General features: G+C 40.0%; 8 protein-coding genes and 1 pseudogene across 23 annotated transcripts; 7 read left to right on the top strand and 2 right to left on the bottom strand.

Annotated features, from left to right (window-relative positions):
- Positions 1 to 269: 269 nt before the first annotated feature.
- On the top strand, positions 270 to 11,480 carry psip1a (PC4 and SFRS1 interacting protein 1a). Of its 6 annotated transcripts, none has more exons than XM_080302975.1 (17): positions 270 to 339; positions 786 to 875; positions 1,008 to 1,084; positions 1,438 to 1,576; positions 1,958 to 2,047; positions 2,390 to 2,488; positions 3,439 to 3,498; positions 3,636 to 3,696; positions 3,970 to 4,063; positions 4,273 to 4,444; positions 4,546 to 4,625; positions 4,724 to 4,779; positions 4,967 to 5,037; positions 5,563 to 5,664; positions 5,756 to 5,957; positions 8,598 to 8,694; positions 9,947 to 10,229. In XM_080302975.1, the coding sequence occupies exons 2-17, from the start codon at positions 804 to 806 to the stop codon at positions 10,092 to 10,094; spliced, it is 1,620 nt and encodes a 539-aa protein (XP_080159101.1). In that variant the 5' UTR covers positions 270 to 339; positions 786 to 803; the 3' UTR covers positions 10,095 to 10,229. The 6 variants fall into 6 exon arrangements, with proteins under 6 accessions (XP_080159101.1, XP_080159103.1, XP_080159102.1 ...); XM_026171256.2 differs by lacking the exon at positions 9,947 to 10,229 and adding an exon at positions 10,552 to 11,480 and having other exon boundaries at positions 291 to 431; XM_080302974.1 differs by having other exon boundaries at positions 291 to 431.
- A 1,659-nt stretch (positions 11,481 to 13,139) lies between these two features.
- Positions 13,140 to 22,250, bottom strand: snapc3 (small nuclear RNA activating complex, polypeptide 3). 2 transcript variants are annotated; one of them, XM_026171250.2, is made up of 10 exons: positions 22,235 to 22,250; positions 21,322 to 21,466; positions 20,210 to 20,293; positions 20,031 to 20,112; positions 19,748 to 19,852; positions 19,478 to 19,627; positions 19,235 to 19,317; positions 15,683 to 15,841; positions 14,104 to 14,211; positions 13,541 to 14,010 (listed from the first exon to the last, which is right to left on the bottom strand). In XM_026171250.2, the coding sequence occupies exons 2-10, from the start codon at positions 21,366 to 21,368 to the stop codon at positions 13,863 to 13,865; spliced, it is 966 nt and encodes a 321-aa protein (XP_026027035.1). In that variant the 5' UTR covers positions 21,369 to 21,466; positions 22,235 to 22,250; the 3' UTR covers positions 13,541 to 13,862. The 2 variants fall into 2 exon arrangements, with proteins under 2 accessions (XP_026027034.2, XP_026027035.1); XM_026171249.2 differs by lacking the exon at positions 22,235 to 22,250 and having other exon boundaries at positions 13,140 to 14,010; positions 21,322 to 21,586.
- Positions 22,251 to 22,763: 513 nt separating this feature from the next.
- LOC113024306 (tetratricopeptide repeat protein 39B-like) lies at positions 22,764 to 29,293 on the top strand. 7 transcript variants are annotated; one of them, XM_026171243.2, is made up of 19 exons: positions 22,764 to 22,850; positions 23,846 to 23,881; positions 24,255 to 24,286; positions 24,474 to 24,590; positions 24,739 to 24,870; positions 24,961 to 25,037; positions 25,220 to 25,349; positions 25,468 to 25,573; positions 25,672 to 25,737; positions 26,089 to 26,197; positions 26,318 to 26,385; positions 26,474 to 26,533; positions 26,603 to 26,764; positions 26,862 to 26,953; positions 27,225 to 27,345; positions 27,426 to 27,537; positions 27,613 to 27,730; positions 28,319 to 28,435; positions 28,737 to 29,293. In XM_026171243.2, exons 1-19 carry the CDS (start codon positions 22,848 to 22,850, stop codon positions 28,849 to 28,851), a joined length of 1,773 nt encoding a protein of 590 aa, XP_026027028.1. In that variant the 5' UTR covers positions 22,764 to 22,847; the 3' UTR covers positions 28,852 to 29,293. The 7 variants fall into 7 exon arrangements, with proteins under 7 accessions (XP_026027028.1, XP_080159096.1, XP_026027030.1 ...); XM_026171245.2 differs by having other exon boundaries at positions 22,806 to 22,850; positions 24,558 to 24,590; XM_026171244.2 differs by having other exon boundaries at positions 22,810 to 22,850; positions 23,811 to 23,881.
- A 1,038-nt stretch (positions 29,294 to 30,331) lies between these two features.
- On the top strand, positions 30,332 to 39,536 carry dnajb14 (DnaJ heat shock protein family (Hsp40) member B14). Its single transcript, XM_026171248.2, has 8 exons — positions 30,332 to 30,604; positions 33,412 to 33,586; positions 36,027 to 36,172; positions 36,951 to 37,139; positions 37,394 to 37,479; positions 37,617 to 37,726; positions 38,291 to 38,463; positions 38,551 to 39,536. Exons 1-8 carry the CDS (start codon positions 30,472 to 30,474, stop codon positions 38,673 to 38,675), a joined length of 1,137 nt encoding a protein of 378 aa, XP_026027033.1. The 5' UTR covers positions 30,332 to 30,471; the 3' UTR covers positions 38,676 to 39,536.
- A 2,169-nt stretch (positions 39,537 to 41,705) lies between these two features.
- On the top strand, positions 41,706 to 47,561 carry pla2g12a (phospholipase A2, group XIIA). The gene is made up of 4 exons (XM_026171242.2): positions 41,706 to 42,088; positions 43,816 to 43,892; positions 44,636 to 44,801; positions 46,558 to 47,561. The coding sequence occupies exons 1-4, from the start codon at positions 41,869 to 41,871 to the stop codon at positions 46,674 to 46,676; spliced, it is 582 nt and encodes a 193-aa protein (XP_026027027.1). The 5' UTR covers positions 41,706 to 41,868; the 3' UTR covers positions 46,677 to 47,561.
- A 2,234-nt stretch (positions 47,562 to 49,795) lies between these two features.
- LOC113024304 (caspase-6-like) lies at positions 49,796 to 55,757 on the top strand. Of its 2 annotated transcripts, none has more exons than XM_026171240.2 (8): positions 49,796 to 49,925; positions 50,093 to 50,135; positions 50,866 to 50,899; positions 50,995 to 51,138; positions 51,747 to 51,823; positions 51,999 to 52,174; positions 52,606 to 52,753; positions 53,187 to 55,757. In XM_026171240.2, exons 2-8 carry the CDS (start codon positions 50,129 to 50,131, stop codon positions 53,420 to 53,422), a joined length of 822 nt encoding a protein of 273 aa, XP_026027025.1. In that variant the 5' UTR covers positions 49,796 to 49,925; positions 50,093 to 50,128; the 3' UTR covers positions 53,423 to 55,757. The 2 variants fall into 2 exon arrangements, with proteins under 2 accessions (XP_026027025.1, XP_026027026.1); XM_026171241.2 differs by lacking the exon at positions 49,796 to 49,925 and adding an exon at positions 49,989 to 50,012 and having other exon boundaries at positions 53,187 to 53,619.
- A 1,894-nt stretch (positions 55,758 to 57,651) lies between these two features.
- Positions 57,652 to 62,347, top strand: LOC113023307 (caspase-6-like; annotated as a pseudogene). The gene is made up of 6 exons (XR_013909372.1): positions 57,652 to 57,766; positions 57,861 to 57,953; positions 59,546 to 59,588; positions 59,769 to 59,842; positions 60,195 to 60,271; positions 62,110 to 62,347. The product of XR_013909372.1 is annotated as a caspase-6-like (transcript).
- A 2,152-nt stretch (positions 62,348 to 64,499) lies between these two features.
- Positions 64,500 to 71,139, top strand: LOC113024303 (caspase-6-like). Its single transcript, XM_026171239.2, has 8 exons — positions 64,500 to 64,614; positions 64,892 to 64,936; positions 66,502 to 66,544; positions 66,641 to 66,784; positions 67,398 to 67,474; positions 67,658 to 67,833; positions 68,251 to 68,392; positions 68,867 to 71,139. The coding sequence occupies exons 1-8, from the start codon at positions 64,584 to 64,586 to the stop codon at positions 69,100 to 69,102; spliced, it is 894 nt and encodes a 297-aa protein (XP_026027024.1). The 5' UTR covers positions 64,500 to 64,583; the 3' UTR covers positions 69,103 to 71,139.
- Positions 71,140 to 71,268: 129 nt separating this feature from the next.
- LOC113024302 (mitochondrial calcium uniporter dominant negative subunit beta) lies at positions 71,269 to 84,967 on the bottom strand. Of its 2 annotated transcripts, none has more exons than XM_026171236.2 (8): positions 84,559 to 84,967; positions 74,568 to 74,637; positions 74,216 to 74,386; positions 73,152 to 73,256; positions 72,841 to 73,001; positions 72,490 to 72,693; positions 71,788 to 71,904; positions 71,269 to 71,559 (listed from the first exon to the last, which is right to left on the bottom strand). In XM_026171236.2, exons 1-8 carry the CDS (start codon positions 84,664 to 84,666, stop codon positions 71,482 to 71,484), a joined length of 1,014 nt encoding a protein of 337 aa, XP_026027021.1. In that variant the 5' UTR covers positions 84,667 to 84,967; the 3' UTR covers positions 71,269 to 71,481. The 2 variants fall into 2 exon arrangements, with proteins under 2 accessions (XP_026027021.1, XP_026027023.1); XM_026171238.2 differs by having other exon boundaries at positions 74,216 to 74,383; positions 84,559 to 84,910.
- Positions 84,968 to 109,116: the final 24,149 nt, after the last annotated feature.

The following is a 109,116-nucleotide window of genomic DNA, read 5'->3' as shown; positions in this document are numbered from 1 at the left end:
CAACTTTGAGCGTCAGCGCTTATCGGTTTAAGCTTTTATATAAAAGCGCATGCGCAGACGTTAACGCCTACTAAAGCTGCATCCATCCCAACTGGGTACTAGCGTTATTACCCCTCAAATACATGCTGCACAAGACTCCAGGTAATCATCACAAGCATTTGGCGTTTATTTAATTATTGTAATGGGTTGAGCTCCATTTGATACACAGAGAAAAACCCAGGTAGTGGCTTTTAATTAAAATCGACTCCCCCCGAACTGCACTGTATTGGTACAGTCTATTGACGTCCTGCGCGGGAGCGGAAAACGTGCATCCGAGTGTGCGGAAAAGGAAAAGAGCAGGTTGTTTTCTTATTAACAATTCTGATATACTATCGATTTTTCGAACCGCAGCAAATAGCCTGCTTCCCCGCGGAAGTCTCTAAACGCTAGAGGTCAGTGGAAGAAGCTGTTTTGTTAGCAATTAATGGCTAAACGCTAGCTAGCGTGTGTGTTTGTTGACGAAGCGTTTCGCTTTGCTTGCATCGCTCGCGCGTGTTAATACACCGGGCTTTCACTTGTTTTAGCCAGTGATAAGATTAGCATGAACACATCAAACAAATCCATATAATATACGGCTGTTTTATCACAGCAAACGTGACTGTCATATTTGAATGAACTCCGGACTCCAGAGGATGTTGGTTGTGGTTAGGGGAGGGGCATTGAATGAGGGTTTCCCATTGGTGAGAAGACGCATCACAATGTGGTACATTATATTGATGCAAGATTAAATTTACTGATTTTTCCAGCTTGGTGATACGTCCAACATGACTCGAGATTGGAAACCTGGCGATCTGATTTTTGCCAAGATGAAGGGTTATCCACACTGGCCTGCAAGAGTAAGTGCGATGCTTATATTGTGGAAAGACATACAAATAAGGCAGATCGTGTGCAAACAAGCACCCAGGCAAATAAGCCACTACCATTTACAGCTGTAAGCAAACACCTGCTTTTTCTTATGTCTTTGCCAGATCGATGAAGTACCCGATGGTGCAGTGAAGCCATCCAACGTCAAGTTTCCTATTTTCTTCTTTGGCACCCATGAAACGTTAGTAACAGGCAGCTTGACACCTCCTTCAGTTTGATGTACTTACGGTGTTCTGCATGTTTCATTTGGTCTGAGTGATCTGAAGAGATTCAACTGGGTAAACTTGTTGAAGATCTTTACAGAGGTTTCACATGAGGCTGACTCAAAACTGTAGAAGGATACATGTGACATTTTCATTGTATTTATGAGTCATTGGAATGACCGGAAGGTGACTTCAGTGGTTATGGAAGTACATTTTGTTATTTTTTTAAAAAATTTTTAGAGACCTGTCAGTCCTAGCAGTGCATGTACTTACCGGACTTTATACTACACAGCAAAAAAAGTATTAAATATACAAACATCTTTTTCTGCAGTGCATTTCTTGGCCCCAAAGACATTTTTCCATACCTCCCTAACAAAGAGAAGTATGCCAAGCCTAACAAGAGAAAAGGATTCAATGAAGGATTGTGGGAGATTGAGAACAACCCAAAAGTGGAGCTTACTGCACCCAAGGTATATCCTCCTCTTTTCTTTTCTTTTTTGTCTTCTCCAAAACCTGTCCCAGTATTTGTCCTGCAGACATCAGGGCATTGGGATTGAATATACATTATAAAACTTGTTGCCCGGCTTTCTGTTTTGCTGACAAACATAAGTGGGCACCAGTTTGCATTCAGAGCATTTAGCCTTTAGCTACCTAAAAACTCAAGTATGGTTTGTTTACAGGAATAGTTTGGGTCATATTTGTTTAACTTCAAAGAAATTACCTGTTTCCTGCCGCCCTGTTCAGATCATCTGACATTACTGAATGTGCACAGCTACTTCTGAGCCCTGTTCGTCTTGTGTTTCTTTTGCCCAGTTTAATTTAACCAAATTCCTTTTTGTTTGTATTTGAAGCCGGTTCCCCCTCAGTCTTTTGGTGAGAAGGATTCAGACAGCAGTCCAGAAGGAGAAGAGGATGCAGATGACAAGGTGATCAAAGCCAAAGTAAGTTTTTCTCTTCAGATCCCCCTCTGCAGACTGTATTTCACTTCACTGCACTCACCTTCTGCTCGTTTGTCCCTGTGTCACCAGCTTCTATCCTTTTGTTTATTTATTTGTTTTTTTGCTAGCCCTCAAGTCTTCCTCTTGCCTTCTTTATGATGAAAACCATATGACTGCAGCCAAAGCTTCACAGATTATTTGCTATTCTTTGATAACTGCTTCAGAGGCTTTTATGCCAACAGTTGTGTGTGTGTGCAGCAGAAGAATACTCGCTAACTTTTCTCCCTTTTAAGACTCGTTCACCCCACCACGCTGCGTCCTATGCTGTGTCTTGGGTGCATTCAGGTTCCAGGAAGTGAGGCTGAGCAGGAGAATGAGAATGAGGAGGAGGAGGAGGAGGAGGAAGGGTCTCTGATCTCTGAGCAGGGTCATCAGGACCAGGATGTACGTACTTTGCATGTTGTGACGCCCTAAAGCGGTGCAGGTTATTCTGTTCTCCTTGGGAAAAGCATGTGACACCTGGTGCTTTTATTTAATTGGTCGAGTTTTTGGTTTGTTTGTTTGTTTTCCTGTTTGACTCAAAATTCTTGTCGTTGGCCACAAAACTTCCCCGGTGCTGGACGTTTCGATTGGAGAGCCTGGTGTGGGTTTTGCTGTTTTTAATGATTTTGAGGTGATCGCTGATTTAGAAACTGATAGGTTTCTAAGAAAGCAGTCTGTTTGTTTTCACTAGATGAAATAATAATAATAATAAGCTCAGGTAAGGTCAAAGCTACCAGTGGAAATGGCTGTAGATCTAATCTGTCTTCATTCAAGACCCAGTTCTGTGTGCGGCTATAAAGAAAACACAAAAGTGTAATTTCTTCTTCGTCTCTTGCCACCTCTGACGTCCTGCTGCAGCGCTTTGCATTTCCTGCTTTTTCCTATCCATATAATGCACAAGTACTGTTTTCAATCAGTTAATGGTATTTTATTTTGCATGGCTTTCTGTGTACCTTGGAGAAAGGTAAGTCAGGACTCATAATTAAATTAAATTAAAATACATTATTTTACTATGACATTCTTCCTGCTGTGACTGCTCACAAGTTGTCCTATTTCTTTAATAAATACTGATTCATACTGAAGTTTTCATACCCCAACAGAGTGTAGTATTTCAGGTATACCCTAGATGGTGCCACTGACACCCCCTCCCCCACTACCATCACAACCACCACCAAAGTCAAAGACAGATTGATGCTTTCTTTTTTTTTCTTTTTTTTTTAAATCGGGGAGGACATTTACCTGCTCATTCTCTTACTGCTACAGCTTTCCTTCTTATGTTAATGAGATAACAAAGAAAGCTCAAATTTGATGTGCGTTCTGATTAAAATAACTGGATGTGTCAATAATTTTAGGACTCTGCTCAGAAAGAATCACCAGATGTACCTAAACCCAAGCGAGGAAGAAAGAAAAAGGTTGGCACTGGCTATTAATTTGTTTAGTTTAAAAGAAAAAGTATAATAACAATAAATTATAGTTTTTTTTGTTTTTGTTTATTAATTGGTCTTTAGTACTTTGTTTTTAAATTATTTTATTTCTTCCTGAATTTCAGAGTGATGCTGACCAGGAGAATGACAAAGATGATGTACCAGCAAGTCCTGTTAGTCCCACCGGTAGGCTGTTTGTTTTGTGGTGCTGGTATGATAATCACGTAGGAGCAATGAGAAGTTAATAAATCAGAAGCTCATATTCATGACAATACATCTAATACACAGGAACGAGGTGGGAATATACCCATTACAGCTTGTAGCCTGTATGATATATACATTAAAGTTACTGGCAACTGTTAACAATGCATTATTATAGGACTGGACAGCTGTCCTTCATAACTTCTGCATATGATCAAAATGAATCGTGCGTCTGTGTGTCTCCATTCATGTGATTAGGTGGAGAAGGCCCTAAGCGAAGAGGCAGGAAGCCCAAGAGTGAGAAGTTGCTTTTGCTTCAGCAGCAGGAACAGCAAGGCTCCGGCAGTGAAATGTAACTACATGATTATCAACAGACACCGTACAAAATTCACGCAGACACAGAAGCTTCATGCTTTCTTTGCACAGTTTCTGCAGTGGCTCTTTGATGCTCTTCAGCCTGCATAAGGGCCAGATCCTGAAACCCCGATTTCACTGGAATGTTAAAAGCCAAATCGGCCCAGCAGTATAAAAACGGCATTTTTCTCTTTCTTTTTTATTTAGGGAGATTGGAGAGTCAGACAAAAAGCGAAAGAGGACAACAGAGGACAAGACCCAAAGTGGAGAGGAAGAGAAGAGGAGGAAGAAGGAAGGAAAGGACACAGAAGTAAAGGAGCCTGAAGCTAAGAAGAAGAAGTCCAAGGATGACAGTTCCTCTGGCTCTGACGATGAAGAGGCAAGTATCTATGCAATTAGACTCTCCCACTGCCATCATTGTTTCTGAAAGAGGTGTCATAAAAACATGCTTTTGAGTACCTTAATCTCTCTTAATCTCAGAAAAATAAAGGCAGAAAGAAACAGCAAAATGCAGATGTGGACAAAGATGTGCGGCGGCGGAAAGCTGATGAATTGAGAGAGTACGTTTATACACAGTAGTCATCAGAAGCTCAGAGCAAATGATAAAATGTAATCCTGGATAGAGTTATGACATGTTGCATTTATTGCTATCTCGTAGACCAGGTAGAGATGAAGAGAAGAAAAATGAAGAGAGGACAGGAGCCAAGAAAAAAGGTAATTTTGGCGGTCAAAACAAAAAACATATATATTCATATTTTTGTGGCAAGCTAAAAGTCAATTGTAGGTGCAAAAAGATTTTAGTGACCAATCAAAATATTTTTTATTTATATTTCAGTAAAGTTTTTTAAAAGTAGTTATTTAAGAATAATCATGTTTTCTTCCCTTTTCTTTCTTCACTTAGAAATGTCAACTGACTTGAAACTGCAGAGACTGCACAGTGAAATCAAAATTTCACTGAAAATTGACAACCCTGTAAGTTCACATCACTCAAATCTTACATGTTACTCAGTCCACATTTCTCTTCTGACAACTTTATGAATCAGTGTTCTCCTGCACTGAGCTGATGAAGACAAAAGGTGTTAAACCCGTCAATGCTTCATCTAAAGGATCCATCAAAGACTAAAATAGTATTTACCCATAGACGCATACTTTTCTCATTGTGGTTTTATTGCCCTGTTTAAATTATGCCAGAATGCTTGGACTCTTATGTGGGTACCTTAAGGTTAAGAATAAGCCTGCTACTCCATCCTTGTTAATGCGCTCCTTGCATTATTCAGTCCGTCGGGGCTCAGATCTGCACATGAGCTTTTACTTTAGTTCACTCAGTTTTAACTGGGCTGTGGGAAAACATAACTGGCATTTTTCCTCCTATTTTTACCCCTCATTATAATGCTGATGTGGTATTGGCATCACCTCAAATTGATACCATAGGTGTATCTTCTAAAAATCTGTATTTTTTCCATGTGATCTGTATTTTTCCCTGTCTCTTGTCACTAGGATGTGAAGAAGTGTCTGGATGCATTAGATGAGATTGGTGCCCTTCAGGTCACAACCCAGCATCTGCAGAAACACAGCGAACTCATCGCCACGCTCAAAAAGGTAACAGCATGAAGGAGTCTTATTTTGGATGCATTCTGCATCAGCGTTATTTCATGAGTGGTAATGCCTTCCTTATTTGTTCATGTCCTAGATTCGCAGATTCAAAGCAAGCCAGGATATCATGGACAAGGCCACCATGTTGTACAATAAGTTTAAGAGCATGTTTCTGGTTGGAGAGGGTGACTGTGTGCTCAGCCAGGTGCTGAACAAATCTTTAGCTGAACAACGGCAGCACGAAGAAGCAAAGAAAGGAGCGCTGAAGAGGGTTGAACAAGCCAAAGAAAATAATTCGGGTACAGATCATCACATTCTTTCTTTCTACCTTTACAGTAGCTGTTTAGCATGCATGGGCCTATATATTTTTGGACACTTGCAAAATGTATTTTGCAAAAATGTTGCATCAAAGCAGAGACAATCTTATTATGTTGTGATTGCAGCCATTCCTGGACTTTGTGAATGCTACCATGGTTGTGTGTGTTTCATTTTTGTATTTTAGCCTTGTTGTGCTGGGTGGGAGATGAGCACAGCTTTTTAAGATAGACCACAAACATTATCAATACATGATCTAACATTTCACTAACTGTCTTCCCTTGGAGCATATTTCTCTTACTTTTGTGCTCTGTTTAAGAACTACCATTTTATCTAAGAGCTTTCATAAGGGGTATGTGTTTTGTGAATAACTTTGATCTTTATCAGATTATAATCTTAATCTTGAGGGATTCTGTTGAAATATAATTCTAAGAACTTTGACACCAGCAGCTCCTTGTACTTGGAAGCTTTATATATGGTCCTTGGAGCTTGTATATTTTTTCCTGTATTATGCCACTGACATTGTATTAGAAAATCTGCCTGAGGTGTCAGTTATTTAGGGTTCTGTCTTTGTAGTTCAGGGGAGCCGATCAAAGGTTTATGAGTGAGTCAAAGAGTCAACGACTCACTGTGGTTTAACAGCTCCTCACCACATTAACTGTCAATGCAGACATTGGTATTAAAGCTGGTATAACTGCAGCATGTGAGCTCAGTGAGAGAGGTTTTCCACTTGACTGGTGCCAATAAAAGTTTACCTTAATTGGAGGTCTTATCCATGCACGCCTCGACTTGGTTTTTCGGGGCGTTTTCCAGTAGGTGATAGTACCTGCTACCAGGCACTTTTTTACTACCTACTCAGCCAGAGTTCACAGTGATCTGAAAATGTGATGTCAACAGACTGCACACCACTGATTGGCTAGTCAACTCAATAAATTACTCAATAAATCACAAGAGTTTCTCCCACATGAAAATCAACATGAGGGGAAATGGTGTCATAAAAAAACACCACTGTGGTCCTCGAGTCTGACAAAAAGCCATAAACTGAGCAGCCGGTATACCATCGCCTTGACGTCCCCCTTTGTTTTGGCGTTCTTGCAAATGACATCACGGGACTGTCAGCTGATATAACAACCCCACGGATATTAGGTGGTGCTCGGTTGTCATGAAAAACGACCAAAACCGAGTCAAGTCGAGCCAAATAGCCCAATATGATGGCTGCTCTCCATCCAGTGATTTGCAGGATTGTAATGATTCTTTAGGACTGATGATGCAGATCTGTTTCCCTGCTGCGGAGCACCACACACAGCTCCTGGATGGAACATTTCACAATAAATCAAGAACATCACTGATTCCTAAACAGAGGTGCAGTGCATACAATGATAAAGTTACAGAGTGATATGAAGATATTTTGACCTGTTTTCATTTACCAAAATATGCCAGACTGGCAAACAGGCACAGATGCTAAAAAGCATGTTTCTACAGAAAGTAATGCACATTTATTATGGGTTGATACAGATGGTATGTAAAAGGTCTGCATAACTTCTAGGTCTGAAAAGTGAAGTCTCTGTGCAGGTGCCTTAAACCTGCATTTGCTGGCCACCAGGAGCCGAGTCCTCTGGCTTCAAGGAAAACAACCCTCGCCTCCCATTCTCAATGACTAATGACTGCCCCGATGAGATGATTTTAGTCCCTGGTTTGGAATCTTGTTTATTACAATGTGACAGTCATTTAGGAAATTATGGTCCCCCACTGAACTTTAGAACAAGAATGAAACAAGATTGCTAGTTGGAGAGTGTGCAGTGTCCCTCAGATACTTGTGACATATGCTTTTAAAACACTAAGATGGCAAAGGCTAAAGAACTCAGATCAGGGTTTCTCAAGACAATGTCACTAACCAGTAGGTGTAGTCATGGTAGCTGCATCCATCCTTTATATACAGTATGTTGTCTGATGGATTTTATTCTTATAACGGTGAGTAGGAGAAAGTTTTTATCAAATTGTGTGGAAATGGCAGAAATAACAGAAAATGTCAGTTTTCTGTCAGTTAAGGCAACACAGATCTCTTTCCATTACGTTAAGCAGAAGGTTTGCGCTTACTACATATTCAGCCTTTAAGAGCGTGACTGAGCCCTGGGCACAAGCTAGTGATGATGGTAACTGGTATATGGAAATAAGATACCTATAAGCTATTTTGATGACTGCAAGGGAATACAGTAACAGAAATGGGATAAAGTTGCATCTAGGACTTTCTGCTCATTATTTTAAATTCATTTTGAACTTCTAACACACTTATAAATACCAGTAAACAGAAACAGTGATCCTCTGCTATCAGCTTCTTCTCCCCTTCCCAGGGGGACGTCACAGGATCAGTGTGGTTTGCATCCTTTCCAGAAAAACTAACCTTAATTACCGCATCCTTGCTTGAAAATACAGTACTACTATCAAAATGTGTGCCTTTTATGAAAGGTCTTTTTTTTAAAGTGCATAGCATGTCAAATGGATAGAAAATCGTATTTATTTTTGTAAGATCCTGACCGGTCATGTGCCATCACATGCTCCTGTCATGGCTCAGGTTGTGCAGCGATGACTCTGTTTGACTCAGCCTGTGCGTCTCTGCCGAACAGACAAAGTGACAAATGGTGATGTCGGCCCCGACGAGAAGAAGCAGGAGATGGAGAGAGAGAGGCTTCCCGAAGATGCTTCAGCAGGAGAGAATCAAAGGTAGCTTTGAGAACACAAGCTTGATTGTGATCCTCCTGCATGCTTGATGGCCTCAACAGAAACTGTCAGTGTAAATCAGTTGAACCCATTAGTGCTGGTTATATAACTCCAATTCATAATGTATACATAGTTTTCAGGGCAGTGCCACACATGTGGGTTGTTAACTTTTTCCCCCTCTTGGTCTATTATACAAAAGGTCATCCTGGAAGGTGCTGTGTGATACCTGCCCACTCCCACCTCATCTTTGAGGTTCATACAAGTCACAAAATCAATGAAGGAAATAAAGCCTTTAGAGCTTATTTTGTTATGTGCTGATTTGATAAAGTTTTCTTACTTCCATTAACAGAATCAAGGCCCTTGCCTCCTGCTCATGACTTAAAGTAGGCATTTGAAAATGCATTCAAATATTTAAGAGATTTGATGTTAAAGGGGACTGGAACTTCTGTTCCTATGTTTCTGTTTTGTTTTTGTTTTTTTAAATAAAGAGCATTAGTAAAATATAACATTGAAATTCAGTTTCTCAAATACACTGTAGCTCTTGATCATCACAGTCTAACACAGAGTCAGTTAAACTGCAGGGATTTCAGTCTGTCCAGTTAGGAAGGATCAAGCACTGTGATTTCATCTGCTTTGGTGCAAATTAAATACAGGTGCACTGGAAAATAGAATAGAATAGCCTTTATTGTCATTGTACAGAGTACAACGAAATTGGAGTGCCACTCCCTTGGTGCAAGTTTCAATAATAAATATAAATGTAAAATATAAAAAGTACAAAAAAACAATCGTAAGTACTCAGACAATAGTATGTACAATATATACAGCATAGCAGCATTAATATAATGACAGTATGAATAGCAGCATAATATAATGACAGTGACGGTATGGAATAGGTTCAATTGTTTTTGTGCTTATTTACTACGGTGGTAGCTCTGGGAAAGAAGCTATCCCTGAATCTGTTTGTCCTGGTTTTATGTGACCTGTACCGTCGGCCTGACGGTAATAGTTCAAACAGTTGGTTGCTGGGGTGAGAGTGGTCCTTGATGATATTGCCAGCTCTGCTGAGGTACCGAGAGTTTGCAGTGACCTCCAGGCTGGGCAGAGAGCAGCCAGTGATCTTCTGGGCTGTGTTGATGACCCTCTGCAGTACTTTCCTGTTCGCAGCTGAGCACCCTGCATACCATGTTGTTATGCCGTACGTTAGGATGCTCTCTATGGTGGCTCTGTAAAATGTCACCAGCAGCCTCTCCTCCAGGTTGTTCCTCCTGAGCACTCTCAGAAAGTGGAGACGCTGCTGGGCCTTTTTAACCACCGCCGTAGTATTTGCAGTCCAGGAGAGGTCATCAGAGATCTGCACGCCCAGAAACCTCATGGAGTGTACCCTCTCCGCACAGTTCCCGTGAATGTAAAGTGGGGCCGGGTCTGCTCTGCCCTTCCTGAAGTCCAAGATAAGTTCTTTAGTTTTCGTGGTGTTCAGTTGGAGGTTGTTAACTGAACACCACTCAGTCAGTCTGTTGACCTCATCTCTGTAGTCCGACTCATCCCCCCTTGAGATGAGTCCAACCACTGTGGTGTCATCCGCGAACTTTATGATGGTGTTTGAGAGAAGAAACAACAAACAGCATCCCCAGGCACATGTATGATTTTGAATCTAGCCTTCACAAGGGTTGATGATTTTAGTTTCCATTGATTGTGCACAAGTGCTACATGAGCCATACATGTTAGAAGGATAACGTTTGGTCTTCCAAGGATTTTTACTAAAAATAAATGAGTAAATATAAAATATCAAGACTTTATCCTCACTATTTTTTAATGAACTGTTTTAACCTTTATCCCTTTATTCTTTATTTTGGACTGTAGTGCCCCGAAAACTCAGGAGGAGTCCACTTGAGTGTCTTGCAGGCCTGAAGAAGGGAGATTTGCTGCTGTAAAACTGGGCTGATCACGTGAGATCTCGTGCCCAGTTTGTGACTGATGACAACCACTGGTTACCAGTTTAATTGATTTGTTGTTGTTTTTCTGCATTGCTGCTGCTGAAAGCTTTCATCAGCCCAACTCCAGGATCGCGACTGAGTGCATATATTTTATTTTTATGCTGTCTGTAATCTTTAACTTCTAGACACCTTCTGCTTAGATGCATCTGTTTGAGTAGTGACACGACTTGTAAATCTGCAACCTTGAGTTTGTCAAACTTTAACGAGGATGGGAGAGAGTTAGTGCGGGAACCATCTGGTGGGGGTGGGGGGTTCAGCTGGTGGAGATGGTTTTGATTGTTGGAGCATTTACTGATTCGACAGGTGGATCTTAGCCTCAGTTATGGGAAATACAGACGATTATCTGTAGGTAGAAGCACCTTGAAAATGTCTAATAGCAGTAGATGTGTTAACTCTGTAAAGCGTGTTTCATACATGTCCACTTCAGATGCACGAAAACATAATTGTGGAGATTGCCAAAGTTTCTAGCCAAGAAAATGCTTTAATTTCTAGTCAGCGCCTGTTTTAGGTTTTTCTTTTTTTGTTTTTTACATAGATGTAAATAAGAGTATTTTTGTGCCTGTCTGATGACCTGTTTCAGCATCCAATAACAAAGTGGTAGCTGTAGTACAACTGTAGTTTTTAAAGCTGATAGCACAGATATTGTGTGATAATATTAAACAAAGATTAGTCCACTTTCTGTCATCTGGATTTTTCTTAGATTTTTTCTTTTTGCCTGTTTAACCATAGCGGTTATTGTTGTTCTGTTGCTGCCATTTAAAAAAAGAAAAATCAAATAAACATGTTGAACTTGGATTGTGCGCTTTTTTTCTTGGTAAACCAATGGATGTGTTAGCTGATTGTGTTTGACTGTGTTTGTGTTTGTAAGAGTCACTCAAAGCCGAAAGGCTTCATCAAAAGCTTAGAAGTACTGTGTAAAAGTCTTGAGCCATCCTTCATTTCTTAATATTTTTGCTAGAAAAATGGGACAAAACTGCAGTGATTTATTCACATGTGTACAAAAATACATGAAGGAATAGTATATCCTCCTGAGAATCCCCAAACATTGATTCTGTTCATCTGGGCTTTAATCAATGGTCATGAGAATTTGTATATTAAGGATCAAGGAACTGACCTCCCAGCCCATTGTTGACTTATTTGAGCAACCCTACTAAGTCCTGATGTACTAAATGGAGGACATACAGGGTGTTCCATTGATATCTCATGTGTTTGGGTGGACTCCTTTAGCTCCAGAGAAGGGAAATCACAAAAAGTTCAATGGGAAGATTGTTTTTTCCTCAGTTCTCAGGAGGATATAAGGCAAAAGGTTCTTAAAATTCCAACAACCCTAAAGTCAGTAGTTTAGGTTTAGTTACCTTTATTCTTCAACAAAGCCTGAACTCTCTTAGGCAAGCATTTATCTAATTTCTTTAAGTAGTCTTCAGGAATAGTTCTGAGGTCTGGGCTCTGGGGAGGCCAATCCATGACCGATAGTTTTCCATTGTTTTTCAGTCCAGGTTGTCCTACTGAAAGACTTACCTCCGTCAATGTACCTCCGTACATGATACGTACATGACACTGAATTTCAGTCCAGTTATTGTGCAGTTTAGCATACCTCTACCTTTTTCTCTTAAGGATGCCTTCTTGACAGCTGCTTTTCCACTGAGGCCATTTCTGATGGTTTCAGTGAACAATAGATTAGCCTTAATCCAGATGCATCACTTGGGTTCTGTATCAGGTATGTGCTGGAGTTTTTGTCTGTTTTCTAAGGACTTACGACACCTTTTTCAGCATCAAATTCAAGCACTTTTTAAGCACTTTCAATGTCCATTTTCAAGCTTTTCCAGCACATTAGCAAAAAAAGAATGCATGTTTCACTTTGCATCACCTCAGTAACGCCATGTGAAAATTAAAACAAATCATCCTAGGTTGATTTAAATACCGGTACCGTTGTTCCTCTTTTTGCTAAAACAAAGAAAAATGCAGCACACAAAAATAATGCAAAAGGAGGTTACCTTATATGCATATAGTGTATAAACTCAAAAAAACCCAAAACATTTCACTTAAAAATTAAGATGTGGAAATGTGAACAAATTAACTTGTTAGAGATGTCATATTCAGTAAAATTCAAGACTTTAAGAATGCACAAGCATCTACCTAAAATCTATTTAATCATCTATGATATTATTATGTACAATTATAATGTATTCTTCCTCTCCCTTAAATAAACAGGCAGCCTTAATATTACCATTTTTTCCCCCCTAGGTGTTGCCAAACGCACCAAGTTAATACTTGAAAAGCTGCAGCAATACACAAAAATATGACCAGTATTCTAATTACTTGGTGACAACTTTGCTTTTAGCCTTTAATTGGCTAGTTATGTAGTTCACAGCATATTCCATAAATTACCATGCCATAACTAACTGCTTTAGTAGCGCTGCCGTATTGCATCACACATAATACACATACACAACATACACATACTCAAAAATGATTTACTAGGACTTACTAGGAAAAAAAACCATTGTGAAAAGGTGCAAATCCTTCATGCAGACTACTCAGGTGGGGGCGGGGGTCTAGTCTGTACAACGACTAGCCCAGAGAACACTGAATCACTTTCACAAAGCCTGGACAAAGCTTTGCTCAAGACCACTTGAAAAATAAAAAAGTTTGACTAACTGGAAACAAAATACCAAATGGAAATGAGAAAGAAAAGGGGGGCGGCTCAAGACTTTTGCACAGTACAGTATAAAGGTGACAAATAGACAGCCTTTTAAAATTGTCATCTCACTAAGGTCGAGTTTCTGTTCCGTGTCACCCTCATTGATTTGAAGTACATCAAAATGAGTTAAACAAGCTGTATAAATGTCCACCAATCAAACATAACAACTCGGTTACTTTTAATGAATTCAATCAATCAAAAAGCTGTTTTGTGCATTTAAAAATCAATAACTTTACACACACACAAAAAAAAAGACAAACCCACACACAAGTATGCTAAACATTAAACTGACCGTGCTGCTGTCAACTGAACTGTTTATCAGTAAATGTTACTGTTTAGCTCAAAGAGGAAAATCAAACCCTAAAAAAAAAACAAAAAAAAAAAAACAGTTTTGATGACGTTGCAAGTATCAGACCATTTCCTTCTGAAATATAAACCATGTAACTGTATTATACAGCAATAAGTCATGAGAACCATTAATTAAAGGCACCCCGGTCCACATAGGGATAGGCCAAGAATTCTCCCAGTTTATTGCCTTGAGCGTCGTAGTGCATCATACGAAAGCATTTGTCACAGAAGAGACATGGGTCACTCGGAGCAAACTGGTCGTTGGTGGTATACCATCTAGAAAGACGAGATACGTGATCAGCCTTTAAAAAAATAAAAATAATAACACAAAGCTTCCGTTGTTTATGCAGCGCCCTGATGTCTCCTCACCTTCCGATGAAAACATGGCAGACAGCACACTTCTGGGTGAGGACTCTGTGCTTGTGCGTGAGCAGTGGGTACAGATTCTTGTCTAGACAGTCGTTCTTGTGGGCCAGTCTGTAATGGGTAAAGAGCAGGGAAGAAGACGACATTCTCACAGGCTCTGAGCGGTAGGAACACAGATTTGTCTCACATTCATGATATCAGGAGCTGCTTTCATGTGCGGTCGGCCTGCTTACGCCAACGCTACATAAGCTCGAAGATAACTACGCATCCGTTAGTCTTGTGAGAAATGTTAAATCTCGTCTGACAATGCATCTCATTGTCAGATGGGATTGCTGCAGCTGACAAATCCACCTCCTGTACTGCAGTAGTAATCAGTTTATTACTTTACGGTTTATTAAGCACAGGGTTTGATGTTAACTCAAACCAGATAGGCATGAGTATTTCTTATTCATACCAAGCATCTTATTCATGAGGAGCAGAGATAAGCTAAAATGACCCTGTTTGGCTGCATGCTTATTTGGTTGTGTGATTATCTGGATGTACTTTACTGTGAACTCCACCAAACAAGAGCCGGAAACTATTAATGCATTACCGGACTAACAGAAGATAAACATTTCGATGATTTTAGCTCGAACTTTTCAACTTTGACTTGGCCGTATTATCGACAGCTGAAATGTTCAGGTTTTAAGTTGCTCACTGGACACAAATAGAAAACTCGAGTTTATTGCACGTGTGTGTTTCATGTTTGCACAACAGCAATAAAAAGAAATAAAAATGACTTTGTTGTAATGAAAGAGCATCCATTAAAGCAAGTAAAGAATAGTTCCTGGTTGAACCTGGAATCATGGTGTGCACCAAGGTGTGTATTGTTAGGTGAACTGTTTATTCTAAATTGGCTGAAGGTGTCAACAGTTATCTGCCTCTCTGCATCTGCCTGTGATTGCCATTCACACTTTCAGCTTTAATGCATGGGGTTCAACAAAAATCTTGCACTGTTTAGGAACTGTAGCCTTTTTTATATGTAGGGTCTCCTGTTGGTTGAAATTTTTGCTAATAGCCAATAAATATTACTAATTCCTGTTATCCCTTGTTACAGAGCGAGACGTTAGAAAAGAACCAGGTAAATGTTAATAATCAAACTCTTTCACCTTGAGCTATTCAGCTGATATCTATCCATTTAATGTTCACAGGACACAGTGGGCTAAATCCTTCTTGATTTTATGTAGTGGTTCAGTAAGCTTCCTAAGCCTCCGTCCTGGTAGAGCCAACAGTACTGCTAGAAGCATGAAATTAAACCAGTTAATCAGTTATTTAAACTTCAGGGGGCCTAGTTTCATTATTACTGTACTAATTCATCTTAAAGACAGCTGTTATTCAACTGTTGCTGAACAGAGGTGCAGGTGTATAACGCAGTCTCTCTGTAATTTGTTTGAATTGACAGCAACACACAGAATATGACATAAATGTTATTTGAGGTTGTAATAGTTATAGTGATATATAGTAATAACCAAAACTGAGCAAGAGTTGGAGTGGGCTCTGTAAAGAAGTTGAATCACAGAACTAGACAATGAGTAGCACTAACCTAACATCTGTGATGATGACCAGATGTTCGCAGTCGCCCTGGTGACAGTAGAGATACGGGAATCCCACTTTGACTTTCAGATCCTCCAAAAGTGTATCCTCCATCTTGGCCTGGCTGTAGGATGGGAAGTTATGGGACTTAGCCCATTCAATTGTAGTCCTGCATCATAAAGCAAGAGGAGATAAGATGAGAAAAGATGTCTGTTATTCATCCAGAAGTTGGCAAATCCCCTTTTTATAATAGTTAAAGATTAAGTTAAACACAGCAAATGTTTAACAAACAGTATCTATGAAAGCAAAGAATAGTTTGTAGCTTAAAAAAGAAAACACAACAAAACAATTGTATTAGGGTAGAAATAAAGCTGAAATCAGAGTAAATATAATAAAGTAAAATAAGTGAAATAGAAAATAATGATAATAATGATAATAATGATAATAATAGAAAGATTTTAAAAAGTGAGCCGAGTTAAAAATTAAAATATAATATTTGACGTATATTTTTTACATGAGTTCCATGGTTATTTCACAGAATGATACATAATTTTGCACAAATCAAATCAAATCACTTTTATTGTCACATCACATGTGCAGGCACACTGGCACAGCACATGCGAGTGAAATTCTTGTGTGCGAGCCCAAACAAGCAACAGAGATGTGCAAACACAACAACACAAACGAGCAAAATACAAGAATGGCCAACCTGAAACTAATAAATATATGTACAATATATAATAGTGTATGCATTTCTGGATGTGTATACTAAATATTTTCCTACGTGTGTGTGTGTGTGTGTGTGTGTGTGTGTACACACATTTTTACAAATTAAATAGTTAAAAGAGCGCTTATGTCAGTGATGGATTTATTAAAAGCACAGCAAATATCAGATGACGAGTCCTTTCAGTACCTCACCACAACAGATTAGCCTGAAAAAGAAATACCAGGGGAAAGATACACTTCTTAATATAAATTATGCAAAACTTTGTGGATTTTTAATGGATTTCTAACATAAAACAAAAAACATTTGGAAAATCTCAGTCTAATTCTATTCTAACTGTAAAACTGTGCTTTTTACAGGCCCCCAAATCTGCTGTCAGCAAGCCGACATTCAAATATCTATATTCGATGTTAACTTGAACTACACTCCTGAGTAAATATTCACAGAGCCAACAAACAAAACTGAAGGACCGAGCTTAAAAAGTTTTCTAATTTAAAAATTATACCAGAAAAAAATGTTCCTGATTGGATCTTGGGAGGAGGCACAAATCAAGAAGGACCTATTAAGTAGAACTATCCTCTGTCAGATCTGAGATGATCAGCTGGGAAGTTGCTGTTGGGCAATGCGATAAAGTGCTTAGTGTGTGCTGAGGTGTAGATCACAACGCTTTGTGACCTTAAACTAAAGTAGATCTAAAGTTAGCTTCTGCTCTTTAACAAGCTTCATGAGAATGCTACACAACAGACCAACATGCACTTTAAAGGGCTGAGCATTTCTGGAGATTACGTCCTCATCGATTACTTCAACTGGATTTATGTCTCTAGGAAACAGATGACTGTATCGATACGACTGTAGGTTGCAATCTAATGAATAAAGACACAAAAAATATCAAATCTGCTAAAACTGTTGTCTTTATTTACTGTGACAGGTCTACGTTTTATAAATGTGAACAGTTTGCAACGGTCAGACTAAGTACACTCTTCAAGCTTCTATCTTTATCTGCTTTCATAAGCTGCAGATATCACAGTAATTATTTGAGCGTTTCAAGTTATTTAACAAATCATTAAATAGAACTCTTGAATAGACCTGGTATTCATAGAAATCCTGCACAAAGCCAACATTTAGATATTTTATTCCATTTCATTTTACTAACCTTTCTACGGCTCTCAGCTCCAAGCCCAGGTCACTCCTTAGACACAGTTTGCAAACTGCTGAGCACTGTAGAGTTATTAAACATTACTTAAACAGATCTAATAACTTTATTGTTTGGAATTCTTTCCAGACATGTAGGTCCATAAGGTTTTGGGCAGTAACCTAATTTTTGGTATTTTTGCCTCTGCACCAATGCACAATGCAGATGTGAACGAAGTGCAGACTTTCAGCTTTAACTCAAGGAGCTGAATAAATATATTCTATTAACTATTTAGGAATTACAGTAATTTTTATACAAAGTCTCCCATTTTCAAAGGCTCAAGAGTAATTTTGAATTTTGGACCTAAAACTGTACTTTAAGACTTTAACCGCTTTTACAATTTACTCAAATAAAAACTGAGAACAAATTTAAGGTGGCACAGAAGAAGTTAGCATTGATTCCCACCGTGTGTGTGGAGGTTTTACTTCTGCCTGTGCAGGTTCTTTGTCTTCCTCCCACAGTCCAAATAGAGGCATGTTAGGTTAAAATGGCTATTCTGGTTAAGTGTCAGCGGTCGTTTGTGTCTCTGTCTTAGTGACAGACTGTCAACCCTGTCCTCTCACCCTATGACAGGCTGCCAACCTCCCGCAACCTCGATTTGGACAAGAAAATGGTTGACTGGACATACAGACGAATGAATAATTGAAAAAAACAATCCAATCTAGCGATTGCTTGCATATATGCCTGCAAGTGTTTTGAAATGAAAGCCTTGTTAAGAAGTTAAGGGTTTTCAGCCACTGTGGAGTCAGGACTGTTAATATGAAACGATTGCGCTAAATTTGTTCAAGTTAAGCACCTTGAGGGGGCCATGTCAGGGAAGCTTGCGTGTTAAACTATGATACATTTTTTCCTAGGTCAGCTTTATTACGTTTGCAATTCATTCACTCGTGTTGCATTTCATTTTCAGAGGAGACACATGAGTGCAGTTGATAACTGTTTTGACTGGCAGCCCTGTGCAGGTGAAATAAAAAGATGTTCTACTCTCCAAATAAGAGCAGATTGCAATAAATAATAAACTCAATGATCTCTCTTTAAACTGCCTATTGAGTGAGTCATTGCTTGCTTTGTCACAATCAACCCAAGACAAAAGTCAAAGCAACATGAACAAATGAAAATGTCAGAGTTAGTCTTGTTTACAATTACTTGACCACTTTCTTTGGTCAAATAAATAAATAAATATGGTAAAATGGTAAATGGCCTGTATTTATTTAGCGCTTCACTAGTCCCTAAGGACCCCAAAGCGCTTTACACAACCAGTCATCCACCCATTCACACACACACATTCACCCACTGGTGATGGCAAGCTACATTGTAGCCACAGCCACCCTGGGGCGCACCGACAGAGGCGAGGCTGCCGGACACTGGTGCCACCGGACCCTCTGACCACCACCAGTAGGCAACGGGTGAAGCTTCTTGCCCAAGGACACAACGACCGAGACTGTCGGAACCGCGGCTTGAACCGGCAACCTTCCGATTACCAGGCGGCCTCCCAACTCTTGAGCTACGATCGCCCGAATAAATAAAATAAGAGGCCCATTTTTAATACCAGCCTTCTACAGATTTAGGCCTGCTGCCTTCAACTGTTGTAAAGGTCCTGGTTAAGAAATGCATAATCTTTAAAGCTTCCTAAAGAAGGAGGTACTTACGAGCTGATGTCCTGGCACTCGGGAAACCGCATGTCATTGTAGAAAACTCCTTCAAAGAAGAAGAAAGCTGACTTGTAATGATCCTGAAAAAGAGCACATAAAATATTTTTCTCTAGCTTACAACAGATGCATTTTTAAATATATACATACATGTATGAGAGTCCAGTCACACTAAATGTACAGAAACAGTTACATTTAGATACGGAGCACAGCAATATTATTCTGTTCGGGTCCTGTATTTACCTTGCTGATGAATTCTGGAGCTACGTCAGGCGTGTTGCTGAACTCTCCACACACTTGCAAGTCACTGACGCAGCAAACAGCATCCCTGAGCTCTGCCAAGCTGTGGGAACCCGTCATCAGGAGAGTCATGTGGGGTCTGATGTAGTTAAACTGCAGGAAATGCGCCATTAAATATAGTATTCAACTACAACACACAACACAGTGGCTTTTAAAAAAAACAAAAAACAGTTTTATGACAAAAGAAACAAAAACAAAAAATGTAACCCTTACTTTGTCGAACACAGCTGGGTAGTAGACATTGATGGTTAGAATGATCTCTCCTTCGGGAACCATGTCAGTCACCGTTTCTGGTTTCCTGCCAATGGTTAGGCGCTCCTGAAAAATAAGAGAGAGAACCAAGCCTCACGTTTAGATACAAGATGAAAGAGAAAACTAAAAATGTCTGGGAACCTGTCAAGAAGCCCCAGGGGATAATAATAAACACCTACTTTAGAGCGAACAGTAAATGCAAAGGTTAATTATGTAATCTCAGTCCCTAACTAAATTCACCCACCAGTTCATCTGCATAGAGGTCATGTCTGTTCTTTTTCATCTTTTTAAGAGAAGCTCTGTGGTCTTGCCTCTTCTTTCTTTGCCTGTATTAAAAAGAAAAGAAGCAAGTCACATTTAAAATTGCATTACGATACTGATCAATCGCATTTTTCATTTGTATGAACTGAAGTAAGGTCATACACTAGTGTTCTTAATGTGGGATCTGGAGGTACAACTTCTGTGTCAGGCTGCTGATCTTCAGGATGACATCGAAGCGAATCAACACTTCAAAAGAAAGAAAAAAAACAAAGTCATTTGACTGTCTTTGGTAAAAAGAACAGATCATCTTCACAGAGTTATCAGGTGAGAGTCATGCGAGTATCAGAATCGACAGGACTTTTTTTCTTTGACGTTTTGTTTCATAACGGCCATCGTTTTACTTGCAGCTCAATTCTTGTTCCGGAGTTTGCACTAATTAACGAGCCTACTGTGAAACTCCTGGACTGAAATCAACGTTTGAAATAATCATTTATTTTAAAAGCAACCTTCCAGTGACCACAAACGTCATGAGACACAAAAAATAAACATCACCCACTGTCATTAATAAATGTCATTTTAGTCACCAAAAAAAGGATAACAGCCGATAAATCGGCCCATCTCTGTTTAGTTTACAGACTGTGGAAGGAGTTTATATTTTCACACTGTTAAAGCTGGCATTCATTTCTTTAAAGAAGAACTAATAACGTTTTGTTAACTGGATAAAAAACAAAAAATAAAACATCATTTAGTTTTTATGGAAATTATAATAAAGATTTTACAAACTATACAACTAATCAGGGAAACATGGATCTATTTATAATTACAACTGACTTAACCCCATAACCTAAAAAGCTTCAGTTTTAATTGACATTTTTACACGACTTACTTGAACGTAACATGTACGTTGTTCTATATTTCAGTGTCTTTACGCCAACCTTTGCAGTTGTTTTCCCTCTATGTTTGACCACATGGTGGTTTTTGTTGTATTTTACGGTAGTTTATGTTTCTGCCGCACATTGGGACACTCTGTAACTCTTAATTCATAGTTATATAAGTAAGTGTTACAGACCTCTTCCACGTTTGGTGTGTTTACTACCAGTTTTGGGACAAACTAGATTCAGCTATCAGCTATTACACCTCATTATGTAATTTAACTAGTATTCTTAATATCAGTTTACCATTACAATTACTGCAACTGAACTTAATTACCATTAACATATTATTATGGTGCACATGCCTGGTCTAAATGTTTATCAAATGTTGATCTCGACTACCTGCACACAGTCTTAAGTTCAGCCATGGTTTCCGCACCGACCCCCATCTCTTCGGCAAAGTTAGCAAGAAATGCGTCCTCATCCGCCTCCTCATACGAGTAGTCGCTTGGCTTCAGTCTGCTCAGCCACTCCTTTTTAAAAGAGCCTATATGAAATGGTTTTGTATTAACATCGGGATATTCGTACTCCGGGATGTTCACGTTTGCATCTGTCGTCTGCTCGGACGCCGCCATGTTTCCCAGAACCCAAAAGTGCGCCGAGAATCTTGGGATATGTAGTTTCAGCGCTACAGTGCCGTTTAGACCTTGTATGATTAGGCAAACGGGAAAAATATTGGACAAAAGAAAACCAACAAACAGCTTTCCAAACATCTGTTTCATATATTATATAGTACTGTGCAAAATCCTTGAGCCACCCCTCATTAATTTGTGTGTTGCGTCCGAGGAGCCGGACTTTGTTGTAATTATTAAAAGTGATCTTCAGCATTAGTCCTCCAGGGTTTGGACACTGGTGGTAAAGGCTCTAAATACTACATTTTTGGTTCAATTTTTGTCTCATATACTGTATTTCCATGTGTTTGTGCATGTTTCAGCAAATTGCTGCACCTCTGTCCTACATCACAATATAAAGCCTCAAGGGGTAGCTCAAGACTTCTGCACCCTTCTGTATCTACATCTATTGTACTTGCTTTTTTCCCCCCCTCTTTTTTTTTTTTTTTTTTTTACATGGTATTACAGTCCTGTTGTGGACAAGAATGTCAGTACAACAAAAAATTGAGGAAAGGCTAAAGCTAAATTTGTATTAAAACAGACTATTTATGTTAAATGACAATAGTGAATGAGGCTATTTAGGCCTCCTTTCTTTCTTTCTTACTAAATCATCCATGAACTGCTCTTCTAGTATGCTGTAATACCTCATTAGATTGATTCGCTGAAGCTTGAATGAATGTGTGTGAAGTAGTCTGGCTTAAGAGTCGAGGAAGCTGGTTGGTAAGCAGACTCAGCAAACATTTTAAGTTCCCAAAGATAAGCAGTTTATTTACAGTTACCTCCATAACGTGGAACTTAAACCAAACCATCCCAAACTAACTCACGATAACTAAAAACCAAAAATGACACAAACTGCGCAACAGCGCTCACCTTTCCTCCCTTATCTGAACCAACATGAGACTGACTATATATAGGACTGTCAATTCACCTTCAATTTGTCTAGCCTGTACCACTAGCTTAAGCTGCTGAATCTAAAACACAACACAAATAGCAGAGAATCACAAAAGGCTCACTGCTCTCCTGATTAACCCATTTAAACAGTTAAATGGCTCTATATAAGAAAATATTCTCGACAAATCACTCCATAATCCAAGAGACAAGCAAAAGAAAACATTGCTATGGAAAAAAAACCCTCCTCTTGGTTTAGCCAGGGGGTGTGACACGTGACATCATCAGCACTTTAAAAGTCAGGGACTGCTAGGCAGACCCCTTTCCCCACACCTGTAAGACCTTCTGGTAACGCAAAACAAAGAAAGAATGGTAAGTATGAACAAATGGGTTAAATCTGCTACATAATAAAATATAAAGCAATATACTATTGAATATTTGTTTTAATCTGCTGACTGTTTGATTCTGACTGCAACGTAATGCTTGGGGGGGAACAAAAACGGTATAGTAAGTAAAGCAATGTTACTTTGGCCATAGCTAAGCATAGCAAATGTACATGTAGAGAATGTGCTTTGGTATAAAATGTTGACACTTATTAGACAAGTGGTGAGTAGAAAAGTCTCCTGACAGCTCACTCACTTTGTCACAGTGTAGCGCAGCATGAGAAATTAGGAGGAAAAAAGGAAGTGATTTAGTTATGCAGGGACGTCACATGTATGCAGATAATCAGAAATTGTAACCCGTTCCAAGTAAAACACCCTGCGTACCGCCACAGCGCATTTACGCCACATCAGCTGCATGGGGAACAGCTAGAGGGATGTACCCCTCGATGACATAGTCTTTTGTATGGGAAAATGTTTTCCTCGGGTTCTCCGCCTCCCATTCCCATGCACTTGGTACAGTTTTGAGATAAGTTGTACTTGACTATCTCCTTTTCATCTTTTCTTTGGGTTACCATTTTCGCTCAGATTCATTTATCTATTATCGCTCATCTATTGTTATATAACAAAGTCAAACTGGGGCTGATTGTCAGGGCAAAAGTTGAGACATTCATTCGCTGAATGTCCAGGAAAATATAGCAGTACATTTAATGTAAAATGTCTAATGTCACGCCTTTCAGTGTAGGAAGAGAAGTGCTTTTAAGGAGAAAAATTAAAGATCTCGGCATTGCAATGCTTTGAGGCAAATTTGTGGGCTGGTCCTAAAAATCCAGGCCACACCCAACTTCTTACCTTATAAATGGCAAACTACCGTTAGTCTGCGCTTGGAGTCAGTGTCAAGACTTGTTGACTTGTTGCTACAGGGAAAAATATCAGACCTTTTATTTTTCAGTGACTTGGTTTAACTGCTTTTTTATTTAACTCAAGCATCAAATGGAGGGTGAAGACAATTCACTACAACAGGTAGGTTCCCTCAGTTTCTCTAAAGTAATGTAATGAAAGAGGCGAGCTTTTAAAGGTGAGTGAATTTCAATGGTTGTTTCTGGCTTAAGTGCTTTTATTATAAGTTTTATTTTGCATGTTACTTTGAAATATTAAAGTTACATGATTTCAAAATAATAACACCCAGTAAACCCAGTACCAAAAGGCCTTGAAGAAAACTCTGGATAGTTTCATTTGTTTAAGATGCTGTGGCAAAGGGCTTTACTGTGCAGGTTAATCAACACACTGAATATCAGCTCAGTGAGAACTGAACTGAAATGAATTAAAAAAAAAAAAAAAAGCTAACTTACACATTTTGGCAGCTTTGATTTCAAGTGTCTCTGCTTGTTTTCAGGTGGGTTTGAAGCAGCCCAATGAGGATGCAATGTAAGTGACACCATGCGATGAATATGCTTATTGTAAGAGTTCTAATGCATTTATCCTTCATATTTCAGAGTTATGGAACAAAATTCTTTAGACTGGCTCCATCATTTGGTTTTTGTTATTTTGATTTTGAATATTCATTTTTGACTCTTTGAAAAAAAAAATATATATTATTATTATTATTATTCAGATTGCCTGAAGAATTGCCTAAAATGGCTTTGGAGACAGCATTGAAAGAATGCTTCACTGCCCTCAATTTCTTCCTGAACAACAGGTTTGCCGATGCACTGGCTCTTTTAAAACCCTGGTAAGTCACTGTTGCTCTAACAACCTGACTATGTCCCCTTTAATTTGTTCATGTATTGGAACTTTATGACAGTATTTGGATACAGGTTGTATTTTTACTGTGGATTTGCAAAAAAATCCCCATATTTTGCTGCCTTCCTATCCTCTAGGAAGAGTGAAAGCATGTACCATGCGATGGGCTACAGTAGCATTCTGGTGATGCAGGCCGCTGTGACTTTTGATGCAAAGGACATGGATGCTGCCATGACATCACTGAGAGAAGCCTTGCAGGTCTGCCAGAGGTATCCCAATAATTAGAATGACCATTTGATAAGGTGTAAAGTTTTAGGATCTCTTTGGGTTGTTAAAAATCAGTTTCTTAACAACTTTAGATTTCGGAAGAAAACGGGACTAATGGAAAGCTTGGCTAACCTTTGGTACAGACAACCAGCTGACAATCTGACAGAAGGCGAGTGAATTACTGTATCTGCTGACTTTACAGCTTGGGGAATTAATGAATTTGATCAACATGGTGAAACATGACATTTTAATGGCTGTGTCACCTTATCTGCCATTTATTAAACACACAAACAAAACAAGACATTTGTAATTTTTTTTTTCCACACAACATGTTGCATTTCTCATTATCAGAAGAGATGCATGCAGAGCTGTGCTATGCTGAAGTCCTGCTGCAGAAAGCTGCCCTCACGTTCTTGGATGAAAGCATAATAGGCTTCATCAAAGGAGGGATGAAAATTCGACACAGTTATCAGCTTTACAAGTAAGAGGTTTGGAGGCGGTGTTTATAATAGAAATGGCCACCAAAAACATTTTTATAATTTTTTTAAAAAAAGAGATATTTTATTATTTGAATTAATGTAAATGTTTTTCCAAACCAGGGATTGCCAGGCCATGGAAAAAGTCACAAAGGATGAGGAAAAACAGAGAAGCACACACATTCATTTTAGGGGTGGGGTCAGCATGGGAATTGGATCATTCAATCTGGTGAAAAAATAAGATTTGTTCCAAAATATTACAAAAAGTTTTATTTAATATATTTAGTAACAATGTTATATTATTTTTGGTTTATATTTTGTTACCAGATGCTGTCTCTGCTTCCATCCAGAGTCCTTAGACTGATGGAGTTTTTGGGCTTCTCTGGAGACAGGGTAGGTGAGACCACATACATACCAACAGAACTCAAGTGTGGACAGCAAGTGGAAGTGGGTCTGGAGAAGTGGAGTTATGCCATAGAGAAAAGAGGAATGAAAGTTGGTAGAGACAGAATACATGTGTGAAAGAGAGGGAGGCAGGCGGAAAGGTGAAGCTGTAGTGAAGGTAGACGAGTTTAATGGATGTAGTGAAGGAGGACATGCAGAGGGTTGGTGTGACAGAAGAAGCTGGGGATGGGGTGAGACGGAGGCCAGTGATCTGTGTTGACAAGTCCAAATGGGAGCGCCCCAAAGAAGTTGTCCTGTCCTTAATATTTTGTCAGTTAAAAGAACTGAACTGTCTCACAGGAAGTGGGTTTGTCAGAGTTGAGAGAGGGAGCAACTACCAACAACCTGCGCTCCATCCTCAGCACCCTCACTCTGCTGATGTTTCAGCTCTACATCACAGTGATACTTGGTGAGCACACTGTAGGCTGGGGCTGTTGCTTCTCCTAAATTCAAAAATCGTGTCTAATCTTAAATAATACCAAAGTTATCATTCATTTGACTTGAATTAATGTGAAAATGATTCTTTAAGGGACTGCTGATGTAAACCTAAGTGAATGTGAGGCTCTGCTGAAACCCTACTGTGAAAAGTTTCCTAATGTAAGTTGTGGGTGTACCTTACTACTTGTGCAAATATTAATCTTTTAATGCCTTTTAGTGTAAGAACTCTGACATTTTTCCTTTATAGGGGGCTTTAATGCATTTCTTCAGTGCAAGGATTGCTGTGCTCAAAGGAAACTTCACATTTGTAAGTACTCATGATGTCTAATGTATGTATTTATAGAACTTTCTCTCATGTAGTTATTGCTCTGTGTAGGCCCAAGAGAAGTTCTTGGCATGTATTGCATCGCAGGAAGAGTGGCGTCAGATTCACCACCTGTGCTACTGGGAGCTGATGTGGGTCTACTCCTTTGAACAAAACTGGTTTGAGGCCTATCGATACGCCAACTTGCTCAGCAAGGAGAACAAGTGGTCCCAGGTATCTAATGTGACAAAATCTCTTTAACCCTGTAATCACATTACTGATTCTTTTCTCTATTGAAACCTTTCTGTTGCTTTCTTTTCCCCATTTCTAGGCAGTCTATGTATTTCAGAAAGCTGCCATCTTGAGCATGATGCCAGAGGAAGAAGTGAACAAGTTCAATGAAAATGTGGTGGAATTATTCAGGTGTGCAATATACACTACATATACACTAACGCTCCTTCATGCATCTAGGATGCAGCAGTCTGTCACTGAAGGAGCTCTGCAGCTCAGCAACATTTACATGCATGGGGTGGGAGACTCTGTCCATCAGAAGTTATTTTGGCCAGAGTCCTGTCTCCCACCACCTGCACTAGGTCCAGGGTGCATCCCAGAACAGAGCTGGCCTTTCTGATGTATACTAACAGTACTATTTAGTTTGTATCAATAAATAAAGTCACTGAAATGTGGTTTGAAGGCAGGTGGAGGGCCTCAGGCTGAGATTTGCTGGGAAGTCGATTCCAACGGAGAAGTTTGCAGCGAAGAAGGCCCAGAGATACTCCTCTTCCACCCCCGTGAAACTTGTCGTTCCTGCTTTGGTGAGGACACGTTCTCTCAGTGAACTGATGTGTTTTTTTTAATTTTTGCATTTGTAAGCAACAATCATCTGTTACCGCAGGAAATGATGTATGTGTGGAATGGCTTCACAATAGTAGGCAAAAAACCCGAGCTGACTGAAGGAATCCTGTCAACTTTAGAGAAAGCAGAAGAGCAGCTCAGAAATGATCCAAGTGAGGAAAATTTTCTAATCAGTGGGTGTTTTTTAATACTGACACAAGGCTTACAGTTTACTGTGTGATGTGCAGACCCATCAGAGTACCACACAGGCGATGAGTGCGTTGTCCAGCTGCTGAAGGGTCTGTGCTTAAGAAGTCTGGGACGGCTGGTCCAGGCTGAGATCTGCTTCAATCATGTCATCTCCAGGTGAGCTTGTCTTGATGTCACTGCAATACACCAGAAGCATTCGAGTGGGAGTCTACTGAAAGTCCTCAGCAGAAACTTTTACTTCAACAATCCCTTCAATAGACTACTTTTCCAAGAGCTGATCTGTTTAATGTCCCACTTAGGGTCTTCTGCAACCAATCAGCACTGGGGATGAATCGGAGGGGAGAGCAGGTTAATAAGGATGACAGTAAATCAATGGCAGAATGGTAGATGTGCTGACGCGTTAATGCATAAATAACAGGCATATTATTTACATTTTTTAACTCCTCATTGACCTTTTAACAACATTTAAATGTTTCCGGTCTTCCCTGACTCTTAAAAAGGACGAACACAACTGGCATAACATGTATTGCGCAATACATTTTAATCAAATGTTTTAATAATTGATGATAAAGCAGATTTCTCTGCTTGATTACTGATTATTGATGCATAAATATCTTATCTGGACAATTTTACCTCCCTGTGGTGTTAAAAATAAATCTTGCTGCTGCTGTTGCTTTTTATAATGCTTCTTAACAGACAGACTGAAATGACTTTTTTTTTGTTTCGTTTTGTTTTTTCTTTCAGTGATGGTGGCATCAAGCATGATAGCTATCTGGTGCCCTTTACCATGTATGAGCTTGGCCTATTGCACAAGCAGAAAGGTGAAATCAACAAGGCCATTGCTGTAATGGAAAATGTCATGTAAGTCTTTTCAAACAGTCTTTTAATTTGAATACAAATAAACTTTGAAGTTACCTTAAAAACAATGGACAAAATTTCAAAAAGATGTTTTAAGTTTGACGTGTTATCTAAAGCACTTTGAGTGCCCAGTTAGACTGGAAGTCTGCTATATTAACTCACCAGTCGCTTAAGTAATTACACTTTGAATTTCGGTCAACCAAACAAACCCACACACGCAACACAACGGCTACCTGTTTGTTCTAGCAACATCTAGAACCTGCTGCCATGTTACATATTACTGACTCTTTTTATTTTTTTGCAGGACGAACTACAAGGACTACAACATGGAGTCAAGGCTGCATTTCCGCATCCATGCAGCACTCAACACCATGGGCTCCTTTGCAGCCAAACTTCCACCATCACGCACGGCAGCTTAAGAGATCCTATTACATGAAACTTGACAGAAAAAGGGCTTTAAACCTGACATTGTTTACTGTTTCATTGTCTGTTGCCTTCAACTCTGAAGGTCCTTGGTCTTCTGCTCTTGGTGGTTTTTTCCAAAGCATGCTGTGGTTTACTTTGCAAATAAATTAAGGGTTCACTCCCTGCCTGGTCGTAATGCTAAATCTGCAAATTATTTATTTTTTGTTGTCATTATATTTATGAAAATATAACCTATTTAGTCTATAATTAAATGAGAAACAAGCAAGCAAAGGCTCCAGCCTGCCTTTATGATTGCAGCTTACCTGGTATTTTAAACAGCATGCCTGTATCACAGATTGCAGCTTAGCCATGCTCTAAGGTCCTTCTGTACAGCTGAGTGCCAGATGAAACAAAGTACTGGGATTGGCATTTTCAGAATAAATATAATGTTCACAATCCTGTCTGCTGCTTGTGTGAATGTTTCTTCTCGGGCCTCTTAAAAAGAGAATTTAATCTCAGTAAGATTGAGTTAAGTGAAGATTTCTGTGGAAAAATAGCATTGTGTTTGTGCATTTGATTACTGAAGGTGAAATGGCCTTTGATCAAATACACGATTCCCACATGCATAATCTATACAAAAGTACAGGTGAGGTTGATGAAGTAAGGCAAGGCTGAGATTGTTTGGACAAATATGCTGGCTAAAGGGTGTTGATGATAGAGGTGCCAGGCAGGAGAGAAAGGGTAAGACCACAGAGAATATTCTTAGATCTAGTGAAGGACAGCCAGGGGGTGGGCGTGACAGAAGAGGATGTTGGGGGAAATGATTTGCTGTGGCGACCCCTAAAGGGACAAGAAGGAAAGAGGGGAAAGAGATACATATAGATCCATATATATTAACGTGACCCGAGCATGCTTCTTTTAAAATGTATGTTTACATGTGTAAAAATAAAAATAATAAAAAATGAGGACTGAAAGTTTAAAGTCTTCTCACATTTTTCGGCACTAATTTAAATCTCATTAACACAGCTGGTTACAGCTTTCACATTCACCAGATTTAAATCCCTTTAAATTTAGATGGTGACTGTGGGAGCCGTTTGACTAAGGTGTATTCAATGTCATATTCAAAAATGCAGTTTGAGACTATTTGAACTCACATGGTTTGTTATCCTGCTGGAAGCAGCCATCAGAAGACGTGTACACTGTGGTCATAAAAGGATGAACATGATCATCTGTTTGCTGGCAGGCTGTGGCTTTTACATTATACTCAGGTGGTACTAAGCTGCCTAAAGCATAACAAAAAAATATAGCTAATACCTTCACACCACCAGCCGCAGCCTGAAAACTTGATACAGGGCAGCATGGATACTTGTTTTCATGTTGTCAAATTCTGACCCTACCAACTGTGTAGCCTATAACAACAAAGTTTTAATGTTGTTTTAATTAACCTTAATGTGGTTAATTGTGTATATATAATATTGATATCCAAAAATATTCATGTTATGCTAATAAAAAAATACTCTGATATTCTGTGAGGTTTACGCCTCAGTAACCCTCTGACTGGCGCTGCTGTCAGTGCCGTTGACCACGTGGTATGAGGTGCTCAGCTGACTGCCGGGGGAGGAAGAGGAAAGAAGATGGAAGGGAACAGAGACGAAGCAGAAAAATGTATAAATATAGCAACAAAAGCTCTCGAAGCCGGTGATAAGGAGAAAGCGTTAAAGTTTCTCAACAAAGCAGAGAAGCTGTATCCGACTATCAAAGCCAAAGGTAAGGCTGTTTGTGGCTGACTTGTACGTTTAGCTAACCAAGCGAAGGAACAACCTGCTCCTCATCCGCTGATATTGTGTAAGTGTTAGCATGTAGCTAACATCTGGTTACATCGGTTCGTCACAGGCCATCTGTTGAATAGTATGTAACAGTGTCAAACGTTTGTCAGATTACTTAACGTTTTTCCAAAACTGCGCTATGTTTTATACACAGCAACATTAGAAACACACGTTTAAATTAGCCAAGATGTGGCCTGACAGCTAACCTAGCTTGCGCTTTCCTTTGGGCTTATCAGTTAAAAAATGGAATTTATAGTTCACATTAAGTTAATAACTAACTATTATCCCGTCGTGTTTTTTAAATAACGCCTTCTAACTGATGAAAGGTCTTAGCTAAATGACGAAACGTCAATTCACCAACAAGCCATTCATTCAATTTGACCCCGGCTAGTTATCGCTACTAGTGACGTTTTATCTCAGTAGTAAGCTGGTTTTCGTTTATTTGTTAAGCTGTTATTTCACTTTCACTTCATTTCGGCACACATTTTTAAAGTATCTGGGGATTTAGGGGCAAGAGCGAAGCTGGAAATGTAGGACGATGTGTATATGCTGTCCAGGCCACACAGCCACCCGGTCAATCCTTTAATTGAGTGATTGACCAGGGAAAGGCTTGAAGTGAAGGCTAATCTAGGACACACGACCGTCTGTGGGATGACAGTAAACCAGTAATAAGGATGAGATTGAGACCGCTTTGGATTATAGTTTAGAAAAAGTCTTAATTATATAGCATTGTGAGTGCTTACATAACAACATAGAGGAACTTGCTCACTGATAATTAGTAACTCCTCCGCTTTTAAACTGTAACTCGTTGGTTGAAATGTGTCTAGCTGTGTTCCTACACTGTCAGCATTAGCTGTGTGTGTGTGTGTGTGTGTGTGTGTGTGTGTGTTAACCACTGCAGTTTTCAAGATGCCCACAAGAAGCTTGGATAACTTGCTGCCTTTTACTTGTTAGCCATGTAGTCTAACATTAAAAAGCCCCCACTCATGGCACAATTCCACAAGGAGACATCCAGCATAAAAAAAAGGCTAAAAATATAAGGGAGCAGCTGAAAGTTTCTTTATCTTTGGATGTTTAAAACAACCTCTGAAAACAGATGACATCAGCTTTTGGGAATAAAAAAAAATCTAACTTTGTGACTTTATTGACAAAGCAACACATTAGAGAAATAAATATAAGTTACAATAAATTACAACTTTAAAACGGTAATGAAAGTAATTGGTTGGTGCACAAGATGTGCACTAAAATGCGAAGATCATCACAAAGATGTGTAGCTAACACTTAATACACATTATAAAATTGCATAATGAAGAAAAATATGAATTAGAAGTTCTAAACTGTGCAGCTAAAGAATAAAAGCCATACTGTTTAGGAAAATGTGGATTTTGTGTTTGAGGGTGAGTCGACAGAGTCTAGAACTCAAGTCCCTGGCTGTTATCTTGCTCACGCACTGATGTTATTACTGATAAAGATTAAAAATTGCTGGCTGAAGTAATCCTGAGTATGCAAGGAATTTCTATTAAAAAGGTGGACTTATTATTATTATTATTATTATTATTATTATTATTATTATTATTGGTGGATTATTTGTGCTGGTGAAATGTTTTTGCATTCACAATGAAGGCCTGACGGAGCTGCATGTAGAGGGTTTACAGTCTCATGAGCACTGCAAATGTAGTTTGTAGATAGGTTTAACCTTAATGTGGTAAAGCAATGTGTCAGGTCCCCTGATATTGCTACTGCAGCTTTGCTTGTGGCTGTTTAGCATGAACTAATCTCGTGTGGGTTATGGCTACAACCCTGTCTGTAGTGCATCTATTCACATTAGAGAGGATATTGCTTTTAAAAATGCATATAAATGCAGTATTATTAATATTCAGCCATGACCACTGTAGGCAGATTAAATTTTGGCAGCTGTAAAATTAGATTTGTGAATTTCCAGAGCTGCAAAATATAAGCACATTACTAAAGTATTGGCTCAACAAAAGATTACACTAAAGAATCCACTGTTTTCCCCGAGAGAGCTGTGGGAATTTGGCGAATATGGGGAATGTTGCACCATTTAGAGGACAGTTGCACTTACATTTCCTGAGTAATGTTAATGAATAATGCATTAATAAACAATTGAAAACTTTTATGCTGCTGCCGAGTCGGAGATAATTGATGTGCTATATTGCTGTGTTACTTTGTTTGCACGTCTTTGCACTTCACTCACCAGGTCTGGCGTTCATGTCCTGTTGAGGATTATGCATGATTTGCAAAAACATAACATGCATTTAAATAAAATTTGATTTACATGAATTAATAGTGACTCAAGAGTTGGGAGTTCGCCTTGTAATTGGAAGGTTGCCGGTTCGAGCCCCGGCTTGGACAGTCTCGGTCGTTGTGTCCTTGGGCAAGACACTTCACCCGTTGCCTACTGGTGGTGGTCAGAGGGCCCGGTGGCGCCTCGCCTCTGTCGGTGCGCCCCAGGGTGGCTGTGGCTACAATGTAGCTTGCCATCACCAGTGTGTGAATGGGTGGATGACTGGTTGTGTAAAGCGCTTTGGGGTCCTTAGGGACTAGTAAAGTGCTATACAAATACAGGCCATTTGCCATTTAATAGCGCTGAGAATCAGCATTAAGGCTTTCATTCATATTTTATCTTTGCATTATTTCAGCTATAGGAAGTCTGTTAAAAGTGTGGAAATGTAATACACCAGACAGCATTACTGTCTTTTAACGTGTCTTTGTTCCCTCTTCTTTCAGCTTTGTTGGATGCTTTAATGAAGAATGGGAGCTCAGCAGGTAATGGCACATATCGCAGGAGAGCAGCGGAAAACTCAGAAACCAATGGTACTCAGTCAGAACGAGAGAACCCAGGATCTGGAGTAGGTGACCCGCCTAAAAGCTTCACGAAAGAGCAGGTTGAAGGCGTGCAAAGGTGAGACTCGCTGTGCTTCGTTTTCCACTAAAATCTGTCCCACTTCAGTCGGCTATTTTTGTGCTCTTCAGCTTTGCTGCAGTTGGCTTTGTGACAGCACCAGTGTTTCTTGGTTAAATGGAGGAGAACAGATAGGACACTCTAGTCTCAGCAGTGTTGTGCACACATGGCTATTGCTATGGGAACTTCTACATCTTGATAGGTTTCCCATTGGAATAGGCCGGTATTTAGCAGTGTGGACTAGATACTGGGTAACTTTACATGTGGTAATTTTAGAACATTAGAACTAAACAAAGAGAAAGGCAAGCATAGCACATTTACCCATATCCTCAAAAGATGTTTATGGCAAGTTGAGTTTATTTCCAGGATAAACATGCTGCTTGTATTACAGTTAAACTTAGCCACTCTTTCCCTTGTGTTTTTCTGTTAAATCCATTGGGAGACTTCTGTGAGTTAAATATTGCATCATAGTTTCTAGGAAAAAGAAACAAGGGTTGTACACTTAGTGTATATTAAAGGTGTCTTATTTGTGTAGTTCATCCGTAGTTCCACTCCACTGTTTTGTAAGCTTGGTAATTCAATTCAATAAAACTTTATTGATCCTGAAGGTTGACCCCTGAATTATAACATGGTTTGAGAATTTCATCATATACTTTATTAAAATCCAGTTAATTTATTTACTTTTACTCTTTTCTTTTTGTTCTGGTTCTTACGTAGTGCTTTTCTACTCTAAGCAGTCATCCAAGTATGAATTGCTTGGATGACTGGATGAAATTCTCACTCATTCATATTCTAATAAATGCATTGGAGGCTTGCCCAGTATTTGGCAAGCAGACTGGAGCAGACCAGGATCGAACCACCAACCTTCTCATAGGTGACCTGCTCTACCATTTAGCCACAGCCACCATCAATATTCTAAAGTAGCAAAATGCAACCGTATATTTCTACATTTTAAATAAAGTAACTTTCCAAATAATTGTGCATAAAATTGAATTTAGGTGTCGGGCACTATTTTTGTGTTATTATGTAAATTAAAACAAAAAAATGTGAATAAAATCATTTATATGTTCTCATTTTGCCTGTTAGCACATCTGCTAAAACAAGAGCAAGACCGATATAATATTTGCCTGATATTATCAGCTTATAGTAGATATTTGCTATTGTATTGGCATTTAAAAACAGCAAATACATAAAAATAAAAATGAGCAGGCCTCTTGGTCATATTCTGACTGATCACATTGCATAGTTTGTCACCCAGAGGACACTCTGCAACTTCCCTGCTGGCAACACATGTTTGTTTTCACAAACCGAACAGCCAGCTAATGTTTTAGTCTGAGGTGTCAGGCAGACTGTAAATGAATAAGGAACACATAACAAATGTTAGGGAAATCAGTTCATGTTTCTTGCGTTTGAAAGAAAAAAACTGTTGTCTGATATATCACAATTTTCACTTTTTAAATGGCTAAATATCAGCGCTGGTATTGGTCAAACATTCTACATCAGTTGGGCCCAATTTTCTCCTTGACTGTCTTTATAAGTTTTAGTTCACTTAACGTTTGTTTGTGTAGTTTATTCACCTGAATTTGAAAAGTTAATTGAATGAAGTCCTGATCCAAATAATTAGAAAGAAAATGTTTTTCTTCCACTTCACAAAATTGTGTTTTGCCACAATTGAACAGTCCTGGTACTACCACCCCACTCCTTCCAGTTTAGGCATTCTGGAAATTTTAATTTCTGCGTAACAATAATTCAGTTGCTCACAATTTTAGATGAATTTTATCATCACACCTGCAGTTAAAAAGTCACACAAAACATTTAGCCACAAACCTACATTTGAATGACTTGGTTTACCTGATGTGTGGCAGCTAGGCTGCTGACATGCATAACAGACTCAGAAAATAAGAGATGAACTCAAAGTTGTGCATTTCTCTGCCTGTGTGTGAAGCACAGTGCTGCAACATGTTAAAGAGCACCACCTCTGCTCCTGCCACAGATGGAGAGAAATGTGTTTTCTGAATATGAAACACAAAAATGCATCTTTTCAAAACTGAGAACAGTTTAGCTTGTCGTCTTTGATTATGGTACCCACAATTACACATGCAAAGTATAAAAGATGGATTCCTCATCTTGCACTGACTGCTTATGAAAAGCTTTGAGTGGTGAGATATTTACAGTGTAAATGATGAATTCTCACCAGGCCCTTATCAGTGATGTGTGTAGAATCTACAAAGGATGGAAACTTAACTGCTGTGGCATCAAAAGGTTATTCGTGCTCTCAGGTGTTCAGTTGTGGTTAAATATCACACATCTGATCGATTGGGGCCAGGACCATTAATATTTTAGTGACAAAATGTTCTTGCTTCAGCCAGAAGGTGACAGGAAAAGAATGTGAATCTGAAAGCTTTTTATTCCATTCACACATTCTGTTTCTGTCTTTCAGAATAAAGCGGTGTAAAGACTACTACGAAGTGCTTGGTGTCAACAAAGAAGCCGGTGATGATGAGCTTAAAAAAGCCTACAGGAAACTAGCGCTCAAATTTCATCCAGACAAAAACCATGCACCTGGTGCAACAGAGGCCTTTAAAAGTAACTTTGTTATATTTTGCTTTGAATTGTGACTTTGATTGTGTGATGGGGACTGTTTGTTGTGTAGAGCTGACCTCTGGTTCACAGGAATGACTTGCTTGCTATGAGTTTTGTAGCCTCCCTGCTTTTGCCCACTGGACACAAGTGGCAGAGGATAGCTGAATTTCCTGCAGATTTCCTAAAAAGACTGCAAAACCATAGTTCAACTAGTGGGCATAAGCAGGGAGATTAAAATGTTGAGGTGATATTTAAAAATGATGAAGCACTCTAATACAGCGGTCCCCGGGCCTCGGACCGGTACCGGTCGTGAGTTGTTTGGTACCGGGCCGCGAGAGTTGAGGCTCAGGTGTGAAATGTATAGTTTTCAGGGTTTTTATCAGTTGTCAGCGTTATTTTGTTATCGTTTTTATCATTTACTCTGTTTTCCTTGGTCTTTTCACGTGTGTTATGAATAAATTTTCTTTTTTTCGGTACCGGTACTAGTTTTATTTTGTTGTATTTATCCCCGACACCTTAAAGGCCGATCCGTGAAAATATTGTCGGGCATAAACCGGTCCGTGGCGCAAAAAAGGTTGGGGACCGCTGCTCTAATATATTCTGCATTAATTTTTTTTTCCTTTACCAAAAATATAAAGCGCCTTGAGGCAACTGCTTCTGTGATTTGGTGCTATATTTAAAAAAAATAAATTAATTAAATAAATATAAAAAATTTTTGAGGAAGAAAAGGAAAAGAAGAGATTTTCTAACTCCATTCTACTAACTCTGCTCTCTTTTCTAGAGATTGGCAATGCATATGCAGTACTCAGCAACGCAGACAAACGACGGCAGTATGACCTGACAGGAGGAGAGGAGCCGAGCAGCCCAAGTCACTCACATGGCGCAGGCTTCGACTTCCACAGGGGCTTCGAGGCTGACATCACTCCTGAGGACCTCTTTAACATGTTCTTTGGAGGCGGCTTCCCATCCTGTAAGTGTGCGCATCAGCACATAAGGACACAAATGCAGAAAGAATTACTTGTTCTAAAAAAAATTTTGTTTTTTTAAAATATATTTTTTAATTGGTATGGATTTCTGTTAAGGGAGACATGAGAAATGTCATTTTGTAAAAAAATTGCATAAAATGTTCAAAATATTAAAAATCCGACTGGTTGTTTGGGTACCTGGTGACAAAGGTCATACCCTTGTGTCTGACCTCAGCTGTGATATTTTAATATTCTGCAGCCAATGCACACACTTTCACCAACGGCAGGACAAGTTACAGCCATCAAACGGATTACAGGCAAGAGAGGACAGAAGAACGAGGAGATGTACGTAGACTGCTCACAATTTCTGTCTTAAATTTCTAGAATTCTTTTTTAACACTTTTCTGTTATCACAATTTTTGTTGACACTTGATGGCTCTATAAGCTCTGTACTAATTTTAACATACTCTGTTTGCCTCTAGGGTGGTTTTTCAATGTTTATTCAGCTGATGCCCATCGTGGTCCTGATTTTGGTGTCATTGCTGAGCCAGATGATGGTGTCTCCTCCACCCTACAGTCTCTATTCTAGACCGTACGTGTACACACTCTGTCATTACTGACACCCCTATACATGATAAGGTGTAATTTCATGCATTACTTGGAAAATTTAGCACAAAGAGTAGTCTTGTAAGACATGTTCTGTGCTCATCTGAGCTTTTTGAAGGCTTTCTTGAAAATTTAGTTCAACTGTGCAATTTGCACAGCTGGGCCCATATGGTTGTTGTTTTTTGTTTTTTTTGTTTTTTTTTTCTTTCTCTCACCCTCTCTTTCGCACTTTTCCGCTTCACTTTTCCGAGCCTTGTGCTTTGCACTGGGAAGGGGGGGGGGGCGGTAGAGACACTCGCAGTAGCGCAGGAACAGAGCAGGAGGGAAAGAGAGCCAGGGACAACTATTTTCAGTTGCGGATGATAAAGGATTCAGAAAGTTTATTCATGCAGGCCCATATGACAGAGAATGTGCATCTTTTTGTTTTCATATTTTTTTTCATATTGCATTGTGGTCTTCTTAGAGTTTTGAAACAAAATGTGTCACCATATGTGGAAATTGCTGCTGTTAAGAATTTTTTACCTAAGCTTGTGCCTCCCATCTCCTCCAGGTCAACAGGTCAGACCATAAAGAGGCAAACAGAAAACCTGCATGTTGACTACTACGTCACCAGAGATTTCAAGTCAGAGTTTAAGGGCTCAGCACTGCAGCAAATTGAGAAAAATGTAGAGGAGGACTATGTATCAAATGTCAGAAATAATTGTTGGAAGGAGAGACAGACGAGTAAGTAACCACAGTTATAAATTCACACTCAGAATAGTTTGTGCTCTTGAAAAAATGTGACACAGTTTCTTCCCCCGTCTCATCCAGAAACAGACCTGCTTTACGCCGCTAAGGTATACCGGGATGAGCGAATGCGCAAGAAGGCAGAACTCATGACCATGGATAACTGCAGGGAGTTGGACAGACTAAATAACCTCTTCAGAGGTGGATGAAATGGATGCTTTTAGGTCTTGTAAATCTATATGAATAGATATGTATGTTCATTTTTTTTTTTCTTTTTTTTTTTTTTTTATGAAGAGTCTTCAAACTTTAGGGCACTTGAAGATATAATTTAGCTCTATTGTTGTGCTTTTCCCCCCTCCTACTCTCATCCTCCTCCTAACTTTTCTTCTTCCTCATTCCACATTCCACTTTGGCCCTTGGAATCGCCTTGTTATGTTGTAAATGACCAATCTACACACAATATAGAACGTCTCAGATGTTTTTCTTTAAAAAAAAAAACCAAACAAAGAAAAAAAACAACTCTTATTTAAGTGTGTTTTCCTTAAAATGGGAAAGAAAAGGACACTTGATTGTAAAAGGCATGTGCGCTTTGAGTAGTGACAACCTGAGAGGCATTCTGCACAAGCAAATTAATGTTAGACCAACAAGCTGCTTCTGGCATCATCTGCTTGTCATAAACATCAAATGGGAAACAATAAGTTCACCTGGAGGTGTTGTCCCCACACACAAATCAGTTTCTTCAAGAATCACATTTAAGAAAAAAAAGAGAGAGAGAGAGCGAATGCTTGTCTTGGCTCCTTACTCACCTCCACCTGTGGATGAAGATCCCTGGATCATGAAGAGTCATCACTGACTTTGCTACTAGAGAACATTTTATATCGTCCAGTCTAATATGTGACTTTGGTTGGAACTAAAGATGAACGGACAGTGAAACTGTTACTCATAACTGGTTGTACATTTTCATTTTTGAATGTTTAAAGTTTATGCAGTTATTTAAGTAACTATAGAAGGAAAAGGATTTTTCTTCAATGCTCGCCTGATCATTTAAATAAAATCAAATTATTAACATATCCTGAAGGAAACTGTCTTTGAATTATGATGAAGAGTTCGGCGGTTCGAATCCACTTAACGGCTACCCTGAGGTACCCCTGAGCAAGGTACCGTCCCTACACACTGCTCCCCGGGCGCCTGCTTAGTGGGCTGCCCACTGCTTCACTGAGTGAATGGGTCAAATGCAGAGAAAAACAAGTAATTTCCCCATGGGGATCAATAAAGTATCCATTAAGTTGGTTTAAATTACACAAAAACCTCCTCTCATATATCAAGTGGTGTGTGCTTTTAATGGATCTACTTTTTTCCTAACATAATTTAATGGTTAATGTTAATTTTGTACATATGTATTTTACAACTGAGAGTAAGCTTAACCAGTCAGGCGTTTGACCGGTACCTCAGATTTGCACTGGGCCTAGTTCTGTGAAAGATGTAGACTAGCTACAATCTGGTTGCTCCCAATATTTTCACAGTCTGTAACAGGTAATCAGGTAGGCTGTGGTAGTTGAACTGTGGTGTTTAGTTGGCACTAAGGGAGTGCAAAGAAAATATAGTAATAATATATGCTTTTGTTTACGCTAAATTCTTGACCCTACCATCCAAATGCTGCTGCTGCAGAAATTTGGATTGATCAGACCGGGCAATGTTTTTCCTATTTTGGTGACCCTGTGAAAATTGTTGGCACAGTTTCCTGTGTTTATGTGACAGGAATGGCACCTGGTGTGGTCTTCTGCTGTGTAGACTACTTGCATAAAAGTTTGAGGTGTTGTGCAGAACACACTGAGCTCTTGTATACTTTTCACATATAATTATGTAAAAGATTTTTTTAAAGTTAATTATATTAAGCCCTTGAGTGCATTTTATTTTACTTTATTTCAGAAGTATGTGTAATAGCAGAGTTTCTACCAGTAGTTGGTACTACAGTCTGCTGTGACCCATGGATGATGTAAGGCGAAGGTACGTTACGAAACATAGTTAAAAAAAATATTATTTTTAACATTTCTATAACATTTAAATTACATAAATTCGAACGTTGATTCTGGACCGAAGTAGAGACGGCGATACAGACTAGTGATGTGTCGGTCGCGAACGAAACGGATCTTAGAGCCGACTCTTTGAAGTGAACGACGCGAGCTGGCTTTTTATTGGGAGCCATGGGGGGTTTTTTTTTTCTTTTTGTTTTTTCTCTCACCCTCTCTTTCCCAATTTTTTCCGCTTCGCTCCGCAAGCGAGCCTTGTGCTTTGCACTGGGAAGAGGGGGGAGGGGCAGTATCGTAGGAACAGAGCAGGAGGGAAAGAGAGCCAGGGACAACAACATCACATTAGAAAGGTATAGTAATCATCCACAACTATTTTCGGTTGCGGATGATAAAGGATTCAGAAAGTTTATTCATGCAGGCCCATATGACAGAGAATGTGCTGCATCTTTTGTTTTCATATTTATATTTAATTGTGTTGTGGTTTGCAGTGTTTTATGTTGTTCCACTTTAAATTTGTTTCAAAGGAAAAAGCTGAAAATTTTAATAGTTAAAATTTGAAATTTAAATAGGTTTTTTTTGTATTATATGCTTTATTTACTACATTTTATGTGGAGTAAATAAATAAAAGTATATTTATGATGGCCCCTAGAGAGGCAGCACATAAAAACTCCGAAGCATGCACAAAACACAACAGAAGTGCCCCAGGATGCTAGGGGCAGTGTTGAGCTTTTGTTACCTAGTGGCTACACAAGCCACGAAGTACCAACGACCGGATTTGGTGTGTGGTAGTAACAGGTAAATGAACTTTTTTTTTTTTAATTATTTGAATATATCATATGTGCTTTGGAGTTTGTACGCGCTTTGTCTCTAGCGGCCACCGTATATATTTATATATAAACATATATAAATAAAACCACTTTTTTTTTTTTTACATTAGTAATTCCTTTTCTGCATAATTTTATATTGTTAATTAAAACAACCTGAAGATTCGGATCTTTTTAGTGAGTCCAGCCGAAAGAGCCGGAAATCCCATTACTAATTTTTTTTTCAAACTTTATTTGAAATTATAAAGCGAACAGCCAGTCATTCCAGTTCAGTTTGTACAGTAGACATACAGGGCAAATAAGAGTAAATCCCATTTCTAATATAGACAGCGCACTTTTTCTTTTAACGTCACCATAATTTGTTTACCAGCGGTCACGTGACACCACCAAACCCGGAAACGACATCATAGCTCATGCCACCTATGTGTTTTCGGAATGAAAACAAGCTAGTGTGACAGTTAAAATGCTATCAAGACAACGTATTTAGGAATTAATCAAAACCAATGTGCAAGAAAACGCTGCTTTTTGGCCCTGACGATAAGTAGACCATGAAGTACCCCAGCTACATCTGTGTCTTTCTGTTGGGTTTCTGCTGTTGCGGATATTTTTCACGAGTGTCTGCTAGCAATCACGAGCCGGAGACTCCAGACTGGAGGATGACTCTAAAAACCATTCGCAACGGGATCCACAAGATTGACACGTACTTGAATGCAGCACTGGACTTGTTTGGTGGGGATGACGGACTGTGTCATTACAGATGTAGTGATGGTAAGCTAGGTCATTACTCCAGCTTTCAAGCTCTTTCTCCAAGTTAAGAATGGGTTTATGACATCTAGAGTGTGTAATTTAGGAATTTCCCTGTTATTAGTCAGGCTTGTAAATTAATTATTTATGCCACAACTTTCTCTTAGATCAGCTTGAAAAGGGTTTGCGTTAATTTAATAGTTGGCGCGACCATCTTCAGTCCTGTGTAGAAGTCTCAAACAACCCTCATCTCTTCATACTTTCTTATGAAAAGAATGAGAAATGAATGCAGAAATGAATGAATTGAAACATGTGCAAACATACATGGAAATGCAGTATACAACGCAAAAACATAATTTGGTATCACCTGCATTATTCTTGAACACAGCCTGAACTCTCTTAGATAAGTTTTCTTATAATTTCTTTGGGTCGTCTTTGTGAATATTTGTCCAGGCTTCTTGAAAGACATTCAAAGCTCTTTTCTGGATGTTGGCCTTTCCTTCTGTTCTCTCTCAAGATGATCCCACACTGCTTCAATAATTTTGACATCCGGGATCTGAGGAGGTCAATCCATGACTGATTTTTTTACACTTTGTTTTTCTAACCAGGTATGCTTTACTAAATTGGTACTGCATTGCCAATCAGACGCTTTCCAGATTATAATGCATGGTGGGTCAAAATGTGATGGCAATTTACTGCATATTTCCATCAGTTTCGAAAAGACCCAACACCACTGGCTGAAAAACATCCTCAAAGAGCTTCCAGTTTGTTGTACTGATGGTTGTAGACACTCCCTGATGTACCTCTTTCCTGACCACCTCTGTATGTATTGACACCCAAAACATTTAAACTTGGATTTTTCACTCCACGAGACCTGTTCCCACTAATTTTCAGTCCAGGTCTTGTGTACCTTGGCATACCACAGCCTTTTCTTCCTGTTTCCCTTAATTAAGATTGGCTTCTTGACAGGCATTATTCAGCTGAGACAGTTTTAGATGAGGCTTCAGCAAACAATAGATGGTCAGCTGATGCAAGATGTATCTCTCAGGTCCTGTGTTAGTTATGTCCTTTAAAAATAGCTAAAACTTTTAAGATACTGTACATCAGCTGTAGAGAGGCTTTTTCATGCGTGCCACTACTTCTTCTGTCCTGCACTTGTTGAGTTTCCCCAATTTTTTTTTTTTTTTTAAGGATTCCCTGAACGCCATACTGGTTTTTAGCTAATAGCTCTTTGGGATTCAACTTATGGATATAAAAATACAATCATAGGCTTGTCAAGCTGTGTTATCTTTAGCATTTTAACAGATTCAATTATAGTAATGGGAACAGAAGCCTGTTGTATTTTTGCAACAAAGAGACTAAAAATACATTTTCATTTGGTGCTTCTTTGCTAAGTTAAGCTTCTTTTTTTTTGCTCTTTTTTTGAGTTAAGACCCTTTTTTTTGCGTGAATGGTGAAAATGGCCAGGTCCAAGGCTTGGATTCAAGATGAATGAAAAAGCAGAAAGACCTTTGAAAGACTTTCAGAAAGGCCAGAGAACTATTGCTCGAGACCACTTTAAAAATGACAAGAAAGTCTGGGTTATTGAAATTAAAATATAAAGAAATGAGGGGTGTTTCAAGACATTTGCACAGCACTATCTGTGGCACCGCTAGCCTTTTTTAATTATCTGTAAACATGTAACCTCTGACTGCAAGATAACAGGTAGTTGAAGAGTAAGAAATCTTATCAACTTTGCTCCTGTCTCAAAGGGTACAAGCCGGTGCCTCGTCCCGGGTACAAAAATCCACCGCCCAACGGATGTGGTTCCCCCCTGTTTGGAATTCAGGTAGTTCAAAGCGTGTTACCATGTGCATCCAGCATGCTGAAGGGCATCATTTTGTATATCATTTTATTTGTCTTATTTAAATACATTGAGTATACACACAGAAATAGACACGCAAGTCCATAGTACAAGCTGCAGTTTGTGTAAAATGTAGCTAAACTGCTTAGGTCAGTATTATTGGCAGTGTTGGCTCCAGATACATTTGCTTCAGAAAGTATTCACTTCACTTTTTGCACACGTTACAATTCTGTACATTTATTCTTAAATGGCTAAAATTGGCATTTTGTTACCATAATATGCACTTAATAAATGTCATGTAATAATCCTTGAGATAGAAGAACACGTGTTTCAAATTTAATCTATATGACACAAACACCAGTGTATAAAAGATGCCATAATACACGCTGAAATCCAAGGAAGTCTTTGAAAATATTCACAGTAAAATTCAAAGTTCCTGGACAAAGAGTTGACCAGAAATCCAAAAGTTTCTGACCACAGCGGGTCAGACCAGAAACTAACAGAATATTGCTGGAGTGGTCTGTCGATGATGAACAAGGCTGTAGAAACATGTTTAATCAACTTAATTAATACAGTTAATTGAATTAACTTCAGCAACAGAGCACAGAACTGCAGTACTATAACATTTACAGAAGTGTGCATCTCATTCTGGTAGTGTCCTTCTCTAGTCAAGTCCAAAACGTGTGTATAACCAACAGCTGCTGAGTAACTGATATGTGTTCATCCAGTTTGACGTTGGCATCCCGTCCATGACCAAATGTTGTAACCAACATGACCGCTGCTATGACACCTGTGGCCGGGAGAAACACGACTGTGATAAGGAGTTCCAGGTCTGTCTGGAGAAAATCTGCAGGAATGTGCAGAGGACTCTGGGATTGGCCCAAACTGTCCAAGGTAAGAGAGCAGTGGTTTAGGAAATAATTTTAAGAGGTTGTGCAAAAAGGCAAACAGATTTTGTGGACTAAGTTTGCTTAGGTGCTACGTTTGGAGATCTTTATAGAAATGAATAGAAACTCAAGTAAAAAACAAATATATCATACCATATTATAGAGTAGTTTTGCATGTCATACAATACAAATCTGTTACAACTACAACATACATATTTGCTCTCTAAATCACTTGTTTGTGTTATGATTTGATTGGCTTTATTGAACATGCCGCTCTTACAGCCTTGTAAGATTGTAAGAGTGCTACGTTAGTAAAATTGGGAGGTTACTTTAAAGAACCTGTGAATCACCCACAGCTTGTTACACAGGTGATAAAACACATCTTAAACAGGGGGAAGTGCACTGCTTCAATCTGTTTAGATTAGCCAGTTAGCCAGACTCACTGTCACCCCGTGACACTTTATTTAAACAGAGGCATGGTGTTAGCAACTCAGCTTTTACAATCCTAAGTTCCTTTCAAGCCTTTTTCCTGCTTTTTTCACCATTTTATTCCAGGAAGTAATAAAACATGCTATAATACTGCACAGGAATGATGAATATTCCGAATGACTTGAAGCAGTCATTTTAGTATTAATAAAGTTTTAGCAATATGCATACTATAGCTGTAGCGGAAAGGTCTAAATGGAGAAAAGCCTCTGAGACCCAGCTGTTGTTAATGGTGCAAAAGGCACTGTTCAGTCATTCTTCTATTATTGATAAACTGAAGAAATTAAGAGTTTTGTAAGTGGGGTGATCTAAAAATCATTTTTGCTGTCTTTTTGTCTATATTTAGGACTAGGTGAAAGACCTTAGTCAGCGATTAATTCTATAATTAATCACTTAATCGCAGCCTACGCTGCTGTGTCTGTGAACACAAAAGTTATTCATGGAGTTCTACGAGGTTCTGTATTGAGTCTGATTCTGTTTATATTACCAGTATGCATGCTTCCCTGAGACAGTATTATTAGAAAACAGTTTCAGTGCTGTGCAGACTCCAGCTTTATTTATAAATGAAGCCTGATAAAAAAATTCAATGAGTTAAACTCCAGTGATGTATTAAACACCTGGATGTCCTGTAGTGTTTTTCTTAGAAATTAAGACAAAACTGAGGTCATTATATTTGGCCCTAAGTTCTATCGTGTTATCTCAGACTGCAGGCTTACTTGTTTTTCCTAGAGTTTCTAAAAGTTGAATGAGAGGCAGAGCTCCCAGTTTGAATTTGGAACTCAGACACGTTCTCTAGTTTTAAGATTAGATTGAAAGAGTTTCTTTTTGATAAAGTCTGTGGTAAAGCTTGGTCAGGTGACCCTGAACCACCCTTTCAGGATCCCTTGCTGCTGTTCAGGCTCCTGCAGGATGTAATGTGATACACTGTGAGCACTTCTTCTCTACTCATCTCCTTTTATTTAACCCCACAGGTTTATATGCCACCGCAGCATGTCATTACATTTTTGCCTTCTCTCCTCCTGTTTCTTCCTCTTTTCTTTCCACTCTCCTCTCACCCACAACCAGTCATTCGAGATGGCTGCACCTCACTGTTTCTTTCTGTTAAAAGGGAGTTTTTTTTACTCCCGACCATCATAAAGTGTTTGCTGTACAGTTGTTACCCCACAGTTTAAAGCACTTTGAGGCAGCTGTTACGCTTCGGTGCTATATAAATGAGCTTGAATTGATGTGAGCTGATTTTTCTGTTCATATTATTTCTCGTGTTGCCTGTTTTACAGCATGTGAGTCAGCAGTGACTTTGCTTTTCGATGCAGTTATGCACTTGGGATGTAAGCCTTACCTGGACAGTCAGAGAGCGTCGTGTGTGTGCCAGTATGAAGTAAAGACTGAGCTGTGACGCCACCACAGCCACGAGACTGTCAGCTGACCCTTTCAGAAACTCAACACTAACAGAAGGATGCTAGCAATAAACTTTCTGTCTTTCTTAGATGTTCTCAGGGATAGAGCTACTGGGTTTGCACTAATCTGTGTCTGTTGCCTCCTTTTTTAGATGGAGAGTGGACAATTAATATCTTTCCTATGTCATTGATTATTTATATATATTGTTCAGGGTTTCTGTGGTTTGCCTTTAAACCAGCAGTTTATTTTATATTTCTGTGAAGTCTGCATAACTTCCTCAGAAGTTTACATTAAAAAAAGACTGTGACCATGTTCAGTTTGAACACTTCTGACTGAACTGTTTTAATTCAATGGGAAAAAAAACTGTTTTTACCCCTCAGCTGTAAAAGGATAATGAGTTTTGTTTTGTTGTTAAAATTAATGTACGGTTCAGCTTTCCCTGCCTAAAACATGTCATTTGTTGACAATGAGAAATATATTAAGTATATATAAATGTCGCTTCCAGTACCAAACCATTATTGGTTACTTTATTTAATTATAATAGATGGAGCTGTTTTGGGGTTTTTTTTTTTGTTTGTTTTATTTGTTTCACCCACCCCCAGAGATCAGTTCAGCGATTTCTTTTAAACTCATCACAACCTGAGTAACCTGCTAGAGCTTCGTCTAGATTTCCTGAAATCGCTTAATTTTCAAGATGTCATTAGCGAATAGTGAACTGTAAAAGAAAACAGCACAGCACATTTCCCTTTTCTGTGACAATAACAAGAACTTGTGATTAAGTTGATGTTTATCTCTACCGTATCTGAAGTGCTGACTGGTGCAGATGTGACTTGTAGAAACATCTTTTAAATTTGCAATAAAAATAGTTGTGCTTTAACTGTTACCTTGTTATCCATCGTTTTTAAGTAAATGAGTCTTTAAGTGTCTAAGGTGACATGTTTTAATCATATCTATATATATGTTGGATGAGGCCAGTGAATTTGCACAGGAGCAGATCCATCTACTGTTTGCAAAAGCCTCATCAGAAATGGTGTCAGTGGAAGGAAGGGTGGCTGTCAAGAAGCCATACTTTAATGCAGAAAAGTACCATTATGTTTTGATCTACCATGTAATACTGGAAAGTGTCTTACTGGCATTAGCTATATTTTTCAGCGTGACAAGGATCCCAAAAAGAGTCCCAGAAGTCCCAGTTCAATAAAAGCATACCTGCATAGAAAAACACACAGTGGAAGACTATCAATCATGGATTGGCCTCCCCAGAGCCCGGACCTCAATATTATTGAAGCAGTGTAGGATCATCTTGACATAGATTAGAACAAAAAAGCAACCAAGATTCAAAGAAGAGCTTTAAATGTCCTTCAAGAAGCCTGGAGAACTATTCCTGGAGAAGTTTTTATAGCAAAGATCAACCCAAATGAGCTTTAATTTACACCATACCTAAAAAAAAATGACAAAAAAACTCAGACTTGGAGGTTGTCAAGTCGGTGATTGATGAGAGTGTGTTTCATTATTTTATTTCATATAAGAATGCAGAATGTCAAACCACACTCCAAAATGGACCAAAACCTGCATCAGACATCCTACACAGGTGACCCAGCTGAGGTTGATCAAGCCCTGACTTGTGCCCCAGCAGAAACCACCCACAGGTCAGCCCTTTTAATCAAAACCCAGCTTTACTCATGGTTTTAATGGCCATCTTCTTTGCCTCTCCTGTAATAAAAAACCTGATACAAAATACCCAGCCTTTTTGAGCTGTGCTGACAGAGGGCCCTTTCAGTCTCTTCTCAATGGGCTCTTGGTACTTTGCATGTTTTGGCTCAATTGCTTCTTCCATATCCTCTTCCCAGGGCACTGCAAGTTCTGGCATAGTCAGCTGTTTTGTCTCTTCAGAGTAGATGATGATCTTGTGTAAACCTTAGCCCTTTGTTCAGATTGATATGTAACTGTCAGTCGTAGGCCACAGAGAGAAGACTTAGATCCTCAGTTTTGATTTTGGGTAGGGTTTCTTTCCAGCTTTCATAAAGGCATCATCTTTATGGTGATGGTAAATGCTTTATGATGGTAAATGCCAGACTGTCTGCTCAAATATTTTTAGTCTGGTTTTCTGGTCTAACTAAAACATAACAAGAGAAAATCAATTAGATGTAGCATGATTTTTATACATGGGAAATAAACAGTTTAAATAAAGGTACAAAAAAAACCCTTGCTCACAGTAGTGAAATTTTATTTAAGCAGAATAACCATGAGTTGATTACAAAAATTCAATTTAAAATTTTTCAGATTAATCAATTTTTCATTAACTAAAAACGTTAAACACTGTAACCTAAAATCATATATATCTTGATTAAGAGGATTTTACTTTTTCAGTTATTCCAACAAAAACGTTTTCCTTTGGGCACATTTGGAAAGACATCTTTATGATTTTATTAAAAACTACATTAGGGGAAGTGAAGAAGGGGAGACTTCCTAGAAACTCCTGAGAATATTGTCGTCATATTGGTTCCTGATAAGATTGTCAAGTTTTCACCTCATCACATTAAACAATCTTACATACTATTAGCCTGACACACACTGACAAAGCGTTCCTGTTTGACTTTCCACTTTTGATATCAATATTTAAAGTTAGGTAAGAAAACAGCGCTTCCTTGTGGTCACTCGGTAGCACTACAGCTTAAACGAACACCTGCTGCAAACTGCTCCCTTTAACCGAGAAGGGTCTGGCTGCAGCCAGGTGCTCCTGTGGGCTTTAACCACCAAGAACAACAGCGGAAAGAAACGCATGTTGTGTCAGGTGATCACGTGACAGGATGAGGCAAGGCGGTAATGACCCAACCTCTTTAGGCCAAACAGCAAAAGCAAAGATTGAAGAAATCTTTGCTTTTGAGAAACTGGGTACAACTGGGTACAACATGTATACTGCAGTGCAAGTTTGGCTGTCAGAGCAGCCCGTACGCACCAAACGTTATAATGTCAACTGAAGTTTGTCATTACAGGCTGTTCAAAGGTCACACTGACTGTGGGTCTGAGCAGGCAGTTGAGTTGCAGCCTCTGTGTCGGTATCTGCTGCTGGCAGTAGAGACACCTCCCCTGCCCTGTAGGAGCACAGAACAGAGTGCTGCAATCCAATGAGATTCCGGTGGGCGGGGCTACAGCCTGGTTCTTCATTCATGATTTAATCTGGCAAATATGTTTTTCTCGCTGTGTCAGTCGGAAGAAAGGTCTAACAGGGCAGGAGACTATTGTACAGGTAACAGATTAAGATTTTTGTTTTAAATTGAGAATAGACGTGTGACCCATACAGGTGCTGTCACACCTTTGCCTTAAATTTGATCAGGTCAGTCACCTTTTGAATCAGGTGCCTCATGTTGTATCATTTACAAAGTGAAAACTTTTGTTTCTTTATGACCTTCCCAGGAAGTGTTCCTACACAGACGACCACAAACTAACAATATGACAGGTGAGCATTTCAATCCTACAAGCTTCTTTTGAAATAGGGAAGAGAGAATATTCCTACAAAGAAAAAGTGAAACAAACTGTAAAACAAAGCCAACAGGGTGACTTTAATCATCCACTTAACTTTCCTTTTGATTTGACTGTCATGCAGATAATAATTATAGTAAATATCATTCAAAGTGACTTGATGTCTTGAGGAAACTGACCTGCATAAATCTATAAAAGTGCTTCATATGCATGAATGGATATCCAACAGTTTCCCCCTAATTACCTGTGCTGGATTTAAAAAAAAAAGAAAAAGAAAATAAACAAATCATAGCTGCATGAAGGTTATTGAGGTTGGATTTTGCTGTGTCGCAGAAGATATACAGTTTATAGAGCGACAGCAGCATTCATGTCAAGACACCTTAGTATAATACATTTCTGCCTCAATGCCAGACACACCCATTCTGCAGAATGGGTGTGGAGAATAGAGCTGTTCCACACGGCTTCTGGTCTTTCAACAGTCTTTCTCCACCTTCCTCCGCCTGTAACCCAGCTATTGACAACTATCAGGACTCTGAGTGTATGGAAAAATGGCTACTTGACCCCAGCACTAGCAGCACTTATAGCTCTATGGTTTAACAAAAAAGAATATTGCAGTATTTAAATAAGCTGTAAAGCAAGATTTGCATTATTATTTTGTAATTCTTGCACTGGTTATTTACGAATATGCTTTTTGATAATGTGCACAGAGAACCAAAGACAGAATGAGGTCACCATTGAAAGGTAAACACTATTAGCTGGAAAATCTTACTTTATTCTGGTACCAGACACTGAGAATGTTGCCTGCATTTACTGCAAATTGTTTACTCTAAAATCAGCTCCTCGGATGGTGCAGAGGAGTACCAGATGGGCAACAAACGACGAGGTCTTGCACTCATTTTTAACCAGAAAGACTTCTTCTGGCGCCTGGAACTGCCTGAGAGGCGTGGAACCAATGTTGATCGTGACAACTTGGAGAAAAGGTACAACCTTCTAGCTATCTGCTGAAGAACGAGGAAACCTGTTTTTGGCACAGCTTCATGCTCAAGAGCATGCCAGCACGTGTTTAGAGTTGTTGATCATTTTTGTGGTAAAACTGAATATTTTTCTTCTTTACTAGTATCGCCCCAGGGCTGCAATCTTTTACCTCTGTGCCCCAGGGAGTGCCAAAGACAATATGTCATATGCTATATTTTTTTAAGTTCACAGAGAACTTGGTGATTGTTTTTCTTCTTAATAGTGATGACCCTGATCACAATCCCCACTACAGAGTGTGATCGTGGCCCTATAGAGGTTGATTTCACACTGGTCCAAGTTATTCCCACTGCATCAACAACTGAAGAGATGGTTGTGGATTTTAGAAAGAATCCTATGACCGTCTCTCCTGTGGTGGTAATAGCTGATGCTTTGGAGTGTCTGCAGAAGCAGAAATATTGAGGCATTGAAATTTATAGGACTCTGAAAAAGGTCCAATCAATCCTGATCCGAGCAGATCCTTGTCTAAGGAATTTATATTGCTAATAAAGAACAATAAAAAAATTTTGACCATTGATCTGCTAAACTAATCAACTCATTTTCACTTTCTGTTCAGACTGAAGGATCTAAACTTTGAAGTGAAATGTCACAATAACCTCAAGCTGGAGGCAGTCCTAGATGAAATCGCCAAAGGTACCCACATAATCATTTGTTTCTCTCAAATGACCAGCATGCATCGAGATGGACAAAGAAAATCATCACCATAGTTTGAGTTCTTACATAATTCAATTTGTTGCTTTGCTGCAAAAATATCTTTGTCAAATCCAACTTTCGCTGCAAGTTTAACAAGTACTTGTTGTCCCACCAGCTGCGGAGGAAGATCACTCAGATGCTGATTGCTTTTTGCTCGCCTTCCTGAGTCATGGAGATGATAACCACGTTTATTGCCACGATGGAAAAATCAGTATCCAGGAGATCACGTCCAAGTTCAAAGGGGACAAGTGCCCGGACCTTGTTGGAAAGCCAAAGATCTTCGTAATACAGGTACAAAACACAAAAACCCATACGAGTCCATCAGATTAACCTGGTGTAGCCATTTTTTAAAGATTCAACAGGTTTACAGTCATTCCAACTCATAACGTAGTCATGAGTCTCAGTCTGGATGTTTTGTTGTGTTGCATTCTTTGGGATGAGAGTTGGGTAAACAAAACTGTCTCATATGTGCCAAAAATGAGTTCCACCACTGCTGTGTCATCTGCAAACTTGACATTGTGGCTGAGCACTTATAAGAGAGTAGAGTGTGCAGCAGGGGGCTTATAACACATCCCTGAGGAGAGCCAGTGTTGAAGATGATGGAGAAGGAGGTGTAGGAGGAAGTGAAGTCTGTCAGTCTGTCTTCTGTTTGTCAGAAAGTCCAACAACCAGTTAATTTGATTTAATTGAACTGGAAACCAATGTTCATCCCCCATCTCCAGGCATGTCGCGGAAAAGAGTTTGATGTGTCAGTTACAGTGACCGAAGCTTCTACGATGGAGTCTGAAGAAAAGGTGTTCATGGATGCCAGCACCATACAGACCCTCCCTGCTGGGGCTGATTTCATCATGTGCTATTCTGTGGCTCAGGGTGAGTCTTCTGGCATTTGACTAAACCTTTTTATTTTTATTTTGACTGAGAGGAAATATCAAAGACACAAAGCAGAGTGTTTTTTTCCATAAGGTAGAAATGTGATGTTAGTATTATTTTAAAGGCTAGACTTCTGACAAATCTTCCCTGCTTTGGTAATGCTCTGAGTGTGTCACCGTCATTACAGTGTCACAAACTATCCAACTCTTGCTATACACTGTTTGTTTATATGTGCTTGTAAGCTCATTTATTAGTGAGCAAAAACTGAACAAATGCTTCAATAGAATTTTATTTCTTAAGTGAAACCATAAGAGTCAGCTTAAATAAATCCTGGTATAAAATATTTCATAGCCCTCAGAAAATCTGTCCTCTTTACTTTTACCTCGACATCCATGTTCATTTTTGCCGTTTTGCTGTTGTCATTATTTGTTAGGCTACTACTCCTTCCGGGAGAGGGAAAACGGTTCGTGGTATATCCAGGATCTCTGTCAGCTGCTTCAAAAGTATGGTGATAGCCTGGAATTCACAGAGTTACTCACACGGGTCAACAGAAAAGTGTCACTGAGGAATATTCCAACACCATGTCAACCAAGATTTATCGGGAAGAAGCAAATGCCTTGTTTTGCTTCAATGCTCACCAAGAAACTTTACTTCCAACCAAAAAAGTAACAATGACACACCTCAGTCTCAAAATGATCAGGTTTATATTTGTTGTTCAACTATGTTGTTCTGTGTCCTTATTACTTTTAAGCTTTAGTGCTTGAATTGCTTTAAAATTGCATGCTGATTATGAACCACAGTCTTTGTAAAACTACTGTACTGAAATGACTCTAGAAGCAACAGAATGATGCTTTAGTGCACAGAAATACATTCATTTTGCCTTATTTTATATCAAGTTCAGAACAGTTTACAGTGGATCCTTCCACTGAAAAGACAGGGAGTCTTGGCGGTTGAGTCAGTTTCGACTTTGTCTTTGAGCCAGTTATTTTTCAGACGAGACAGCTTAGCAATCAGGAAACGAAATCAGGATTTTTGTACACATTAGTTTCATTCATACATATCTCACTGTAAGCCTCAGGGATCCAGTAACATTAACAAACTGTCTAAACATTACGTAATCACAGTGTTTCCTCAAGCTTATCCAATCCAGTCCAATTTTATTTATAAAGCACTTTAAAATACCCAGCACAGGAACAAAGTGCTGTACAGAAAATAAGTTAAAACAATAGAATAACAGAAAACAGCAAAATAAATAAATAAAACACATAAAACATAAAATTAAAACAGCCCTATGTTAAAACAAAAACAAGATAAAACAGCATCGAATCACCTAAAAACAACAAAAATAAAAAACCAACATCTCACGTGGTGTCAAAGGCCAGGGTAAAGAGGTGGGTTTTCAAGAGTGACTTACAAACAGATAAAGAACTGGCCTGTCTAATCTCTAAAGGAAGCTCGTTCCACAGTTTGGGAGCTGCTACAGCAAAAGCACGATCTCCTCTAAGTTTACGCCCAGTCCTAGGTATCTTCAGGAGCAGCTGATCAGCTGACCTGAGAGAGCGGGTGGGTGTATAAGGCTGTAGCAGCTCAGAGAGATAAGATGGAGCTAGGCCATGGAGGGCTTTAAAAGTAAATAAAAGAATTTTAAAATGAATCCTAAAAGAAATCGGCAGCCAGTGAAGTGAAACTAAAACAGGGGAAATGTGCTCAAACTTTCGAGTGCCAGTTAAAAGACGAGCTGCGGCATTTTGCACCCTCTGTAGATGGCTAATATATGATGCGGTGACCCCAATATAAAGTGCATTACAGTAATCCAGCCGAGTGCTAACAAAGGCGTGGATCACTGTCTCAAAGTGCTGCCGTGAAAGAATTGGCTTTATTTTTGCCAGCTGCCTGAGGTGAAAGAAGCTAGATTTTACCACTGCCTTAATTTGATTATCAAACTTCAGATCACAGTCCACTTTGACCCCCAGGTTTGTGACAGTTGGCTTAACATACTGTGCCAGGGAATCTACATACACATTGGGGGTCTCAGTGGGGCTACCAAAAACCATCACCTCTGTCTTTTTATCATTGAATTTTAAAAAGTTAACAGGCATCCAAGCCTTAATGTCATCGAGACACTGAAGTAATGGCTGTGTAAGATATCTGCCTTTTTTCTTTAGAGGGACATAGATCTGACAGTCATCAGCATAAAAGTGGAAAGCAATGCCGTGCTTTCTCAGTACAGAACCAAGAGGAAGCAGATATAAAGAGAAGAGGAGGGGGCCTAGAACTGAGCCCTGTGGGACACCACACAAGAGGGGAGCGGAGGACGACACATAGTCACCAAAGCTGACACAAAAAGTTTGCCCCGTCAAGTAGGACCTGAACCACTCCAGTGCTGTGCCCCTAATGCCCACCCAGTGCTCCAAACGAGAGAATAAAATGGCATGATCCACGGTATCAAACGCAGCTGTCAAATCTAAAAGCACAAGAACAACACAGTCCCCAGCATCAGTCGCTAAAAATATGTCATTAAAAACTTTTAAAAGGGCTGATTCAGTGCTATGAAAGGGTTTAAAACCAGATTGGAAAACCTCTAAAACATTTTGCTTTTCCAGGAAGGCCATTATTTGGCTGTAAACTACCTTTTCAAGAATTTTGGAAAGAAAAGGTAGTTTGGAGATAGGCCTGTAATTTGCAATAACCGTAGGATTAAGAGCAGGTTTTTTAATCAGGGGTTTGACTACTGCATGTTTAAAATCTTTAGGGACAACACCTGACATCAGACTATGGTTTACCAGCTCAAGAACCAAAGGACCAACTGTAGGTAACACCTCTTTTAAAAGTCGAGGAGGGACAGCATCATTTGGAGATGCTTACTACCGTACTTAAAAAAAGGGAATTTCTGTTCTGTAATGTGTATTTGCATTTACACATTGACAGTGTATTTTTTTGCATTACTTTAATGATTTTATGGATTTTACTTACTGCTTTGCCCTCAATAAAATCTCTTACTTTATTAGTTTTCTTGCTGTGTGTGTGTGTGTGTGTGTGTGTGTGTGTGTGTGTGTGGATTCTCTTATTTGTCCTGAAATGGTTTAGAAGCAGGTTAAATGAAAGCAAAACTGATTTACAGCAAAGAAGTAAGTTTTATTACTTTTCACAGCACCTTGCAAGATAAAATCACAAGGTGCTCCACATCAAATACAAACAGCAAAACAGGAAGGCGACATTACTACAAAATAAATCAAAATGCCACCAAAGTGTTCAAAATATGAGTGTCTTCCACGTCGAAACCACTGAGGTGACCTGGGAAACAGTCCGTGCTTGTCATACTCAGTATGAGATAAATGCCAGTAGCCAGTATGTTATGTGTTTTACTTCCTTCTTTTCCCAGTGTTTGCACTGAGTAAGAAGTCAACAGGCTCGTTCTGTCTGTCATTAGATTGAGATTACAATAATCGGACAATCTAACTTGTGATTTAATCACAAATCTATACAACTTGAATCATCCACAAAAACACTTTTCATGTCTTTATTGTGATTTAAACACTGAGTAAGAATTCATGATCGATAGTAAAAAGGTAAGTGTCCTCTTGACTTTTCCAAAGGTTAGTTTTTCAGGGGAGACTAACAACCTACCATCCTGAATGCTGCTGTGAAACAGAACTAAATTTGCCTATCATTGGGTGATGTAAATATTCTGCTTTCCATAGATGGGTTGTGTACTGTCACACGACTGCCAGTCAACTAAACACAGCAGAGCATGGAGGAGGGGGCGGAGCAAAGCGTGAGAGGAGGGGTGTTTGCACAGACCTGTTTTCAAATGAACGGGAGCAATAAACTGAACTTAGAGGAGAGAATCAAAGTAACAGTCTTTGTGCTAGTATCAATCTCATACCAGTACCAGTGTTGGTATTGATGCTATTAATATTTACACTGGTCCACCCACAGTGTTACAGATTGTCTAGGCGATCCTTGTTGGGATGCAAGCACGTCTCCTCTCTGAGATGTTTACAATCCATGACATGAACATGCATAACAAAATAAACTTGATCAAACTAATATTTAAAACCATATTTATTTTCTGATCAATAAGCAGACGTTTGATTTCTCCCATGATGAAGAACAGCAGTTAGGCTTTGCTGGTAGAGGATGATCGCAGGCACTGAGAGAGCAGTTTATTAAATCAACATAATCATTCTTATGTGATTCACGTTACATTTAATCTGTGTCACTACACTTTAACAGTTGTTTTCAACCTGATCTAGTTATTCAGGTCTAAGGTTGCTGATGCACTGATAAAAGGTGATCTTTAACTGTGGCAAAAAAGTCTTTCTTATCTACATTACTTCCTTCTCCTCAGCATCATAAATAAATAAATAGCCTACATCTCCCACCTCCTTGTCTGGTTTACACTCCTAATAATTTCTTGAAAGCTCCTGTAGGACACACAAAGGCTGGTCTAACGTTCAGCTATATTTGTTATCAACGATATCTTGTGCTTTCTGTATATCAACTGGTTGATCTACAAATCTTTGGACTGCAATCACCATTCTTCTCTCGAGCAGCTGAAACTGTGAACACTTCTCCATTATTGTAGTTCACAGTCAGTAGCCTATGTTGATCAAACATAGGAAGAAAATAAATAAAAAATATTTAAGTAGTAGGAAATCGTAAGCACTGAGCTACTAAACTGCTTAACTGAGTTTGCTCAGTATAAACTTATACTTTCACAATCATCTCTGTAGCAAAATCATCACCAAACACAGACATCTGTGGTAAAGTGATACCACTGCAACCTTTCATCATCTGCATACATGAATGAATGACCGTGGGTGGAGATTTCTGACAACTCAGATCCTTGACGGAAGGCAATACTTCAGATTCAACAAAGACAGCTGGGGGCAGGGCTACAAAATGCCTCTTTAGGATGATTTGACCAGATAAATGTGTTTTTCTCTCTGCGTCAGTCGAAGGCAAGGTGACCTGCGGACATGTCTAACAGGGACGAAGACGAATGTGGAGGTAACAAATTACAATTTTTGTCTTTATTTAAAAAAAAGACACCTGACCTGTTTAAGTGCTGTCACACCTTTAATAATTTTTTAATTTCCTTAAGGCAATCACTATGTTACTACAACAGGTGCCAGGTTCTCTATGACCTTCCCATTAAGTTTTGCTACAGACACAGTAGAAACTGAGAATAAGGCAGGTGAGTATTTCAGACTGTGATTTATATAAACTGAAAACTTATTTTGAAATATGGAAGAGAGAATACTTGTTCATACCAAAGCACAAGTGAAACAAAGTGCAAAGTTACAAAATTTTAAAAAAGTATTATTTTATTATGGCAAAGTCAACACTGAATTCAAATTAAATAGGGTGACATTGATCTAATTACCTGTGCTGGATTTTTAAGGTGGATCTCAACAAATGTTGATGTCCACAGTATTCTGTCCACCATCCTGTCATTTTGTACTAAAATATGTATGAGTGTGGAGTAAATATGAAACACACAGTTCAAAGTAGAGCCTATGACCATGATAATGTGCTGTCAGGGGCTGGGCCTGTGACCCAGCATGTTCATTTTGTATTTTTCATTTCTTATACTGAAAATATGTTAAGTCTTGTGTTAGTATTATCATTTAGGATTTAGTTGAATGTTATTCTAGTTTAAGTTTTCATCTATGTCCCCTTGTGTGAGTCTGTTCTTGTCTTCTGTGTCAGTATGACTTGTATTTCGTGTCTGTGTTTCATGTTGTCAAGCCTGTGTTGTCATGTCTACGTCTCTCCGTGTTTCCTGATTTTTTTTATTCTTGTGTTTCTTTGTTCAGTGTGTTTAGTTTTACTCTTTCCCTGTGATGTTGTTATGTTCATTTGTGTCAGCTGTTTCCCCAGTTGTGTATTTAGTCTCTGTGTTTCATTCGGTCAATGTCATCTGTGTTCCTTCCCTTCACTTCACATCAGGTTAGACGTTTTTCATGTGTTTGCTCAGGTCATGTTCATGTTCTTGGTTTTTCATCATAGTTATTTGCATGTTCCTGCTCAGGATCATGTTCCTGTCAGTAGTTATCATAGTTTAATGATAGTAATCACAGTTTAGTTTGCCCAGTTTAGATTTTAGTCTAGTTTTTGCCCCCATTCGCCTTTTGCCTTATTCTGTGTATTTATGTCATCAGCCACAATAAAAGGCTCGCTTTTTGTTTACAGCTCAGTTCCATCTCCTTCGGTGTCTGCATTTGGGTTCGTTTCCTTAAACACACCGGCTGCTCAGCCATGGCACGAACTTTAGAAACAGAAACAAAAACTGAACCAAATGAAATTCCTTCTGTCAAATACACCCATGCCACCCTAAGTCTACCCTACAGTATATTATCTGTAGAGTAAAGCTGTCCCTCTCTGTCTCTATTCTTTTAGCAGCCTTTGCCATCTTTCACCATGCATCACCCAGCTGTTAACAGCTATCAGGACTCTGAATGGATGGAACAATAACTGCATGACCATATTTGAGACAGAAGTAGAATAATTTCTGTGCATTTTTGGCCATTTTTTTTGTTAATACTGTAATGACAACTGTCACAACAAGCTCAATTATTTTAATGTGTGTGTGTGTTTGTGTGTAGGTGGTTGGTGATACACAAATATGTCCATACCGTCCCATGTTCTTTTCAATACAATGGTTATCATTGGTAATCATAATCATCAATATTTAGATAAGTTGTAAAGCAGGACTTGGCTCTGTATTATTATTATTTTGTAATTATTGCGCTGGTTATTTATGAATATGAATTTGTTTTTCAATAGTATGCAAAGAGAAACAAACAGAGAACACCTCCTTCATCAGAAGGTAAATTCTTACTTCCACCTTTTTTGGCTATTAGCTGGAAATTATCGCTTTAATCTGGTACCAAACACTCAGACACACTGCATTCATTACTCTTTTTTTTCTGAAATCAACTCCTTGGATCCTGCAGAGGAGTACAAGATGTGTAACAAACGACGAGTTCTTGCTCTCATTTTTAATCAGGAGAAGTTCTTCGGGCGCCTGGGCTTGAATGACAGAGTTGGAACCAGTGCTGATCGTTACAACTTGAAGGAAAGGTACAATTCCCAGCTATCTACTGAAGAAAGGGAAACACTGTATTTGACACAGCTTTGTGCTAAAGAACATGCCAGCACTTGTTTAGCAGCTGTAGCTCCTTTCTGTGGTAAAAATGTGTGAGAATTTCCACAGATTTTTCCTGATAATGAAATGTTATTGTCTCTCCTCAAGCCCCTTGGTGCTGATTTCACCTTTGTGCTCCAGTTAGTGCCAAAACCAATATTTGACGTGCTATATTTTCACAAATTCCCACTGTAGAGAATAATGTCGGTCCTGTAGTGAAGAGGTGATTCTAAATAGACTGATGGATGATCTGTTAAACTAATCAACTCATTTTCACTTTCTGTTCAGATTGAAGGATCTAAAGTTTGAAGTGAGGTGTTATGATAACTACAAGCAGGTGGATGTCCTAGATGAAATCACTAAAGGTACCCACACAATCACTTGTAACTCTCAAATGGAATGCATCCAGGATGTACATGAAGTTTGACTTCTCCCATAACTCTTTGCTCTGCTGCAAAGATATATGTGTCAAATCCAACAATTCGCCGCAAGTTTAACAAGTACTTGTTGTCCCACCAGCTGCGGAGGAAGATCACTCAGATGCTGATTGCTTTTTGCTCGCCTTCTTGAGTCACGGAGAGGATAACCATGTTTATTGCTACGATGGAAAAATTTGTATCCAGGACATGATGTCCATGTTCAAAGGAGACAACTGCCGGGACCTTGTTGGAAAGCCAAAGATCTTTATAATACAGGTGCAAAATACACAACCCAGTCAACAACAACAACAACAACCTTTATTTATAGAGCACATTAAAAGCCTAGGCATACCAAAGTGATTTACAGAAAAACAATAAAATAATACAGTTAAGAGCATTAATATCAAATATAATAAGAACAGCAGACAATGTTCACAGTAGAAAGCCACCAATAAAATGGACTGCAGCACATAGATTATAGCAGACCCAGTGCCGCATGATAGAGAACACCAAGAATGAAGGAATAGTAAAAGTTAATGCAATAGGTCGCAGTTAACAGTCATCAAGTCCATCAGATTATGTAAACCTGCTGTTATTGTCATCCCAAAAAATGATGATGCATGAGAATCACTAAGTAATGAGGTACTGGTGAAACAGCACTGCAAAAACAAGCAAAACTCAGTAACACAATGAAAAAAAGAATACAATTTAAAGAGCAGTGAGTGTAAGAATGCAAGAAAGTGAAATGTGAGTACAAATATGAACATAAGATAGAAACCATAATGTGTAATGTGGTGTGTGGGTACACACATGAAAAGTCTCTGATGTGTGGCAGAATTTATACATCTGAACTGATGTTGATGTCTTCAGTTGATAAGAGAAAGGGTGCTGCTGAGTTTCTGCACACACTCGTAGAATCTTCCCATCAGCAGCAGAGCAGGTTCCACGACTCACAGGTGTGAGGATGCTCTCCACTGAACTGGACTGTGGAGAGCATCAGTAGATACAAGTGGGGCTTCTTTATTAGCCTGCTGAAGTTGGTGTTCAGGTGAGGCCGTTGTTGATGTTTATACCCAGGAACTTGAAGCTGGAGATCGCCATAAGGGGCAAGAGAGCTCTCAGCAGCTTCTTTTAAAAGTTCATTAATGCCACTTTCATTTTCTTAACATTAATGGAGAGGCACTAATCCTCCAGATGTTCTTCCTGCAACCTGTACTTTGTCTCATAGTTGCTGGAAATTAGTTCCACCACAAACTTGACAACGTGGGTGCTTGGGAATGTGGCTGAGCAGTTATAAGGGAGTAGAGAGTACAGCAGGAGGCTCAAAACACATCCCCGAGGGGAGCCCGTGTTGAGGACAATGGGTGAGGATGTAACGGAGGAAGTGAGGTCGTCAGTCTGTCTTATGTTTATTATCAAGTCCAGCACCCAGTTAATGCCAATGTCCATCTTTAATCTCCAGGCATGCCGTGGAAAACTGTTTGATGAAGGTGTTACAGTGACCCCTGCTGATGCGGTGGATGGCATAGTGGAGGTGTTTGCAGATGCCTGTGCCATACGCACCCTCCCCGCCGGGGCTGATTTTATAATATGCTCTTCTGTAGCTGAAGGTGAGTCTTCTGGGATTAGACTGAACCTTCAGCTTAGAGGAGAAGTGAAAAAATTGCTGGACAGATTTTTTTTAACCATATGAGTGACCCTTTATGAACCCTGTGTAAAGTATTTGATATATCATAAACACACTAGACCACCTGCCATGTTTTGCTGTTTTTGTCATTTGATAGGTTACTACTCCTTCCGGGAGACTAAGAAAGGCTCCTGGTACATTCAGGCTCTGTGTGAGATGCTCCGAAAATATGGCAACTCCCTTGAATTCACAGAATTACTCACACTAGTCAACAGAAAAGTGTCGATGAGGAACGTTCCAAAATCCTGTGACCCACAGCTTGTTGGGAAAAAAAGCAAATGCCTTGTTTTGCTTCAATGCTCACTAAGAAACTTTACTTCTGACCAAAAAAGTAACAATGTCTCACCTCAGTCTTTAAATCAGCTGATTTATATTTTTTAACTAAAACCAACATCTCACCACAGAAAACAAAAGATCTTTTAGAACGCTAATTAGGATCCTCAATATTTCTAGTGACAGAGTTCTTATAAAATCATGGGAACATCCTCTAGATGTACTATCTATGTATTATAGAGGTACATCTATGCTATTTTACTTAACGGTTACAACTATAGCTGTCTCCTGAGTAAGCAGCCACTTAAAGTACTGATTTTATACAGTTGTATGTAATTCAGATTTGGGCTGCTTTTTACCCCACTTGATTGCTTTGCTGTTAGTTACACAGTTTGGTGATATCAGCTGTTGAAATGTTTCGCTACTTGAATTTAACAGAACTAAATGAAATGTAAATCCAGCAGCAATGTTTTTTTCCAGAAATGATGTTCTAAATACTGAAACGGTTTAATTTTGGAACTGTTTTCTCTTTAACTGTTTGTAGAAGCAAGAATGTATCAACATGTGGCAGGATGGTGGGATGTTCAAGTTAAAGGTGTCCCAGCCAGCTGAGCTGTAGTGAAACTAACTGCATCTTTCTCTTGGTTGTCCGATTTAATTCCATAGAATTAAAATAGTTTTTAAATGTAATTCTTCATATTACTATTTAGGCATCACAAACTGGCATTTAGTTACATTATGTCAAAGAGGAGGCACACATTTCTACAGATGGTGTCTGAGAAACTGATCAACTAGCATCTGGTTTGCTTAGTGTCAACAGCCAGTTGTTTCCCAACTTATCATGAGAGGCACATGACGTGATAGCTTAGCAATCAGAAAATTGGTTTTTGTACTCATCAGTTTCATTCTTACTTTTCTCACTCTAAGCCTCAGGGTGCCAGTAACACTTACAACTTGTCCAAGCACTTCACAATCAGAGTGTTTCCTCAAGCTTACTACTTGAGGAATGGAATTAATGACCTGTCAGCAGTTTATGGTACATGTACTAATGTGTATTTGCACCTTAGTGATCACACTAGCGTGAAAAGTAAGAGGCTGTGTTTTTTCTACTCTAGTCAAAAACACTTGTAGTCATGATCCCTGTGAAGAAAAAAAGAAAATACACCAAATTGCACACAGACTTTGGTCATACTTTGTGAACCAATGAGATTTTATGGCTTTGCCATCGTTAATTTTGTTTTAAATAAAAATCTCCATTGTTTTTGTGACAGAAAGTGTGTGCGCATCCTTTATTTGTCCAAACAAATTCATTCAAAATACAACCAATTCAAACAGACTTGGGGAAACATTCATTTCATGCCATTAGTAATGCCTGTACTTGTCATAGTGTAGTAATTTGCCCATTGTTCCTCTTCCTTGTTTCCCCAGTGTTCGAGCTGAGTTTATATTTTTTTAAATTAATGTTTTAATTAATTGTAATTAGTAATATTAAAGGTGTTACTGAAACTTACATCACAGAAAATGATGCAATCTTCATATGATTACTGTACGAATAAAGATATAGAACTTTGCTGTAGTCTAAAGATAATATCGGAAATTATAATGTGTGTTTGTGTATTGACGTGAAAGTGATTATGTGTTGTTATGCATACCGTTTCCAACAGAGGGAAACAGAGCTTCATTTAACATATTTCCAATATAATTTCCCCATATCTCCTAAAACTGCCAAACAGGACATTATTACAAAACACAGTAAAATAAGGCGGTCAGTATCCACTTCCTTATACCATGAGAAAAACGGAACATATGATGAGTTGGCAGTGTTAGCACATCCCCCCCCCCCCTGCCCTTCCACAGAATGTAACTGAATGCGATGGTAAAGCTGTGACTTGTAGAAGCATCTTTTTAATTTGTTACCTGTCATTCGTTTATAAATATGTGGACCTTTAAATGTCTCAAGAACAATGAAGTGTACTTTATGTTTTTAGTCATGTATGAGATGAGGCTCGTAACATAAATCTGGATTAGGCTTTTAGCCCACTTAATCTTTTACTTTCTTCTCATGCTCTTGTCGTTGTTCGTGATTTGGTAGTTGCCTGAACTTGTTGCAATGTTGCAAACACGGAAATACTAGTCTTTAAATCTTTGAATGACAGATGCGAGAGCCAATAGGTGAAAATCTGAGCCAATGAGATTACGGTGGGCGGAACCACACCCTAAACTCTTTTTAGGGTGGGCTCTACGACGGTGAGGTTTTCTTCTCACGGCGTTAGTCCGAAAAAAAGACGAACCGTGAACATGTCTGACAAGCAAAAAGACGACTGCGGAGGTAATAAATTTGCATTTTAAAAAAAAATTAGAAACAGACAGGTGACCTGTTAATTTGAAAGCCGAACAATACGTGCAACGCTACTAAGTTTCGATCTACCCTGAGCTCAATGTATTTTAAACTGTTTGGTATGCTCTATTATAAATGCTGTCACACATTTACTATAAGCGTTTATTTACGTCAGTCACCACGTTAGTACAAAGTGTATCAGTTTTTTTTTTAATGTAATAGCAATGAAGTCGGGACTTCACTGCTCCTCCTTCTCTGACTTTCTTAGGAAGTGTTGCCACAGACAGCAAACCAACAGGTGAAAGCAAGCAAGGTGAGTATTTCCTACCGTGAAGTATATAAAAATTCTAAAAAAAAATTTTAAAACATGAACGACAAAGTACTTGCTCATACCAAAAGCAAAAAGTGAAACACTAAAAGCTGTAAAATTGTACAAACAATGTAATAAAAGTAATGTTTGGTGGCTGGTGAAACAAACAGGGCATGTAAAACAGCGTGTGATTAATCATCAGCTCAAAGATTTTTACTATCGCTTTCATAGCTGTACCCCTCAGTCCAGGTCAGGAAGCTGCTTTATGGCTGCTTTATACCCAACATTTTTTCTCCTAATTATCAGTGTTGGACTTCCAGGTGCACTTCCAGAGTTTTTGTTGCTTGCTTGTTTTGTATTCAGCTGTGAGTTTATTTATATATGTGAGTAACTAATAACAAAAGCAAAACATCTAAAGTGATGGTAAAGATTGCCTCAGAGCCAGGTTATGGAAATAAAAATGAGCAAATCGCCCTCACGGATTCACTTTAACAAAGGTTTATTTACATAGAACCAACAACAGTCACCTCAAATAACCTTTTACCTTCAAATACACCCATTCTACCTCATTTGCACAAATACTATGCCCTATGTATCTGTAGGGTGGAGAATAGAGCTGTTCCTCTTGGGCTTTGTTCTTTTAGCAGCCTTTGCTATGTTTCTCCACCCGTCACTCAGCCATTGACAGCTGTCAGGACTTTGAGCGGATGGAACAATGGCTGCTTGACCCCCACACTAGCAGCACTTGTAGCTGTACTCTTAAACAAAAACAAAAGTCTGAAAAGCTAAATCCTGCTATGGATAAGTCCTCTGCTGTGTTTTCTTTTTCCTTTTCCCGCATGGTTGGAGGATGAGGTTGAGGGTGGCTCCTCCCTGTGCCTGTTTCTGCTGGAGGTTTCTTTCTGTTACAAGGGAGTTCTTCCTTCCCACCACTCAAAAGTGCTTCCTCATAAAAGATAATTTGATTGTTGACGCTTTCTCCTGAATACCGTAGGGTCCTCACAGTATAAAACACATTAAGGCAACTGTTGTTGTTATTTAGCTCTGTATAAATAAATGTATAAATATATTTATAAGTATTTATAAGTATAAATTGAATTGACTTGAATTGATTTTCACTACACAAAATGTTTCTCAATTACAATATTAAGAAACCTAATTTCCTGTATTAACAGGATATTAGAAATATGTTAATGGTCAAATTCATCTTAATTATTTTAAGACGTTTGCGTGTGGAGTTAGTGAGGACAGCCTGAAGAAAAGGAACAATTACACAACTATGATATTGTCAAGTGCATTATTGATGCAGTACTGAGATTTTAAAATATCACGGTTGTCGTCTGTGCTCGGTTTATTCTAACACTCTTACTGGCGCATTAAGCAGGTAGTTACTGGCACAGTACGATGTAGGATATTGTCATACATGTGTTACTACTTTCTTTCCAATATCATGTTTATCATTAACACTGGCATGTTGCAAAACTTGGATAAGCATAAAGCAAGACTTGCTACAGCATTATTATTTTGTAGTTATTGCACTGGTTATTTATGCATGTGCTTTTCAATAGTATGCACGGAAAACCAAACAGAGACCGACTCCTTCATCAGAAGGTAAATTCTTACTTCCACGTTTTGTGGCTGTTACTTGAAATTCTCACTTAGATTATTGCGCTGTATTCATGTGCCCAATTTTCACTCGATATTCAGCTACCTGGATCCTGCAGAGGAGTACAAGATGGGCAACAAACGACGAGGTCTTGCACTCATCTTTAATCAGGAGCGTTTCTTCTGGCGCCTGGGCTTGAATGACAGAAATGGAACCAATGCTGATCGTTACAATTTGGAGAAAAGGTACAACTTCTAGCTACCTGCTTAAGAAAAGGAAATTGCATTAGCCCACGCTTTCATGGCAGGTTTAGATCTATTCTGTGGTAATATCGTGTAAGAATTTCAAATGTTTTTTTCCTGGTTATTAAATGTTATTCTGTTCTCTGTTGGATTGCCCTGAGGCTGAGTTATTTCACTGCGGTGCACCAGGGAGTGCCAAGGACAATATGTGCGCTATATTTTTAAGTTCACAGAGAACTCTGTGATTGTTTCTCTCCTGAATAGTGATGACCCTGATCACAATCCCCACTACAGACTGTGATCGTGGCCCTATAGAGGTTGATTTCACACTGGTCCAAGTTATTCCCACTGCATCAACAACTGAAGAGATGGTTTTGGATTTTAGAAAGAATCCTATGACCGTCTCTCCTGGGGTGGTAATAGCTGATGCTTTGGAGTGTCTGCAGAAGCAGAAATATTGAGGCATTGAAATTTATAGGACTCTGAAAAAGGTCCAATCAATCCTGATCCAAACAAACCCTTGTCTAAGGAATTTATATTGCTAATAAAGAACAATAAAATTATTTTTGGTCCTTGATCTGTTAAAATAATCAACTCATTTTCACTTTCTGTTCAGATTGAAGGACCTAAACTTTGAAGTGAGGTGTTATGATAACTACAAGCAGGAGGCAGTCCTAGATGAAATCGCCAAAGGTACCCACATAATCACTTGTAACTCTCAAATGACCAGCATGCATCCAAGATGGACATAAAAATCATCAAGAAAATCATCACCGTAGTTTGATTTCTCCCATAACTCTTTGCTCTCCTGCAAACATATCTGTCTCAAATCCAACATACAGCTGCAAGTATAACAAGTACTTTTTGTCCCACTAGCTGCGGAGGAAGATCACTCAGATGCTGATTGCTTTTTCCTCGCCTTCCTGAGCCACGGAGAGGATAACCATGTTTATTGCTACGATGGAAAAATCAGTATCCAGGAGATCACGTCCAAGTTCAAGGGAGACAAGTGCCAGGACCTTGTTGGAAAGCCAAAGATCTTCGTAATACAGGTACACACTAGCCGAAATCAGTCAAGTCTATTAGAGCAGCGGTCCCCGACCCCCGGGCCTCGGACCGTTACTGGTCCGTGAGTCGTTTGGTACAGGGCCGCGAGAGTTGAGGCTCAGGTGTGAAATGTATGGTTTTCAGGGTTTTTATCGGTTTTCAGCGTTATTTTGTTATCGTTTTTATCGTTTACTCGGTTTTCCTGGGTCTTTTCACGTGTGTTATGAATAAATCTTCTTTTTTTCGGTACCGGTACTAGTTTTATTTTGTTGTATTTATCCGCGACACCTTAAAGGCCGGTCCGTGAAAATATTGTCGGGCATAAACCGGTCCATGGCGCAAAAAAGGTTGGAGACCGCTGTATTAGAGCATGTTAACTTGCTGCATCACCTTAGTTTAATGCTCCATCCATCCATCTCCAGGCATGTCGAGGAGAAAAACATGACGATCCAGTTACCCCTGCTGATGCAGTGGATAGCAAAGTAGAGGTGTTTGTGGATGCCAGTGCCATACACACGCTCCCTGCTGGGGCTGATTTCATCATGTGCTATTCTGTGGCTGAAGGTGAGTCTTCTGGGATTTGACTGAACCTTTTGCTTTTTATTTGGGCTCAGAGGAAATATCAAAGACACTGAACTGAGTGTATTTTTAATCATAGGGTAGATATGTGATGTTAGAATAATTGTATCCTCAAATACATCTAATAGTTTCTTCTGTTTAATATAATTAATAATAATATAAAGCTAAAATGTCTCCACTTGGCTACCAGTGACACATGATTACAGTGTCACAAACTGTCCAGCTAGTGTTATACACTGTTTGTGTATTTGTATTTATATGTCTAAGCTCATTTATCGGTGATCAAGAGCTGGACCAGTGCCTAAATAGGTTTATTTTTCTTAATAAAACAGTACAATTGAGCCACTATAAATCCTGGTGTAAAGCATTTAACATTTCATAGCTTTCTAAAAATCCATACTTCTTCCATTTGCATTTTCTTCACCTTCCATATTAACTTTTCTTTTCAATATTTTTTAGGTTATTACTCACACCGGGAGACTATCAATGGCTCCTGGTATATCCAAGATCTGTGTGAATTGCTCCAAAAGCATGGTGATACCCTGGAATTCACAGAGTTACTCACGCTGGTCAATAGAAAAGTGTCCATGAGGAGTGTTCTGAGAGCTCGTGACCTACACGCTATCGGGAAGAAGCAAGTACCTTGTTTTGCTTCAATGCTCACCAAGAAACTTTACTTCCGACCAAAAAAGTAACACTGTCACACCTCAGTCTTTCAATAAGCGGGTTTATGTGGTTTTTTTTTTTTTTAACTAGATAGGGCTTCTAAACAGGAATTTACACTTGGCACCAGATTATGACTAAATGTATATAATTTTCTGCATCACCATCTGAATATGAACACATGCAAAGTGACCATCTAATGCAGTTTATTGCTTCATTCAGCGCCTGTTAGGCTCTATGGGGGTCATATGTAAAACATGTTTCTTTGGCAAAGAATTAGTGTTGTTCTTATGGCAAAAATTTAAATAACTAAACAGTGAAAACGTGGTTTCCAGAAGATTAAAACAAACAAACAAATGAACTCTTTAATCTTGGTCAGACTTTCCCAGTTATCTCTGAATGCAAACCAATAGTTGGGATTATAATGGAGTCTAACCCAACAACCCCTACAGTAACTGATATTTGAACTGTTGTTGGAAATAGAGATGCTGTTTTACTTAGCGAGCACAACTGTGGCTGTCTTCTGACTAAGTTGAATATCCATCCATCCATCCATCCATCCTCTCCTGTTTATCCAATTCAGGGTTGTCAGGGCCAGCTGCCATAGGTCGAGAGGCAGGGCACACCCAGGACAGGTTGCCAGTCTGACTAAGCTGCTTATGACACAAAATATAACAAGATCTAATGAGTTTATAGAGAACATCCAACTGAAAATCAGTTGTATATACCTCAGGCCTGTAGTTGTGTCTATCCATCTTGACTGCGTTAGTAATGAATTAATTACAGAGTTTGGTGATATCAGCTGTTGAAACGACCACTCTGCTTGAATTTAACACAACTAAATGGCACTTATCTCGTAAAACATAAGGACCCAGAAATATATTTCTCAGATGTCCACTTTCAGGAATTATTTCCTGAGTATTAAAAAGAGTTCATGTGGGAATGCCAGGATGTTCAAGTTAATGGCTGAGCTTCACTGACAGATGGCCACACATTTTTTTTGATGATCAGATTTAATTCCATACAAAGAAAATAGTTTTTAAATGTGATTTGTGGTTTTAGTCCTTTAAGCATAATGAGACAACTGACATTTAATTTTATGATATAAAAGAGAAGGCAGACATGCCTGGAGCTGGAAATGAAGAAAAGGCACTACAGGCCAGAGGAAAACTAGCAGAGATGTTTTGTTCTGGGGGACAGGGGTGTGTAAAAGGCCACAAATTTGCCAAAACAGGCAACATTAAAACTACTGTCATCGTTTAAATACTGCCATTGATGGCGTAGCTGTGTTAAATTTGGTATTCCTGTTATTTTTTTCTATCCCCGTCCATGTGGATTACAACCCATCTGTATTCAAATCATGATGGTTATGAATCAGTCTTTTTTGGCTGCTTCGTAAAACTACTGAAATAACTTTAGTAGTACAGAACGATGCCTTACTGCACGGCAGTGCGTTCAGTTTGCCTTCTTTTATAACAAGTTCAAAGCACATAGTTTACAGCGGCCTTGTACACAGAGCTTATCACCTTGAAGCTTGAAAACTCAGGGAGTCTGTTTCACGGGTTTTTGAGGATTTTTTTTTTTCAGCCAGACAAATATTTTCCAGTTCATCTTCAGAAATAGGTGACATGCAGTGCATTCCACTTAAAACTGGAATTTCTTAGTTCTTAGCTGGAATTTTCCGGTGGAATGCTCCTACTCATCAGTTTCATTATCTCACTATAAGCCTCAAGTAGCCAACACTTTAACAAACTGTCCAAGCACTACATAAACAGTGTGTTTCCTTAAGCCTTACTGCTTTACAAAGGGATTTCATGTTCTTTATGTGTCAGTAATTTATAGTACATTTACTCCTGCATATTTGCACCTAGACGACAATACCAGTGTGAAAAGTACCTCAGGGAGGAGGGTGTGTTCTTTAAAGTTGTACTTTGGACCTAAAACTGTGTGTGGCGTGGGTGTGTGTGGCGTGGGTGGGTGAATACGCCAGAATAAACAACAATGCTGTTTGTTTGTGGTCATACTTTAGTTACTTTACTTGCCCTCAATAAAAAGGTGTTTTATAAAAATCTTCATTGCATTTGTGTTAGAAAGTGCGTTTGCATTCTTTATTTAATAATCCTGTAACGGCCACGATGCAGATTTAATCAAAGCGCTTCACAATCACACAATCAGACCAGAAAGACACCAGATTCAAATGAGGTTTGGGAAACATTTCATTTCATTAGCAGTCAATTTTTGTTCTATTTTTTTTTCTTTTGATATATAATTGGCATCATTATTAATACTTAAAGAAAACAATTTCATGGATTTGAGATAAAAAGATGCTATTATCAAAATAAAGCAGGAAAATTAGTTTTGTTTTTCCTCTGTTAAAGTTTGAGGGACCATCATTCATGGCTTGGCTTCATTTATGGCTTTGGCTGGATTTGTTCAATTGGTAGCTGGAGTTGGGTTGGATATCTCAGACGCCTCAGGTCTTCCTCCACCTGAAACGCAGAAAACAGAAAATCAAAGACTGTAAAAGCAGTTGTTCATACCTTTTGCAGGTCTCTGAAAACAATTTATCAGAGCTTTTATTTTTGGCTGATATTTCCTTTAATAATAAAAAAAAGAAAACAGTTCCTTGTAGATTTGTTTAAGAAAAAAAAACCACATTCAGTAACAAAGATTCTGACTATTTAGTCATTTATTGTAAAACAAAACAGTCAGCCAACCTGGGCCAGCTTGTCTTTGAGTTCATTGTATTTTTCCACGTTGAATCTCTTTTTCCTGGCCCCCTTATAAAAATAACGCAGGAACTGCCTGTCCTGGGCGTCTGGGTATACATAATCCTGTAGGAGAGAACAAAGTAGGTTAATTATTTAAAAATATATCTGCACACATGACAATTTTACACAAATGAGCATTAGGTGTAACTAAAATTTGTTTTGTTGTAACAAAACAAATTTTAGTTAGATCCTTTAGATCAGCCTTCTAAAGGAGGTTATTATCATTTCTTGGGTCTAGAGAGTTAGGCTAGATTTTATGGTTTTTTCCAGACTATGAACTGGGCAGAGAAAATTGATGTATTTCCCAAAATGTGATCTTGAAATGATCAGAATATTTAAAAGGAAAAGCATTTTGAAAGTCAGTGAAAGTTCTGGTACGTGACTTGCTGAGTAATAGGTTCTAACTGCTAGTTGTCAGTTACCCTGATAAGAAGTCAAGTTGAGCCATATTTATTTACACTACAAACAGCCTTCACCCCTTCAGAGCAATACAGGACATCTTTATTGTAGCTTCCATGTTGTTTTCACAGTCCACAATAAATCGCACGCCCAAGTCTGAAGGAACAACTTGTGAAATGGCCTGAGGAGCACCTGTCATCTACACCTAGAGGAAAACGGTGAAGTCAGTCAGGTGTCTCTGAGTCTTACCTGTTTGGTGAGGATATAGTAGGCGAAAGCTGCCATGCTGGTCGAGTAGGTGATGAAATACGTGACGGGCTCCATGACGTCCCACGAATAGACCCACCAGGTGAGCCAGGCCAGGGCGCCGCCCTGCACGGACAGCAGCGCCAGGCCAACATACAGAGCCCTGGATGTCTGGAAGTCTGCTTTACCGGACAGGTCTGCCTTCATCTTTCACCAATAAAATGCAGAGAAAAATGGGTTACCAAGTCTTTAAGGCTGACATGTCATCATTACCTTTAAATGAAGCTTTCAAGCAAGTATAACAAGGTATAAAGTAATTTCATGGGTGAGTGGTTGTTGCAACACATCGAGTACCTTCTCCAGAGGAGAAAGCTCCTGTTTGAGGTTGTCCAGTTTCTCCAGGAGCTCCCTCTCCTTCAGCAGCTGGTGTTCGGGCTGGTGGAGCGCCGTGTGCAGCAGGTGCACGACATGTTTCATGTCCTCCAGCTCCATAGCGTGCTCAGCAGATGCACACACTGCAACGGAGGCGCAACAGGGCAGACAACGAGGAGAAAGTAAAAGTGAAATATGAGAAGAATGGAAGATAATAACCACATTTTATCACCAGGATCAAGTGTAATTGGAAAACTGCCAAATGGAGAATTTATGAATGGAGATAAATGTACCCCTTTCAGGAGCGCAGATATTATAAACTGCATTGTTGATGACAAGCTGAAAGTCCTTGTCCAGCAGGGCATCGATCAGCGTGCTGTTGGCAATGCGCTCCCCATCTGTCAAAGCAAGCGCTGAACTGAATTAACTTTATCTTTTATACCGTGAAAAAAAAGGTTTGCTGGCAGAGGGACCAAACAAATTCAATAGAACATGAAAGAAACAAAAAGTTTATCAAATAAACCCCACGGTGATGGACAAAGTCAGTAATTTACACCTTAAAGAATGTAGTTCAGCACTGCATAACTACAGGTCATGTATGGGAACGAGAGCTGTGTGGGAAAAAAGGTCATCTGCTAATCTCTGCTGCTCTGGTCTAACATGTCCCGTCTTCTAAAGTGATAAAAATCCTTGCCACAACCTGCCTCACCTGTCTCCTTCATGGAAAAATACACTTTTCACAAGTTACCCTTAAAGTAGCTTAAGGAGGACTGCATCAGATACCCGTCCTAACCGCTCTGGTTCCCATACCAACTCAGATGTGAGTGGCTACAAAATGATTAGAAGTTTGAAAAGGAAGCGTGGAGTACTGTTACAGAAAATTGCCCTATTTTTCTCCACTGTGTCAAAACATGGCACGCTCAAGGCAACACATAACTTTGGTGAGAGACACAGGTGTGTGAAGATCGTGTAGACCAGTGTAACCTTGTGCCACTCCCTCCTGCTCACTGAGGAGCCACAGAGGTTTGCAAGACTATCGGCATGTAAAATACACTGCAGTATTCCCCAAAATCGCATGGTTTATGAATTTCTTTTAAAAGCAATGATCTGTGCTACAAGATCATAAAACAGACACCGCCCTGTTTTAAAGGGCAGGGAACCGTGACCTATTGTACTACAAACAGCCACAGTTACTCGCAGTGGAAGGTGATTAACTGATAACTGCTCAGTGTAAATGTGAAAATGAGTAAATGATTATTGTGGAGGCATCTTGCTTGACTGGCTATTGTTCATCCTTTTTGTGCGCAACCCGGCGAACCAGACCGACTGCACCTGTTGCATACTGAGCATGTCTTACCTTTAGAGAGAACTGAGGCGGTAGCTCCTGGGTCCTCTTTCTGCAGATCGCCGATCAAGTCGCCCACGCTCATCAACATGGGCCTTAAAAAAAACAGACACTTCTCATTCCTGGATGGCAAGGGGACTTCCAGAACCAAACGCCCATGTTTGTACTTCAAAGATGCAGCTGCTGCACAGTGAAGGGGGTGGGGGTGGGGTATGGACAGTTTAAGTGTTAAGCTTTGCATTTATTATTCCAATTATGTGCACAGATAAGGCCAGTCTAACCACCCACAAGTAAAGTCACAAACCAGGTGCACACGTGTGACATAAAAGTTCAATATTGTGTGGATGTAATAACATCATATTACCACTAGAGGGAGCATTTGTAGCGTAGAAAAGAGCTGGATAACTTCCAAGTGGAGGCCTTCTGTGCTGAACCTGTAAAGAAGGATATGAAGGGAGAATGAATGAAAGGAAAGAAATGACTCAGTTTTTTTCTTTGTGTTCTCACGTACACACAGACACACACACAGACACACAAACCCCGCCCTTGGCAAACTGTCATGTCAGCAGATGTTGGAGAGTAAACAGATCCACGGAATACTAAAAGGAAGCATCCAAACAACCAAAAAGAAGCACTTGGAAACCTTCTGCCACAAGCCAGTTCACAGTGGTGCTTAATTACACCGTGGCTTCCTAATATGCTTTTATGTCACAAGGAACAAACTGATGCATGACTTTAATTCTTTTTGTGACAATGGTATTAAATGCTTAAATGAAAAACAAGTGCATTTGTAAATATGAGACGTACTGTCACACAGTGAGACCTCAGGTTTCTCCCAGACTCCTGAGTATGGAGAACACATCCACTGAGAAGTTCATTATTCTAATCAGCAGGAGTACTTCTTTGTCCTACGCTTGGCATTCACTGGGCGTAGTCCTTCTGCCGTCTTTTTAATGCATGCTTGTATGCCTACACAGTGCAGGTATTTAAGTTGCAAGCATAATTTAACACACTAAATACTAAAGCGCACTAAATCTGACCACAATCTGCACACTCAGAAAGTCAGAAGGGTTCCCGCTTGGATACATCTTCATCCCACTAATGCCCAGTGATGCTGCAGACACTCTCCTATCCCTTGGCCTTCAAGCTGGGAGTTTGGTCAATCAATATTACATTAAAGAAGAACAAGGGAGCTGTCCGTTTTCATGAGAGGAAGGGGGCAGGCAAGTCTCCTATCACAGGAACATAGACACGAAGAGACCAGATGTGCCGTTTCTCACGCAGCTTTGGAGTGAGCGCTTTAAGAGGGAAAACGTTTTAAACGAGCAATAAGTAACACGCACTTTAAGCTGAAGCTTAGCCTAAAACTTTTAGTACCGCAGTGGTTCAAGCAAACTGTGAAAGTGCTTTAAAAAGTTACTGACAATTACCTAAAACCTCAGGATACAAGGGCTTGTGTATCGGTTATGTATCACACAATGAAGAAAAATGTGGACAGCAAGAGTGAAGCAAATTGGTCCCATGAGTCAAATTCGAGTTGCTCCAGATAGAGATAGAGAGCAATTAAGGGCTGCCCACACTTGCGGTGAAACCAATATGAAGGTGCCTTCTGTCTGATAGCACACACTGAAAAATGTCTAAAAGCTGCAGTGCACTGGGTAAGGCAACCTGAATAAGCTGTAGTGTCAAAGTCTCAGCTTTCTTATCAGGACTGTAAAAGACGTCGAATTAGTAGAATGAACAGGAACATCGTGAGATCCTGACACTCCCTCACTATAATTTGCCCGTAACAAGTTAAATATCCATTTACAGCGCGCCTCCCCTCCATCCCTTATAGAGACCATCTACAACATATCCACTACCCCTCCTCTGCACACGTCCGAACCACCTCATCCTTGCCTCTCTTACTGTGTCTCCACCCTGCACAACCTGACTTTCATTCCTCCTCTCTCCATCGTATACTTGCTCCCTACTCTCACTACAGATCATAATGTTGGCTGTGAAAATCATAGTCCACAGAGACTCCTGTCTGACCTTACCTGTAAACCTGTCCTTCACCAATGCAGACAAGGAGTCCCACCCCTGCTGCACACCTCAGCACTGTCTCACTGTCCTCATAAATGTCACGCACGACCCTTTCTGCCACTCTTGACTTTCCTCAGACAATACCACACTTATTTAGCCTTTAAATGTTCAAATATACAACATTTGAGAGGCTAAAAACATACTTTTGCTTCCCTGCTAACAACTCGCCCGGAAAACACTGCGGGTAGACCCACACAGCATGCTGTAGGGCAGTCCACATTAAACCACAGGTAACCATTTGGGCCTGTATGGGTATGTCCACATTAAGGCCATAACCTACAGTGAGGGACAGAGCTTTGTTTTAAGGGCTCACAAGCGAAAATAGATCGACAACAAGTGGCCCAACACACCCAGAGAGATTTAATATTGATAAGTGCTTTGTGTGCTGTTTTCAGGCGCTGCCAAATTTGACTTTTCTCCCAGTCACATTAATCCCGGAAAACATAACCACGTTATCCAAAGTGGCCAGAAATAATCTAGTTATTCTGTCACTACAGAGTTAACCTCTGACACCAAACACCTTCCCAGCATATTTAACAACAGACTAGGAAAACCTTTTACTTGCCACCTCTGCTCCAACAGTCATTGTGCTTCATTAAACTGAGAGTTGCAGGCATTCACTGCCAACACACACGATAGGTGCTTGAAATAAAATGCATTCAACACTAGACTCGCATTAGCAAACAGTTCAGGCCAGAAGCGGTTTAACGGCCGGTGTGAGCGCAGCGAAGGTTTTTGCACTCTTTGCGCATCGGTGATCTGCTACTGTGAAAACAGCAGAGCTGAAGTTAAGCATTAAGGACGAGGACAGACTGTTTGCTGAATGGGTGTGTGTGTGTGTGTGTGAGAGAGATCACTGACCGGAGACAATTCAACAGCTGAGTGCCTACAGGCATTTTATATTCTGTGTACACACGTTACCAATCCCATTTTTAAATCAACACAATGTGGCTACCATGGCAGATAATACAGCTTCAGGGCTGTGTAATGAATAATAGTCCACTTCCAAAGCCATGCTCTCAGCCCTCTGTTATTATAGGCTCTAACACACTGCATGATAAATACTGACCTTCGTTTGTCTCTTACCTTCCTGTGGCAGCTACAAAGAAAAAAAAACATTAAAGAACAATTTGGGAATGCTAGCAAACCGATCAACATTTACAGGGTGACAGATGACCTCCAAAGTAGATTGTAGGGTTTGAAACTGAAAACTGAGGCCCAAATCAAATGTTTTTATTTGCATTTTCAATTTTCACCTTGAAATAGGCAGTGTTTGAACATGAATATCTCAAAAACTATTACAACCAAAAGCCTGAAATAACACATGGCCTTTCTTACCATAAAGAAAATGGATCAGAGCTGTAACTGGGACAGAGTGCCTGTTAGTGTCATTCTAATTTAACCTGAGTTTTCCAGCTCTTCCAGGACATTGTGCATGCCTACAAAGATTGTCTGGGAAATGAAAAACATGCACTTGTGTAATACAATTACTTCTTAATTATAATTACAGTTCTATCTGGAAACTTTTTTCTTTGGGTTAGACTATCTACTGATATTCTGTTTCTGTGGAACAACTTGACATATTTGCTCAATCCAGCATGAAAGCTGAATGAAGATTTTCTTTATTTTTGTATATAAAATTTAATTAAAAAAAATATCATTTTGCATTAGTGTTCAGTTGCAGGTCCTGGTTCATGTTTATGCTATCTTTAACAGTTTTTGAGACATTTATGTTCAAACATATTATTATTATTATATATATCCAAATATCTCTGGACCGTAAAGTTGTTAAGTAAATTGTAAGCGGCTGAGCAGAAGGTCCCATGATGATTTGTAGCTGTCACGGGATCAGTGACTGGTCTCTATGGCTGTGTGACTGAGGCTTTAGCGATCAATTTCACAGTGGCTGCTCACAAATTCCGGCAAACACTCGCCAACCAATCAACAAATACACATTTCTCAGTTCCACTGACCCAAATTAATGGAGTTTAAAATTGGCAAACAGTTATCAGCTACAGCTGCCTGTGCTGGCATCCACCTCCCAATCAGCATGCTTATTTCTCCTGCACAGTTTGACATGTTAACATGGTGGCATATGAGGATTGAAACTTCCACTTTGGCTTCATTTTCACTGAGCTCAAGTTTTACTTGAGCTACTCTAGTGCAAACAGCCGGGCCCGCCCATAGCTTATGCAGCACACATACATGACTGGTTATCCCATCCTGCAAGTTGAAGACTGTAGTGCCTGAACAAGCCCACACATGACAAACACATGAGTAACAGCTAACCGAATGCCTCTCATGGCACAAAACACGCCTGACTCGGAGAAACGATTGGGCTCTCTGCTTTGGCAGAAATTGCCATTGCCTAAATTTGTCTTCTTATCAAAACAAAACACACTTCCCTGATACGCAGCGCATCAATATTCAGAGCGCAGAGTGGTCGTTGTCTATCTATTGTCCTTCACACATTCCTGGAGCTGCAGGGAACATCACTGCACATCTGCCCCTCATCACCGAATCGTTTCATCCAACTGTTCTTTCACAGAACAATCAGCTGAAGGTGTATTTACGCCGTGAGCTAAGCATTTTTTATTTATGTCATGCAAACAGGGAAGGAGGAGAGAGAAGCCGGGCGGTGAAAACTTGGGAATATGGTGACAATCTGCCAGCCTCTCTCCTTCCTCACGCAGAGGCTGTGGCTTGCTGCTCCAGTAATGATCGGCGTCTATCGCCAGCCTCATTTTCCCTGCAGTCTTCCATCAGTTCCCTCCATTATCAATCCTGTCACAACTGAGCTATGGCCTCCTAAAGGAATCGGCTCCCACTCTGGCCACAGATTTGATATTGCCAAGCAAAGGGGAAAGAGATTTTTGCCGTCGCATAAGGAATCATAAGAGAATAACTTACAGTGTCTACCCAGCATGACCCGAGGCATAAAGAAAAATGTGCAAGCGTGATAAACTACGGCTGCCAGGAGGAGAAATTGAATTACTCTGTGTTGCCATTATGATTGAGAACAGCCAGCACTCTGGCATGAAAATGATTTGCATTGAACCATTTATCTTCTCCTACTCAGTTAATGATCCGGATCGCTTAAGAGAACAAAGAGAAGGTGGGAAGCGGGAAGAAGATGACTGCGGGGTTGGTGTGCTGTACGAACACGAGGCTGAGGTTGTGTTTCATGCAAATACAATGAATAAAACGTTTTGTAACACTATTAGACAAATAGCAGCACACACACAAAACCAATTTCTCCAAATCAAAAATGGCTTCTGGAAATACAAAGTGAGCTTTAAAAGGAAGGCGCAACAAGCAGAGGGTTCCCATCTGCGACCACTGTACAACTGCACTAAAAAGGGCGGAGCACGTACTCACATTTAGCCCATTTAATCTTACAGTTAGTCATCTCTCAGTCCAAACGTCCACATTTATAAGCAACTCATCATTCCCCAAGCTTATCTCAGCAAAGAGTGGTACAACTTTCAACCCTGAATGCCACAGAGAAGGAGCTGAATACTGAAAAACATGGAGGAGGAGGAAAAAAACAGGAGGGCAGAAATTAAGGAATTCATGTGGTGTTCGCAAAGGTCCAGAACAGACGGATCTAAAAAAGTTGATTAAAAAGGAGCAGAAAAACAAACGCAAAGCCGATACAAAAAAACCCTCTGAGTGATTCACATTAACACTTTAGTGACACATGGCTTAGCAATGCTTCATCACAAGGTCGCAACAGGACAAGAACAGCCCATATAGATGAGTATCAGCTATAATGAGTTTACTTATTAAACCCTCAGTGAGAAAAATGCCCTCATTTACACGAGGATTGAAGAGGAGTTTACTTGTGACTATAAACACCAGAGCAACTTTCACTACTTATCACACACAGTGCAGTGCGCTGATGGGCTGTTATCACAAGACCATAACAATGCAGGGTCAACACCGTCACACCCACTGTGCACATGCTTCTGTAAAGACAGCGGCACCATTACCATGGTATTAAGCGAGCTACTGGAATGTTCCTTTGACTGGATGTGCTTTAAATCTGTTCTAAGTTTATCAGCGACTGTTGTGGCACAGATTAGGAATAATATGTTTTTTTAGCTTTATGTGTATTAATGCTATTGTAAAAATATCGATTGAACTGAGAACTATTATTATCTAATTTTAGATACGCCTGTAGATGTGGTCAAGCTGAGCTGCTGAAGTTCAAACCCAGAATCAGAACAGAGAAGAAAGGTGGTTTAAGTGACTTTGAACGTGGCATTGTTGTTGGTGCCAGATGGGCTGGTCTGAGTAGTTCTGAAAATGCTGATGAGCCATCTCTAATGTTTACAGAGAATGGTCTGAAAGAGTAAATATACAGTGAGCTGCAGTTCTCTGAGAGAAAAAGCCTTGCTGATGGCCAGAGTGCCGATTGCTGACAGGAAGGCAACAGTAACTCAAATAACCCCTCGTTACAACAATGGTATGCAGAAGAGCATCTCTGAATTAATACAACGTGGAACCTTGAAGCAGATGAGCTGCTGCAGCAGAAGACCATGCCGAGTGCAACTCATGCCAGCTAAGAACAGGAAACTGGCTGCAGATTGGAATAACGTTGCCTGCTGCAGCATTTGGATGGTAGGGTCAGAATATGGCATAAAGATGATAAAAGCATGGATCCATCCTGCCCTCTTTCAATGGTTCAGGATGATGGAGGTGGTGGTGTTATGGTGTGGTGATATTTTCTTTACGCACTTTGAGGCTACGGCCTTCCTGCGTATTGTTGCTGACCATATGCACACCTTTATGACTGCAGTCAATTTGATTTATTTAAAACATTTGATTATATGTAAAGTCAATGTGTTTACTGTGTTTACTATATAAACATAAAAAACTATGTAGGTCTACAGGCAACAAAAAGTACAATATGTTACAAAGAATTCCCCCAACCATAAAACTAGAGCCTGCATTGATGCCAGTGGCTCATCTACTTAATAAATTCTATGTTGTTCTATGTGCAATCCACCAGTTGCTGATGGGCGAGCCAACATAACACAGAGGAAGGGCATTAGTGTAATGGCAAATGTGTTATTTTTGTACATTTGTGATAGTTTTTTTTACTTAACAGAAAAGTGTCAAAGTGTCAAAGTGACACTGACAACGACGCTCTCTTTTCATGTTTGACGTAACACAGTTTAGGAAGCTTTTATGGTAACAACATGTTTACTGTTTCACTCCACACACGAATTACGCAAAGAGAGGCATGTCCGTAAAGACAAATTACATGAAAATTACACGTTTTTTTTTGTTGCTTCATTTATCTAGGGCCTGTTGTCATTCATTATCTGATCATTTTCCAATTCAAACTTTTCTATTAGCTCAACTTCTTTACTCCTCTCAGGTCACCCTGCCCCACCTTTTCAAGCTGAAGAAGTGCTGTTGCATAACCTCTGATGACACCTTGCATAAACATGTAATTTTCCCCCTCTTAAGAAGTAAACTTAGGAAACTTGCTGTCTGACATCACATCATGAAAACGAGTTCTAAAGCTCGCTGCACTCTCACCAAACCACAGTACTGTTCTTTCTACACATTATTGTATTGAGCAACGGCTTCCTCTTTAAGCAATGCTGGACCACAGATGACGAGATCAGTTCTTGATATCTGCTGAGCCTTCTTACAATTAACAGTCACTTTATTTGTTGCCCTAATGAATACAAGTATCTGCACCTGGCATGGCCACACTTGGTTGTCAGGCTTCTTCAAATTAGATTTTACAGTGTTTGCCTGCCCAGTGCCAAGACAATAAAAAAATGAGCAAATAGTTATGCCTAATTTATCCTACCCCGGTTGTGTCCTTTACTAAATTCCCAACTGCATGATGCTCAGCGTGGATGACACTGTGCATCCGCCAAATGCTGATTGTTCAACTAGTCGGCCAGAGCAGCGGCGGATTTCACCGGGAACGGGAGAACATTTTTTAGAAGTAGGCTGCAAACAAACTCACTTGCAGATGACTTTATCATGTGTCCTGCCATTGCGCCTCAAGGGCTGTTCAAACAGACCCGTATTATAAATGCTCCCAAAAGCCTGACGTCTCATTTTAGCATTCAACACATATTCAATACACTAAACTAATGCTTTTGCGTTTTTTCATCCTGCTTAGCCCCATTGATTCAGCACTTTTGTGGATGCACAGAAACAACGCTAATATATCGATTCTCTCATCTGAATGTGTGAAACTGCAAACAACTAACAGCGAGCAGCACTTGAGTTTCCTGCAGGCCAGTCGGGTTTCTCTCAGCCTCCTGAGAATTAAAACATCCTTGTGTTATATGTTTACCTGTATAGCATTACAGCAGTGACGGAGAAGCCCTAACTCCCTGTCACGTCTCTGGTGAAACTTTTGCAAAAAGGTGATATTGAATGTTTTGTCTCTAGTGGAATCTCAACAGGGAAAGGCTTGTGTTACAAATTCATAAAAGACGTGGCCTGAATATGAATATCGCCCTATAGACACCCAAAAGAGATCATATCTGAATTCTGAGCAACTTAGGCCACAGGCTGCTCACAGTGCTTAGTAGCTGTACGTACTCTTACACGGTGGTTTTGAACTGAGGATTTATGTGAACCTAGCTTTCTGCTGTCTCATGTACAATCTTCAGAGTGACCTCTGCCTCCTGCACTCAATCAAGTCCTCTGATACACTGCATTGGAAGGAATCTGATTAAAAATTGGCAACTCGCTGTGTGGATTCTAAAAGCCAGATCTGTACATTTGCATGCAGCCATGCTCTCTGCTTTTCTAAGTGCATTACATTCCTATTAAAAACATTCTGTGGCCCAGCTGCTCCTTTACAAAAGACACTTTCACTCTGAATGGCCCGTTTTTGGGAGGTAATGTAATTTAGATTCTCCTCTGAGGTTGATACGTTTCTGGCTGGGGAAAGAAAATTACAAAAAGCAGAGAAACGGAACATTTTATAGTCTAACTGAAATCTATCTATCGCTCAATATAGGCCGGTCTACAGAATGAGGAGGTTAAAGACCACAAAACCTTTGTGGCAGAGCATTCCCAGTCTTTATTGTTTCACTTCCTGTCTTCTAAACTGCCAAATAAAGTGGAAAGAAATTCTGAAAACGACTTTATAAAACACACTAACTCTGTTCTTTTTGCAGCCGATATGAATTGTATTCTTTTTGCTGAAACATGGGTTGCTGTAAGGATTTCGCTTACTGAAGCTCCACTTTTATATACAGTCCAGTCTAAAAATAAAACTCATCTTAGTCATTCTGGCTTGTAGGAGTGAGTCACTGCATCCTGCCCCTCTGACAGCTTCCTTTTTCTTCCAATCCAACAAACTCTATCTCAGCATCCATCTATGGAGGCTCTGATTGCACCGAGCAAAACAGAAAAAAACAAAACAGTGTGCACTGTTCTCCCTGCACACTCACAGATTTGAGGCACCCTAATTGAGATCTGCCTGCCTGCAGCTGAGCTGACCAAAGCAATTTCATGCAGCGAGCGATAAAAGATGTGGGCTGAACTGGTGCCTTAATAAAACTGTGAGTAAAAGCTTCACTACAATAAATAAATAAATAAATAAAATCTCAAGATGATGCTGTGATGGAGCGTGGGTTTTCACTTTCTGCAGCATTTCCCTGCTGCACTATTTCCTGACTGTGGGCTGGACACGTTTGTTGATGGGTGACTGCATGCAGCTATACGTCCAATACCAAGTATACGTCCAATACCAAGTAAATACAGGGCCAGTATTGCCAATACCGATACCAATACTTTTACTCTATCATGGCAGGTTTTGTATGGGTGAGCAGTGTCTCGTGACTTGTGGGACGAATCATTGTCCATTTGCAAATTATGAACACATTTTAATGATCACTAAATCAATGTGATTTTTACTTTCCACAATAAATACCAAAACAGCTTTTCATATATTTTGAAACAGTTTTTAATAGCCTGAAATTTTAATCTACCTCTCCTTAAAGCACTTAATAAATCAATAAATCTGAAGCTAGTAGCACAGTATAGATCCTATCACTAGTATCGATCAGACACTTTTGTATCGATAGCCTCGATATTTGGATCGATCCTCCCAGATCTTCTGTACAGGCTCCGCAGGCATAGAGACGACAGGAAAACGAAAAAAAGTTTTTGAGAAGCGCTCAAAATAGAGACAAAAACAGCGTCTTGTGCTTCAACAGGAAGCCACGGCACACTTTACACTGTGACGCCCACGAGGGACTCAGAGTACAGCGTTTATTTACCTGGTGTAGAAATGTAACCGGGCGAGCGGGTCTGAGACCGCAGCGTAGGGTCTGAACACTTCCCACGAGTCCCGTCGCAACTTTGCACACCGCCCGCACCGAAGCCATCGTCAGCCGGTAACCGTTTTTAGCCGCCTCGCTGGGGCATGCCGGGAGGAGAGAGGTCCAGGACGAGTACCTCAGAGCTCCGTGTTTCACTTTAAAACGGGCTGCTGTCTGTGCGTATAGCAACAGACAGGAGGATCGCTACGGGACCCGGAGGAGGAGGAGGAAGAGAGCAGGCTGAGCTGCATACCATTTCCTCCTGACTACACCCGCGCGCTCTCTGCCAGACTCCGCTTCCTTTGTCCCCCACCCCTCCTCTTTCTTTCTGTTGGGTCTGTTTTGCGTGAAACAGCAAGTGGGAAGCATATGCGCCTGCCAGGCTCACGGGACTGTAAGCCGACATCCCAAACATCACCCCCTCTCCTCTCACGAATCATCACGAGTTGGTCTGATCGCTAAAATAACAAATTTATATGAGGCTTATTAGGGCTGGAGCCGTTGTAACGTTACACTTTGAAGTCTTCATAACTTCAAAGGGTGAACTAGGCCAAGAGCTCCACTTTAAGCATTCCACCCACAAATCGATTTCCTCTGATCCCACATTAAAATAGGCCCTTAGAGATAAAGCGAACTTTCTAATCACGGTGTTACGTATGAGCAAGGACTGCATTTCAGCTGTCAGCCAACAGGGGGAGCACTTACAAATATGTGTCACTGACATAAAGGTCAATGATGCGCAATTCTTTGTTCTTTCAAATACAAAGATGGATAATGTCAGAAGTTTCAATCTATGGGGTCAGCATTTGTGTGCAAAATCCATGTAAGCCAAAGATTCAGGCCTCAGTCTGCTGAAGCATTTAAAGACAGCTCTTTAAATGTTTGGCTCTGTATGCGAGCTTCTTTCTGCCACTGTGGGGGGAAAAGCTATCTGTAAGTCAAAGTGTATGCTTATTATTTTATTAATTTACATGTAATAAGTCCAAAATGTTTACTTGTACAGAAATTAGAATCAACTAGTCAAAATGTTGCGACAATAACTTCAAATTGATTGCTCTGGGCAAACAATTTGAGTCTGTGTCTGTGAGTGTAGATATCCCTGATATGGACAGGGTTTGATATGGATCTATTAGGTATGATGTGATATGAACTTATGCAAAGAAGCTCCAGTAAAGTTAATAAATCAATAAAAATAATAGATTGAGTGTTGTGCAGAGAGGTATCCTGCTGTCCAGTGAGGTTGGGCTCATAGACCATAATCTACTGCAGTGCAAGCAGTAGGAAGCTGTGCACACAATGAAAAATGTTCACACTGCGTTCTGTGTATCATCCCCAGAGCGAAGTATGTGCTACGGCTGGTGTATTGTGTCACAGAAAATGCGAGCATAACCGAGACAAATGGTGTTGAAAGCAGACAGGTCAGATAAATCTGTCATGAACACTCCCATCCGGTGATTTATAATACTCCAGTCAGCCACAATATTAAAAGCACTGACAGGTGAAGCGGCAATGTAAAGTTTTTTTGAGAAACCTTGGGCCCTGGCATTCGTGGTGGATAATTCTGCAGCATTCCACCACAATGCGCGACTGTTTAGAGAACAGGTCCAGAGACCCTGAGGCGAAACACAATGGATGAAACAGCCTTCGAGCTCTCAGATCTGGAACAGGCCCCACCAACAGACACCTCACACTGCAGCCCACAGGAACTGGCAACATCCCAGTGCTACACACTTCAGCACAGCCCTGTAGGTCTCGCTTTCCATGCCTTGAAGAATCTGAACTTTTTTTCGGGGGTGGAATACACTAAGTTAGGGAAAAGCTGTAATAAATGCTGAAGGTAATGGAACAATGGAACATTACTGTCATTAATCACCACTGAGTTTAAAATATTTACCTCCACTGTGTATGCATTTCATTTTTCTAAAGTACCCCACACACTGGACCAAATGCCAGTCTGGAAAAATGCACTTATATTAGCCTGTTCATTAATATTTAAGTATACCATAGTTAAGGCAAACACTTGATCAGCACAGTGTAAGCTGTCTTTTTAACCTGCTGGCCTTGAAGCGTGACAACAGTGACTTTCTTTGAGCGCACAGTTGAAAATTATGTTCTGCACATTGTGGCGTCTTCTTCTCTACTAGATTTATGTGGCATTTTATCAAACAGTAACACAATGGACCCTCTTCTATACTAAGAGGGGGGGTGATTCCTAAAAGCCACTCTTCATTTGTCAGAGATTCTTTCTTCATGCAATCTGCTTTAGTCCACAGTGGTGAGTCTTTAAAGACTGGTGAGAGGCATCAATACTCCCAGAGAGAAGATGCATGACGGAAAGGCTAGATGAAATCGATATGCTCCTGTGGCCACTGAGGCTGTTTTACTGACAGATTACTTTGATTTAAATGTGCATTTGTCCAAGATTTTGCAGACAAACTGCAAGGAATTGTTGCCTTATTAGCACACACAGTGAAATTGAATGCTGTTTACGGTGAAGTTTTCTGCTTAGTTGTTGTTGGTCTTCTGGTCATCTGTTACCCGTCACCTGCTGCTAGATTTATGCTCTCGTTTTGGCCACACGCTGGTGGATTAAGACTGCAGCAGGGCTCTCTCGCTGAATGAAGTTATTCAGGGGAAATGAGCCAGGTTTCATTTTCTAATGAGTTGGCAAATGTGCTTCGGGCCGTTGAAAGAAGCTTCACTTTAATAACAAAATCTGCTTGCACAGAGAATTATGTAGTAGTTAATTATTTAATAGCGAGGTGATGCATGGAGTGATTCCATATCTGTGATGACAAAACGTTGAAAGTCCAAGTGATCACCGAGCGGGAATTAACACATTGTAATTTATGACTTTCATTTTATCTTCATTTAATGTTTGAATGCCCTTCTAAACTACGAGCTGTTGTCTCCTTAAAGCATTTTTCCACTATGAAGAATGATGAAAGAAGAGTGAAGATATTTTAACAGCAAGGCTATAAACTGGAGAGATTATATCTCTCGGCTGGCCTGGGAACGCCTTGGTGTTCCCCCAGACTAGCTGGAGGGGGTGGCTGGGGAGAGGGAGGTCTGGGCTTCTCTGCTTGGGCTGGTGCCCCCGCAACACGGCCCTGGATAGGTGGAATATCAGGACTGGTGTACTCCTCAGAAGGTTTGTATCTTATGGATACTTGGCACCATCTTGTGGGCGCTAAAAGGAACATAATTTCTGCAAAATGAGACTGTCTTTGTGACTGTAAGATAGTCTGTTGACATCACTTTCACACATTGTGTGCATTCTGAGTTTGTGACAGATTCAGAGTTTAAACAATGACTCCAAAACGAGTCCAAAATAAACAGTTGTGTCAGTTTAAGTATTTTAATATCTGTAAAAAATGTACAGGATGTGGATGGGGAGGCTTTTGCATACCTCTCTTTTATACTTTAGCTGAAGTGTGTGCATCACTCGTGTAATTCCTGCAACATTTGACATTTATGAAACGTGTGACTCCCCATAAACAGTGTGGCGGTGGTCTGATGATTTAGGAGCAAAGTGTGTGACAGTCAGTGCTCCTTTGTGTTTCTCGCTCTTGAAGTTTTTTTGCAGCTTTGCTGAGATCAAGTTTCCACCGAGGATTTTAAAGTGCTGTGCACTGCCCCCTTAACCTTTAGTGAAGCTGCAATTTAACACCAAGGAAATTGTTCTTAGCTTAGAGTAACTCCTATATTATATAACATACTATAAGAATAGTATGTTTCCCATCCTCACAGTCAGCACTGATATGGTGTGAAGCTTGTTTCTAAAAGATGAAGTGAATGTTTCCAAGCTGTTTTCTTAAAATGTTATTATCATTATTATTAGTAGTAGTAGTAGTACACTTAATTATGTTATCATTATTATTATCAAGGTAGTCGTGTGAATATGACTATTTTCATCAGCTACCTAAAACATCTGTTCTGATGATCATTAAAAATAATGACTCAAAAGTAATATATCAACAACATATTCAACAATCTCTTGTACCAGATTATCAAAATAAGCTACAGTTGTCCTTTGACAACCGTTTCAAACATTAGCCCTCCAGTTACTAGAGCCTAAACTAGTATCTGGCAGTTTGTAGTCACATTATGTGACATTATGTGTTGTGCCTTTAAAACCTAAAATAAAAAGTTTGGTTTCCTGAATAAAAATAGTGGGGTCTTCTCTGAGCCTCCACTATTTTTTGGAAAGAGTCCTATGAATAAATGGAAAAAGGACTGAGCCATTTGTTAAACACAGCAGCTGAGTGGAGTTTTCAGCTCCAGCTGCTGTTAAAACTGAAGAACTACAGATGAAGCATCAGACAACGCACCATGTTCCCGGGTCTATGTGCTTTGGTCCGTTTGCTTTAACAACAACAAACGTGGATGTTCTTTGTGTGATTTACTAACAGTGAGCTAATCTATACAGATATACACTATATACTACACTATATACACTATATAGTGCTCTTTCTCTCTCCAAGAGACCAAGTTGCATACGTGAGTTTTTTTCATCTGTAGGCCGACTGTTTTGCCTCAGTCTGTGCTGCATGCAGAATTCCAACACAGCCTACATCCATAAGTTTAAAAATCATAATGACAGCTGAATTTAATTCAGTTGCATCAGTTTGTGGGTGCATCAAATCACTGTGCCAGCTGCTATTTCACAGCCTAAAGAAAATGCAAAGCCCCTGACGCCCTGTGACGAATACAGAAGAAGAAATTCATAATCACACTTGTTACCGCTGTATTGGCAGGAAAAACATTTTAATACAAAATCACAAAACAACACGAAAAGACGAACCTGGAACTCTAATAGACAACAAAGAAAACAGAAAAAAGATTACAGATTTTTGTTGGAAATGTGTATGGAAGAACTGGTTAAGCGAGTGGTAAAAAAAATCAGTCGCAGTCATCAGTCAGGAAGAAGTTGTAGCCATCTACACGAGGCTTACCAACAAGCTCTGGGCTGAAATCGATGATCAATTTGATGAAATTCTTTTAATGAAAGCTATTAAGCATCAACGACCATGTCGGACTGATTCCGTAGACCAGAACCATTGGTGTTCAGTTGCCGAAAAGTGGCGTGTGTTTGAGCAAGAATACGACATATTTACAGCCGCTACCCATTCCTATAAAGATGCCAGAACTAGAGCGTTCATCCTGGTAAATCTGGCCAGCTCTGAAGATATCGAGTGGGAGCGTGCCTTCGTGTACGCGGGGGAAGGGGAACACAGACGATTAATGACTGGAGCAAAATTGAGAGAAGACCTGGAATGTCTCAAACGCAAATTCCACGAACTGTGTAATCCTCAAACAAACATAACTATGGAAAGGCACAAGTTTAACACCAGAAACCAGCGACCAGATGAAAGAACATAGTCTTACATGAGTGACGTGAAAAATAAGGCAGGCAGTTGCAGATTTGGCCAGCTTAAAGACGAGCTCATCAGAGACATACTCGTTTGTCCCATGATGCATTGAGTTTTTCCTTTTCAGTCACCCTTTTCACTCGCTATGTGTTAATAGACCTCTCTGCATAGAATCGTACTTGTTATTAATCTCTATCTTCCACAGCATGTCTTCTATCCTGTCTTCCTTCTCTCACCCCGCAGCAGATGGCCGCCCCACCCTGGGCCTGGTTCTGCTGGAGGTTTCTTCCTATTAAAAGGGAGTTTTTAATAATAATAATGGATTGCATTTATATAGCGCTTTTCGAGACCCTCAAAGCGCTTTACAATTCATTCACTCTCACATTCACACACTGGTGGAGGCAGCTACAGTTGTAGCCACAGCTGTCCTGGGGCAGACTGACAGAAGCGAGGCTGCCATATCGCGCCATCGGCCCCTCTGGCCATCACCAGTAGGCGGTAGGTGAAGTGTCTTGCCCAAGGACACAACGACCAGGACAGACAGAGCTGGGGATTGAACCGGCAACCTTCCGGTTACAAGTTTTTCCTTCCCACTGTCACCAAAGTGCTTGCTCATAGGGGATCATTTGATTGTTGGGTTTTTGTAGGGTCTACCTTACAATGTAAAGCGCCTTGAGGCGACTGTTGTTGTGATTTGGCGCTATATAAATAAAACTGAGTTGAATTGAAAGTTCGCTCACACAATAACTAACTGCAACAACTGTGGGGGCAACCACGAGGCAAAAAGAGATCAATGCCCAGCATATGGCCAGCAATGTCATAAATGCAAAAAATGGAATCACTTCCAGAAATGCTGCAAGTCATCACAAACAAGGGGATTTAAAAAGAGATCCGTAAACCACATTGAAATGCAAGCGCCCAGCAGCGATGAGGAAATGTTCTTTGTGAATGGGATCGATATAGACACTGTGAATCCCTGTTTTCTGTACAAGAATTACATATTCACCACTGTGCATATCAATGGAAAACCAATAGAGCTCAAAGTGGATACTGGCGCCAAATGTAATGTCATGCCAGCTGACCTTTTTGCACAACTGAAACAAGATGAAAAACTCCTGCCATCACAGAAAACCGTACTATAAAATCCTACATACATACTAAAAAAATATAGGAACAACATAAACGCTTTTTAAGGACATAAAAGTAAAAAAAGGCAGATAGTAGTAAGTAATAAGGCAATAAACCATTCTGAAAGCTTCTGTTAAAGGTGTCAGCGGATTACGATACATGATAAGAAACCAGGAGTCAGCCTGGAGATTCTTTGTCACCACTGAGACAAAAATTATTACATTATTTGTTATTATATTACATAAGAGTCAATAGAGATGATTTTATAGACAAAATTGATACTGCATAATTTAGAGATTACTTTCTGATTTTAAATTAGATCTTACAGTAAAGTACATCTCTATTTTTCTGTGATTAATGACAGATTAATGAAAAATCAGGCAGACAGTAACAGCAAAATAAATCTGTTTGCTAATGAAAGTTTGTGTTGAAGATGTCAACGGAGGAGACACCAAGATCTTTGCTCTCAAAGGTTAATCAGTGGATCTGCCCTGCCCAGATCAAAATGTGACTTCAAGGAGGAAATGGTTCATTGTACACTTGAATGACTAAAAGTTTATTACAAATTAACTGTGTGCTGATAAAGAACAACACACAACAGAAACCACGTTAACAAGTTTGCAGATGACACCACGGTGGTGGGACTCATCAGGGACGATGATGATGAGTCATACAGAGAGGAGGTGCAACGGCTGGCACTTTGGTGCAAGGACACAGAGGACCTGTGATGTGAACCAATCCTTAACACCTTCTACAGAGGCACCACAGAGAGTGTCCTTACCAGCTGTATCACAGTCTGGTACGGAAACTGCTACGCGTCCGACCACAGAGTCCTCCAAAGCCCACCAACTGTTTACTCCTCTTTCATCTGAAAGATGACTCTGCAGCATCAGGAGCAAGTCGGTGAGATTGTGCAAAAGTTTTTTCCCCCCCAAGTAGTCCAGCTCCTCCACACTGGACACAGGATAATCCAATGCTGTTTGTCTTCATCAGCTCAGTCCTGGTCCTGTGTATGAAAACATCCCATCACAACCAAAGGAGGAGGATGAAGCCCACTACAGCAGGGTCCACTTCAGAAAAAGGCATGTGGTTCCTCTTTATTCCACCGTACAGTCAAATCATCCTAGAAAACAGGAGTATTCTCATTATGCTGCTGTCAGCTTCAGCTCTGACGGAGCATCTGGTGTCACTCCAGAAGACACAGACTTACAGACTTACTCTACTGTGAAAGTTTGAGAGAGAGTGTTCAACAACTGCTTATCCAGTTCAGGGTTGTCATGACAGGGTACAACCTGAAGAGGTCACCAGAAACTCAGCCAACCTAATCAGAAGAAAAATGGTCAGTTGTTGACAGCTGTTAGAATGTGTACATGTGCTTCACTGAGCCTTACTGTGTCACTCTCTCTCTCTGTCACATTATTTGCTATTTCTCTAGTCAACATTTATTAGGAGACTAGAAGTAAATTACATTTATTACTATTATCTCTCTTCTGGCAGTGAGTGTAACAAAAACACATTTGAATGTTCTTTTTCTACCACAAGACACACCTTCTGTGTCCTTTTTTAACAACATACAAAAAACCCACAATAAATATCACTGACTCAATTATGTGATGTTAAGTCATATTGACTATTTGTTGTTCAAAATGCTTTTCATTGTATGCTTATTATCCGAATAGTTGTCTCATAAGCAATGACTTCAGTGTTATTGCTGTATAAGTTACAAACAGGAAATGCTCTGTTAGTAAAATATATTTTCAATTGTTTTGCTATGATAAGATTTTTAAACTTCATTAAAGTACAAAATTATGATGATCTCATTAGAAAAAAAGATTGAAATAGTATAGATCTGTTAAGTGTTTGGTAATGAAATGTTCTTCTGAAGAGTTCAGTGGTAATAAACCAAGATGCACATTTAAAACTAACAAGTGTAATTTCACATTAACAATAAAATAACAGAGTTGTGAACATTTTTACTGTTTTAGTGAAGCTGCAAATGAGACAACTGCCACCAAAGCAGAATTCAACTCAGTGTTGCAGATACAGCAGATTCCACAAATTCATGCTCTATAGGAGCCACTATTTGGAAAAACTGAAGATAATTTATTGAGAAATTAATTAAGCCATTTGGCAATTAGTCTCCTATGATCCATCACGGCAGAACAAAAAGACAGTGGTGACAGGATTTAAGGTAGGACCCAGAGTCTAGATGTTGGCAGAGATGTGCAGTAACGCGTTACTTGTAATCTGATTACTTTTTTCGAGTAACGTAAGGGATTACTATTGCAAAAACGGTAATTAGATTACCGTTACTTTCCCGTAGGAACGCTGCGTTACTGCGTTACTAAAACCGTGATTTTTTGCGAGAATGTCTCACGACAGTGGCGTAAGCGAGTGCGCCGTTAGTGACAACAGCTGTGTGCAGATCAACAATGGATCACATTTCGATTGTGGGAGAGAGTATGAGCGTGCAGCGTGGAAGTACTGACCTTACTTTGAGTTTGATTCCATAAAAAGTGACAAAAACATTAGCGTCCATCGTGAGTGGGAAGAAAACTTCTTTTTACAGCGAAAAAAACCCCTAAACTTCCAAGCAAGCACGAGAGCGCAACGATGTAATGGGAAACTCGCAGAGACACTGCCGTATCCTTCCACTGACCGCTGCACACCTGCACCAGGGTAAACCTCCGCCTACCGCAGTCCTGCTTTACAGGTGAAAATAGAGCAACAGGACCGCTGAGTCTTTGACTTTATTTATGTTCTGCTGTGTTTTACTTGCATCTATTTGAAAGAGTGAGTGTAAACAAAAAAAATATTTTATTTTATGTGCTGGAATGTTCAGAAAATAGGTTTAAATGTTAAACTCATTTATTCAACTCAGAGAATGTTGCATATAATTAAATTTTTGCTTGATGCATAAAGTTAAAAGATTAAAACTGATAAAACAAGTTAAAAAAAGAGACTTTTCCATTTGATTACATTTTGTATGATGGATTATGTAGAAAAAGTAGAATTGGGCTGAAAGAGCTATCGCTTTATCACCTCTTCAGGTTGTAAATCGTGTTTTTAAAAAGTAACTAAGTAACTAAGTAATTAATTACTTTTGAAAATAAGTAATCAGTAAAGTAACGTGATTACTTTTTTGGGGAAGTAATCAGTAGTTAGTTACTGATTACTTTTTTCAAGTAACTTGACCAACACTGGATGTTGGTGATGATGAAGACGAGGCTTAGATGCAACTCTAGGTGACATGGGTGATGTGGAGATGAAGAAGAAGTGGGTTGCATGAAAGAGAGTCTGCAAGGGAGAATGAGATTTAAAGCGTGAATTTTTAGCACTGTCTACCTTTCACATTGCTGCTGGAACACCTGAATTTCATAATTGTAGTGTAAATGTGTAGTTAAACTTCTTTACACTGACTGAATGGGTTTTGCTGGTCCGAACCACTTAAGAATAAAGTCCTCCTACTGCAATAAGTGAAAGGAAAAGAAAAAAAATTGTCAGCACTTTTGGTTCAAATTGTAAGAAATATTTAAAATTACAGAAAAAATATTTTTATTGTTATTGTAATTATTAGCGCAGAGTAATATTACACAAATTGTTCTTAGTAAATGTGTTTCCCCACTGAACAGGAGGATTAAAGTGTTTTGTAAATAATCCTTCAAAAACGATGTTTCATGTGCAAGCCAGAGCAGATTTTTCATAAGATAAGATTTTTTTTGACCAATTTTCAGAGCTGAGAGTGAAGATGAGTCCTGCAGTGGTGACAGAGTGTCAGAGAGTCACGCTGAATTGTAGTACCAGCTGTCCTCTGACTGACAACACAAACTACATTTGGTACTTGAACAGTCCACCTCTGACCCTGAGAGAGAACCAGAACAAACATCTGATCCTAGACCGAGTTATCAGGGAGAATTCGGGAAGCTACTCCTGTGCTGTGAAAACCAACAAAGATATCAGCTCTGCTCCAAAGACTCTCACTGTCCAAAGTATCACAGGGACATGGACACCAGCAGCTGCAGGAGGTTCTGCAGCTCTGCTGGTTTCAATACTTCTCACTGTCTTCTGCTGGATCAGGTGAGCAACAATCTACTCTGATACAGACCAGTCATTTTCAAATTCTCATTTGAAATCTCTTCTTCACTCACATATTAATTTATTTTAGCACATAGAATAAGGAGGACTTCCAGTCAGTCTCTAAGAAGAGAAATGTCTGACAACCAACTGCAGGTACAAAACAGGATTCAAATATACACTACAGTGTACGCTGTACACCTACTTACTGGTTTTGTCGCATCAGTCTGTGTCTCTGAGTTAACTTGTGTTTCTCCTACAGCTCCGGTCCGCAACAAATGCGCGTGCTCTTTGTGAGCTCGTTCCCGGTGTTGTGCCAAAAAGTGATTGTCTGCCAAAAACTGATTTCCAATGTTTCTGTGTATTTTTTATGTGTAATATCTTTACGTATGTTCGTAAATAGACTTCGGTGAACAGGGTTTACAAAGGGGTTATATAGAGAATTAAAACAATATCTGTTTTTCAAGTATCTTTACAACTCTCTGCTATTATACTTACATTATAACCAATCCGGTCCTTTATCCCCACTTAAAATATTTTTACAGAAATATTGTAATATTTGCTGCCATTTCTGCTGTCCTCTTGGCCAACTTACTCTTACAAAAGACATTTTTAATGTTAATGAGATTTTTTTTAACTGTTTAAATAAAGGTTATATAAAAGTCACTGCCAAAAACTGATTGCGGCTTCTACCTTGTTACACGAATGTTGTTTGTGGCTCAAGATGACTTTATGTCATCCATGAGGGATGCATTTGACATATGTTTCACATATTATAGCCCAACAAGTTACTTATAGCAGTTTAAATACGAGCAATCAGTTTTTGGCAAATACCGGAAATCAGTTTTTGGCAGACAATCACTTTTTGGCACAACACCGGCTCGTAACCAGCGCGTTCTGCCGTCAAGGGCGATCATTGGTTAAATGTGATCATGTGACTGATGCAAGCCAGATCCTTTTATTTAGCAAAACTGTGATTAATAGTTAAATATTATTGTTGAGGGGCACAGACAGGACTCCGCACGCACACACACATTAAAAATAATAATAATGATAATTTAAAAAAAAAAGTTGCCTCAACAAAAGGGCACTTTGGGCACCCATCAGGAAAGGGGCGGGTGCTCAAGCCCCTCTAGCCCCCCCTCTGCACATGCCTGAACAAAACCAAAACAGTGGGTAACTTCCTTGTTACCCTTGAAGGGAGTGTTCCCCGATAATTTTAATGCTTCTGTTTCCCCTGTCAGAAATATGGCAGCACTGTTAATGGGAGGGATGTAGTTTTTACCTTAACTGGTTTTAACAACTGGAAAGCAGCACTTGATCAAGACAAGGGGCTATGGCTGAATACATGAGTAGGGCACAGAAAGGAAATGGAAGGAATACCAAAGGCGCAAAACACCAGCTACTGGTGTGGATGTGTCCTGCTTGTTTAGGTTCAGTGTTTAGTTGTTGTTTAGAGGTATAGATGCAAATCTCAAACGCAGACTTAAACCTCGGCAGGCGAGCTGAAGCTTAAAGAGTATCTTTAATGAATAATGGCTGAAACAGTCCAAATAACAAGTCCTAAATGGTAACAAAGTCCAGGGAAGACAGGAGAACGGAAACAGGAAACACTCTGGGACGGGTAAAGACATGCACTGGCCGTTGGTTTTAAATACACACACTCACACACGTTGAGGGAGAATGCAAATGAGACACAGCTGGAGAACTAAATACACCTGAGGTAGGCGAAACAAGAGAAGTACAATTAAATACAAAGCACAAGACACCAAAGTCTACCAAAATATGAAAACTCCAAACACAGAGACGGAGACTTAACAATGAGAAAAAAGGAAAACAGTGGAGGCTGGAAACTATAACCAGGAACAGAACCCAGATAACTAAACTAAAGTAAAAAGGCCTGAGAATGTAGACATAAGCAAACCAACCAGGAAAACTAAAGTGTATAAACAATAACAAACTATGAGTCAAAGAAAAAATGACATAATAATAGAAACTGAAATTCTAAACCCAAACCTCTGGGACAAAGACCCACAACCACGACTAATAAAACTGGCAGAAAAATGAAATCACACATCAGTATACATTTCCATCTCCAATGTAAATAGGAAACACAGCAAGAACTACTAATTCTTGTTATATAACTTCAACAGCTGCAAATAAATCATCTTCATACGCAGACCACACACAAATTTGCTATTTTCTATTGTAAAGTTTGGTATTGTCTGTGTCACAGTTTGCTGGGGCAAGCCGTGTGGTGTGTGGAAATTAGGACCCAAGGTGCAGGCACGGCTGAGGTGCAAGTGAGCTTTATTTAAGGTTGGTGAAACAAACAGCAACGGAGTTGGCGAGGATGGGAACCAAGCAAAAACCTAAACTGGGAAAACTAACAGCACAGAACTGAAACTGGAATACACAGGAAAACACGAAGGAAGCACAGGGTGACGTAGGGAGGTAACACAGATGGACTGACGACGAGCACAGGTAAGCACACACTATATATACATGTGGAGGGGAACTGCTATGGGAGACAAGAAAGTAACCTTCACATTAGTGTACAGTTTTTTTGCTTTTGCATGAACAGTCTAGGAACTACAGAGATTTTTATGCACAGTCCCTCATTTTCAGTGGGTTCGTGTCCAGGTGAGGCGTGTTCTTTAATTATTCCTTGACAAATTAAGCAGATAAAAGATCTTGAGTTGACTCAAAGTGTTGAACTTGGTAGTTTTTCACTGGAACTCTCAATATGAGGTCCAAAGATATGTCAATGCAAATGAAGGATGCCATAATGAGGCTGGAAACTCCCAATAAACCTATCAGAGAGAAATTAGGAGCTTAATAGTCTGGTACCTTTTTAAGCTCTGCAACAACAAAAGGCCTCAAAGACCACTGAAGACAACTAATTGAAAAATTCTTTCCTTGGTTTTGAAAAACCACTTTAAAACATCTAACCAAGTCAAGAACACTTTTGAGCAGACAGGCATATCATTGTCAAAGTCAACAATCAAGAATCATGAATAGAAATATAGAGGGTTTAAAACATGGTGCAAAGTTACACTCAAGGGCAGGAAAGTCAGCTTAGACTTTGCCAGAAAGCATCTAAAAGAGGACGATCAGTTGCAAGAAATAATCTTTGGTCAGATAAAAACAAGATTAACTTGTACCAGAACCTTGGGAAGAGAAAAGTATGGTGAAAGAAAGGAATGTTAACCACATCAAACACAGTGGGATCACTAGTGTTTATTGACAATATGACTGCTCCTAAAAGCAGCCGGGTGAATTCTGTAGCTATGCTGTTCAGATTCAGCACAATGCTGCAAACCTGATTGGACAGTGCTTCACAGTAAAATGAATAATGACTCAGAGCATCCTGCAAAAGTGTCCCAAGAGTTTCTCAAGGCAAAGAAATTGTTCAGTGGCTAAATCAGTCACTTGATCTCAGCCCAACAGAGGATGCTTTTCAGTTTCTGAAGACAGAGAGAGACCTACAAACAGCAATAATGCAGCAGTCTGCTCTAACCCAAGGAAAGAAACACAGAATTTGGTGATGTCCGTGGATTCTAGACCTCAGTTAGCATCTAAAAATGTCTGCAATTCCAAAACAGCTAATGCAATACTTTTTTTAAACCCCTATGAATTAAAGCTGGAAGTCTGCAGTCTACTGTGGGGTTGTACGGAGGAAAATTACAAACAAAAAAACCTAACCTATCCAAAAATGTATGGACCAAACTCCTAGTCAGAGTCCTTATAGTGTTGGGAATTAATTGTTGTCATACAGGATAAAGTCCAAGTGCACCTCATTAACTGTAAATGTTTAACTGTACTTGTTAAAATAAAGTGTCCAAAAAAAAATGAATATAGTCGGGTTAGGTGAGTTTAATGTTCACCTTACACACTCACTGATCTAAAAAGTTGAGCTATAGCTTTTCATGCATTTTTGTGGCCATGTTACAGCTTATAACTAATACTCAACTTTGTGATGCATTTCGGGACTCTGTGTGTGTGTATCTGTGTGTGTGTGTGTGTGTGTTGGCTGAACAGAGGCGGTAGAAAGTGGTGGGCTGTCAGAGTCAGAGGGACGGGCTGTTGTTTGAAGTGCCGGGGAGCATGGAAGTGAGGTAATTGCGTCTGACGGGCGGCGATAATGATGAGGTGCAGATCAGATCAGCTGCAGATCCCCTGCTTCCAACCCCCCGCTGCCTGCCTTCACTTTTCCCTTCTCCCCTAATTGACCGGGCTGCGTCTCCCCCGGGCCCTTTTGTTATTATTTATTAATAATTCATCGCTAAATAATTCACACCCTTGGAGCCGCAGTGTTAATTGAGCGGGGTGGGGTGGCAGTGCTGGCGGGTGTGTAAATGTCTGCGTGGTGACGGTGGAGGGAGGCAATGGGAAGCGGGTTTTCCTGAAGTTGTAGGGCAACAAAAAAGGAAAAAGGTTTGTTTTTTGTTGTCAAAAGGGATGGCTGCAAATGTTCTCAACTTTTGCATACTTTGCAAATAATAGGAAGGAAATAAACATTTTTAGGCATGTATTACTCTTTGTTGTAAACTGAGGAATTTGTTAGCTAAACAGCCCTCAGAATTTGTGAGAAGCAGATTCTAAGTGTTTTTACTGACAGACTTGCATTGATATATTGCTTCGAAACAAGTAATGTAGAACTGCAGATAGATGATCTACCAGGGAGTAGCACATGTATTCTACTTAAAATAAAAAATGCTGGGAATTTTTGGTATACCACAAACAGCATAAAGTCTAACTGTAATATTGTGCATGAAGACTTGAAGTTTAAAGTTTTAAATAAATAGTTCAGTATATGTACACATAAATCATATGAGGCAGAAGCTTTGGCTTCAAACTTATCTAAATGCACTGCTGCAGAAACGTCAACAACAGCAGGTATCCTTAATATGCATCATCTCTTGTTTCAGACGATGCCCGTATAAGATAAACAAGGATTATTTTGTACAGTGAATCCTGTAAGTCAGTTCTAGGAAATTTTAAAAATTAAAATACATAACTAAAAATGGGCACAATACCCTTTCAGTCTTAAATACTGTCATAGGGGTTTGAAAGTAAAGGAGATGGTAGATATGCATGGAGATTGCATGCAAAATGTTATTGTTAAAAACATAGTTAATCAGTGGACTAAAAGAAAAACACGAAGCAAAAGTGATTACAATGAGTTTATAGCTGACCTGCTCAGAAAATAAACACACTATCAAGTTGGAAAACCTTAGTCTCACATATATTGAAACATAATCTGCAAAATCATTTAAGTTACCAGTCTTTCAAACCAGCAGTCATTCATTACTTATTGTTTTTATATATATGTAGTCTCACCAAGAAAAAGTCACCACCTAAGCAAATACGTAAGAGCGCTTAACTAGATCATTATTGCAGTGATTACTATGTTTGGGCGGACAACAGGTCATTTAAGACTAACTGATGCAGTGAGGACATGTTCAGGGTGTAGCCGGCCTCTGATCCTGTTGGCTCTAGCTCGCTCTAGCTATCCCAGCTTGGATAAGAGGAAGAACATGGCTGGATGGCTGGATGGATACAACCAGCAGCAACAACTATACTAGAAGATGTATGCCGTGGTTGCAGAAAATAGATTACTCCATTTTAGAAGGGTCATTAATAGTAAATTTAAATACCTTTCCACATGTATAGTACAAAGGGAACATCTGCGTAGCCTTAAAAAGAGCGCTTTCATGGAGGCTAAACGGAATAAAGGGCTTTGGTTTACTAAGGAGTCTAAAGATTAGACTCTGGAGCAGGTCATAGGGCTTTCATCAGTCCATCATGCCTACAGTGGCTACTGCTGTGATCTGGGTTTTCGTCAGTTGGTTCAACAAAATTATATGGCCAAAAAAATGAGGTCAGCTGACTACCTGAAAACACTGAATAATAACGTTTTTCCATCAGTGGATTTTTCTCCTTTAGCATGGATGTAAGATGACTATGCCAGAGATCAAACTGTGACAGTGGTTCAGGAACAATGAGACATTATGGATTGGCCACCACAGAACCCAGACCTTAAACCCATTGAGAGTCTTTGGGAAGAGCTGCAAAAGATTTTACACACAGGTTGTGACGTTGCATAACTTATCAAAATGATGCTTGCAACCGAAGGCGGTCAATCGAAATTTTACAGTGTGTGACTTTTCTTCAGCATCCATTATTCCAGTCTTCATCACATTACTTTTGACTCTGTCTGAATAATCTTGCATTCATCAGCAAAAACGACCAGTAGAGGTCAGCCTCTGATCACCATAGCATTACCACATGCAGCTTTGCTGCTTCTCCTGTTTGCAGAGCTGCAGTTAATTTGAGATCACATGCTTTGTTTATGTTAAATTATTCATGCAAGCTTTCATTAACACCCTAAGCAAATACAAATTGCACAGCATACAGTAGAGGGAATCATAGCAGTCACACTGTGCCAAGGAATGTTTTCTTAAGAAAGTGTCTGCTTGCTGATTTGTAAACCAGCTTACTGTGTATTATTACTGCGAATCACACACTCTGGCCAAAACCCCAACAGCCGGTTCTTTTTGCTTTCTGCTTACTAACTAGTTTGCGAGTGATTAGAATATATAAAATATGAAAAGGTTAGAATTTGGACTGTTTGGCCCCTCTGGCTGACTATCTCATCACACTGAATCCAATGTTTAAATTAGCAGATGGTATCTAAAATTGAAGATGCTGACTGTTTCATAACAGGTTACAAAATCATTCTCTCTCGTTCTTCCTCTGACTCAAACACTGGCGCTGTGTCAAGTTGCTTGCTCGCCTTCTGAGCATTGCCTAGTTGCTAAATCTCTTTTAAGCTGAGCAATACATCAAAAATCAAAGCAACTGTGAACCCAGGCTTTTAAAAGTTTTTTTTTTTTGTTGTTGTTGGGGGAAGAAAAAAAATCTCCCCAGTTTGCATTTCTTAGGGGAATGGTTCATCTGAAGCTGTCGACAAGGTCCATACAAGTCTCCCGCTACCACTGAGCATACAGACTGTCTTTCATGCTGTGGTGGTTTGGGACCAAAGAGGAAGGGCCAGCAGAGAGGAATCTGTCTAGCTGAGCACAGTGTATACACTGCGTGTATTTCTGTAGACATTGCTGTAGACTTCACTTAATCTAAGAGTACATCAAAGCATCCTCTGCTCCTCTTCTTCAGCTAAATCCTTCTTTGGTCCTTATTACCAAAGTGCTCATAAATGCCTTTGGGGAGTTGAAAAGAGGGGAAAAAAGAAAACACAAACAAAAAAACAAACATGTTTGCTTTTATCTCTCAAATAACTATTTATGCTGGTACAAATGAGCATTCTGAGATCTCATTGTATCACAGCGAGTGAAGATGTAAAGATTCCTGCTGATTGAAGGGAACAAAAGGAAGCGTGCAGCACAGCAAATTGTCTCGGCGATGACTGCCAGGATGTCATCATCATCATCATCATCATCATCGCCACCATCGCCATCGTCTCTCTGAGATTAAAAGTGGGCTGCCACTCTTTAAAATGAAGCTTCTTGATTCAGCAAGTGGTTTCAGAAAGCGCCAACGAACATCGCATTAACAAATGGCTCGCGCCACTCCGTTTTTGATTTATTTTTGATGGCTCTGATGTGAGCTTGGTAGAGAAGGGACCGGGTTGTATACTCCAGCGGCACGCAGTGGTGCTGGGGGCCGGAGAGTAAACAGCCTCTCAGCGGTACAGGAGTCTTTCCATCAGGATAGAGAGTGTAACCCCATGGAGATCCTAGAGAGTTCTGAAGCCAGAGATGGTGAATAATAGAACAAAGTGAGGATGAGTCTTCTGAGGTTCCACTTCTCTTCCTCATCCCTCCATCGCCAGGGTGTAGGGATGTGTTTGCGTGCGAGGGAGAAGCACGGATAGTCGAAACTTCTCCATCCGTCCTCACTAAAGTGTAAAAAAACTCCTATCCTATCTGACATGACTCTCTTTTTTTAAGTACATCACCAAAACTTTGTTCTGTAATTGTAAACTGGCACAGAGACATTTACATGACAGCATCCAGCATCTGATCTCATGGGACTGTGGGCCCCCTTCTCCATTTTTTCTCTCTCTTTGCTTATGAAAAATTCACCACAGCCACCCCCCACTCCTCATGTCTCTTCTGTGTGTCTCCAGCACCGAGAACTGACACACGGTAAACGGACGAGTATTCAAAGGCAGGACAAGGCTGGCTGTCTCCCAAAGGGGTCTTCTTTTTTTCACCCCCCTCACCACTGCTGAGAAATCAAAACTCTTTGGATGTCACACGGGCCCATTGAAGTTCGGAGCCTTCTCTTGAGTGGTCCCTTGCCCGTCGATGGCAGGCTTCATTAGAGCTGTCAGTCATGCCCCAGCGACAGGGCAGCGCCATAGGGCACCCTCAGGGCCCAATCAGTGTTGGGTTCCCCGAGAAAGGGCCATCAAACAACCCTACAAGACGGTGCACCGTAACCCTGCATCATCAAGATTGGCGCTCATCCCCCGCCGATCACATGATTAATAGCTCAGCTCCACACTTTTTCAACTCTGTGTTTTTGAACTCGACGCAAAAGCTGCGGTCTTGTATTTTTAATCACCGACTTCCCATTGGCTCGGGTATGGAAATGAGCACCCTGGAAGTCTATATAGGAACGGTCTTATTGAAACTCTAATGATGAAGGAGAATGAAACTTCTCTCACAAACAGCTTCTCAGTAGTGGCAGTGGGAAACTGGAGCCAGTTGTTATTTTTTGCATCATTCCTGCCTGCTTTTTCTTTTTTTTCTTCTTCTTTTTTTTCTTCTTCTTCTTCTTCTTCTTCTTCTTCCCAGTGTCTTGCAATTACAATGAGTCACATCATGCAATAAAAATAAATGAGCCAGTGGGCGCTTCTCTGTCCAACAATCTCAAATCCTGAAACAATGAGATATCCACGAAATCGCCGTACACAATTCAAGTACAGGAGCAAACAAAACCCAAACAAAACAAAGCAAACGTCTTTGAAGAGCGAAAAACTCCAAATGCCCGAGTTCCTTTCAACAATATACAGAGTGCAATATTCTCAGCACCAGTATGTTATTCAGAGCGTTCCTCCAAATATTTGGAGAGAAGGAGGAGAGATGAAACGGGGATAGAACAATGGGACTTTGGCTGTGTTATGGCGTTCGTGCACCTCGCCCCGCCAGCCCTTTGTAGTGTGTGTGTGTTGTGTAGTGTCCGCGTCCCCAGTTGGTCCCCCGCTTGTTCTGAGTCCAGGTGGAGTCTCAGTACCCCCCTCGACCCCACCCCACCCCGACCATAGTCTCCCTCCCCCCTATCTGCCTATCTCGCACACACCTGCTCCATCATCCAAACACACACACACACACACACACACACACACACACACACACACACACACACACACACACACACACACCTTTTTGTTTTTCATGCATGCAAATAGAGATTGACTGTTTTTTTTATTCATTATTTTGCATTTTAAGCTCTTTTTTTTCCCTAATTGAATATCATTCTCTGATGAGGAGTGTGCTTGTAATCCAAATCTGACTTTACCCATAAAATAATTTATCCCTCTATAATGTTAAAACACTGAAATATTCCCTTTGATCTGTTTCGTCCAATTTAGTAGAAGTTATTTTGAGAATATAGATTTTTTTTTTACAAAGAACATGATTAAAATCCTGATTATAAAAAGCTGAGCTAATATAATATACACAAATTATGTATATACATATTGATTAGATCCATATATTATTGATCATAAACAAGATTGATGATCTCATGAAGTGCTGTAGTCGGGCAGAGAAAGATAAAGCTGATACTAATTTACTCAGGCTCTCTTCTAACGGAAGTGGGTAAAATATTCTCTCTTGACTGGAACAGTGATCAACTGCAAAAGTTGTGCAGAAAGTCCCCCCCCCCCTCCCCCACCCCCCTCATTTTAAATGCCTTTCATATTTAAAAAGTTGATCGTTTTAAAAAAAGATTGCCCCCAAAACAACATTTTATAGTGTTATGATATCAGCTTCATTTTATCTCATGCTCACATCAAATCCATGCGATAAACCGCTTCACCCCCCCTCCCCCCCTCTCCCCAGCGTGCAGTACCCAAATGAACCACCTGATGTTGCTGAGACATACGGTGCACAAAAATGAAGTTGTTGAGTATGGAACAAAGAAAATAAAAGTAATGAATCCTCTGTCAGATATTTGGCTTTGGGTACTAAGCGCTCCTCGTGTTTTTAGTAAAAGCAGATCATTAGCAAGTAACGGGACTGCAGACACCTTTTTTTTTTAAAATCCACCAATCAAAGGCAAATAACAGCAGAAAATGAGGCCTGACCTATATTCACTCTACAGCAGAATCCCACAGGAATGACAGGTACCGGGGCATCGTGCACCCTCCTAGCAGATATATTAACTCCACACAGGATGTGAGACTCAAATAAATATAACGTTCACCAGATCTCACTCTCTCTTTGTTACAAATACCAACATGTAATCAATAAATTAAGCCGTTTGCCACTGAAGCTTATTCTGGCTCCCTGACTCTTACCCTCTCCCTGTGGGGGGCAGTTGTGGGGGCATCTATGGTCAGCGTGTAGAAGGCTGCGTCTGGTGGAGGTAATCCTCAGTGATCTGCCCTAATCTGTCACAGATATGCAGCTGAAGTGCAAAGAAGCTGCAAAAGAAGAGAAGGAATGGGGGGTGGATGAGAGTGAGAAGTGGGGGGGCAAACTGGATTATGGCAGTATGTCTGCATTAACTCACTGGCCTTATCTCTTAAATGCTCGGCAAAAACAGATTTGGCATGTGCACGGGGAACGGTGCGGCACGCAAGCTCGGATGTATGCGCGTGAGCTTATTTCATGCCAGCAGTGCAGGGCCTGTAAAAGTGAGTGTCCCTATAGAGAGAGACCCTGTGCCATCGAAAGGCTGGCAGCTATTCCCAGATGACACAGTTTCCGATTCTTCCTCTTTGGTCCGTGCTCAGTGGCAAATCTGCTTCTTGGAATATGGTTTCTGGATTGCCGGGCACTGATATCAGATCTCTCCCTTTTTGTGTGTGTCCCCATATCTGAGAATTACATGCTTTTGGACATAATTTTCCTGTTGAAATCACATGCAATTATGTTCTACATGGTTTTGTTGATGAAACTGTCTCATGTGGTTTGGAGTCTGATTCGCCCAGGAGCGCACACGTACGCAGAAACGCTCTTAGAATCTGCTCACAAACAACCGTTATGAATCTGATATGTTGATTGATACAGTGGCTGCATCTCCCCCTAAAACAAACAGTCCGGCAGACAGAAGCACGCACAGCCCTGCGCTCGTGCAGTCCCTCATCTCCAGTCATGGGAGGGTCACCCCTTTTGGCCCTGAGAGAGAGACTGTGTGGATGCTCTCATGTTTATGTTTGGGAGATTAGCAATGATGAAAGAATGCCTTTTCAAGTCTGGACTAGAGGGGCCTCTGTTCAATGCCCCACCCTTACACCATATGCACGCACACACATGCTCCCTCGCAGACATACGTACTCATGTGTGTACGTTTATACACACTTATAACTTTGTCGTCGAGCCTTACGTTTTAGTCCACGGCCACATTACATGGTGCAGCCACATCCAAAGATATGCAACACAACCTGTACAAATGTACGTCTGACTGTGATTCAGTCATCTCGCCACAATTTGAGCCCGTGGAAGCTACGTTGACACTTCACCCTCATCTGTCCTCTTCCCTCTCATCTTCCCTTCGTCATTAAGGCAGAGTGAAAGAGCCTCATTGTTCTGCTCTGCCTGTTTGTAGTCTCTCAGTCTTTTCTCTAAGATTTTCCTCCTCCAGTCCCCTCGCTTCTCTCTTGCAGCCGTATGCCTGGCCCTGTTTAGTGCTTCTTCATCTTCATGTCCTTGTGGTTTCGTGGATTATTATGTCACTTCTTCATTATTTTGGTGGTGGTGGTGGTGGGGGGGGGAGGTTCCCATGCCCACGTCAGGAGAAGACGGGCCCAGTAACCCTCGATCTTGCTTGTCATTATCTCTCCCTGCCAAAACAAACAGAAAAGGTTATGCGCTCTAAGGGTATTTGAGTAGGGAATACCAGAGTTTTAGGGAACTATATGTTCAAGCAATTTGTTTCCTATTAGTTGTAATATAAACCAGCCTTTCTCCAAATAAAACATGGTTACCAGTGAGTGAATCACTCGCTGCCTGCAGCCCTCTTCCATCTATAGACTGCTCGGTCAGAGTCCCATGTTTCTCATGGTTCTCTCTTGAACTATTCCATTGTCTCGAGAGCATCAGTCACAGGATTGTTTGACCAGGTATTACGGGCTCCATTGTGTAACTTTTCTCTTTATGCAAAGCTGATTCTGTTTTCATTGGCTCCCTTTCAAGTCCCTACATGGCAGTTTCACTCACTGCAGAGATTCGTGCTCGTCTTTAAACTGACTAAAGACTTTGATATTCCCCGGTTTTATTACCCAGCGTGGTGACTGTATCCAGCGCTCCCTCCTTTGTTGTCTTGGCAAGTAAACCGTTCATTTGTCAAATGGCTCGAGCCACAGATGTAATTGAAGTTTTTAGAACGATCTCTGATTGTGGGGGGCCCTGGCTGTTAACTCCCTCAGGTCTTACCTACCAAACAGTGGAAAACACCTTTTCAGGTGAAGTCATTAGACAGTTGCTTTTTTTTTGTGGTGGCAAGATGAGGGTAGGAGAAATAGGAGGCTTCTGTTAGAACACACTGGAAAGTGCTTAATTAAACATAGATCCAGATGATAGTCATTATCTCCTGATTGGCTTGATAATGTGTTAGCACCGGGAGTGAGCGTCCTGTTCATGACACAAAGGAATGCTAGAGTGAATAGAAGGAAAAGACACACAAACGCACACAAAAAAAGATGAAAAGCTGTTATAAAAGGCACCTTAAAGAGTAGTAGACCTGGAGGCAGTGGCTTGGCTGCCTGCATGCAACCCGATATGGTCTCCGTGACAGCTGCTGATGCTGCTTGATGTGTAGACAGAGGTTGTGGAACCAGTCGGGAGCTATGGCTGGCAGCGTGCTCGGTTTTTGTGTGGGGTCGCGGTTGGCATGCTTCTCCCAGAATGCCACAAGGCAAATGATACACCATCCTCCATTTTTAGGATTGTTGCTTGCAGATTAAATTGCACCCCAACGAGACGTCTCAGCGTGCCGCGCCCGCTGTCAGTGACTGTCATGGCACTTGTTGTTAGTGACACAGGAATGGGAGCTGACCCATATCAGCATACCGTTAACACAGATCATTAACACTGCATGCGCCAGGCTGCTGCCGGGGCCTCCCAGCCTTCTGCTTTTTGAGTGAGGCATAAAATGATGGAAGCAACATGCCGTCTCAATCAGTGTCCTCGTGAAACTTGTATTACTCAGTACAGGCCTCAATATAAAGCCTATTTAGTGACCGAGGCTATACTCTGAGGAGTCAGGCCATATCGTGGGGTGGGGTACGTGTCTGGACAGTACAGCGGTGTGCAGATGTCGATGTGTAGTATTTGCTGCACACGAGGAGCAGATGGCACTACTGTTGACCCCTTCGTGTGTCTTCCTGTCCCCTATCCGAACCACAGCGTGAGGGGGCCCTTATCTGGTCAAACTGGGCGGTGGGGAGGGGAAGGCTTTGAAGGCACGCTTGTGTGGCGATGTAATCAGGCAGACTGCTGTAGGGCCGCAAACACCACCCCCACCGCCGCTGTCCAAAACCCCTCTTCACCCCTCTGCTTTTCGAACCTTACAGAGGGATGCTCACAGCAAGCTCTGAGGCTCCTTGTTTGAGCAGTCGAGGCTCAGGAGAAGCCTTGGGAATTATGCGGAAGGCATCACATAGAGTTTTTACCGCTTCCCAATCATCAGTACCATCTCCTGGAGAATCTCTCAGTGATAAAACACTTACAGAAACCCGAGGGAT

Source organism: Astatotilapia calliptera, chromosome 6 (genome assembly GCF_964374335.1).
Source record: "Astatotilapia calliptera chromosome 6, fAstCal68.1, whole genome shotgun sequence".
In the NCBI taxonomy this organism is placed as follows: domain Eukaryota; kingdom Metazoa; phylum Chordata; class Actinopteri; order Cichliformes; family Cichlidae; genus Astatotilapia; species Astatotilapia calliptera.
This window is presented reverse-complemented; position numbering and strand designations above follow the sequence as displayed.

Coding starts and splice junctions, on each gene's coding strand:
- LOC113024304 (XM_026171240.2), top strand. Junction 50,900..50,994: donor AATGAGGTCACCATTGAAAG/GTAAACACTATT, acceptor CTCTAAAATCAG/CTCCTCGGATGGTGCAGAGG. Junction 52,754..53,186: donor GTGCTATTCTGTGGCTCAGG/GTGAGTCTTCTG, acceptor ATTATTTGTTAG/GCTACTACTCCTTCCGGGAG.
- LOC113024303 (XM_026171239.2), top strand. CDS start 64,584: ATGTCTGACAAGCAAAAAGACGACTGCGGAG. Junction 67,834..68,250: donor CAAAGATCTTCGTAATACAG/GTACACACTAGC, acceptor ATCCATCTCCAG/GCATGTCGAGGAGAAAAACA. Junction 68,393..68,866: donor GTGCTATTCTGTGGCTGAAG/GTGAGTCTTCTG, acceptor AATATTTTTTAG/GTTATTACTCACACCGGGAG.
- pla2g12a (XM_026171242.2), top strand. CDS start 41,869: ATGAAGTACCCCAGCTACATCTGTGTCTTTCTGTTGGGTTTCTGCTGT. Junction 43,893..44,635: donor CCCCCCTGTTTGGAATTCAG/GTAGTTCAAAGC, acceptor GTGTTCATCCAG/TTTGACGTTGGCATCCCGTC. Junction 44,802..46,557: donor ATTGGCCCAAACTGTCCAAG/GTAAGAGAGCAG, acceptor CCTGTTTTACAG/CATGTGAGTCAGCAGTGACT.
- LOC113024306 (XM_026171243.2), top strand. Junction 24,871..24,960: donor GCCTTGCAGGTCTGCCAGAG/GTATCCCAATAA, acceptor TAACAACTTTAG/ATTTCGGAAGAAAACGGGAC. Junction 26,386..26,473: donor ACTGTGAAAAGTTTCCTAAT/GTAAGTTGTGGG, acceptor TTTCCTTTATAG/GGGGCTTTAATGCATTTCTT.
- psip1a (XM_080302975.1), top strand. CDS start 804: ATGACTCGAGATTGGAAACCTGGCGATCTGATTTTTGCCAAGATGAAG. Junction 876..1,007: donor ATCCACACTGGCCTGCAAGA/GTAAGTGCGATG, acceptor TGTCTTTGCCAG/ATCGATGAAGTACCCGATGG. Junction 4,064..4,272: donor CAAGGCTCCGGCAGTGAAAT/GTAACTACATGA, acceptor TTTTTTATTTAG/GGAGATTGGAGAGTCAGACA.
- dnajb14 (XM_026171248.2), top strand. CDS start 30,472: ATGGAAGGGAACAGAGACGAAGCAGAAAAATGTATAAATATAGCAACA. Junction 37,480..37,616: donor GGACAGAAGAACGAGGAGAT/GTACGTAGACTG, acceptor GTTTGCCTCTAG/GGTGGTTTTTCAATGTTTAT. Junction 38,464..38,550: donor TTGGAAGGAGAGACAGACGA/GTAAGTAACCAC, acceptor CGTCTCATCCAG/AAACAGACCTGCTTTACGCC.
- snapc3 (XM_026171249.2), bottom strand. CDS start 21,554: ATGGCGGCGTCCGAGCAGACGACAGATGCAAACGTGAACATCCCGGAG. Junction 19,318..19,477: donor CTCCAGAATTCATCAGCAAG/GTAAATACAGGA, acceptor GCTCTTTTTCAG/GATCATTACAAGTCAGCTTT. Junction 15,842..19,234: donor GAGTGCCAGGACATCAGCTC/GTAAGTACCTCC, acceptor TTTATGATGCAG/GACTACAATTGAATGGGCTA.
- LOC113024302 (XM_026171236.2), bottom strand. CDS start 84,666: ATGGCTTCGGTGCGGGCGGTGTGCAAAGTTGCGACGGGACTCGTGGGA. Junction 74,638..84,558: donor CGGTTACATTTCTACACCAG/GTAAATAAACGC, acceptor CCTTCTTTACAG/GTTCAGCACAGAAGGCCTCC. Junction 73,002..73,151: donor TATCTGCGCTCCTGAAAGGG/GTACATTTATCT, acceptor CCTCCGTTGCAG/TGTGTGCATCTGCTGAGCAC.